Source organism: Dendrobates tinctorius, unplaced genomic scaffold (assembly GCF_039654945.1).
Source record: "Dendrobates tinctorius isolate UK_male_01 unplaced genomic scaffold, ASM3965494v1 ptg000320l, whole genome shotgun sequence".
Taxonomy (NCBI): Eukaryota; Metazoa; Chordata; class Amphibia; order Anura; family Dendrobatidae; genus Dendrobates; species Dendrobates tinctorius.
The window spans coordinates 351,556-468,226 of NW_027361987.1; the positions used below are offsets into that span (position 1 = coordinate 351,556).

Below are 116,671 nucleotides of genomic sequence, written 5' to 3' on the forward strand. Positions count from 1 at the left end.
TAAGGTGTCAGGATGTCGCTGTCTATTTCTCCATGGAGGAGTGGGAGTATTTAGAAGGACACAGAGATCTGTACAAGAACGTCATAATGGAGATTCCCCAGCCCCTCACATCTCCAGGTAATAGACAGGACTAAATACACACGGCCTATAATTATCTGTATGTAGAGAATGAATTCAGTCCCTGTATGTGTTTCCTCCAGATCTATCCAGTAAGAGGACAATACCAGAGAGATGTCCCCGTCCTCTTCTCCCACAGGACTGTAACCAAGAAGATCCCAGTGCTCCTCAGGATCATCAGGTAGATGGAGAGAAGGTGTCAGGAGATCCCCCTATGATGTGTAGACGGCTGTGAAGGTCTTGTGCTCAGACTTGTTTTATCCACCAGTATTATATGTTTTATACTTGTGTAATGAGAGCGGTGGAGATGGCAGGATTAGAGCTGATCATAGATGGGACTTCTCCATCTGTCTGTGACTTTTACAATATGTGTTTCAGGGTGAAGATCTGACCCATATTAATACTACAGAGACATATGTGAGAGATGATGAGTGGTGTAAAGAGGAGATTCCCACATATGACTACCCAGGTGAGTAGTAACCACTGAATGCAGAGAAGTCACAGATTCCTCTCAGTCACTGGCTGTGGATGCTTTATCGGTGGTGTAGTCCGGCCGTAAAACCATGATCACCATTTTGCCTCTAGACCACAACTGTTATGATTGAGTCACCGTAGGAGGCAAAAACAGAAATGCTAGCTAAGTACAGAAAACCAGAGAGGTTGGCAGCTATCGGATTGCAGACCCCTGATCCTATCCACAACAACTAACAGTAGCCGTGGGGGGTTCCTACAATGCCCTAGACCCCTCGATCACAGCCGGAGAATTAAATAGGCCTAAAGAAAGAAAGGGGAAATCTAAACTGCCCCAGAGCAGACCCCAAAGCAATAGGCAGCCCCCAACATATAATGACGGTGAAGCAAGATGAAAACACTAACACAGACAGAAAGATAGACTGAGCAAAGACGGGGCCCAAGCTAACTAGATAGGAAAGGACAGGAAGGCTGCTGTCTGCAATCCGTGAAAAACCCTATGAAAATAAGAGCCAACAGACTGACAGTGAAAAAGGCCCTGAAGACGCTAGGCTTCAAAAAAGCTATGTCAGTACTCAGGAATATTCTGAAGACAGAGCAACCGGCAAAAGGAGATTCAGCTCACCCCAGCAGGGAATGGCAGAATCCAGAAAAGCAAGGCAAACAAAAACAAAACACAAATGCTAACAGGCAAAGCAGAAAACTTAGCTTTAGAGGAGCAGGAATCAGACTGGTGTCCTAGAAGTCCACAGAGAAATCACCCGCAGGGCAGAAGGGCGTCGGCAGCCTTATATCCAGTCCGTGACTCCACTCAGCCAGTCATCCTCATTAGGCTCAGGTGCCTGATAATCAGGCTCATTACCTTCCTTTACCAGAATAGGGAGTTCACCAGACCTCAGTGACGAAGGGAAAAATGAACTCACAACACACAACATTCTCCTCCACCCAATACTGTTCAAATGACTTTGGGCATTGAAAGCCCTTTTCTATATAACTTACAACCTGGAGGATCCACCTACCCCCTGGGATTAGTGTGAGGGTGATCCCTTAAAGCGAGATCTATATGATTGCTTGTACCTGACCCAATATAGGCCGAGTGCACGCTTAAAGAGTCACACCGAGCACAGAGTTAGATGTCTACTCCTTTCTCAGCAAAGGCTTGCACACAACTGATGTTTATTCTCAAGACAAAGTGACAGAAAATGGGTGTCACACAATCTTCTGAGTAGCCAGTGTCAGTCTATGATAGGTCCATTTCAGCTTCACTTCCATATATGGTATCCAGTATCTCAGCTTCTGCATTCCAAGGATTTCTTCCAGGGTGTTGTCTGAAGACACAGACGCCATCTTGGTACACCATATGTGAACTGACTTATATAAGTCTGACCCAGCCTATTTTGACCTTAATGACCGGGCCTTTTTTTAGCAATTCTGACCAGTGTCCCTGTATGAGGTAATAACTCAGGAACGCTTCAACGGATCCTAGCGATTCTGAGATTTTTTTCATCACCTATTGGGCTTCATGTTAGTGGTAAATTTAGGTCAATAATTTTTACGGTTATTTGTGAAAAAATTGGATATTTGGTGAAAATTTTGAAAGTTTCACAATTTTCAAATTTTGAATTTTTATTCTATTAAACCAGAGAGTTATGTGACATAAAATAGTTAATAAATAACATTTTCCAAATGTTTACTTTACATCAGCACAATTTTGGGAAAAAAAAAATTTTGTTAGGAAGTTATAAGGTTTAAAAGTTGACCAGCGATTTCTCATTTTTACATCACCATTTTTTCTTAGTGATGACCACCTCACATTTGAAGTCACTTTGAGGGGTCAATATGACAGAAAACACCCAAAAGTGACACCATTCCAAAAACTGCACCCCTCAAGGTGCTCAAAACCACATTCAAGTAGATTATTAACCCTTCAGGTGCCTCACAGGAACTAAAGCAATGTGGAAGGAAAAAATGGACATTTTAATTTTTCCAACAAAAATGTTCTTTTAGCCTCATTTTTCCATTTTCACATGGGCAACAGGATAAAATGGATCCTAAAATTTGTTGGGCAATTTCTCCTGAGTACACCGATACCTCATATGTGGTCATAAACCACTGTTTGGGCGCACGGCAGGGCTCGGAAGGGAAGGAGCGCCATTTGACTTTTTGAAGGGAAAATTAGTTCCAATCGTTAGCGGACAACGTGTCGAGTATGGAAAGTATGTAGTGTACGTCAGATTAGTGTGTGTAGTGTAGTATATGTCAGATTGGTGTGTGGTGTTTATTACACCACCCACATCAACCTGACATACACTACACCACACACACCAACCTGACGTACACTACGCCTCACACAACCTGACACACTTTGTCCGGTTGGTGTGAATGGTGTTGTGTATGTCAAGTCTGTGTGTGGTGTAGTGTACGTCAGGATGGTGTGTGTGGTGTAGTGTATGTCAGGTCGGTGTGTGGTGTAGTGTACGTCAGGTTGGGGTGTGTGGTGTAGTGCATGTCAGGTTGGTGTGTGTGGTGTTGTGTATGTCAGGTTGGTGTGTGGTGTTGTGTATGTCAGGTCTGTGTGTATGGTGTTGTGTATGTCAGGTCGGTGTGTGGTGTTGTGTATGTCAGGTCTGTGTGTGGTGTAGTGTATGTCAGGTCGGTGTGTGTGGTGTTGTGTATGTCAGGTCTGTGTGTATGGTGTTGTGTATGTCAGGTCTGTATGTGGTGTGTATGTCAGGTCTGTGTGTGGTGTAGTGTATGTCAGGTTGGTGTGTGTGGTGTAGTGTATGTCAGGTCTGTGTGTGTTGTAGTGTATGTCAGGTCTGTGTGTATGGTGTTGTGTATGTCAGGTCTGTATGTGGTGTGTATGTCAGGTCTGTGTGTGGTGTAGTGTATGTCAGGTCGGTGTGTGATGTATTGTACGTCAGGTTGGTGTGTGTGGTGTTGTGTATGTCAGGTCTGTGTGTATGGTGTTGTGTATGTCAGGTCTGTATGTGGTGTGTATGTCAGGTCTGTGTGTGGTGTAGTGTATGTCAGGTCGGTGTGTGATGTATTGTACGTCAGGTTGGTGTGTGTGGTGTTGTGTATGTCAGGTCTGTGTGTATGGTGTTGTGTATGTCAGGTCTGTGTGTAGTGTAGTGTACGTCAGGTTGGGTGTGTGGTGTAGTGTACGTCAGGTCGGTGTGTGGTGTAGTGTATGTCAGGTTGGTGTGTGGTGTAGTGTATGTCAGGTTGGTGTGTGGTGTAGTGTATGTCAGGTTGGGTGTGTGGTGTAGTGTACGTCAGGTCGGTGTGTGGTGTAGTGTATGTCAGGTTGGTGTGTGGTGTAGTGTATGTCAGGTTGGGTGTGTGGTGTAGTGTACGTCAGGTCGGTGTGTGGTGTAGTGTATGTCAGGTCGGTGTGTGGTGTAGTGTATGTCAGGTTGGTGTGTGGTGTAGTGTATGTCAGGTTGGGTGTGTGGTGTAGTGTACGTCAGGTCGGTGTGTGGTGTAGTGTATGTCAGGTTGGTGTGTGGTGTAGTGTATGTCAGGTTGGTGTGTGGTGTAGTGTATGTCAGGTTGGTGTGTGGTGTAGTGTATGTCAGGTTGTGGTGTGTGGTGTAGTGTATGTCAGGTCGGTGTGTGTGGTGTAGTGTATGTCAGCCTGGTGTGGGTGAGTTCTGTAGTGGAATGTCAGGATGTGTTTAGTCCCCGGACGTGTGATGAATTCTGAAGCATTCATTCGTACACAGTCCAGGTTTGTCAGGACACGCTTCACATTGGAAACGAGTTTCCCTTCTTATCCCCCTTTTATAGCACACCCGGCACCTTTATTTTTGTTCTCCCCTTAGTGGGAGCATGTTGTCCTGGTACCACACGGGAAACTTGAGTTCCAGGGGTGCTGGGGCACGCTCCGTCCTCCTCTCCAAAAATCATGGCCTTTATCACCGCCTCCTGGAACTGAAGGAAGGTGTTGTTGGTCTGGCCTGCACATCGTGATAGCACGCATGCGTTATACAGTGCCGTTTGTACGATGTGCACAGCCAGTTTTTTATACCACACTTTTGCGCTCCTCATGGCACGATAGGGCTGGAGGACTTTATCAGAAAGATCAACTCCCCCGCATGTGTTTGGTGTACCCCAGGGCACAGTCCGGTTTGTGGACCTGGTCTGGGGTACCTCGAACGGTGGTGGCCGTGGTGCCGGGACCATGGAATTTCAAGAGAAAGACCTCTCTTTTGTCTTTGAACTTGACCACAAGCATGTTGCCGCTACATTGGGCTCAGCTCTCACCCTTTGGGAGAGGCTGCTCAATTAGTGACAAAGGGAGACCCCTCCGGCTTCTGCGCACGGTACCGCAAGCGACGGTGGCTCTGGCAGAGAGGGAGTGAAAGAGTGCGATGCTTGTATAAAAGTTATCAACGTACAGATGGCCACCTTTATCAAGCAGAGGGTGGCCCAAATCCCACACTATTTTCCCACTCACCCCCAGAGCAGGTGGACATTCTGGGGGCTGGATCCTGGTGTCCTTCCCTTGGTAAACTCTAAAGCTGAGCGTGTACCCTGAGGTACTCTCGCACAGCTTGTAGAGTTTTATCCCGTACCTCGCCCTTTTGCTGGGCAGGTACTGACAGAACTGAAGCCTCCCTTTGAAGTGGATGAGGGATTCAGCCACAGAAATTTCCCTTTGGGGAATGTACACTTCAGCAAACTTGTTGCTGAAGTGTTCGATGACCGGCCAAATTTTGAACAGTCTTTCAAAATTGGGGTCATCGCGGGGAAGGCTGTGAGTATTGTCCCTGAAATGAAGAAATTTAGGAATCGCCTCAGAACGTCTGCGACTCATAACCATGCCAAATACTGGAGTTTGATATAAAATATCAGTACTCCAGTATTAACGAATTTCTGGTTTCTTCACAATCCCCATGTTCAGGACCAGTACCCAATATTTCATCATTTCTACAGAGTCAATGGGACTCCAAGTAGAGAATGAAAAAATTGGGTGTTCCGCCAAAAATTGCTGGGCATACAAGTTTGTTTGCTCCACCATGAGACTGACGATTGACTCCGAGAAATAGACTTTGAAAAAGTCTATTTCCCTGAAGTTGGCAGTCTCAAACTGGATTCCTGATTGGGGAATGAAATCAGGAATCTGTGGAGCAAAATTCTCAGGGACAGGGGTCCAGGAGGGGGCACTAGTGCTAGGTTGGGCCTGACTAGCACTAGGTTGGGGGAAACTCACATTTGGCTGTGGGTCTCCTTCCCCGGCCTCCGTCTCTTCCTCCCTGGGCTCCAGACGATTTTTTGTCCTGTGACATCTTGGTGGTGGTAAGTCTGTGTCGCTGGAGGAGGAAGAGTGGGAGGAATAGAGAAAAGTGGGGTCATGTCCCTCACTATCAGTTTCGGAGGCAATAATGTCATATGACTCCTCAATTGAGTAGACCCTTGATGACTCGGATGAGCGGGACATTATGTGTGTGTGCGTGCGTAAAAAAAAGGTTTATTATAGTGCGTGTGTATGTGCGAGTGTTTGTTGAAACTTTACTGCAGGAGGCGGCTATCAGGAGGGGGCTGTCAGGAGGGGGCTGTCAGGCACGTGGGGGGGCAGGAAGGAGCTGTCAGGAGCGCGGGGGGGGCAGGAGGGAGCTGCAGCAGCAGCAGGGGGATGATCACCGGGTGCAGAAAGGGGCTGATGAGATGGAAGTGGATATGTAGCAGCAGGGGTTGATCATGGGGGCAGGGGTTGATCAGGGGGGCAGGGGTTAATCGGGGGCTGAGGGGTGATCACGGGGGGGGCCAGGAGGGGGCTGTCAGGCACAGGAAGAAGGGGCTGAGGAGCCTGCAGCAGCAGGGGAGATGATCAGGGGTGCAGGGGTTGATCAGGGGGGCAGGGGTTAATCAGGAGTGCAGGGTGTAGTTAGCGGAGGTTGAGGGGATGGAAACAGGCAGTGGGGAAGAAGAGGTGTGTATTGTATGTCAGTGGCGGCGGCGCTGATCACGGGGCAGGGCAGCTGTCAGTCACCTCACTCCTCAGCTTCCACAAACGGGATGAAGCTGAGGCCATCGTTTTACTCTGCCCCTCCATATCTGATTGGACAGCTAGCGTCACATGGACGCTAGCTCCAATCAGATGTGAGGGGGGTGACTAAAAGGTCACCAGGAGTGATCGTATCCCCGAGTCTAGGTCTCCCTGTAACGGCGGGTCGGGTGACCTTTGATTGAACCCGGTCACCCGACCCACAGGAGGGAGATCTATTTATGATGCCACATAGGCGTCACTGGTCGGATTGGCACCGAAGGGGTTAAACAATAACCAGCCCACAGCTGCCCAAAAATGGCACACCTATTAGATGCGCCAATTCCAACGCTCTGCCCGGCTCTTCACACTTGCCCTGTGTTTTGTTTTATTTCTAATAAAAGACTTTATTCTGGCTGTGTCTTTATTTACCATATAACTATAGGATTAGGAATGGATAGGGGTCTTATAGACACCTCTCCATTACTAAGCCCACGTAATGGAGCGCTGTCTTTAAGACACCCATACATTACTAATTCTATAGTTATATGGTAAATAAAGACACAGCCAGAATAAAGTTTTTTTTTTATGTCACCTGACAATACAAGGGTGACATCAACCCCACAAATATGAACCCCACTTGCCGTCACTACAGGGCAAGTGAGAAAAGCCGGGCAAAGCGCCAGAACTGGAGCATCTAATAGATGTGCCTTTTCTGGGCAGCTGCGGGCTGTTATTTTTAGGCTGGGGGTTCAATATCCATGGCCCCTTACTAGCCTGAGAATACCAGCCCCCAGTTGTCAGCTTTAGCAAGGCTGGTTGTCAAAAATGGGGGGTCCCCACGCTGTTTTTTTAAAAAAATTATTTAAATGATTAAAAAACAGAGTGGGGACCCCTCTAGTCTTGATAGCCAGCCTTGCTGAAGCTGACAGCTGAGGGTTGCAGGCCCCAGATGTGAGTTTTGAAAGACTGGTTATAGAAAATAAGCAAAAAAGAGGGAAAAAAAATCCAGCTTCCAAAATTCCAATTTATTGTGAATAAAAGCAAGTCCAAAAGATCCAGTAAAAGAGAATCACATGGTTGTGTGTAACAAGCAACGCGTTTCGAACAGTATCTTGTTCTTTCTCAAAGCATCATTCATTTTTTTCTTTGGTTATAGAAAATACAGGGGAACCCACGCCATTTTTTTTCATTCATTTATTTAGTTATAGCGCAGGTGGCGGGTGAGGAATACTCCCATCATCCGCTCCTGCTGTCACTGTTCTTAGCAGCAGGTGTAGGTTGATGGGAGTAATAGTCCCAAAAGCCGCCACCTGCTGTCATCATTCTGACTTTTGTATAACTCTCATCATTCTCCCCGAGCGTCTTCAGCACCCGCCACCGGGGAACATACTGCACTGATGCTGCACATGGTTGTCACATGTCTGCCACAAGTATTACACACATGGACATCTCCGGTACCGGAAATATCAGGACGTGTGATACCGGCCTTATACACAGTTCTCTATAAATGTGTAATATTTCTTCTTGAATCTCATCTGACAGAAAATATTGGAGCTTACGATAGTTTAGATTGTGAAGTCTCCGAGCCCCATACTCTAATTACCCCAGAGAGGTTTCACCACTAGTTACTCATTTATTACTGATGGAGACTGTGGAGTTTGATCATTTCAGTAGATGTTATTGTCTATAGTCACAGTGTTTGATTACAGTAGTGTCCAAAATCCTCTGATTTAACCTCTTCCTGCAGCCAGTTTTGTGTTCTTAATCAGGCCCCATTATTAATATCTGACGTGTGTCACTTTATGTGGTGATAAATTATTCACAGAGGATAATAGAAAACAAATGGATCTTACAAATTATTTTCCAGCTTCGCACTGTACCCTATATACGGTTGTACACTACTGTCTGGGCACATGGCAGTGTTCAGAAGGGAAGGAGCGCCATTTAGCTATATGAATGCAGATCTAGCTGGAATAGTTTGCAGGCATAATGTATTGGGAGCACTGTTCATGGTCACCTGGCAACTCAAAAGATGTCCTCCATGAACATGCTTGGCGCTATCTTCTCTACTCTCCATATCCCAAGGATTGCCTTGCTCATCGCCCTTTAACACCATTACATGGATCTGGACTTACACAGGGACCCCTAGGCTTGGACCATGGTGTTACCTGCTATTCTGTGGAGTTAGATGGCAAGAAGAATAGTCAGGTAGCTGGGTCAGAACCAGAAGGACAGAATACAGAATCAGAAGACACAAGAGTAGTCAGTAAACGGGCCACGGTCACAGCAGGGGATAAATACACAATCTGCAAGCTGAGCACAGAGGACTGAACCAGAGGAGACAGCGCTGTATCTGGCATATTCCGGCCATGTGCTTTGCGCTTTAGTAGGGTGTGGTACTTTCCAATTGGCTGAAGTAGGGAGCAGATTACTCCAGCTGGACAGCAGGAACAGATCCCAGATGAGATTGGACACACCATATGCAGAAGCCCTAATATGACTAAATAACAGAAAACCAGAATAGTAGAAATCCCCATAAAGTGATTCCATGTTATTAATTAATTCACTGAGGGTTATAATCCTTAGGAGGAGTGAATATTTTAACTCCACAGCCACTTTCCGGAAATTAACACACAGTGGATGTTGGAGTGAAAATTACACATTTGCCATTTTATTACCCAGCACATAGTGCCCAGATTGAGTTCCAGGAGACACCGCAAATTAAGTGGGTTCTTCTCACTATAATATTGCTAAGTACAGGCATGCTAAGGGTGTGTGCACACGTTGCGGATTCTGCAGTAGATTTGGCCCTGCGGGTGCGCAGCAGAATAAGCTGCGTTGTACAGTACCATGAAAGTGAATAAATTGAAAAGCGTTGTGCACATGCTGCAGAAAAATCTGCGTGGAAACGCTGCGGGTTCATGTCAATTCTTTGTGCGGATCTGCAGCGTTTCTGCACCCATTGACTTGCATTAAGTCGGGCATATCCGGAGCAAAACCGCAGATCTAAAAAAGATCTGCGTTTTTGCTGTGGATGAAACGTTGCAGATCGGGAGGGGGGGAAGAGTGGGGGCGGAGTGTGGGCGGTGACTGTGTGCTTGTGTATGTGTGTGGGCGGTGAATGTGTGCGTGTATGGGCCTGTGTGTGTGTGTGGGGGGTCATTGGGCGGTCTGCCGGGCTGTGCGGGGGTCATTAGGCATATGTCGGGGCTGTGCGGGGGTCATTGGGCGGTCTGCGGGGCTGTGTGTACTACAAGTCCCATCGGGCTATGCCTGCTACACTGTCAGTGCTTATACACTTAGATTGGAAGGAAGGATCATCCCCGCGCTGCCGCAAGAAGAATTCCAGAAATTGTAGAGGTGTTAACGTGGTTCTACGTGTTTGGGGGGGTTCAGGTGACCCCTTCATCAGGACATACCACAAATATTGTACCAAATCATTCTCAAACACTATCCGAAGCCAAGAAACATCTAGAAAAGATTAAATTACAAATTAATCCAATTTAAAGATAAAACCACTGCCGTCCCGAAGACACTGAGAGGTAATAATAAATCTGTCTGGATTGCGGGATTTCGCGATACTCAAGATGGCGTCGCCGCAAGAACATGTCGCCGGCGTGGACGACGTCTGGATCCAGGATGGTGCCGGCGGAAGATGATGTCGGGGATCGTGGAGCAGCGGCGATGACGGCGTGAGTATGAGAGACGGAGTGAGAGAAAGGGTCGTATGTGGAGTGAAAAAGTGAGTGGACGTGAGTGGAGATGGTGAAAGGTGAGAGGAGTGTGTGTTGAGGAGGAGTGGTGTGTTGAGGGTTAACATGGCAAGAGGTGTGCTGTGACGTCACCAGTTACAACTGGACGGAAGTTGTTACAACCCGGAAGCTGCTTAGCGCATTTATTATTATAGAAGATTTGGGAGGCAGAATGAATAAACAGTTGAACACCACACACTACTGGTTCATCCAACAAGGTTTTCAATTAGACTGTGAACTGTCATTGTCTTGGTAAATAAATGTTTTTACATTGCTTGCCATTTTTTAAGTAGAAGTGTTGAAAAATATAAAACTCAAGGATATTTTATTTAAAAAAATTGCTTTTTATGTTAGATGACTGTACAAGGAGATCAGAGGGACAGCTGACATCTTCAATTTTTAAATCTGATGATCTTGAGATCCTACAAGATACAACTGAAGTGAATGCCGTTACTCCAGACACATCATCATCCATTCACAGCAAAGATCTGTCATCTGATCCTATGAAACAGGTCCCATCTCCTGATTCATTACTGACTACTAAGGGAAACCAAAGTCACAAAAGAGACATTACAAAACAAACTGCTCCTAAAGCAAAGAAGTCATTTTCATGTTCAGAATGTGGTAAATATTTTACATGGAAATCACATTTTGTTAACCACCAGAGAATTCAAACAGGGGAAAAGCCTTTTTCATGTTCAGAATGTGGGAAATGTTTTAATCGTAAAGGGAGTCTTGATGAACACCATAGAACTCACACAGGGGAGAAGCCTGTTTCATGTTCAGAATGTGGGAAATGTTTTATCAATAAATCAGCTTGTGTTAAGCACCAGAGAATCCACACAGGAGAGAAGAAGCCTTTTTCATGTTTAGAATGTGGGAAATGTTTTGCACATAAATCACATTTTGTTACCCACCAAAGAACTCACACAGGGGAGAAGCCTTTTTCCTGTTCAGAATGTGGGAAATGTTTTGCACATAAATCATATTTTGTAACCCACCAAAGAACTCACACAGGAGAGAAGCCTTTTTCCTGTTCAGAATGTGGGAAATGTTTTATCAATAAATCAGTTTGTGTTAAGCACCAGAGAACTCACACAGGGGAGAAGCCGTTTTCCTGTTCAGAATGTGGGAAATGTTTTAACATTAAATCACATTGTGTTACGCACCAGAGAACTCACACAGGAGAGAAGCCTTTTTCCTGTTCAGAATGTGGGAAATGTTTTAACCAGAAAGGGAGTCTGGATAAACACCATAGAACTCACACAGGGGAGAAGCCTGTTTCATGTTCAGAATGTGGGAAATGTTTTAACAATAAATCAGATTGTGTTACGCACCAGAGAATCCACACAGGAGAGAAGCCTTTTTCATGTTTAGAATGTGGGAAATGTTTTAACCAGAAAGGGAGTCTGGATAAACACCATCGAACTCACACAGGGGAGAAGCCTTTTTCATGTTCAGAATGTGGGAAATGTTTTAGCAGGAAATCAGATTTTGTTAAGCACCAGAGAACTCACACAGGAGAGAAGCCTTTTTCATGTTTAGAATGTGGGAAATGTTTTAACAGTAAATCAGATTGTGTTAAGCACCAGAGAATCCACACAGGGGAGAAGCCTTTTTCATGTTTAGAATGTGGGAAATGTTTTAACAGTAAATCAGATTCTGTTAAGCACCAGAGAATCCACACAGGGGAGAAGCCTTTTTCATGTTTAGAATGTGGGAAATGTTTTAACCAGAAAGGGGATCTTGATGAACACCAAAGAACTCACACAGGAGAGAAGCCTTTTTCATGTTCAGAATGTGGGAAATGTTTTAGCAGGAAATCAAATTATGTTCAGCACCAGAGAACCCACACAGAGGAGAAGCCTCTTTCCTGTTAATGTGGGAAATTTTTTAACCAGAAAGCGCTTCTTGATCGCCATCAGAGCAGTCACATAGAGGAGAAGCCATTTTCATTTTCTTAATGTGGGAAATATTTTACTTGGAAATCAACTGTTAATAAACATCAGAGACGTCACATAGGGGAGAAGCCTTTTTTTATATTCATAATGTTGGAATAGTTTTAACCAAAATTGAATCTTCTTAAATGGGTTGTCTCTTGTCATTCCTCATGTTTGCTGACAAAAGGATAAAACTAAACCTTATTAATTCCAAATATAAAGCTATACCCATAATTCACCCCTTGAAGATTAGTCAGAAGGTGACTAATAGAAAAAACATGTACCCCACATCTCAGTATATAGGGCGAGGTGATGTATACACACTCACTCTCCAAGCCTTTCATTTGTATGGGTTTCATCGTCCTCACCAAAGGCGACTCATCAAGAGACTATTTAATATTGACCTATATTCAAGCGATACTTTGGAAGTTTATAAGCCACTCCAGTGTCAGGAATAGATAGTATGATTTTGAATTTACCAAATGGCTGCAATGAAACAAAGAGTGAAAAATTTAAAGGGGTCTGAATACTTTCCATACCCACTGTATCAGTAAAAATAACTCCTCTTTATTAGGTAAAGTATGAAAGAATTGCGCCATTTTCCGATATCCATCGCTTCTCCATTTTTCATGATCTCGGGTTGGGTGAAGGCTTATTTTTCGTGTCAAGCTGAATTTTTTAATGGATACCATTTTGGTGCAGATACGATCTTTTGGTCGTCCTTTACTGAATTTTAATGTTGTTGTGACCAAGAAAAGTAATTCTGGCGTTTTGACCTTTTATCTCATCACGCCATTTAGCGATCGGGTTAATTCTTTTTTATAGTGATAGATCGGGCGATTCTGAACGCCGCTATAACAAATATGTGTATGCTTGATTTTTTTAATTGTTTTATTTTGAAAGGGGGGTGATTTGAACTTTTATATTTTAATATTTTTAAAAACTTTTTTACTTTTGGCATTGTGAAGACATACAGCATTGTATCTTAATTAACCAGATTACTATTTTTTAGCAAATGAAGAATAATAGAATGTTATCTGTATGTTGGCTTTAAATTTAAGTGTTGATTTCTGGTTGGTCAACAAAACAGACTTTTGCTTGTGTAAGCCGGTAATATTGACTTTTATTGTGCGCTTATCCTTGATCACTAGTGATGTTTGCTGATATGCTAATTATGCATTGTGTTATGGAGCCAGTTTGCTGACTTCTAAAGCAGAGAGGGAAAAACTATGCAAATAGCTTAAATAATCAAGTAATGCAATAATCTCATCTCCATTCTTACCCTTTATGTAAATACTGAATGAGGGACACTTTTTAAGTCTAAAAATAGGTTACATGCCTCTGTATAAAGAGACTGAGAGAGAAACAGCCAGAGAGATTCTGCCAAGACATCTATACATCCAAAGGACAAGAGACAGGACAGCAGCCACAACATCATCACAAGGGACACGGATCTATCATTCTATGGGAAACAACCTAGGGGTTTTCAGCCTCGGTTGGAAGAATACAGATCTGCTCCATTCACCATCACTGAACCATGGATATGTTCGGAGAAGCCAGATTGTGATCTTTAGATCAAGTGGCTTTGCACCCTGTATGGACTCAATGGACTGTCATCTTCCTACACTTGTTGTTACCTCGTCTCTGTGTGCGTGCCACAGCTGGAGTAGTTGACCCTGGAAGATGAAGCCAGGTTGTGATCCTCGGATCAACTGGCCTTGTTTGGACTGTCATCTTCCTACGCTTGTCATTACCTCCTCGCTGTGTGTGCCACAGGTGGAGTAGCGACCCTGGAAGATCTGAAGTCACAGCTGCCATTATCGCAGCGAGTCAGCAGAAGCATGAGACTCTGTAATGTGCCCCATCTTGGGTATTTTCCTGGGACTGTTCTATGTGTTATCTGCTTGTTTTGTTGTACAGTAAAGCATTGCCCACACTGTGTTACCCTCACCCTGCATTGTCTGAGTAGCGTTTTGAACATGTTAAAAGTAGAGCAGGAGTTCAGCAGGACGATCTCTGATCCATGTGGTTTTGGCTAGCGGGCGGCGCACACAGCATTCCGGCAGTGACAAGCATAGAGGTCTGCTGGAGACCTCTGGTTATCATGCCAACCCATCGGTGACCCATGATCATGTGATGGGGTCACCGATGGGTGGCATTTCCGGAAATCTTGCTGGAAGTGCCGCTGTCAGAGGCTGTTAGGGGCAAATGGCAGCTGTTCAAAAGAGCTGACATGTGCCGGAAAAGATGTGAGCTCACCGCCGGAGCCCACATCAAAGGGAGGAAGTACATTTACACCCAATGTCAGAAAGGGGATTGTTTTTACAGAGAAAGAAGTGGTAATCAATCATGTACAGTATACATACAATTACAGAAATACTCAGCTTCTAATGGTAAATAGTATAGCGTTACCACAAGAAAATATAATTTGTGTAAATCATGTGTAGATATAAAAATTCATGCAAATGTCAAATGTAGCTCCACCTAGTGGCTATGTGCAGAAGTGCCATCATACAGTAACATGTATCCTAAGACAGTGTCAGTATCAGACTGTGTGTCCACGTTAGCATTTAAAACCTGACACAAAACTGGACTCCTTCCCAGAAAACGCACGTTTTTGATGCAGTTTTTTCCACACGTCTTCTGGACTCAGGAAATGGCTAAAAACGCGGACTTATGTGGAAAATAATGTGCATGCTGCGTTTTTAGCCGCTAAGCGTTTCCTATGCGGAAAAAAATGCATCAATTGGCACAAAAAGGCCAAAATGCATTAAAATGAACGGGATGCTTATTTTAAGTGTTTGTGAAGTGTCTGATCCGGCAACAACACTTCAAAAACGCAACGTGGGCACAGCCTAAAGGTGCAAATGAGATTAAGTGCACCATATTTATTGAGTACTAGCTGAAAAGCGCGGCGCTGCCCGGGCATAGTAACCAACTGTGGTTAGTTATAACTAGTGTTGAGCATTCCGATACCGCAAGTATCGGGTATCGGCCGATACTTGCTGTATCGGAATTCCGATACCGACTTCCGATATTTTTTCAATATCGGAAGTCGGCATCGGAATCGGAAGTTCAAAGTTGATTGACAGCCTGACGTCATCATGATGCGCGGTGTGTGCGCATCATGATGCGCCGTCATTTCGGGCCTTCCGGGGGTCTCTGCCGGCCTGCCGGGGGGCTGTGTGGACTGCCCGGGGTCTGTACCGGCCTGCCGGGGGGCTGTGCCGGCCTGCCGGTGGTCTGTGCACCCTGTGGGGGTCTGTACCGGCCTGCCTGGGGGCTGTGCCGGCCTGCCGGGGGGCTGTGCTGATGTCCGGGGGTCTGTGCAAGCATCGTCCGATGGGACTATAAGTCCCATCGGACGATGCCTGCTACCATGACAGTGATTGACACATTAGCCAATGATGGGACAGTAGTAGTCCCATCATCCGGCTAATGTGTTAAATGTTAAAAAAAAAAAAAAAATAAAATAAATAAATACTACATACATACTACATGCATGCTACATACATACTACATACATACTACATGCATGCTACATACATACTACATGCTACATACATACTACATATATACTACATGCATGCTACATACTACATACATACTACATACATACCACATATATACTACATACATACTACATACATACCACATACATACTACATGCATGCTACATACATACTACATACATACATACTACATATATACTACATGCATGCTACATACATAACACATATATACTACATGCATGCTACATACATACTACATGCTACATACATACCACATACGTACTACATACATACTACATACATACTACATGCTACATACATACCACATACATACTACATGCATGCTACATACATACTACATGCTACATACATACTACATATATACTACATGCATGCTACATACTACATATATACTACATACTACATGCATGCTACATACATACTACATGCTACATACATACCACATACATACTACATACATACTACATGCATGCTACATACATACTACATACATACTACATACATACCACATATATACTACATACAATACATTCATACAATACATACATAGACATACAGTACATATAACATAGAGTAACATACTTACCAATACTTGTCACATTGTTCCCCGAAGCCATTGTCTTTTACGGAATAAATATTAACATAACAAACCACAAAAATACTCACCCACGATCCGAAGCAGTCCACGAGTGTGTCCCACGACGATCTTGGGTAGAGAACTGCAGCATCAGCTGATGCTGCCGTTCTCTACGGGCTGCAGGAATCCAATGACGGAAGGTAGGTATCCTTCCGCACTGTATTCCTCCGCCACTTAAAAAAAAAGTCCCTAGTCTCACTTTATGCCAGTGCTGCGTGGGAAATTCCCACACAGCAATGGCATAAAGTGAGACTAGGGACTTTTTTTTTTTAAGTGGCGGAGGAATACAGTGCGGAAGGATACCTACCTTCCGTCATTGGATTCCTGCAGCCCGTAGAGAACGGCAGCATCAACTGATGCTGCAGTTCTCTACCCAAGATCATCGTGGGACACACTCGTGGACTGCTTCGGATCGTGGGTGAGTATTTTTGTGGTTTGTTATGTTAATATTTATTCCGTAAAAGACAATGGCTTCGGGGAACAATGTGACAAGTATTGGTAAGTATGTTACTCTATGTTATATGTACTGTATGTCTATGTATGTATTGTATGAATGTATTGTATGTAGTATGTATGTAGTATATATGTGGTATGTATGTAGCATGTAGTATGTATGTAGTATGTATGTAGTATATATGTGGTATGTATGTAGCATGTAGTATGTATGTAGCATGCATGTAGCATGTATGTGGTATGTATGTAGCATGTAGTATGTATGTAGCATGCATGTAGTATGTATGTAGCATGTAGTATGCATGTTGCATGCATGTAGTATATATGTAGTATGTATGTAGCATATATGTAGTATGTATGTAGCATGTAGTATATATGTAGTATGCATATGGCATGCATGTAGTATATATGTAGTATGAATGTAGCATGTATGTAGTATGAATGTAGCATGTATGTAGTATGCATGTTGTATGTATGTAGCATGTAATTTTTTTTTTTTTTATTATTATTTTTTTTTACATTCAACACATTAGCCGGATGATGGGACTACTACTGTCCCATCATTGGCTAATGTGTCAATCACTGTCATGGTAGCAGGCATCGCCCGATGGGACTTGTAGTCCCATCGGACGATGCCTGCACAGACCCCTGAAGCCTGCACAGCCCACCGGCAGGCCGGCACAGCCCCCCGGCAGGCCGGCACAGCCCACCGGAGCCTGCACAGACCACCGGCAGGCCGGCACAGCCCCCCGGCAGGCCGGCACAGCCCACCGGAGCCTGCACAGCCCCCCGGCAGGCCGGCACAGCCCACCGGAGCCTGCACAGCCCCCCGGCAGGCCGGCACAGCCCCCCGGCAGGCCGGCACAGACCACCGGAGCCTGCACAGACCCCCCGGCAGGCCGGCACAGCCCCCCGAAAGGCCCGTATAGACCCCAGAGAGGCTGTACAAGGCAAAAACAGGGTTTTTCTTATTCCGATACCGGAAGTCCCATAGACTTGAATGGGACTTCCGGTATCGGAATCGGCGATACCGATACTTTTTTTAAGATCGGCCGATCCATTCCGATCCGATACTTTGAAGTATCGGACGGTATCGCTCAACTCTAGTTATAACAAATTATAATGATTATATTACACATAAAAACCGTGCATCTAATCCTATCCTGTGTGATACTGACTGCTGAGCCGTGTATCTAATCCTATCCTGTGTGATACTGACTGCTGAGCTGTGTATCTAATCCTATCCTGTGTGATACTGACTGCTGAGCTGTGTATCTAATCCTATCCTGTGTGATACTGACTGCTGAGCCGTGCATCTAATCCTATCCTGTGTGATACTGACTGCTGAGCCGTGCATCTAATCCTATCTTGTGTGATACTGACTGCTGAGCCATGTATCTAATCCTCTCCTGTGTGATACTGACTGCAGAGCCGTGTATCTAATCCTATCCTGTGTGATACTGACTGCTGAGCCGTGTATCTAATCCTATCCTGTGTGATACTGTGTGCTGAGCCGTGCATCTAATCCTATCCTGTGTGATACTGACTGCTGAGCCGTGTATCTAATCCTCTCCTGTGTGATACTGTGTGCTGAGCCGTGCATCTAATCCTATCCTGTGATACTGTGTGCTGAGCCGTGCATCTAATCCTATCCTGTGTGATACTGACTGCTGAGCCGTGTATCTAATCCTATTCTGTGTGATACTGTCTGCTGACCCGTGTGTCTAATCCTATTCTGTGTGATACTGACTGCTGAGCTGTGCATCTAATCCTATCCTGTGTGATACTGTGCTGAGCCGTGTATCTAATCCTATCCTGTGTGATACTGTCTGCTGAGCCGTGTGTCTAATCCTATCCTGTGTGATACTGACTGCTGAGCTGTGTATCTAATCCTCTCCTGTGTGATACTGACTGCTGAGCCGTGTATCTAATCCTATCCTGTGTGATACTGACTGCTGAGCTGTGTATCTAATCCTCTCCTGTGTGATACTGACTGTTGAGCTCTGTATCTAATCCTATCCTGTGTGATACTGACTGCTGAGCTGTGTATCTAATCCCTTCCTGTGTGATACTGACTGCTGAGCCGTGTATCTAATTCTATCCTGTGTGATACTGACTGCTGAGCTGTGTATCTAATCCTATCCTGTGTGATACTGACTGCTGAGCTGCGTATCTAATCCTAACCCCTAATATCCCACATCATCCCGTCAACCAGAGCCACCGGACTACTACCCCTAATATCTCACATCATCCCGTCAGCCAGAGCCACCGGACTACTACCCCTAATATCCCACATCATCCCGTCAACCAGAGCCACCGGACTACTACCCCTAATATCCCACATCATCCCGTCAACCAGAGCCACCGGACTACTACCCCTAATATCCCACATCATCCCGTCAACCAGAGCCATCGGACTACTACCCCTAATATCTCACATCATCCTGTCAGCCAGAGACACCGGACTACTACCCCTAATGTCCCACATCATCCCGTCAGCCAGAGCCACCGGACTACTACCCCTAATATCCCGCATCATCCCGTCAGCCAGAGCCACCGGACTACTACCCCTAATATCCCACATCATCCCGTCAGCCAGAGCCACCGACTACTACCCCTAATATCTCACATCATCCCGTCAGCCAGAGCCACCGGACTACTACCCCTAATATCCCACATCATCCTGTCAACCAGAGACACCGGACTACTACCCCTAATATCCCACATCATCTCATCAGCCAGAGCCACCGGACTACTACCACTAATATCCCACATCATCCCATCAGCCAGAGCCACCGGACTACTACCCCTAATATCCCTCATCATCCCGTCAGCCAGAGCCACCGGACTACTACCCCTATATCCCACATCATCCCATCAGCCAGAGCCACCGGACTACTACCCCTAATATCCCTCATCATCCCGTCAGCCAGAGCCACCGGACTACTACCCCTATATCCCACATCATCCCATCACCCAGAGCCACCAGACTACTACCCCTAATATCCCTCATCATCCCGTCAGCCAGAGCCACCGGACTCCTACCCCTAATATCCCACATCATCCCATCATCCAGAGCCACCGGACTACTACCACTAATATCCCACATCATCCCGTCAGCCAGAGCCACCGGACTACTACCCCTAATATCCCACATCATCCCATCAGCCAGAGCCACCGGACTACTACCCCTAATTTCCCACATCATCCCATCAGCCAGAGCCACCGGACTACTACCCCTAATATCCCTCATCATCCCGTCAGCCAGAGCTACCGGACTACTACCACTAATATCTCACATCATCCCGTCAGCCAGAGCCACCAGACTGCTACCCCTAATATCCCTCATCATCTCGTCAGCCAGAGCCACCGGACTACTACCCCTAATATCCCACATCATCCCGTCAGCCAGAGCCACCGGACTACTACCCCTAATATCCCACATCATCCCGTCAGCCAGAGCCACCGGACTACTCCCACTAATATCCCACATCATCTCGTCAGTCAGAGCCGCCGGACTACTACCCCTAATATCCCACATCATCCCGTCAGCCAGAGCCACCGGACTACTCCCACTAATATCCCACATCATCTCGTCAGTCAGAGCCGCCGGACTACTACCCCTAATATCCCACATCATCCCGTCAGCCAGAGCCACCGGACTACTACCCCTAATATCCCACATCATCTCGTCAGTCAGAGCCGCCAGACTACTACCCCTAATATCCCTCATCATCCCGTCAGCCAGAGCCACCGGACTACTACCACTAATATCCCACATCATCCCATCAGCCAGAGCCACCGTAATACTACCACTAATATCCCACATCATCCCGTCAGCCAGAACCACCGGACTACTACCCCTAATATCCCACATCATCTCGTCAGCCAGAGCCACCGGACTACTACCCCAAATATCCCACATCATCCCATCAGCCAGAGCCACCGGACTACTACCCCTAATATCCCACATCATCCCAACAGCCAGAGCCACCGGACTACTACCCCTAATATCCCACATCATCCCTTCAGCCAGAGCCACCAGACTACTACCCCTAATTTCCCACATCATCCCATATGCCAGAGCCAACGGACTACTACCCCTAATTTCCCACATCATCCCGTCAGCCAGCGCCACCGGACTACTACCCCTAATATCCCACATCATCCCATCAGCCAGATCCACAGGACTACTACCCATAATATCGCACATCATACCGTCAGCCAGAGCCACCGGACTACTCCCCCTAATATCCCACATCATCCCGTCAGCAAGAGCCACCGGACTACTACTCCTAATATCCCACATCATCCCATCAGCCAGAGCCACCAGACTACTACCCCTAATATCCCACATCATCCCATCAGCCAGAGCCACCGGACTACTACCCCTAATTTCCCACATCATCTCGTCAGCCAGAGCCACCGGAATACTACCCCTAATCAGCCAGAGCCACCGGACTACTACCCCTAATATCCCACATCATCCCATCAGCCAGAGCCACCAGACTACTACCCCTAATATCCCACATCATCCCATCAGCCAGAGCCACCGGACTACTACCCCTAATTTCCCACATCATCTCGTCAGCCAGAGCCACCGGAATACTACCCCTAATCAGCCAGAGCCACCGGACTACTACCCCTAATATCGCACATCATACCGTCAGCCAGAGCCACCGGACTACTACCCCTAATATCCCACATCATCCCGTCAGCCAGAGCCACCGGACTACTACCCCTAATATCCCACATCATCCCGTCAGCCAGAGCCACCGGACTACTACCCCTAATATCCCACATCATCCCATCAGCCAGAGCCACCGGACTACTCCCCCTAATATCCCACATCATCCCGTCAGCCAGAGCCACCGGACTACTACCCCTAATATCCCACATCATCCCATCAGTCAGAGCCACCGGACTACTACCACTAATATCCCACATCATCCCGTCAGCCAGAGCCACCGGACTACTACCCCTAATATCCCACATCATCCCTTCAGCCAGAGCCACCAGACTACTACCCCTAATTTCCCACATCATCCCATATGCCAGAGCCACCGGACTACTCCCCCTAATATCCCACATCATCTCGTCAGCCAGAGCCACCGGACTACTACCCCAAATATCCCACATCATCCCATCAGCCAGAGCCACCGGACTACTACCCCTAATATCCCACATCATCCCAACAGCCAGAGCCACCGGACTACTACCCCTAATATCCCTCATCATCCCGTCAGCCAGAGCCACCGGACTACTACCCCTATATCCCACATCATCCCATCAGCCAGAGCCACCGGACTACTCCCCCTAATATCCCACATCATCCCGTCAGCAAGAGCCACCGGACTACTACTCCTAATATCCCACATCATCCCATCAGCCAGAGCCACCAGACTACTACCCCTAATATCCCACATCATCCCATCAGCCAGAGCCACCGGACTACTACCCCTAATTTCCCACATCATCTCGTCAGCCAGAGCCACCGGAATACTACCCCTAATCAGCCAGAGCCACCGGACTACTACCCCTAATATCCCACATCATCCCATCAGCCAGAGCCACCAGACTACTACCCCTAATATCCCACATCATCCCATCAGCCAGAGCCACCGGACTACTACCCCTAATATCCCTCATCATCCCGTCAGCCAGAGCCACCGGACTACTACCCCTATATCCCACATCATCCCATCAGCCAGAGCCACCAGACTACTACCCCTAATATCCCACATCATCCCATCAGCCAGAGCCACCGGACTACTACCCCTAATATCCCTCATCATCCCGTCAGCCAGAGCCACCGGACTACTACCCCTAATATCCCACATCATCCCATCAGCCAGAGCCACCAGACTACTACCCCTAATATCCCTCATCATCCCGTCAGCCAGAGCCACCGGACTCCTACCCCTAATATCCCACATCATCCCATCATCCAGAGCCACCGGACTACTACCACTAATATCCCACATCATCCCGTCAGCCAGAGCCACCGGACTACTACCCCTAATATCCCTCATCATCCCGTCAGCCAGAGCTACCGGACTACTACCACTAATATCTCACATCATCCCGTCAGCCAGAGCCACCAGACTGCTACCCCTAATATCCCTCATCATCTCGTCAGCCAGAGCCACCGGACTACTACCCCTAATATCCCACATCATCCCGTCAGCCAGAGCCACCGGACTACTACCCCTAATATCCCACATCATCCCGTCAGCCAGAGCCACCGGACTACTCCCACTAATATCCCACATCATCTCGTCAGTCAGAGCCGCCGGACTACTACCCCTAATATCCCTCATCATCCCGTCAGCCAGAGCCACCGGACTACTACCACTAATATCCCACATCATCCCATCAGCCAGAGCCACCGTAATACTACCACTAATATCCCACATCATCCCGTCAGCCAGAACCACCGGACTACTACCCCTAATATCCCACATCATCTCGTCAGCCAGAGCCACCGGACTACTACCCCAAATATCCCACATCATCCCATCAGCCAGAGCCACCGGACTACTACCCCTAATATCCCACATCATCCCAACAGCCAGAGCCACCGGACTACTACCCCTAATATCCCACATCATCCCTTCAGCCAGAGCCACCAGACTACTACCCCTAATTTCCCACATCATCCCATCAGCCAGAGCCACCGGACTACTACCCCTAATATCCCACATCATCCCAACAGCCAGAGCCACCGGACTACTACCCCTAATATCCCACATCATCCCTTCAGCCAGAGCCAACGGACTACTACCCCTAATTTCCCACATCATCCCGTCAGCCAGCGCCACCGGACTACTACACCTAATATCCCACATCATCCCGTCAGCCAGCGCCACCGGACTACTACCCCTAATATCCCACATCATCCCATCAGCCAGATCCACAGGACTACTACCCATAATATCGCACATCATACCGTCAGCCAGAGCCACCGGACTACTACCACTAATATCCCACATCATCCCGTCAGCAAGAGCCACCAGACTACTACCCCTAATATCCCACATCATCCCATCAGCCAGAGCCACCGGACTACTACCCCTAATTTCCCACATCATCTCGTCAGCCAGAGCCACCGGAATACTACCCCTAATCAGCCAGAGCCACCGGACTACTACCCCTAATATCCCTCATCATCCCATCAGCCAGAGCCACCGGACTACTACCCGTAATGTCCCACATCATCCCGTCAGCCAGAGCCACCGGACTACTACCCCTAATATCCCACATCATCCCATCAGCCAGAGCCACAGGACTACTACCCCTAATATTGCACATCATACCGTCAGCCAGAGCCACCGGACTACTACCCCTAATATCCCACATCATCCCGTCAGCCAGAGCCACCGGACTACTACCCCTAATATCCAACATCATCCCGTCAGCCAGAGCCACCGGACTACTACCCCTAATATCCCACATCATCCCATCAGCCAGAGCCACCGGACTACTCCCCCTAATATCCCACATCATCCCGTCAGCCAGAGCCACCGGACTACTACCCCTAATATCCCACATCATCCCATCAGCCAGAGCCACCGGACTACTACCCCTAATATCCCACATCATCCCGTCAGCCAGAGCCACCGGACTACTACCTCTAATATCCCACATCATCCCGTCAACCAGAGCCACCGGACTACTACCCCTAATATCCCACATCATCCCGTCAGCCAGAGCCACCGGACTACTACCCCTAATATCCCTCATCATCCCGTCAGCCAGAGCCACCGGACTACTACCCCTATATCCCACATCATCCCATCAGCCAGAGCCACCGGACTACTCCCCCTAATATCCTACATCATCCCGTCAGCCAGAGCCACCGGACTACTACCCCTAATATCCCACATCATCCCGTCAGCCAGAGCCACCGGACTACTACCCCTAATATCCCTCATCATCCCGTCAGCCAGAGCCACCGGACTACTACCCCTAATATCCCACATCATCCCATCAGCCAGAGCCACCGGACTACTACCCCTAATATCCCACATCATCCCGTCAGCCAGAGCCACCGGACTACTACCCCTAATATCCCACATCATCCCATCAGCCAGAGCCACCGGACTACTACCCCTATATCCCACATCATCCCATCAGCCAGAGCCACCGGACTACTACCCCTAATATCCCACATCATCTCGTCAGTCAGAGTGTGACGTCTGCCTGTGGTCTGGACTGCAGCCAGACAGCACCCCGAGAAACACTGATACCCTTTACCCCTATACAGGGATCTGGATTTATAGCAGAGCCCAGGAGGCACTGTCTGAATAGGAGCAATGACCAGAGCAGGACGGTCGCCAGAAAGGTGTTCCAATACAGGACACAGAGGCAATGATATCCGAGACTAAACCAGTCAGGCAGCAACGGTACAAAAACAGTAGACAGTAGCAGAGTCAGATTCCAGGCCGAAGCCAGAGTCATAAACCAGGAGGGCAGCAGAGGTACAGAATCGTTAGGCAGAAGCAGAGTCAGAAGTCCAGGCAAAAGTCAGAGTCAGTCAACAGCAATTCACACAGTAACACGCAGGGGAACCAAGAATATATCCGGCGGCTTGCAAGCCCAGTCCAAAGGTATTTGAGGGATCAGGTCATCCCTCACAGGCTCCCGGGCTGATGATGTCATCAGGACCGCCCCCAGGACCAGACCTGATGATGATGCACCAACCCCTTCATGACTGACAGAGGAGCGGAGTCTGTGTCCACTAGACGCCTGCGCAGAAGCCCTTTCACTGTTGCCACCATTACTCGGGCGCGAGCCACGGCGCCTCACAGTGGCTGAGGGCGGAACAGCAGGCCCTGAATTCGACGATGACATGTCAGTCCGGCGCCTCCTGGTAGCCGAGGCCTGGACAGCAGGCCCCGAGCCCGAGGGCGGCGTGACAGTCCGTCGCCTCCTAGTGGCTGAGGGCGGAACAGCAGACCCCGAGTCTGACGGTGACGTGACAGTACCCCCCTCTCCAGGAGGGGCCTCCGGACCCTCAAAACCCGGTTTGTCAGGGTGAAGAAGATGAAATCTCCTAATTAATGCCTTGGCATGGACGTTCCCCGCAGGAACCCAGGACCTTTCTTCTGGGCCATAGCCCTTCCAGTGTACCAGATACTGTACTGAGCCCCTCACAAGGCGGGAGTCAAGGATACCCTGGACTTCATACTCCAGAGCTCCCCCGACCGAAACAGGAGGAGGAGGGGACTGAACAGGGTGAATGGGAGAACGATAAGGTTTGATGAGAGACCTGTGGAATACGTTAGGCAATTTGAATGACTGTGGAAGTTTTAAGCGGAAGGCTACTGGGTTAACCACCTCGATAATTTCGTATGGGCCGATGAACCTGGGACCTAGTTTGGCGGACGGTACCTTAAGTTTGATATTTTTTGTAGAGAGCCAAACCTTGTCGCCAACTCCCAGGTGCGGCCCCTTAGATCGTCGTCTATTTGCAGCCGAAGCCTGTCTAACCTGAGCCCCTTTCAAATTTGAATTAACCTCAGACCAAATCGTTTTTAGCCGATGTATATTTTGCTCAACCCCAGGGAGCTCCGACATCCTGGCCGAAAACGACCCAAAGCGCGGATGTAGTCCAAGGTTACAAAAGAAAGGGGTAGTTTTAATGGAGTCTTGATATCGATTATTGAGGGCGAACTCAGCCAATGGCAGATGTTCCACCCAATCGGTCTGATGTCCTGACACATAACAGCGGAGGTATTGTTCCAGAGCTTGGTTAGTACGCTCAGTTTGACCATTAGTTTCGGGATGGTATGCCGAAGAAAAGGACAACTCCACACCAATGCGTCTACAGAATGCCCTCCAGAACTTCTAGACAAACTGGGTACCCCTGTCGGACACAATATTTGCCGGAACGCCGTGCAGACGTACAATGTGCAGGATAAATAACTTACTTAAAGTCTCAGAGTTAGGCAACCCAGACAGGGGAATAAAATGGCCCTGCTTGCTGAACCTGTCTACCACCACCCAGATACAAGTTTTCCCATCTGATGGCGGCAGGTCTGTAATGAAATCCATGGAGATGTGGGTCCAAGGACTCTCAGGGGTGGGCAAGGACTGAAGCCAGCCGGCAGGGCGACTATGGAGGGACTTGGCGCGGGCACAGACTTCACACGCTGAAACATAGTCCTTACAGTCCTTGACCACCGTCGGCCACCAAAAGTTCCTAGTTACCAACCTGGTGGTATTATTGAGACCCGGATGGCCTGCCAGGACAGAGTCGTGCGATTCTTTTAGAACCTGCAGACGAAGGTTAGCCGGAACGAACAATTTTTTGGGGGGCGTAGTGTCAGGAACTTGCTCTGAAGACCTACGGATCTCCTCCAGAAGGTCCAAAGACACTGCCGACACGACGATTCCATTAGCCAATATTGGGACTGGTTCACAGTCCTCGGTCTGTGTGGGGCAGAAACTGCGAGAGAGGGCATCTGCCCTCACATTTTTAGTCCCGGGGCGGAAGGTGATTATAAAATCAAACCTGGAGAAAAACAAGGCCCACCTAGCCTGCCTGGGATTTAGTCTTTTAGCTGACTCTAGGTAGGTTAGGTTTTTGTGGTCTGTAATAACAGTGACCTTGTGTTTGGCACCTTCGAGGAAGTGGCGCCATTCCTCGAAGGCCCATTTGATCGCCAGTAATTCCCGATTACCGACGTCATAGTTTCCCTCCGTGGCAGAGAATTTGCGGGAGAAAAATGCACATGGGCGAAGCTGAGTGAGGGATGCAGTGCCTTGCGAGAGCACTGCTCCCACTCCGACTTCGGAGGCATCTACTTCAACAATAAAGGGGTGGTCCAAGTTTGGTTGAATCAACACCGGGTTGGCCACGAAGCACTCCTTTAGTGTAGAAAAAGCTCAGGTTGCCTCAGGATTCCAATTAGTCACGTCCGCCCCTTTTCGGGTAAGGTCCGTGAGTGGCTTGGCAATCTCAGAGAAACCCCTGATAAACTTGCGGTAATAATTCGCAAATCCCAAAAACCGCTGCAGCGCTTTCAGCGATTTGGGTTGCACCCAATCCTTAATGGGTTGAATCTTGGCAGGGTCCATGCGAAACCCCTTGCCTGAGACCATGTATCCTAAGAACTGTACCTCTTCAGCAAAAAAAAACAACACATTTTTCTAATTTCGCATACAAGGAGTTTTTTCGCAGTCTCTGCAATACCGAACGGACGTGTTGAGCATGTGTCACAGGGTCAGCCGAATAAATCAAAATGTCATCCAGATACACGACGACACACACCCCACAAATGTCCCTGAAAATGTCATTGACAAAGTGTTGAAATACGGCAGGTGCGTTACTGAGTCCGAACGGCATTACAAGGTACTCAAAGTGACCAAGAGGTGTATTAAAGGCCGTTTTCCATTCGTCACCGCTTCTTATGCGGACCAGATTATATGCCCCCCGGAGGTCAAGTTTAGTAAACCAGCGGGCTCCCAGTAGCTGATTAAACAGATCAGGAATGAGTGGGAGCGAGTACTGATTTTTTACAGTAATTGCGTTCAGCTCACGATAATCGATGCATGGTCTGAGTCCACCATCTTTTTTTTCTACAAAGAAAAACCCAGCTCCTACAGGTGAGGTGGAAGGTCTAATAAAGCCTTTACGTAGGCTGTCTGCTATGTAGTCATTCATGGCTACACGCTCCGGACCCGAGAGGTTGAATATTCTCCCCTTAGGGAGACGGGCACCAGGGACCAAGTCTATAGGACAGTCGTACTCTCTATGAGGAGGTAGTTTCTCAGACTCCACTATGGAGAAGACATCTTCATAATCTCCGAATGCATATGGAATGGAGGGGTTTTTAATTTTAACTTGGTTCACTGACAGTGACATACAGCGATTCTGACACCGTGGACTCCAGCGCACGATATCACCTATGCGCCAGTCAATAACTGGATTATGCTGGTGCAACCATGGCATGCCTAACACAACTGGATCTGATAAATTGTGTATAACAAAAAATGACATTTGTTCGTTATGTAATGTCCCCACTGACATAGAAATTTCGGCAGTAATGAATTCCACGCCTCCCTGGTCTATAGATGTACCATTAATTGTAATAGTTTGAATAGGCGCTTTAAGCTTTAGCAGAGGTACACCCAGACTCTTAGCAAATAAAAAATCCATAAGGTTGCCGGCAGCACCACAATCCACATAAGCCTTCGCACACAGACGTTTCTTAGCAAAAGAAAGGGAAACTGGTAACAACAGTTTGGCCGCTTTTGCGGGCAATACCTGACCCCCAGCGCTGTCCAGGGGGCGATGCTCCAGGAATGTGGATTTCCAACAGCCAGCATTTTCTTTGAAGCTTCCAGGCTGCAGCATGCTTGGGCCTGAGAGTAACCTTCCAGGCTGTGCAATGTAACAGGTGTTTGGGCCAGGAATCAGCTCAGTCAGGAGGAAGAAAAAAAAAAGGTGAGGAAAACTGCTTTTATATGTGTTAAGTATAGACACAAGAGCAGTTTTATTTTTTTGGGGCCGGATATAATGTGACGTCTGCCTGCGGTCTGGACTGCAGCCAGACAGCACCCCGAGAAACACTGATACCCTTTACCCCTATACAGGGATCTGGATTTATAGCAGAGCCCAGGAGGCGCTGTCTGAATAGGAGCAATGACCAGAGCAGGACGGTCGCCAGAAAGGTGTTCCAATACAGGACACAGAGGCAATGATATCCGAGACTAAACCAGTCAGGCAGAAATGGTACAAAAACAGTAGACAGTAGCAGAGTCAGATTCCAGGTCGAAGCCAGAGTCATAAACCAGGAGGGCAGCAGAGGTACAGAATCGTTAGGCAGAAGCAGAGTCAGAATCCAGGCCGAAGTCAGAGTCATAAACCAGGAGGGCAGCAGAAGTACAGAATCGTTAGGCAAAAGCAGAGTCAGAATCCAGGCCGAAGTCAGAGTCATAAACCAGGAGAGTCGCAGAGGTACAGAATCGTTAGGCAGAAGCAGAGTCAGAAGTCCAGGCAAAAGTCAGAGTCAGTCAACAGCAATTCACACAGTAACACGCAGGGGAACCAAGAATATATCCGGCGGCTTGCAAGCCCAGTCCAAAGGTATTTGAGGGATCAGGTCATCCCTCACAGGCTCCCGGGCTGATGATGTCATCAGGACCGCCCCCAGGACCAGACCTGATGACGATGCACCAACCCCTTCATGACTGACAGAGGAGCGGAGTCTGTGTCCACTAGACGCCTGCGCAGAAGCCCTTTCACTGTTGCCACCATTACTCGGGCGCGAGCCACGGCGCCTCACAGTGGCTGAGGGCGGAACAGCAGGCCCTGAATTCGACGATGACATGTCAGTCCGGCGCCTCCTGGTAGCCGAGGCCTGGACAGCAGGCCCCGAGCCCGAGGGCGGCGTGACAGTCCGTCGCCTCCTAGTGGCTGAGGGCGGAACAGCAGACCCCGAGTCTGACGGTGACGTGACACAGAGCCACCAGACTACTACCCCTAATATCCCTCATCATCCCGTCAGCCAGAGCCACCGGACTACTACCCCTAATATCCCACATCATCCCATCATTCAGAGCCACCGGACTACTACCCCTAATATCTCACATCATCCCGTCAGCCAGAGCCACCGGACTACTACCCCTAATATCCCACATCATCCCGTCAGCCAGAGCCACCGGACTACTACCCCTAATATCCCTCATCCCGTCAGCCAGAGCTACCGGACTACTACCACTAATATCTCTCATCATCCCGTCAGCCAGAGCCACCAGACTACTACCCCTAATATCCCTCATCATCTCGTCAGCCAGAGCCACCGGACTACTACCCCTAATATCCCACATCATCCCGTCAGCCAGAGCCACCGGACTACTCCCACTAATATCCCACATCATCTCGTCAGTCAGAGCCGCCGGACTACTACCCCTAATATCCCACATCATCCCGTCAGCCAGAGCCACCGGACTACTCCCCCTAATATCCCACATCATCCCATCAGCCAGAGCCACCGGACTACTCCCACTAATATCCCACATCATCTCGTCAGTCAGAGCCACCGGACTACTACCCCTAATATCCCACATCATCCCGTCAGCCAGAGCCACCGGACTACTACCCCTAATATCCCACATCATCTCATCAGCCAGAGCCACCGGAATACTACCACTAATATCCCACATCATCCCGTCAGCCAGAGCCACCGGACTACTACCCCTAATATCCCACATCATCCCATCAGCCAGAGCCACCAGACTACTACCCCTAATATCCCTCATCATCCCGTCAGCCAGAGCCACCGGACTACTACCACTAATATCCCACATCATCCCGTCAGCCAGAACCACCGGACTACTACCCCTAATTTTCCACATCATCTCGTCAGCCAGAGCCACCGGACTACTACCACTAATATCCCACATCATCCCGTCAGCCAGAGCCACCGGACTACTACCCCTAATATCCCACATCACCCCAGCAGCCAGAGCCACCGGATTACTACCCCTAATATCACCCATCATCCCGTCAACCAGAGCCACCCGACTACTACCCCTAATATCCCACATCATCCCGTCAGCCACCGGACTACTACCCCTAATATCCCACATCATCCCGTCAGCCAGAGCCACCGGACTACTACCCCTAATATCCCACATCATCCCATCAGCCAGAGCCACCGGACTGCTACCACTAATATCCCACATCATCCCGTCAGCCAGAGCCACCGGACTACTACCCCTAATATCCCACATCATCCCGTCAGCCAGAGCCACCGGACTGCTACCACTAATATCCCACATCATCCCATCAGCCAGAGCCACCGGACTGCTACCACTAATATCCCACATCATCCCATCAGCCAGAGCCACCGGACTACTACCCCTAATATCCCACATCATCTCGTCAGCCAGAGCCACCGGACTACTACCCCTAATATCCCACATCATCCCGTCAGCCAGAGCCACCGGACTACTGCTCCTAATATCCCACATCATCCCATCAGCCAGAGCCACCGGACTACTACCACTAATATCCCACATCATCCCGTCACAGCCACTGGACTACTACCCCTAATATCCCACATCATCTCGTCAGTCAGAGCCACCGAACTACTACCCCTAATATCCCACATCATCCCATCAGCCAGAGCCACCGGACTGCTACCCCTAATTTCCCACATCATCTCGTCAGCCAGAGCCACCGGACTACTACCCCTAATATCCCACATCATCCCATCAGCCAGAGCCACCGGACTGCTACCACTAATATCCCACATCATCCCGTCAGCCAGAGCCACCGGACTACTACCCCTAATATCCCACATCATCCCGTCAGCCAGAGCCACTGGACTGCTACCACTAATATCCCACATCATCCCATCAGCCAGAGCCACCGGACTGCTACCACTAATATCCCACATCATCCCATCAGCCAGAGCCACCGGACTACTACCCCTAATATCCCACATCATCCCGTCAGCCACCGGACTACTACCCCTAATATCCCACATCATCCCGTCAGCCAGAGCCACCGGACTACTACCCCTAATATCCCACATCATCCCATCAGCCAGAGCCACCGGACTGCTACCACTAATATCCCACATCATCCCGTCAGCCAGAGCCACCGGACTACTACCCCTAATATCCCACATCATCCCGTCAGCCAGAGCCACCGGACTGCTACCACTAATGTCCCACATCATCCCATCAGCCAGAGCCACCGGACTGCTACCACTAATATCCCACATCATCCCATCAGCCAGAGCCACCGGACTACTACCCCTAATATCCCACATCATCTCGTCAGCCAGAGCCACCGGACTACTACCCCTAATATCCCACATCATCCCGTCAGCCAGAGCCACCGGACTACTGCTCCTAATATCCCACATCATCCCATCAGCCAGAGCCACCGGACTACTACCCCTAATCAGCCAGAGCCACCGGACTACTACCCCTAATATCCCACATCATCCCGTCACAGCCACTGGACTACTACCCCTAATATCCCACATCATCTCGTCAGTCAGAGCCACCGGACTACTACCCCTAATATCCCACATCATCCCATCAGCCAGAGCCACCGGACTGCTACCCCTAATTTCCCACATCATCTCGTCAGCCAGAGCCACCGGACTACTACCCCTAATATCCCACATCATCCCATCAGCCAGAGCCACCGGACTGCTACCACTAATATCCCACATCATCCCGTCAGCCAGAGCCACCGGACTACTACCCCTAATATCCCACATCATCCCGTCAGCCAGAGCCACCGGACTACCCCTAATATCCCACATCATCTCGTCAGTCAGAGCCACCGGACTACTACCCCTAATATCTCACATCATCTCGTCAGCCTGTGGTCAGAGCCAGAGCTCTGAGTGGTACGATCCTAACTTCCATACTGTGGATCCCTTTAAGAGAGGCCTGGCGTCAGAACCATAGCGCTGAGTGGATTTGCCCTGACTTGCATACTAATGATCCCTTTAATAGAACCCTGGGGTCAGAATCAGAGCGCTGAGGGATTTGCCCTAACTTCCGTACAGGAGATCCCTTTAAGAAAGGCCTGGAGTCAGTACCAAAACGCTGAGTGGATTTGCCCTAACTTCCATACCAATGATCCATGGGAGGGGGGGATTCATTTATGTCATGTGCTCTGTGCTCCTGTGTGGGGGGCAGACAATGGCTGGAGCTTATGTTCCCGGGGATGCTAGATTTCTCCCACCATGTCAGTGTCTGCTGAGGTGTTGTCAAGTGGAAAAACTTGCTGATAGCAACCAATCACAGCTCAGCTTCTTTTTAACAGCTCTGGTGAAATGAAAGATGCTTCGTGATTGGTTGGTGATACACACACACACACACACATAGATATGTTCAGTTTTATATATATAGATAAGATAAATCCATACATAGATATATGTAACCGGATTGTAGATCTATCACTGGATATCCGTGTATAAGGGGAATAGATCCTGTGCACTTATAGATGAATAGTTTATATAATGAGAGGACACAGAGCAAAGGGTATAAATAGTGAGAGAATAAAGAGCTGACAGCGCATTACATCCCTGGAATACAGATAGGAGATATAAAGTGCAGCCAGTGCTATATGGGATATCCCAGGAATACAGCACAGCCCATATAGTGTAAAGGAGGAACCATCCTAACAAGAGATGGGGATTACAGATCCTACAGGCGACATGCCGGGAGTGTACAGAGAAAGATGGCAGAGTCACCACTATTCCCTCTTACGGGCTGTTAAATATTAATAATCCGTTAATTTCATATAAGACTCAGTTCTGTACATTGCTTTAGCTGACACGACATAGGCTATTTTTGTAAGTTTGGCTCATGGTACAGGACAACTCCATATATACCGAGATCACGTGCTTCAAGAGACGTATATAATTCATGGCTAACTGTAGCGGTCGCTCGCTCCTTCCCTCACCAACATGAGACACAGACGCAAGATGTCATCTCTGCACGGACATAACTGAACAGCTGGTATGTTAATCCAACTCACATCCAGAGAAGCTACGCACTACAGGACACATGTCTTTTCAGAGTTCCAGGAAAGAAGGTGACAAGCTTTTGCTATGAACTAATGGACAATCTCTCTTTCACCTATTTTTATGTTTTTCTGTAATAATCTTTTCTTTGATGGAAGAATCCAAATAAACCTACTACATTTTTATCTGGTAACTAGTCCTAAGTATTTTACAAGAATACGCATTATTTTACACAGATACTGATATTTAACAGTAATTTTGTTGAGGGAACGATAGTCAATACAAGGCCTTAATGACACATCTTTCTTAGCCACGAAAAAAAACCCAGCACCTAAGGGTGAAGAGGATGGTCTAATATGACCCTTCTCCAACGACTCCTTAATATAGGATCGCATAGCCTCGTGCTCGGGTACAGATAAATTGAAGAGCCGACCCTTGGGAAATTTACACCCAGGGCTCAGCTCAATTGCACAGTCATAACTTCTATGAGGAGGCAAAGACGCAGACTCATTCTCACTAAATACATCATAAAAGTCCGCCAAATAGTCAGGAACATCATGCGACTGGGGAGAGGTGGAGAAAACAGGAGCATCACTAAGGGCACACCGACAACCCCAACTCACCACAGACACAGATTTCCAATCCAAAACTGGATTATGGATTTGCAACCAGGGAAACCCCAGAACAATGGTATCATGCAAATTATGCAACACCAAAAATCTGCAATTCTCTTGATGGTCTGGGGCGACACGCATTACCACCTGGGTCCAAAACTGAGGTTTATTCTGCGCCAAAGGAGTAGTATCAATACCCCTCAAAGGGATAGGCGCCCGCAGAGGTGTGTTATGAATGAGTCACCGAAGGAGGAAAAAACAAAAATACAAGCTAAGTCCAGAAAACCAGAGAGGTTGGTAGCTATCGGATTGCAGACCCCTGATCCTATCCACAACAACTAACAGTAGCCGTGGGGGGTTCCTACGATGCCCTAGACCCCTCGATCACAGCCGGAGAACTAAATAGGCCTAAAGAAAGGGGAAATCTAAACTGCCCCAGAGCAGACCCCAAAGCAATAGGCAGCCCCCAACATATAATGACGGTGAAGCAAGATGAAAACACTAACACAGATATAAAGATAGATTGAGCAAACGATGGGGCCCAAGCTAACTAAAAAGGACAGGAAAGAAAAGCTGCTGTCTGCAATCCGTAAAAAACCCTACCAAAAAATGTCCCAACCGTCTGATAGGAAAAACAGGCCCTGAAGTCGCTAGGACTTCAAAAAGACTATTTCAGCCCTCAGGTAAATTCTGAAGACAGAGCAAAGAGACAAACTGATCAGAGACAAAAATGGAACTCGGCACATCCCCGACCGGGGATGGCTGAACTCCAAAAAACAAGGAAAACAAAACTAATAAGTTAAATAGCAGAGCAAAAACTTATCTTTGGGAAGCAGGAATCAGACTGGTCTCCAAGAATCCAGCAGAGAAATCACCAGCGACTTAGAAGGGCGTCGGCTGCCTTATATCCAGTCAGAATTTCCTGTTACCCAGTCATCATCTACCAGATCAGGTGTTTGGTAATCAGCCTCACTACCTTCCTTCACCAGAAGAGGGAGTTCATCAGACATCAACAGTGAAGGGGAAAATGAACTCACAACAGTGGGGCATCCAAAATAACCCCCCTGCGATAAAGTTCTAGGGCAAGATTAGCTTGCTGTATATTTTTGTCACATGGTGCCAGTGGCGGGATAACTAAGATAAGCCCCCACTGTGCCTGTGATAGCCGTGTGCTGGCAGTGCGTCGCATCACTCTGCCTGCTGACATATTGGTGTCAGCGGTGGGATTGTCACATGTTGGTGGCAGCGGTGGGATCATGACAATTTCCATTTTCCCGTTAGGGCTAAGGCTGAGATTAGGGTTAGGGGTGTGTTGGGGTTAGGGTTGGAGTTAGAATTGGGGGTTTCAACTGTTTAGGCACATCAGATGCTCTCCAAACAACATGGCGTCTGATCTCAATTCCAGCCAAAAAAGTCAAATGGCGCTGCTTCCCCTCCGAGCTCTTCCTTGCGCCCAAATAGTGGTTTACCCCCACATTTGGGGTATCAGCGTACTCACGACAAATTGCACAATAACTTTTGGGGTCCTGTTACTTTTGGGAAAATAACAATTGGGGGTGAAAAGATCATTTTTGTGGAAAAAATATTTTTTAATTGTACGGCTGTACATTATAAACTTATGTGAAGCCCTTGGGGGTTCAAAGTCCTCACCACATATCTAGATAAGTTCCTTGTGGGTGTCTAGTTTCCAAAATAGGGTCACTTGTGGGGAGTTTCCACTGTTTAGGCACATAAGGGGCTTTCCAAACTTGATATGGCATCCGATATGAATTCCAGCCAATTTTGCAGAGAAAAAGTCAAACGGCGCTGCTTCCCTTCCGAGCTCTGCCATGAGCCAAAAGAGTGGTTCCCCCCCACATATCAGGTATCAGCTTACTCAGAACAAATTGCAAAATAACTTTTCCAGTTCAATTTCTACTGTTACCTTTGGTAAAATAAAAAAATTGAACCTGAAGCAATTTTTTTTGTGAAAAAAGTTAAATGTTCATTTTTTTAAGCATTTAAAAAATTCCTGTGAAGCACCTGAAAGGTTAATAAATTTCTTGAATCTGGTTTTGAGCACCTTGAGGGGTGCAATTTTTAGAATGGTGTCACTTTTAGGTATTTTCTATCATATAGACCCTCAAAGTGACTTAAAATGTGATGTGGTCCATAAAAATAAAATGGTGTGAAAATGAGAAATCGCTGGTCAACTTTTAACCCTTATAACTTCCTAACAAAAAAAAATTTGGTTCCCAAATTGTGTTGATGTAAAGTAAACATGTGGGAAATATTACTTAAGTTTTTTGAGTGCCGTATCTCTGTGATTTAAGAGCATAAAAATTCAAAGTTGGAAAATTGCGAAATTTTCAAAATTTTCGTCAAATTTCTGTTTTTTTCACAAATAAACGCAAGTTATATGAATGAAATTTTACCACTAACATGAAGTACAATATGTCACGAGAAAACAATGTCAGAATCACCGGGATCCATGGAAGCATTCCACAGTTATTACCTCATAAAGGGACAGTGGTCAGAATTGTAAAAATTGGCCCGGGCATTAACATGCAAACCACCCTTGGGAGTAAAGAGGTTAAAGCAAAAAATGTGGTCAATTCTGTACTTAGTATCCCTTATCCTGGTATATATGGTCGTCTCACCCCCCATCCTGATACACAAGGCCCCCTCATCCCTATCCTGGTATGCATGGATCCCTCATCCTTATCCTGGCAGGAATGATCGCTCTCATCCCTATATTAATATGCAGGGCCCCCATCTCGTCCTGGTATGATTGGCCCCCATCTCGTCCTGGTATGCATGGCCCCATCCCATTTGCCCCCACCCCCATCCTAGTATGCATGGCACCATCAGAAAACTTTAAAAAATAAAATTACACTTACCTACCTGGCGCTCCCTCGCTGCATCCTGCTCCGGTGTCAGCAACTGCTTTATGCTTGTAAGCAGCACATGGCAGGGACGTCATGCGTTGCTCACAAGCAGAGCACAGCTGCCGGAGTACTTACCGGGACTGTTCATTGGAGATCGGGGTGACTATTCATTGCTCTTCAGTAGCGCGCAGTGTCAGCCCCCGGCTTCCTGCTGCTGTCAGCGGTCACGTGTGCCGCTACTTAAGAGAAATAAATATTCATTGGATTCATCATTCATTCATCAGGAGACTATTTAATACTGAACTATATTCAAGCGGGACTAGACGAAGAAAACCCTAAAATCATGTATCATGTTATCCGAAACAGTCAGAAAACTAGCCCCATATTGGGTGACCCCCAGACGTCAGACTATTTACTGTGTAAGTTTATAAGCCACTCCAGTGTCAGGAATAGATAGTATGTGATAATACCGTATATACCACTCAGGGAACACTTACCTTTCAGAGATAATTTCCATATTCATACTAATTAATGGCACAGATCTCCCAGACATTATGACTGCACATATCCCTAGTCTTTATACCGATATTGCACTCGTTCCCTGACAGACCGCAGCATGGCCATTAGTTAGAAGCTGCTAATGATCTTTGGAGCAGGTAAGTTTTCCCTGAGTGGTACATATTGGGCCGTCTGAAGACTGAGTTTAGTCTAGGACAATTTGTCTGCACTACTAATTAACAGCAGTTACATTACCAAACTAGGGCAGTCCCTATAGGAGAAAACACAAGAATTATACTGTATTTTCACATACTATCTATTCCTGACACTGGAGGGGCTTATAAACTTACACAGTATATAGTCTGAGGTCTGGGATCTGCCAATATGGGTCTAGTTTTCTGACTGTTTCGGATAACATGACACATGATTTTAGTTTTTTTGTCTAGTCTCACTTGAATATAGGTCAATATTAAAAAATAGTCTCCCAATGAGTCGCCTTTGGTGAGGACGATGAAACCCATAGAAATGAGAGGCTTGGAGAGTGAGTGTGTATACGTCACCTCTACCTATATACTGAGATGTGGGGTACATGTTTTTTCTATTAGTCACCTATTAACTAATCTTCAGGGGGTGAATTTTGGGTACAGTTTTACATTTGGAATTAATAAAGCTTAGTTTTATCCTTTTGTCAGCAAACATGAGGAATGACAAGAGACAACCCATTTAAGAAGATTCAATTTTGGTTAAAACTATTCCAACACTATGAACATAAAAAAGACTTCTCCCCTATGTGACGTCTCTGATGTTTATTCACAGTTGATTTCCAAGTAAAATATTTCCCACATGAAGAAAATGAAAATGGCTTCTCCTCTGTGTGAGGTATCTGATGTCTAACAAGAAGCGCTTTCCGGTTAAAACATTTCTCACATTCTGAACAGGAAAAAGGCTTCTCCCCTGTGTGCGTTCTTTGATGGCGATCAAGATCTATTTTCCATTTAAAACATTTCCCACATTCTGAACATCAAACAGGCTTCTCTCCTGTGTGAGTTCTTTGGTGCTTAACAAAATTCCCTTTATGGTTAAAACATTTCCCACATTCTGAACATGAAAAAGGCTTCTCTCCTGTGTGAGTTCTTTGGTGTTCATCAAGATTCCCTTTTTGGTTAAAACATTTCCCACATTCTGAACATGAAAAAGGCTTCTCTCCTGTGTGAGTTCTTTGGTGATTAACCAATTGTGAATTCCAGTTAAAACATTTCCCACATTCTGAACAGGAAAAAGGCTTCTCCCCTGCGTGAGTTCTCTGGTGACTAATAAGATGACATTTCTGGTTAAAAGTTTTCCCACATTCTGAACATGAAAAAGGTTTCTCCCCTGTATGAGTTCTTTGGTGATTAACCAATTGTGATTTCAGGTTAAAACATTTCCCACATTCTGAACAAGAAAAAGGCTTCTCCCCTGTGTGAGTTCTATGGTGATTAACCAAATCTGATTTCCGATTAAAACATTTCCCACATTCTGAACAGGAAAAAAGCTTCTCCCCCATGTGAATGCTCTGATGTCTAACAAGAATCGCTTTCTGGCTAAAACATTTCCCACATTCAGAACACGAAAAAGGTTTCTCCCCTGTGTGTGTTCTCTGGTGATTAACAAAATGTGATTTATGTGCAAAACATTTCCCACATTCTGAACAGGAAAAAGGCTTCTCCCCTGTGTGAGTTCTATGGTGATAAACCAAATCTGATTTCTGGTTAAAACATTTCCCACATTCTGAACAGGAAAAAGGCTTCTCCCCTGTGTGAGTTCTACGGTGATAAACCAATTGTGATTTCCAGTGAAAACATTTCCCACATTCTGAACAGGAAAAAGGCTTCTCCCCTGTGTGAGTTCTCTGGTGTGTAACAAAATGAGATTTCTTGTTAAAACATTTCCCACATTCTGAACATGAAAATGACTTCTTTGCTTTAGGAGCAGTTTGTTTTTTATTGCCTCTTTTGGGACTTTGATTTTCCTTAGTAGTCAGTAATGAATCAGAAGATGGGACCTGTTTCATAGGATCAGATGACAGATCTTTGCTGTGAATGGATGATGGTATATCTGGAGTACTGGCATTCACTTCAGTTGTATCTGGTAGGATCTCAAGATCATCAGATTTAAAACTTGAAGATGTCAGCTGTCCCTCTGATCTCCTGGTACAGTCATCTGCTAAGATAAAAAACAATTGTTATTTTTTAATAAAATATCCTTGAGTTTTATATTTTTGAACATTTCTACTTAAACTGTCCATAAAAATAGCAAGCTATGTAAAAAACTTTAATTATTTACCAAGACAATGACAGTTCACCATCTAATAGAAAACCTTGTTGGATGAACCAGTAGTGTGTGGTGTTCAACTATTTGTTCATTCTGCCTCCCAAATATCAAATAAAAAGAAACCAATCAATGTTATGTAGGCAAAAATAATACCAATTCTCATCTCAGAAAAAACAAGTCCCCACTCAGGTCCATCATTTGTCAATAGAAAAACAGATAAGGCAGGATAGAGTTAATGCTATAGTTAGGGTTACTGTTAGGCTAAAGTTAGGATTAGGATAAAGAATTAGGCTTTTCTCAATTGTCTCCCCAATAATTGGGTCATGTCACATCAGTCATGTCAGAGTTCTCTTTTTCCGGAAAAAAATAAATAAATAAAAACGAATAAAATGACCCGTCAGTATTATAGTGCAGAGGAGGCTTATACACTTTTATGTTCTGACAGTGAAGAAAGTGCAGTGTCAGATGGCAATGTGGATTACGAGGCCTTTAGTAGCAGCGACAGTGATAGCTCAGAAATGAGCAGTGATTCTGGTCCATCCTCACACACAAGGACCAGTACAACAAGAAGGACAAATAGCGCTTCTGGAGAAATGTCTACAACTCAGGGAACAATGCCCAGTACTAGCGCTGTCCCTAGTGCTCGTGAATTGGCGCACACCGATGTCCAAGGGGCTTTGCCTCTTGATGTAGCATTTCCCAGATGTGAGGCTTCGGATTCGGCTACTCCATTCATCCCTAATTTTAATGCCATTCCTGGTATAAATGTGGAGGTGGAAAATTTTGGACCAATTATTTTTTTAATTTGTTTCTGACTGATAGCTTGCTAGAGCATATTATCCTACAAATTTATTTGTGTCCCAATTCATCAGCCAGAATCCACGATCCTATTATGCTAGGTCAAATTTATGGAACCAACTAATGTCCTAGAAATGCAAACATTTTTAGGACTTACATTCGCTATGGGGCTTGTTAAAAAACGAGCATTCAGTCCTATTGGTCCAACAGCCCTGTTCAAGCCACGCCCTACTTATCTGGAGACATCTGGAAAAATCGTTTGGGAGCTGATCTCCATTTCTACAAAAAGGCTACAATCTGCATGTTGACAACTACTACACCAGCATACCTCTATTTAAAAGTCTGGTTGAACATAACATAGGGGCTTGTGGGACCATTCGCAAAAACAGTCAGGGGTTTCCACAATCATTGCTCAGCAAAGAGTTCTGAAAGGCGCAGTCAGGGTCTTTACACAATGGAGAGCTGCTTGCCCTTAAGTATAAGGATAAAAAAGATATTTTTATCCTGAGCTCGATCCACACAGATGCCACAAGGGCCACTGCAGACCAACAGGGATCCACTACTCCAAAACCTGTGTCTGTCACTGACTACAACAAATATATGGGGTGTGGACCTTGCAGATCAGGTTCTACAGCCATACCAGGTATCAAGAAAATCAAATACCTGGTATAAAAAGTTAGTCATGTATTTGTTTCAGGTGGCCACATATAATTCTTTTGTGTTATACAAAAAAGCAGGAAATGCAGACACTTTCCTTGATTATCAGGAAAAGGTCACTGAAAATCTTGTTTTTGATAATTTTGTCCCCGCCAATCCTTTAGAATGTGAAGATGTCAGAAGACTCACTGAGCGACATTTTATTGCACTCATCCCAGTAGCTGAAACAAGAAAGAACCCCCAGAGAAGATGTCGTGTATGCTCCTAGAGAGGAATGAGGCATGATCCCCGCTATTATTACCCACAATGCCCATCACTGCCAGCCTTATGCCTCCATGACGGCTTTACAATCTTCCACACAGAACCACGTTTTTGAACTGTTTTGACATTCAAGCATTTGGTTTATTTAGTGACAGACACATTTGAGTAGAGCTGATGTAACAATTTCCGGGGGTAGGTGGGGGGAGGTCTCCAGAGACACAAGCTGGGCACAATATGTTATTGTGAGGCTTAGAAAAAAAACGACATCCAGCAAAATGTCACCTTCGATGGCGGCAACTGCGCAGTAGCATCTATAAGTAAGAGATAGAGGCTACTGCGCAGGCGCCGCCATCGCCGTGTCATTTTGCTGTCTGTAATTTTTTTTCTAAGCCTCACAATAGCCACAATATTATAGGCATTATCACCAATAATATCAATGCTATTATATGCATTATGTAATAATGGGGGCAGGTCAGTGAGGGATCAGCGACCTGTCATAAGCCAATACAGATGAATATGTAATCAGCACACTTCATAAAGCCCCTCCCACAGCCCCACCCACAGCCCCGCCCCAGAGCACGAGAATCTCATTAACTTCAAACTACAAATACAGATTAAACAACAGTAAACCAGAGTCGCCCTCATTTATGGTAGCACATTGGAGCTACTATGGATCCTGACCAGAAGATTAGAGATAATAATATTGCTCCCCATTTCAGGAGAGATTGTGCAGTAATCTGAATTCCTTAGGTTGGAAAACAATGTAATTTATGATGTGGAGTGACTCCATGACACCAGGGCTGGAGCCAACACATCTCCTGCAGGCGGGAATAAATGTATATTACAGCCATCAGCCACGCACAGCTTAGAGATCTATCATGGCACAGGTGGAATGTTTGTCCTGGAGATTATCACAATCCTCCTTGAAGTTAGTTGGTTTTAATACAAATTGAAAAGTCAGGATAAAGGGAAACTCTGCTGTTATTGGACAGAAATTCACACTCGGCCTCACTGCACATTTACTGGTGTCGCTCATAAAAGGGAAGTTTGGCCAGAAAGACTGGACCTGGTCTTGTAGGGACCATGAGACATTCAGCAGCACAGAAGGGAGAGAAGATTCATCCGATAAGATCTCAGTGATCTAGGAAGCCAGCAGCATCATTACCCTCCGCTTTCTCTTACAGGCCCAGCATAAGATTTTTCTCCAAGTGATTTTCTATCTTGTCAGCACATTCTACGTACGCTGTCATTTGGCTTTATAGTTACAGATCTGGGCAGGTAACGGTCAGCGTCTCCTTATGTGAAGGAGAGAATGGCTAATGAAATCAATTATTAACCCTTATATAAGTCAGTTCACAGCTCCAGTCGTCACAACCCACCTAACTACAATCTTTAATCTCTCCCTCTCCTCGGGCATTTTCCAATCCTCCTTCAAACACGCCATTGTTACTCCATTATTAAAGAAACCCACTCTCGACCCATCCTGCACAAACAACTACAGACCAGTCTCCAATCTCCCCTTCATCTCTAAACTCTTGGAGCACCTAGTCTACTGCCGCCTTACCCATTACCTCTCCACTCACTCCCTTCTAGACCCTTCACAGTCCAGCTTCCGCCGCTTACATTCGACTGAAACTGTACTCATCAAACTGACCAATGACCTTCTGACAGCAAAATGTAATGGTGACCACTCTCTGCTCATTCTTCTCGACCTGTCTGCAGCTTTCGACACTGTTGACCACCATCTCCTACTCTCTATGCTCCAGTCACTAGGCATTAAGGACACTGCTCTCTCCTAGTTCTCTTCCTATCTCTCTGACCACACCTTCAGTGTTTTGTTCTCTGGTGCCACGTCATCTCCTCTTCCTCTAGAATCCGCCCTTTTCTCACAATGGAAACAACAAAAACCCTCACTGTAGCAGTGATCCACTCCCGCCTGGATTACTGCAACGCTCTATTAATTGGCCTCCCCGTCACTTGACTATCCCCTCTCCAGTCCATACTTAATGCAGCAGCCAGGGTCATCTATCTGACTAATCGGCACTCTGACGCGTTCGCTCTTTGCCAGTCCTTACATTGGCTGCCGATTCATTATAGTATCCAATTCAAAGTACTTGTTCTCACCCACAAAGCTCTCCACAGTGCGGCACCCCCCTACATCTCCTCCCTTATTTCTGTCCATCGGCCTAACCGACCGCTGCGCTCTGCAAACGACTTTCGACTAACCTCTGCACTAATCCTTAACCTCCCACTCCCGACTCCAAGACTTCTCCCGCGCTGCTCCTATCCTCTGGAATGCTCTACCCCAAGAAATTAGGACTATCCACAATTTGCATAGTTTCAGGCGTTTCCTCAAAACACATTTGTTCAGAGCGGCCTATTACGTTCATTAATCAAAGTCATTCTATGTGTAAGTGTGCGTGTGTAGCCCATTCACTATCTCCATCCATCTCTCACTCCCTCAAGAAGGCTGGACCTTCATTGTAAATACACACCTGTACTCTGTATCTCCCCCACCTCATTGTAGATTGTAAGCTCTCACCAGCAGGGTCGTCCTATTTTGCTTTAATTATTGTATTGTTAACGTAACTTATGACTTGTGTTTTGAAAGTGATAAACTGTAAAGCGCTGCGGAATATGTTGGCGCTATATAAATAAAGATTATTATTATTATTATTACATATGGTGTACCAAGATGGCGTCTATGTCGTTAGACAACACCCTGGAAGGAATCCTTGGAATGCAGAAGCTGAGATACTGGATACCATATATGGAAGTGAAGCTGAAATGGACCTATCATACACTGACACTGGCTACTCAGGAGATTGTGTGACACCCATTTCCTGTTTCTTTGTCTTGAGAATAAACTTCAGTTGTGTGCAAGCCTTTACTGAGAAAGGAGTAGACATCTAACTCTGTGTTCGCTGTGACTGTAAATGCACACTCAGCCTATATTGGGTCAGGTACAAGCAATCATATAGATCTCGCCTTAAGGGATCACCCTCACACTAATCCCAGGGGGTAGGTGGATCCTCCAGGTTGTACGTTCTATAGAAAAGGGCTTTCAATGCCCAAAGTCATTTGAACAGTTTTGGGTGGAGGAGAATGTTGTGGTCTAGAGGCAAAATGGTGATCATGGTAATACGGCCGGACTACACCACCGATAAAGCAGCCACAGCCGGTGACTGAGAGGAATCTGTGACTTCTCTGCATTCAGTGGTTACTACTCACCCGGGTAGTCATATGTGGGAATCTCCTCTTTACACCACTCATCACCCCTCACATATGTCTCTGTAGTGTTAATATGGGTCAGATCTTCACCCTGAAACAAATATTGTAAAAGTCACCGACAGATGGAGAAGTCCCATCTATGATCAGCTCTAATCCTGCCATCTCCACCGTTCTCATTACACAAGTATAAAACATATAATACTGGTGGATAAAACAAGACTGAGCACAAGACCTTCACAGCCGTCTACACATCACAGGGGAGATCTCCTGACACCTTCTCTCCATCTACCTGATGATCCTGAGGAGCACTGGGATCTTCTTGTTTACAGTCCTGTGGAAGAAGAGGACGGGGACATCTCTCTGGTGTTGTCCTCTTACTGGATAGATCTGGGGGAAACACATACAGGGACTGAATTCATTCTCTACATACAGATAATTATAGGCCGTGTGTATTTAGTCCTGTCTATTACCTGGAGATGTGAGGGGCTGGGGAACCTCCATTATGACATCATTGTACAGATCTTTGTGTCCTTCTAAATACTCCCACTCCTCCATGGAGAAATAGACAGCGACATCCTGACACCTTATAGGAACCTGACACATACAATGATACCGTCATCCCCCCGATCCCTTCATAGTGTTACTGTATAATGTCCCAGCATTCCCAGCAGTGTCACCTCTCCAGTCAGCAGCTCAATCATCTTGTAGATGATTTCTAGGATCTTCTGGTCATTGATGTCCTCATGGATCAGGGGGTGACGTGGAGGCCCCGTGATTGGGCTCAGGGGTCTTCCCCATCCCTCAGACACAGGGTCCTGACAGCGATCACTAGAGGTCTTCTTCACCACTGTGTAATCCTGGTTATGGAGAGACACATTAATAAATCTCACTCCAGACATTTCCAGAGTCCTCACCTCTCCAGTTCTGTCCATCTGTTATTCCCATAGATAAGAATGATGTAATGTGACGTCATCAGAATCTCTCACCTCTCCAGTGAGACGGAAGAGGATCTCTAGGGTGAGGTGTAACATCCTCTCCGCCATCTTGTCTCTGTCCATATCCATCCTTGATGGGTAAATCAGGAAAATTCTCTTCTGTAGAAGATCTTCACTGTGAGGATCCGATATTGTAGAGACCTGAATGAGAAGAAGATGATCCGATGTAACATCATAAGAATCCGGTGTAATAATACAATTACTGGAGATAATAAGGGAAACATATGAGGAGATTTATTATCTTACAGGGTTTAGTTTTCTTCCCTGACATCTACTAATAAAACCTATATATTTAGGCCCCAGACAACAAGCAGTTTCCTCCTCGGAGTCGGCAGCTGAACATGTTCCTCATAGACTCATCTTCCATAACGCTAATTCTCCTCTCATTACCGACACGGAAATCGGCATTAGCAATACTGCAGGAGATATTCATTACACGCGACATGAGAAATAACTCCTTCATGATGAGGACGACATCTTCATCTTCTACTGCGGCTCTAGAAACAGATTTGGCCAGAGTCGGTCACTGCCTCCATCCCCACCGGCCGTCTATATGAAGGTTCCCCGTCTTCCCCGCACTGGAATCTTCTCTCACGTTAGATCTCAGCTCTGAGTCACACACAGAAGTTTGAGGTTTTTAGAAAAGATTTTTAGTTTCCAAAAACACAACGGACAGAAATGATCTGATCCCAAAGTCTCCATGTACAGTGATTTATGGGGTTTATTTCTGGCCTTAGGCTTTCCTATATTACAAGGAAAACTCCAGAAAAAGCCGATATTAAAATGTTTCTAAAGAAAATTGGCTCCAACAATTCTTATATGCAAAAAGCAGAAGACACATTTTATAATTTTTAACATGTTAAACATTTATTAAAAATAAATTAATCTTTTTGGGCCCCAGAACATAGATGTACACCGCAGGGACGGCACAGATGAGGCTGCAACAAAAACCCTGGCAGTTTAACCACTTGCTGCTGTGAAAAGCAAACATGGCATCTAAGAAGGTGTGACAGAGTTTGGCTGAATGCCCCCCCGCCTCCAAGTACTCGATAGTATGGGGCGGCCTAGTTACTCCGATACTTACATGTCTAATAATGGGGTCTGGGCTGCAATGTATGAAGGTCTATTAGGCCGGGCCAGAGGCAGCGTCCAATAAGTTACCTTATAACGCCCCCATACACATTAGGCTAAAGTTCCATGAAAGCTCTGATTTCGGGGGGTTTGGCCGACCATATAATGTATTTGGGGGCCTCCCGACAGATGATGTCAGGGCAGAGAAGGATCTGACATCCTGAATTTCAGAGGATAATCCGTTTGTTCTTCCTGTAGATAATCCTCCTCTAGAGGAGTCTGGAGGCGACTCTCTCATACAGACCACAGGAAAGCTGGAATATTTGTGTGTATGGGGGAGTCGGGAGAGATCGCCGTCTGCAAAATGACCGATCAGCCAACTCTGATCTCATGTGTATAGGGCCGTTAGTATTACACTGACAGGTAGTGATGATACACGGCACTACAGTAGTACAGGGCATCACCGGAGCCATCAGAGGCTTGTATGTTGTATGATCGCACTGATCAGAGGGGTTTAAAAAAGGTTTAAAGTGAAAAAAAAATATCAGTTTCAGCAACAAGAAATATCCATCACTATATGGAAAGCAGAGTCACTGCACAATGTTAGTTACGTCACGTCCATAACTACTTTATTATACTCTATTATCCTGTACACAGTGGAGTAGATAGAAATCACAGATCCCACAGCAATAGCTGGAATTGGACCCTCCAACGTAAAGAAAAAAAATCTCTCCCTCTATCTATATACACTGTTCAAAAAAATAAAGGGAACACTTAAACAACAGAATATAACTCCAAGTAAATCAAACTTCTGTGAAATCAAACTGTCCACTTAGGAAGCAACACTGACTGACAATCAATTTCACATGCTGTTGTGCAAATGGAATAGACAACAGATGGAAATTATTGGTAATTATCAAGACACCCTCAATAAAGGAGTGGTTCTGCAGGTGGGGACCGCATCTCAGTACCAATGCTTTCTGGCTGATGTTTTGGTCACTTTTGAATGTTGGTTGTGCTTTCATACTCTTAGTAGCATGAGACAGACTCTAAAACCGACACAAGTGGCTCAGGTAGTGCACCTTATCCAGGATGGCACATCAATGCGAGCTGTGGCAAGAAGGTTTGCTGTGTCTGTCAGCGCAGTGTCCAGAGGCTGGAGGCGCTACCAGGAGACAGGCCAGTACACCAGGAGATGTGGAGGGGGCCGTATGAGGGCAACAACCCAGCAGCAGGACCACTACCTCCACCTTTGTGCAAGGAGGAAGAGGAGGAGCACTGCCAGAGCCCTGCAAAATGATCTTCAGCAGGCCACAAATGTTCATGTGTCTGCACAAACGGTTAGAAACTGACTCCATTAGGATGGTCTGAGTGCCCAACATCCACAGATGGGGGTTGTGCTCACAGCCCAACACCGTACAGGGCACTTGGCATTTGCCAGAGAACACCAGGATTGGCAAATTTGCCACTGGTGCCCTGTGCTCTTCACAGATAAAAGCAGGTTCACACTGAGCATATGTGACAGACGTGACAGAGTCTGGAGATGCCATGGAGAGTGATCTGCTGCTTGCAACATCCTTTAGCATGACCGGTTTGGCAGTGGGTCAGTAATGGTGTGGAGTGGCATTTCTTTGGAGGATCACACGATGTTGGGCTTTGAGCACAACCCCCATGCAGACAAAATTGTGCCTGTTATGATTACGTCACCAAGGAGGAAAACAAAACCAAGCTAAGTCACAGAAAACCAGAGAGGTTGGTAACTAAGCGGATTGCAGACCCCTGATCCTAACCACACAACTAGAAGTAGCCACGGAGCGTACCTACGATGATTCTAGATGCCTCGTCACAGGCGGAGGACTAATTAAGCCTAAAGCAAGACAAGGGGAAATCTAAACTGCCCCAGAGCAGACCCCAAAGGAATAGACAGCCCCCACACATGTATTGATGGTGAGACAAGATGAAAGCACAAACACAGGTAGGAAAATAGACTGAGCAAACGATGGGGCCAAAACTAACTAGACAGGACAGGAAAGGAAAGATACTGTCTGCAATCACGCCAAAAAAAACATGCAAAAATGTCCAACACTTCTGATAGCAAAAAACCTTGAAGTCATTAGACTTCTCCCACTATATCAGCATATTCAGAGAACAGAGCAAAAAAAAGGCCAATCTAATAAGGGACAAAAAGCAAACTGGCACATGCAGTGACATAGGAATGGAAATTCAGCACAGCCCCAGCCGGGGCTGGCTAACCACACAAAAACTGAATAGACCAAACCAAATCAAGTGTGAACAATAGCAGAGAACACTTAGCTTGAGAAGGCAGGAACTGAACTGGAAACTAGAACCTCAGGAGGCAGGAAAAATTCACCAGCATGGGAAGAGGGAGTCGGCTGTCTTAAATCCAGTCTGAGACTCCAGATGTCCAATCCTCATCCTCATTATCAGGTGGCAGGTCTCTGTTAATTAGATCAGCTTCATTACCTCCTGCCACTAGCAGAGGGAGCCCGGAAAGAGAACTCACGACTCCTCTGTCAACACAACCAGCTCCTTCACCAGAAACCAGAGGCAGACCAGAAAATAAGTTCACAACATGTGCCTTTACCTGTAGATAAATTCCCAGTGAGGTGCAATTTCCAAAATGCAATAACTTAAGTGGGGAATTCAGCTCTTTTTGCACTTAAGGGATCTGTATATGGAGTCTACAAACTACAGTGGGGGAAATAAGGATTTGTTACGCTGCCAATTTTGGGGCTAAAGTCACTTTTTTGTGAGAAAAAAAGTAAAATTGTCATTTTTTCCTTCCACATTGCTTAAATTCCTGTCACACTATCCGAATTCAGATATTGTCCTGTCAGAAAGGAGAATACAGGGAGAGAAAGGGTTAATAGGACTCACAGGAGGAACCGGCCCAGAAAGCAGAAGATCCAGGAGTGTCTGCCACATATATGACTGCTCTGTGTGCACACAGGACCTGTGATGAGGTCACAGGAGGGGAGGAGTCAGGGGTCACATGATCAGGGGCCTCAGTGTGTCCAGGACTCAGTGTGCTGGAGCGCTCCCGATAATCAGCTGCATGTGTCGCGCTGTGTGATAGTCACAGCACCTGCATGGAGGGCAACACATGCAGCTGATTATCGGGAGCGCTCCAGGGATCCGGGGTCCCGATGCAGCTATTCGGTAAGCGATATTAGCCAATAACAACTTCTCCGACGATATTCGCTCATCTCTAGTAATAACAGCTCAAAGACATTCACCAAACTTTTCATTAAGTTTAATAGTAAGACCCTATTAAATATTGAGCACCAGCGGGATGAAGCATTGACAGCGGCATGTAAAAGTGTGGGCGCCCCTGGTCGAAATGACTGTTATTGTGAGCAGTAGTAAGATGAAGATGAAATGATCTCTAAAAGGCCGAACCTCTAAGATGACACAAAGCCTTTGCATTTTAGGCAAAAATACTAATAAAAAATACATATATAGACATTTTTACACTTTCATAATTGCTAAAAAGGAAAAAGGGGCGATGCAAAACTTTGGGCACCCTTGGAGATTTGTGTACTGAGATAATTTTGACCAAGATTTCACACCTTAATTAGCTTGTTAGGGTTATGGTGAGATCACATGGTGACCAGGAGCTACAGTCTGAGGAAAGGGCTAAAAAGCCTTCACTAGACCCCTGTACAGCTGTATAATGAGGCCCAGGCTTTATAGTGAAGGGACAGGAGTGAAGGCCTGTGCCCAGGAGCTACAGTCTGAGGAAAGGGCTAAAAAGCCTTCACTAGACCCCTGTACAGCAGTATAATGAGGCTCAGGCTTTATAGTGAAGGGACAGGAGTGAGGGGCTGATCTCAGAAGCTACAGTCTGAGGAAAGGGCGAAAAAGCCTTCACTAGACCCCTGTACAGCTGTATAATGAGGCCCAGGCTTTATAGTGAAGGGACAGGAGTGAGGGCCTGTTCCCAGGAGCTACAGTCTGAGGAAAGGGCTAAAAAGCCTTCACTAGACCCCTGTACAGCTGTATAATGAGGCCCAGGCTTTATAGTGAAGGGACAGGAGTGAGGGGCTGATCTCAGAAGCTACAGTCTGAGGAAAGGGCAAAAAAGCCTTCACTAGACCTCTGTACAGCTGTATAATGAGGCCCAGGCTTTATAGTGAAGGGACAGAAATGAGGGCCTGTGCCCAGGATCTACAGACTGAGGAAAGGGCTAAAAGCCTTCACTAGACCCCTGTACAGCTGTATAATGAGGTCCAGGTGAGGCGCCCCTAAGGCTCAGTCGCCACAGAGGTACTGCACCTTCTCCTAAGCTGTAGTGCCCCACTGCCTAGGTAAGCTGGGAACTCCTTTCCACACTACACACCTGCATCCCACACACAGGATAGTTCAGCACTGATCACATTGCGGCTCATGCTTAGAGGGTAGCAGAGCACCTCTGGTGATTCCTTGCTTCTTAACACGTGATGTGCTGGGAGGTGGGTGGAGTGGAGATCCATATAAAAGAGTGGGAAGGTTTAGAATTGCAGGTCAGTCTGACAGGAGGTCAGGCGAGAGGAGTTCAGTTCTGAAGTTAGTTTTGAGTTCAGTTTGAGTTCAGTTTAGAAAGAGTGCTGCAGCTGCCTCAGTGATCTGAGCCAGCTGGCACGGGAAAGAGAAGAGAAGGAGAAAGACGTAGAACTGCAACCTAAGCATCCATAAGAGAGAGAAGGAACAGCGCAGAACGAAGTAGTAGGAGAACAGAGAGGAGTTGTGGGTTGGAAGAGGAACCCTGCCTATAGGTTCTCAGCGCAAGGCCGGGGCCCGGTCCCCGAGGTTGTATGGACACTTATGGTTCTGCAGCAGACACCGGTGGAGTAGTTGGCTGTAAATGCACTACTCCCATTTAAGACTTGGGACACAACAGCAACACGGATAGAGAGCCGGGATCCAGGAGGTCCCTGATCAGGCTACAGTTGTCTGTCATACAAGTAAGGTTCTAGGAACATCTGACAGGAGGAACTTCAGAGTAACCACTGTACTGGAGTTCTTCACACTAAAAGGTGCAATAGAGGAGTCGTTCAGGAAAGGCACATGTTGGCGGAGTGTTGGAGAGGAGAACCCTGACTTGCCCGGGAGGTTGATTGAGTCTCTACCCCAGAGGACACGGCACGGAGGCAGGCACCAGTGGTTACCAAGAACTGTGAGTAAAGCTTTGAAACTTCAAGTCCTGGTGTCCTCCATTCATTCGCCGCTAACACCTTCAGCACTGCTAAATCTGGGTACCAGCATCTATACCATTCTGCGCCTCTCCTCATCCATTGCACCTACACTGCCCTGGGACTACAGCTCCACCTGTGGGGAGCTACACCATCTTTGCTGCACCACACCATCAGTCTCAGTGGATCTGCACGCAGCGTTGGCTCAAAATCTTACTTGCCAAACACCACGGGTGGCGTCACAAACTATCCATACAAACTATAGTATTAACATCACCGCCATTGATATTGGGCCCCCAGGGCCACGGACCGGGTCACTGTTGCTGTGACACATCCCCCTGACACCGGCCCGGTACCGGGTACCCCGCTGCCCTGGGTGTGAGGGCGACCCACAGACTTTATAGTGAAGGGACAGGAGTGAGGCTTGTTCCCAGGAGCTACAGTCTGAGGAAAGGGCTAAAAAGCCTTCTCTAGACCCCTGTACAGCTGTATACTGAGGCCCAGGCTTTATAGTGAAGGGACAGGAGTGAGGGGCTGAACCTAGAAGCTACAGTCTGAGGAAAGGGCTAAAAAGCCTTCACTAGACCCCTGTACAGCTGTATAATGAGGCCCAAGCTTTATAATGAAGGGACAGGAGGGAGGGTGTTGTGAGTTCATTTTCCCCTTCTTCACTGAGGTCTGGGGAACTCCCTATTCTGGTAAAGGAAGGTAATGAGCCTGATTATCAGGCACCTGAGTCTAATGAGGATGACTGGCTGAGTGGAGTCACTGACTGGATATAAGGCTGCCGACGCCCTCCTGCCCTGCGGGTGATTTCTCTGTGGACTCCTAGGACACCAGTCTGATTCCTGCTTCCCTAAAGCTAAGTTTCTGCTTTGCCTGTTTGCATTTATGTTTTGTGTTTGTTTTCCTTGCTTTTTTGGATTCTGCCATTCCCTGCTGGGATGAGCTGAATCTCCTTTTGCCTGTTGCTCTGTCTTCAGAATATTCCTGAGTACTGACATAGCTTTTTGAAGCCTAGCGTCTTCAGGGTCTTTTTCACTGTCAGTCTGTTGGCTCTTATTTTCATAGGGTTTTTTACTGCTTGCAGACAGCAGCCTTCCTGTCCTTTCCTATCTAGGTAGTTTTGGGCCCCGTCTTTGCTCAGTCTATCTTTCTGTCTGTGTTGGTGTTTTCATCTTGCTTCACCGTCATTATATGTTGGGGGCTGCCTACTGCTTTGGGGTCTGCTCTGGGGCAGTTTAGATTTCCCCTTTCTTTCTTTAGGCCTATTTATTTCTCCAGCTGTGATCGAGGGGTCTAGGGCATCGTAGGAACCCCCCACGGCTACTGCTAGTTGTTGTGATAGGATCAGGGGTCTGCAATCCGATAGCTGCCAACCTCTCTGGTTTTCTGGACTTAGCTAGAATTTCTGTTTTTTGCCTCCTACGGTGACTCAATCATAACAGGAGGGCCTGTTCCCAGGAGCTACAGACTGAGGAAAGGGCTAAAAAGCCTTCACTAGACCCCTGTAGAGCTGTATAATGAGGCCCAGGCTTTATAGTGAAGGGACAGGAGTGAGGGCCTGTGCCCAGGAACTACAGTCTGAGGAAAGGGCTAAAAAGCCTTCACTAGACCCCTGTAGAGCTGTATAATGAGGCCCAGGCTTTATAGTGAAGGGACAGGAGTGAGGGTCTGTTCCCAGGAGCTACAGTCTGAGGAAAGGACTAAAAAGCCTTCACTAGACCCCTGTACAGCTGTATAATGAGGCCCAGGGTTTATAGTGAAGGGACAGGAGGGCCTGTTCCCAGAAGCTACAGTCTGAGAAAAGGGCTAAAAAGCCTTCACTAGACCCCTGTACAGCTGTATAATGAGGCCCAGGCTTTATAGTGAAGGGACAGGAGTGAGGGCCTGTGCCCAGGAACTACAGTCTGAGGAAAGGGCTACAAAGCCTTCACTAGACCCCTGTACAGCTGTATAATGAGGCCCAGGCTTTATAGTGAAGGGACAGGAGTGAGGGCCTGAACCGAGGAGCTACAGACTGAGGAAAGGGCTAAAAAGCCTTCACTAGACCCCTGTACAGCTGTATAATGAGGCCGAGGCTTTATAGTGAAGGGACAGGAGTGAGGGCCTGTTCCCAGGAGCTACAGTCTGAGGAAAGGGCTAAAAAGCCTTCACTAGACCCCTGTACAGCTGTATAATGAGGCCCAGGCTTTATAGTGAAGGGACAGGAGTGAGGGCCTGTGCCCAGGAGCTACAGTCTGAGGAAAGGGCTAAAAAGCCTTCACTAGACCCCTGTACAGCTGTATAATGAGGCCAGGCTTTATAGTGAAGGGACAGGAGTGAGGGCCTGTGCTCAGGAGCTACAGTCTGAGGAAAGGGCTAAAAAGCCTTCACTAGACCCCTGTACAGCTGTATAATGAGGCCCAGGCTTTATAGTGAAGGGACAGGAGTGAGGGCCTGTGCCCAGGAGCTACAGTCTGAGGAAAGGGCTAAAAAGCCTTCACTAGACCCCTGTACAGCTGTATAATGAGGCCAGGCTTTATAGTGAAGGGACAGGAGTGAGGGCCTGTGCCCAGGAGCTACAGTCTGAGGAAAGGGCTAAAAAGCCTTCACTAGACCCCTGTACAGCTGTATAATGAGGCCCAGGCTTTATAGTGAAGGGACAGGAGTGAGGGCCTGTTCCCAGGAGCTACAGTCTGAGGAAAGGGCTAAAAAGCCTTCACTAGACCCCTGTACAGCTGTATAATGAGGCCCAGGCTTTATAGTGAAGGGACAGGAGTGAGGGCCTGTGCTCAGGAGCTACAGTCTGAGGAAAGGGCTAAAAAGCCTTCACTAGACCCCTGTACAGCTGTATAATGAGGCCCAGGCTTTATAGTGAAGGGACAGGAGGGAGAAAAGTGGGGAAAGGAGCCAGAAGAGCCGGACTGCCCATCACTAACCTGCAGAGCCGCACTCCACATATATGGCTGCTCTGTACACAGGACCTGTGATGAGGTCACAGGAGGGGAGGAGTCAGGGGTCACATGATATCCGGAGTGAAGACGCTCCATGGAGCCTTCTCCTCAGTGACATTCCCGCCATTATTCGCCCCTCACTACTGGCTCAATTACCCCGCTCCGCCTTCTCTACACAGTGTTATGTGTGGAATGTAACGTGTGATTTCTCTGGAGGGAAATAGACCCCACACAGGAGGGAATTATCACCGGTTACCGGCCGTCTACTATATGGCGGCATATGATTGTGCTATCGACTCCACACCAGGAGCTAAAATGCCCAAATCTCGGTTATTTCCCCCTTCCGAGTCTGGCTGAGGCCGGGGTCACACTTGGGAGAAACTCGCCCGAGTCTCGCTCCTCAGTGCCCTTGTGGATTAGCCTCTGTAGGGGAAACGACACCGGCTGTCAGGGACAGGGGGCCCCAACATAAATCCAATATTCGTTGTAAGAAAACCCAACCTGATGCCGCCATTCGGGGTAACCAATGCTCCGGCAGTCTGTGACAATGTCAGTAATTATACTTTTCCTCACTGATTGGTAGATTTGTGGTAATTTTCCTGGATGATATAGTGAGTTACTTCCGTCCTCTGGAGGAGCATGCTGAGCATGTCAGACAGGTTCTCCAGGTTCTACGTGACAACTATGTATTTGGTATCCTGGAGAAATGACAATTTGTGGTCCAGCAGGTCCAGTTCTCAGGACATTTGGCTTCTGCATTGGGGTCTCAGATGGACCCCGTTACGGTCCCAGCAGTCCCTTCATTGGTTTTATCCAAGTAACCTGAAAGTGTTACAGAGATTTCTTGTAGTCGAGATACTGAGGAACAAACAAGCGAAAAATAGGGTCTTACCTGATAACCAGATATAATGAGAGTAGGGGAGTATTACACTCACCTGATGGAGTGGCGCCTTTACACCATGCTCAATGCATAAATCAGCTGCTGCAGGACCCGGGGCCAAAGACCGAGCAGAAGAGCTCATCCGGGTATAATGTGTCTGTACCTGCGCTGCTGATGGAGACGATCGGAGATGGAGATTTTCATTAAAAACGTTTATTCAAATAGGTTTTCAAAGTCAACGCGTTTCACAGTCACGCAGGACGTCTTCCTCAGGACGAAACCTGATAGTGGATAAACATGTGAAGCTTGGAACGTTTTATATGCAGTCTTTATAATATTAATAACAATAATCTTTTTATTTATATAGCGCCAACATATTCCGCAGCGCTTTACAGTTTGCACACATTATCATTGCTGTCCCCAATGGGGCTCACAATCTAAATTCCCTATCAGTATGTCTCTGGAATGAAAAAACACCAACAAAGCACAAAATGTCAAAGTTCATGAGAAAGTCCGTCACACAAAGATAAATTATAGTTCATGAAAACAGAACACACTTGCATACAATAATTATATTATAAAGTGCCTATGAATGAAGTGCGGTCACCTAAAAGAATGAATAAAGATATACTGTATCTTTCGGACTATAAGACGCACCCCAAAGTTTCAGAAGAAAAATAGGGCAAAAGTTAATGTGTCAAATGGGGTTCTGTCCCACAGTCTGAATTCAGTAAACCCGGGGGGGGATCGGCAGAGCTGGTGGAGCCGGGTCACAGGAGGTGTTCGGTGATCCGGCGATGATCTGACTGATCCCAGGCTGGTGCAGCAGGAGCCTCTGTAACATCTGTGATCTCACTGAGGCCATTTGGAGTAAGGGTGTTTAGTTTATAAATCCAGAAGATTTCTTCCCGATGTAGTTGTCCAATGCGAGTCTGACCCTGTGGGGGAATCTCCTCTGTGGGGAATATTCTCAGTTGTGTGGAATCTTTCTTGTGTTTGATGGTGCAGTGACGTGAAAGCCCATGTTGGAGAAAACCCTATGGAGTATTGGAACGGTGTGAGTTCAGCCTTTTGTGGAGGGGTTGGGTCGTCCTTCCCACATATAATTTCTGGTAAGAGCATATAATCACGTATGTGACATAACTGATGGAACATGACATGGGAGTTTTGATCGGGAAATTTCACCAGTAGAAATAAGGGTGAATTCAGAGAGACCATGGCAGATCGAGTGAGAACAGAGGCAAGTTTTCAGATTGCATGTAATGATTTTATTCGGTACAGGCGATTTTTAGCAAATCTTCCTTCTTCTCTTTTATGTTTGCTGGTGCTAGGACATTGTTCAATGATGGAGGTCTTCAAAATATCAAAAAGGGATTGCTGGGTAATGTTTTTCCCACTCCAGCTGTCTGACAGGCTCATGATGCTCCTGCAGAGGACGTGAGTAACTCAATATATCATCCAGGTAAACTACCGCAAATCTACCCATCGGGGAGAAAAAAAATGACATTTTCAAAGACTGCCGGAGCATTGTTTAATCTGAATGGCATCACCAAATTTTCAATATGCCCCTCCGGTGTATTGAATGCGGCCTTCCATTCATCACCATTGTGTATACGTATAAGAGTAATCATAAGGAATTGAAAGAATTGTCACCCAGATCCTTCTTACAATTTTATTCCATGGTGAAACGTGACATCAAACCATATTAGAGTGCGGCGTGCAGGTAGCAGGGAGCTATACAGATGGGAGAGCCTGACGGACTACGGCCGTTTCGCACTTGTTTAGCGCTTCTACCAGTCCATGCTTGTCAGGGGGTTACACCACTTCCTTTTAACAAGGGTTAGGGAATGGTTAACTGAGAAGTGTAAAACATTTACAGTGAGTACAGTGAGATGATTAATACAAAAAATGTAAAGAAATATAACATAGATCACAGCCACACAGACATATTCAATGTATCACTGAGGCCAAGGGGAACTTGTGCATCGCAATCCACCATCCATGCTGCTTCTCTTGTTAGTAGTAATCTATTCTGGTCACCGCCTTGTACGGGATAATCAGCGGGCTCAATTCCTGCAGATCTCAGCACATTGGGGTCTGCATTATGGACCTCTCTTATATCATTAATGTCACAGATCCTTTCCCTGTGTGACTGAATGGAAATGTTCTCTGAGCCTGATGTGTCTAATAGTCTGGGCAATATAAGAATCGTCCTGGGCAGTATATGACATAAAGCGCTTGCTCTGTGTGGCCCGTGATTAGTTTATCTACCGTCATCGCCCCGATCCTCAGATTTCTCCTGTAAGATGGAGATGACAGAAGGAGCAATCCCCACAATGGAAATGGCCTCTTGGGCGTCTTCCATGTAACCAGGTGACTTTATTGTTCTTCTCCTGGAATCTTTCCTGTAGCGATAAGTCATCTAAGTCACCGCTTCTTCTAGAAGCAATCGAGGGTTGTTCTTTGCTGCTACGGCTAAATCTTTATCTCCTCACAAATGCCAATTCCTTTTTATCGCTGATTTTATTACATTCATATTGGGATTAGGTGTAAAAGTAACAATAAACCTTTTATTATCTCGTCCTTTTTTCTGCTCTTCTTCCTGGATCTTGTAACTAGACCCACATGGGTTCCTCCATCGCTCTAGCACAGTGTAATAATGTTGGCGGATAACCTCTGTGTAATAAGTCGTCTGTCAGGTCATTCGCTTGTTGTAGGAAACCTTCTTCTCTACTATTCATTGTTCTCAGCCTCAGATACCGGCTGTATGGTCGGCCTCTGTTAGTATGTTCCAGGTGCGCATTATTAGAATGAAGGGACATATTGATGGCTGCAGGTTTTTATAGGTGCTGGTTATTATTCTACCATCCACTATTTTATTATTCACATCTGAGAAATCTAAGTTATTCTGTCCAAATTGTGAATAAATCTCATATTAACCTTATTCTCCTCGATCAAAGGGAAGAGTTTCTCTGCTACTTTAAACAATCGTCTCTTTTAATAATAATAATAATAATAATAATAATAAAAAATAATAATAAAAAAAAAAAAATTCTATAGCGCCGACTAGAGTTGAGCGACTTTTGCTTTTTTAGGGTCGCGTTTCGTTTCGTGAAACCCGACTTTTCCAAAAGTCGGGTCGAGCAAGATCGTCCGATTATAGGGAAAAGTCGGGGTCGTCCCGAAACACGAAACCCAATGTAAGTCAATGGGGAATAAAAGTCGGCAGTGAGAGGAGGACAGGAAACACACCTACAGTGCCCATTTGAATGCCAAAAGCATCAATTCTTCTTACTTAAGCTTGTCAACCTTAATTAACTTCATAATACAAGTTACGCACTGAAAAATGGGGGTTATTTGGCTAAATTTGTGGGGGGGAGGGCTGGCTGCAGGTTTTCATGTGCCCTGGGCGAAAGAGCGCCCCTTTAACACATACCACAACTCATCATGCTCCGATACGGCAGAGAAATAGCGGTATAGTACAATGAAAAATACCTCACTTTTTACATCTCATGACGAGGCCCATCTATTTCTCCATACAGAATCATTGGTCCCATATAATGTTTGAAACAGTATATGATGAGCTCCACATAATGCTACAGTATATGTTGGTCCCCATGGATGAAGCTCCACTGTCTTATGGGCCCAAATAATGCTCCAAACATTATGGGCCCCATTTCTAGTGCTCTAGTGTATAATGGGCCCTGTAAATGCTGCTCCAGTGTCTGATGTCCACCTTTGGAATGTTCCAGTGTATGGTGGGCCCCATCTATCATTCCCCAGAGTATAGTGCTCCCCAAAAATTGCTGTCCCAACATAGAAAACAATCAAATAAGTCTCCTCGCTAGGGAATCCCTGTACTTGTCTGGACAGGTGCTGTAGCTTGCTTAACAGCTCGCCAGCCGTTCTCACGCCCAGTATGGATTGCACGTGATTGCACAAAGGTTAGAAAGGGTACCGTATCCCTGGATAACATGTATGGATAGCGTACACATTCAAAATATATGTCTATACAGCATGAGGCAGGCTCAGATGGTGTTAGGCCCAGTATGGATTGCACGTCATTGCACAAAGGTTAGAAAGGGTACCGTATCCCTGGATAACATGTATGGATAGCGTACACATTCAAAATATATGTCTATACAGCATGAGGCAGGCTCAGACGGTGTTAGGCCCAGTATGGATTGCACGTCATTGCACAAAGGTTAGAAGGGGTACCGTATCCCCGGATAACATGTATGGATAGTGTACACATTCAAAATATATGTCTATACAGCATGAGGCAGGCTCAGACGGTGTTAGGCCAAGTATGGATTGCACGTCATTGCACAAAGGTTAGAAGGGGTATCGTATCCCCGGATAACATGTATGGATAGCGTACACATTCAAAATATATGTCTATACAGCATGAGGCAGGCTCAGACGGTGTTAGGCCCAGTATGGATTGCACGTCATTGCACAAAGGTTAGAAGGGGTACCGTATCCCTGGATAACATGTATGGATAGCGTACACATTCAAAATATATGTCTATACAGCATGAGGCAGGCTCAGACGGTGTTAGGCCCAGTATGGATTGCACGTCATTGCACAAAGGTTAGAAGGGGTACCGTATCCCCGGATAACATGTATGGATAGCGTACACATTCAAAATATATGTCTATACAGCATGAGGCAGGCTCAGACGGTGTTAGGCCCAGTATGGATTGCACGTCATTGCACAAAGGTTAGAAGGGGTACCGTATCCCCGGATAACATGTATGGATAGCGTACACATTCAAAATATATGTCTATACAGCATGAGGCAGGCTCAGACGGTGTTAGGCCCAGTATGGATTGCACGTCATTGCACAAAGGTTAGAAAGGGTACCGTATCCCCGGATAACATGTATGGATAGCGTACACATTCAAAATATATGTCTATACAGCATGAGGCAGGCTCAGACGGTGTTAGGCCCTGTATAGATTGCACGTCATTGCACAAAGGTTAGAAGGGGTACCGTATCCCCGGATAACATGTATGGATAGCGTACACATTCAAAATATATGTCTATACAGCATGAGGCAGGCTCAGACGGTGTTAGGCCCAGTATGGATTGCACGTCATTGCACAAAGGTTAGAAGGGGTACCGTATCCCCGGATAACATGTATGGATAGCGTACACATTCAAAATATATGTCTATACAGCATGAGGCAGGCTCAGACGGTGTTAGGCCCAGTATGGATTGCACGTCATTGCACAAAGGTTAGAAAGGGTACCGTATCCCTGGATAACATGTATGGATAGCGTACACATTCAAAATATATGTCTATACAGCATGAGGCAGGCTCAGACGGTGTTAGGCCCAGTATGGATTGCACGTCATTGCACAAAGGTTAGAAAGGGTACCGTATCCCTGGATAACATGTATGGATAGCGCACACATTCAAAATATATGTCTATACAGCATGAGGCAGGCTCAGACGGTGTTAGGCCCAGTATGGATTGCAAGTCATTGCACAAAGGTTAGAAGGGGTACCGTATCCCCGGATAACATGTATGGATAGCGTACACATTCAAAATATATGTCTATACAGCATGAGGCAGGCTCAGACGGTGTTAGGCCCAGTATGGATTGCACGTCATTGCACAAAGGTTAGAAGGGGTACCGTATCCCCGGATAACATGTATGGATAGCGTACACATTCAAAATATATGTCTATACAGCATGAGGCAGGCTCAGACGGTGTTAGGCCCAGTATGGATTGCACGTCATTGCACAAAGGTTAGAAGGGGTACCGTATCCCCGGATAACATGTATGGATAGCGTACACATTCAAAATATATGTCTATACAGCATGAGGCAGGCTCAGACGGTGTTAGGCCCAGTATGGATTGCACGTCATTGCACAAAGGTTAGAAAGGGTACCGTATCCCTGGATAACATGTATGGATAGCGTACACATTCAAAATATATGTCTATACAGCATGAGGCAGGCTCAGACGGTGTTAGGCCCAGTATGGATTGCACGTCATTGCACAAAGGTTAGAAGGGGTACCGTATCCCCGGATAACATGTATGGATAGCGTACACATTCAAAATATATGTCTATACAGCATGAGGCAGGCTCAGACGGTGTTAGGCCCAGTATGGATTGCACGTCATTGCACAAAGGTTAGAAGGGGTACCGTATCCCCGGATAACATGTATGGATAGCGTACACATTCAAAATATATGTCTATACAGCATGAGGCAGGCTCAGACGGTGTTAGGCCCAGTATGGATTGCACGTCAATGCACAAAGGTTAGAAAGGGTACCGTATCCCTGGATAACATGTATGGATAGCGTACACATTCAAAATATATGTCTATACAGCATGAGGCAGGCTCAGACGGTGTTAGGCCCAGTATGGATTGCACGTCATTGCACAAAGGTTAGAAAGGGTACCGTATCCCTGGATAACATGTATGGATAGCGTGCACATTCAAAATATATGTCTATACAGCATGAGGAAGGCTCAGACGGTGTTAGGCCCAGTATGGATTGCACGTCATTGCACAAAGGTTAGAAGGGGTACCGTATCCCCGGATAACATGTATGGATAGCGTACACATTCAAAATATATGTCTATACAGCATGAGGCAGGCTCAGACGGTGTTAGGCCCAGTATGGATTGCACGTCATTGCACAAAGGTTAGAAGGGGTACCGTATCCCCGGATAACATGTATGGATAGCGTACACATTCAAAATATATGTCTATACAGCATGAGGCAGGCTCAGACGGTGTTAGGCCCAGCATGGATTGCACGTCATTGCACAAAGGTTAGAAAGGGTACCGTATCCCTGGATAACATGTATGGATAGCGTACACATTCAAAATATATGTCTATACAGCATGAGGCAGGCTCAGACGGTGTTAGGCCCAGTATGGATTGCACGTCATTGCACAAAGGTTAGAAAGGGTACCGTATCCCTGGATAACATGTATGGATAGCGTACACATTCAAAATATATGTCTATACAGCATGAGGCAGGCTCAGACGGTGTTAGGCCCAGTATGGATTGCACGTCATTGCACAAAGGTTAGAAGGGGTACCGTATCCCCGGATAACATGTATGGATAGCGTACACATTCAAAATATATGTCTATACAGCATGAGGCAGGCTCAGACGGTGTTAGGCCCAGTATGGATTGCACGTCATTGCACAAAGGTTAGAAGGGGTACCGTATCCCCGGATAACATGTATGGATAGCGTACACATTCAAAATATATGTCTATACAGCATGAGGCAGGCTCAGACGGTGTTAGGCCCAGTATGGATTGCACGTCATTGCACAAAGGTTAGAAGGGGTACCGTATCCCCGGATAACATGTATGGATAGCGTACACATTCAAAATATATGTCTATACAGCATGAGGCAGGCTCAGACGGTGTTAGGCCCAGTATGGATTGCACGTCATTGCACAAAGGTTGGAAAGGGTACCGTATCCCTGGATAACATGTATGGATAGCGTACACATTCAAAATATATGTCTATACAGCATGAGGCAGGCTCAGACGGTGTTAGGCCCAGTATGGATTGCACGTCATTGCACAAAGGTTAGAAAGGGTACCGTATCCCTGGATAACATGTATGGATAGCGTACACATTCAAAATATATGTCTATACAGCATGAGGCAGGCTCAGACGGTGTTAGGCCCAGTATGGATTGCACGTCATTGCACAAAGGTTAGAAGGGGTACCGTATCCCCGGATAACATGTATGGATAGCGTACACATTCAAAATATATGTCTATACAGCATGAGGCAGGCTCAGACGGTGTTAGGCCCAGTATGGATTGCACGTCATTGCACAAAGGTTAGAAGGGGTACCGTATCCCCGGATAACATGTATGGATAGCGTACACATTCAAAATATATGTCTATACAGCATGAGGCAGGCTCAGACGGTGTTAGGCCCAGTATGGATTGCACGTCATTGCACAAAGGTTAGAAAGGGTACCGTATCCCTGGATAACATGTATGGATAGCGTACACATTCAAAATATATGTCTATACAGCATGAGGCAGGCTCAGACGGTGTTAGGCCCAGTATGGATTGCACGTCATTGCACAAAGGTTAGAAAGGGTACCGTATCCCTGGATAACATGTATGGATAGCGTACACATTCAAAATATATGTCTATACAGCATGAGGCAGGCTCAGACGGTGTTAGGCCCAGTATGGATTGCACGTCATTGCACAAAGGTTAGAAGGGGTACCGTATCCCCGGATAACATGTATGGATAGCGTACACATTCAAAATATATGTCTATACAGCATGAGGCAGGCTCAGACGGTGTTAGGCCCAGTATGGATTGCACGTCATTGCACAAAGGTTAGAAAGGGTACCGTATCCCTGGATAACATGTATGGATAGCGTACACATTCAAAATATATGTCTATACAGCATGAGGCAGGCTCAGACGGTGTTAGGCCCAGTATGGATTGCACGTCATTGCACAAAGGTTAGAAAGGGTACCGTATCCCTGGATAACATGTATGGATAGCGTACACATTCAAAATATATGTCTATACAGCATGAGGCAGGCTCTGACGGTGTTAGGCCCAGTATGGATTGCACGTCATTGCACAAAGGTTAGAAGGGGTACCGTATCCCCGGATAACATGTATGGATAGCGTACACATTCAAAATATATGTCTATACAGCATGAGGCAGGCTCAGACGGTGTTAGGCCCAGTATGGATTGCACGTCATTGCACAAAGTTTAGAAGGGGTAACGTATCCCCGGATAACATGTATGGATAGCGTACACATTCAAAATATATGTCTATACATCAGGAGGCAGGCTCAGACGGTGTCAGGCACAGTATGGATTTGACGGCCCAGATTACACAGCGGAGGAGCAGGGAGAGGTAAAGATTGCAAATGCTGGGGCCCTGGCCAAGCAAGGGGGGCCCACTCGTGGGCGTCGGTACTGGCACTGGGCCCCTCATAGTACAGCGGTGTGTCTGACGGCGGGTGTGCACCACCACCGTCAGAGACACTTGATTGCACTATGAGGGACCCTGTGCCAGTGCCCGCGCCCAAGAGTCGGCCTACCCACCTGTCCAGGGCAACGGCACTCGCACGGTGTCGTGAGCTAGGTGGTGACCCCGGCCATGGGGGGGGGAGGCAGCACAGTTAGGGAGTTTTAGAAAGTGGCATATGTTGATGTTGGACATTCAACTGATGCAAAAGGCGAAATAGGTGAAGTACCAGGAAGAGGTGGACCAAAGCAAGCCATTTTTCTGTCACCCTATGTGTCATCAGGGGAAGGTGGGACAAAATCCTTGGAAACCCATGCGTGGTTCATTTTAATGAAGGTTAGATCATCCACATTTTGGGTTGACAGACGGGTCCTTTTTTCTGTCAGGATTGATTCAGCAGCACTGAAGACTCTTTCCGATAGCACACTTGCAGCTGGGCAAGCGAGCTCCTGTAAGGCATATTGGGCCAATTCAGGCCAGGTGTCCAGTTTAGCGGCCCAATAGTCAAAGGGGAATGACCTGTGTGGGAGAACATTGATATGGGAGGAAAAGTAGTTTGTAACCATAGTTGACAACTGCTGTCTCCTGTCACTTTCCATCGATGCAGTATTACCAGTTGTGTGAGCGGTATTTGAAAAATCAGTCCACAACATTGTCATGAAACCCCTGTCTCCAACGCCACTTCTGCTGTGTGCACAACGAACACCTCTGCCAAGCTGCCCCCGGCCCGTACGGCTCGTGTGAGAACCATCACCGCTGCTGTGTGCTGGGAATGCCTCAAGCAACCGATTTACCAGAGTTGCTTGTTTATTAGCCAATATTAGGTCAAGGTTCTCCTGTGGCATGATGTTTTGTAATTTGCCTTTATAGCGTGGATCCAGGATGCTGGCCAACCAGTAGTCGTCATCGTTCATCATTTTGGCAATGCGGGGGTCCCTTTTTAGGATCCGCAAGGCATAATCTGACATGTGGGCCAATGTTCCCGGTGTCAATGATGCACTGCGAGTGCTGGGTGGAGGAGCACTTTCTGGCAAATCCACATCCCTCCAGTCACGCACAAACCCTGTACCAGACCTTGCCACGCCAACATTTTCACTTGCCCCACGAGATGCATCCTCCTCCCCTAAGTAATCATCCCCATCATCCTCCTCCTCCTCCTCCTCTTCTTCCTCCACCTCGTCCAGGAGAGGTCCCTGAGCAGACAATGGCTGAATGTCATCAAGGATTCCCTCCTCCTCTTCCTCCTCATCAACATTGGCTGCAGACGCCTGCTCCTTAAGGTGCGTCAAAGTTTGCATGAGCAGACGCATAAGTGGGATGCTCATGCTTAGGATGGCGTCGTCTGCGCTTACCAGCCGTGTGCATTCCTCAAAACACTGAAGGACTTTACAAAGGTCTTTCAGCTTCGACCACTGCACGCCTGTCAACTCCATGTCTGCTCTCAAAGTGCCTGGCCGTGTATCCTCCCAAAAATGCATTATGGCCTGCCTCTGCTCGCACAGCCGCTCCACCATGTGCAGGGTGGAGTTCCACCTTGTTGCAATGTCGATAATGAGGCGGTGGTTGGGAAGGTGGAGCAATCGCTGCAGCTTCTGCATACGAACGGAGTGTACAGGCGACCGGCGGATGTGCGCGCACAGTCTTCGCACCTTCTGGAGCAGGGCTGTTAACTCCGGATAATTTTTGAGGAAGCACTGCACCACCAGGTTCAAGGTGTGAGCCAAGCAAGTTTTGAGTTTTGAAAGGGCTATGGCTGCCACAAAATTACGGCCGTTATCACTAACTACCTTGCCTGCCTCAAGATGTACACTGCCCAGCCATGACTCAGTTTGTCGCTTCAAGTACTCGGCCAGCACCTCGGCGGTGTGTCTGTCGCCCAAACACATCATCTGCAACACAGCCTGCTGACGCTTTCCACTAGCTGCTCGATAGGGGGACACATCGTGTGCAACAGTGGCAGCTGCAGATGGAGTGCTCGTACGACTGCGCTCTGTGGACGAGCTGTCGCTTCTGGAGGAGGAGGAGGGTCGAACGCCTACAGCCAACTGTTTCCTATACCGTGGGCTAGGCAGCACTGTCCCACCACCGCTGTCCCCTGTGGACCCTGCATCCACCACATTAACCCAGTGCGCAGTGATGGACACGTAACGGCCCTGGCCATGCCGACTGGACCATGCATCAGTTGTGAGGTGCACCTTTCCGCTCACTGACTGCTTGAGTGCATGGACAATGCGGTCTTTCACATGATGGTGGAGGGCTGGGATGGCTTTGCGAGAGAAGAAGTGGCGACTGGGTAGGTCATAGCGTGGTACTGCATAGGCCATGAGTTCGCGGAAAGCTGTGCTTTCCACCAACCGAAAGGGCATCATCTCAAACGAGATTAGTTTGGCAATGTGGGCGTTCAAACCCAGTGTACGCGGATGAGAGACTGAGTACTTTCTTGACCTACTCATAGTGTCTGGGAGGGTGAGCTGGACTTGAGAGCTGCATATGGTGGAAGTAGCGGTGGACAGGGCGGACTGAGAGAGGGTTGATGATGGTGATGGAGTTGGTGTTCTTTCTGATGGCCTAGAATCAGTCTTTCGTTGATATAACAGTGGGATTCCCTGACTGCTGTGGCCTTGCAACGACACCTCAACATTTGCTACTGTGCTAACCGGTGGGCTTACAGTGGGGGAAACAATGTAGCGTTGCTGACTACCTTCGTTGTGATCAGTTGCACATGTGGCACTTGAGGTTTGGTGTTGTGTCCACGCTTGCAAGTGCATGCTGGTTAAATGTCTAAGCATGCAACTGGTATTCAAATTTTTCAGATTTTTCCCTCGGCTAAAGGTCTTTGCGCACTTCTTACAGATAACCTTGGCCTGATCATGAGGATTTTGTTCAAAAAACTGCCACACTGCACTCTTCCTACTTTGGCAGACATTTTGCGGCCTAGCACGCTGTGATCTTTTGACGCTCTGGACAAGCTGTCCAGCAACTCTTTTGATGTTTGGAACCTGTCTTTGGAGTGCTCCGGGCCTGCCAGATAACAGCTGTTGCGATGTCGATGTCTGCTGTGGATGCTCCTCATCTGAGCTATTGGAAGCAGCACCCTCTTCCCCCAATGGATGCCAATCTGGGTCAACAACTGGGTCATCCATCACCTCCTCTTCTATGTCATGTGCACCTTTCTCTGTGTCACCGTGTATGGTGGTATAGTGTGCGGGAAGGGGCACCTGAGTCTCATCAGGGTCAAAATCTGGCTCTGTACACTGCGAGGACAATGTAGTGCTCTGAGTGAATGTACCAGCAGAATCATCCATCAGCGGCTGTGCATCAGTGCACTCCATGTCAGATTCATCTTGGCCTGGGTAATTCACCATTTGACTTGATAATCCAGGCATGGTATGTGAAAACAGCTCCATGGAGTAATCAGTAGTATGGCCTGCGTCATCCTTCAATCTTGGTTGGGGTGAAGGACACAAGGAAAGGTGTGATTCATGAACATGAGCCTCCAATGACGACTCAGTGCTTTTACTTTTTACAACTGAAGAAGAGGAGGCGATAGAGCTGGAGGCTGAGTCAGCAATGTAAGACAAAACTTTTTCCTGATGCTCTGCCTTTAAAAGCGGTTTGCCAACTCCTAGAAAACTAAGCGTTCGAGGCCTTATGTAGACAGACGATGACGCAGGGTCAGCACCTCCTGCATTTGGTCCTATTTTGCTCTTGCCACTACCATCAGATCCACCACCAACACCATCATTACCAGCTGCTAACCCCCGCCCAATTCCACGGCCTCTTCCACCAGCCTTCCTCATTTTTGTTAGAAATGTAGACAAAATCCAACAAACTATATAGTAATGTAAAACAAGGTACAAGGTGTCTATAGGACAGGGGAGTTTTAGAATTTCTGCACACACTTGTGGACAGTGGACACTTGTGGATTGTGTGCGGCCCACTGATATCTGAGCGCTATGTCACACGCTCGATGGCACAGCTGCCTGTGACCAAAGTGACGAGAGGATAATGGAGATTTTGAATCTCTGCGTACACTTGTGGACAGTGGACACTTGTGGATTGTGTGCGGCCCACTGATATCTGAGCGCTATGTGACACGCTCGATGGCACAGCTGCCTGTGACCAAAGTGACGAGAGGATAATGGAGATTTTGAATCTCTGCGTACACTTGTGGACAGTGGACACTTGTGGATTGTGTGCGGCCCACTGATATCTGAGCGCTATGTGACACGCTCGATGGCACAGCTGCCTGTGACCAAAGTGACGAGAGGATAATGGAGATTTTGAATCTCTGCGTACACTTTTGGACACTGGACACTTGTGGATTGTGTGCGGCCCACTGATATCTGAGCGCTATGTGACACGCTCGATGGCACAGCTGCCTGTGACCAAAGTGACGAGAGGATAATGGAGATTTTGAATCTCTGCGTACACTTGTGGACAGTGGACACTTGTGGATTGTGTGCGGCCCACTGATATCTGAGCACTATGTGACACGCTCGATGGCACAGCTGCCTGTGACCAAAGTGACGAGAGGATAATGGAGATTTTGAATCTCTGCGTACACTTGTGGACAGTGGACACTTGTGGATTGTGTGCGGCCCACTGATATCTGAGCGCTATGTGACACGCTCGATGGCACAGCTGCCTGTGACCAAAGTGACGAGAGGATAATGGAGATTTTGAATCTCTGCGTACACTTTTGGACACTGGACACTTGTGGATTGTGTGCGGCCCACTGATATCTGAGCGCTATGTGACAAGCTCGATGGCACAGCTGCCTGTGACCAAAGTGACGAGAGGATAATGGAGATTTTGAATCTCTGCGTACACTTTTGGACACTGGACACTTGTGGATTGTGTGAGGCCCACTGATATCTGAGCGCTATGTGACACGCTCGATGGCACAGCTGCCTGTGACCAAAGTGACGAGAGGATAAGGGAGATTGGATTGCTTTTAAAAAAGCAGTTTGCGGAGCAGTGGGTAAACAGCAATGCCAGCGTGTCAGGAAGCCTTAGAAGGCAGCCCAACAACCAACACCACTGATACACCACAATATAGCCTCCCCTTGCACTGCACAGTGACTTGTGTGTTGTGCAGGCCAAATCGCTAGCAGCAGAAGCAGTTTTTTTGTCTTCTTCCCTGCCTAACGCTCTCCCTACAGAATCAGCAGCAACCTCTGCCTATACTAAGATCGGCAGAAGTAAGATGGCGGTCGACGTGCACGCCCTTTTATACCCCCTGTGACGCCCACCAAAGCAAGCCAATCACTTGCATGCCCTTCTGAAAGATGGTGGTGACCCGTGCCTATGTCATCACGTTGCCCACAGTGTCCGTGGATCCTGATTGGCTGAAAAAGAGCGCAAAACAAACTTTTGAAACGCGACTTTGGCGCGTAAGTCACCGACCTCGTGGCCGACCTCATCCTAGGGTCGGGTTTCGTTTCATGAAACCCGACTTTGCCAAAAGTCGGCGACTTTTGAATTTTTTCGACTCGTTTCGCTCAACTCTAGCGCCGGCATATTCCGCAGCACTTTACATTTCGGACGGGACCTGTACAGACAATAGACATTACAGCATAACAATAATCACATAGATCATAACAGATACCAAGAGGAACGAGGGCCCTGCTCGCAAGCTTACAGTCTATGAGGAAAGAGGGAGACACGAGAGGTGGGTGGTAACAGTTGCTCTGATTGTATGGACCAGCCATAATGTTAAGTGTGTAACAGTACAGACACAGAGGGCTGATGGAGGCATAAAGCATGTGGGAATATGATGCGGGGAACCTGGTTATGGTAAAACTTTTGGCTGTGCCACATAGGGATAGATTAGTTTAATGTGTTGAGGCGATAGGCCAGTCTGAATAAATGCGTTTTCAGGGCACGCTTAACCCCTTCCTGACATGAGACGTACTATCCCGTCCACGGTACCCGGGCCCGTATGACCGGGGACGGGATAGTACGTCTACCGCGATCAGCGGCGCCCACGTGGTGAGCGCCGCTGATCGCGGCCGGGTGTCAGCTGATTATCACAGCTGACACCCGGCACAATGTGTCAGGGGCGGTCACGGACCGCCCCCGACACATTAACCCCTTGCACACCGCGATCAAACGCGATCGCGGTGTACCGGGAGTTAAAGGGAAGCATCGGCAGGGAGGGGGCTCCCTCCGTGCTTCCCTGAGCCCCCCACGGCAGCGCAATGTGCAGCGCTGCTGCGGGGGACTCCTATCCTCCAGGCCCCCGAATCCAAGATGGCGACGGGGGCCTTCGGGGGCCTGGGGAAGCTGGCTTCCTCAGTGCCTGCAAAGCGCAGGCATGAGGAAGCCTTGTGCACTGCCTGTGACAGATTGCTGATCTGTCACAGTGATCTGTGATGTGACAGATCAGCGATCTGTCACAGGACAGTGATGTCCCACCTGGGACTATGTAATAAAGTAAAAAAAAATTTTAAAAAAAGTGTAAAAATAAATTTAAAAAAATCGCCAAATAAATTAGTAAAAAAAAAAAAAAATATTCCCCAATAAATTCATTTTTTTAAAATAATAAAAAAAAAAAACAATAAATGTACACATATTAGGTATCGCCGCGTCCGTAACGACCTGCCCTATAAAACTGTCCCATTAGTTAACCCCTTTAGCGAACCCCTTAAAAAATAAAAATAAAAAACGAAGCAAAAAATAATGATTTATTATCATACCGCCAAACAAAAAGTGCAATAACGCGAGATCAAAAAGACGCATATAAATATCCATGGTACCGCTGAAAACGTCATCTTGTCCCGCAAAAAACAAGCCGCCACACAGCATCATCAGCAAAAAAATAAAAAAGTTATAACTCGCAGAATAAAGCGATGCAAAAATAATTATTTTTTATATAAAATAGTTTTCATTGCATAAAACCGACAAAAACATAAAAAAACGACCTAAATGAGGTATCGCTGTAACCGTACTGACCCGAAGAATAAAAGCGCTTTATCAATTTTACCGCACGCGGAACGGTGTAAACGCACCCCCCCCAAAAGAAATTCATGAAACGCTGGTTTTTGTTCATTCTGCGTCCCAAAAATCGGAATAAAAAGCGATCAAAAAATTTCACGTGCCCGAAAATGGTACCAATAAAAACGTCAACTCGTCCCGCAAAAAATAAGACCTCACATGACTCGGTGGGTCAAAATACGGAAAAATTATAGCTCTCAATATGTGGTGATGCAAAAACTATTTTTACAATAAAAAGCGTCTTTTAGCGTGCGACAGCCGCCAAACATAAAAACCGCCATAAATAGTAAATCAAACCCCCCGTTATCACCCCTTTAGTTAGGGAAAAATAATAAAATAAAAAAAATGTATTTATTTCCATTTTTCCATTAGGGTTAGGGCTAGGGTTAGGGCTAGGGGTGTGTTGGGGTAGGGTTAGGTTAGGGTTAGGGCTAGGGTTAGGGTTAGGGCTAGGGTTAGGGCTAGGGTTAGGGCTAGGGCTAGGGCTAGGGTTAGGGCTAGGGTTAGGGCTAGGGTTAGGGCTAGGGTTAGGGGCGTGTTGGGGTTCGGGTTGGAGTTAGAATTGGGGGTTTCCACTGTTTGGGCACATCAGGGGCTCTCCAAATGCAACATGGCGTCTGATCTCAATTCCAGCCAATTCTGAGTTGAAAAAGTCAAATGGTGCTCCTTCCCTTCCAAGCTCTGCTATGCGCCCAAACAGTGTTTTACCCCCTCATGTAGGGTATCAGCCTACTCAGGACAAATTGCAAAACAATTTTTGGGGTCCAATTTCTCCTGTTACCCTTAGGAAAATAAAAAATTGGGGGCAAAAATATCATTTTTGTGGAAAAAAAATGATTTTTTTTATTTTCACGTCCGAGTGTTATAAACTTCTGTGAAGCACTTGGGGGTTCAAAGTGCTCACCACACATCTAGATAAGTTCCGTGGGGGGTCTAGTGTCCAAAATGGGGTCACTTGTGGGGAGTTTCAATAGTTTAGGTACATCAGGGGCTCTCCAAACGCACATGACAACCGCAGACCATTCCATCAAAGTCTGCGTTCCAAAACGTCACTGCTTCCCTTCCGAGCCCCGACGTGTGTCCATACAGTAGTTTTCTCCCACATATGGGGTGTCAGCGTACTCAGGACAAATTGGACAACAACTTTTGGGGTCCAATTTCTCCTGGTACCCTTGGGAAAATAAAAAAAATGGTGACTAAAAGATCATGTTTGTGGAAAAAATACGAATTTTTTATTTTCACGCCCGGGCGTTGTAAACTTCTGTGAAGCACTGGGGGGGTCAAAGTGCTCACCACACATCTAGATAAGTTCCTTGGGGGGTCTAGTTTACAAAATGGTGTCATTTGTGGGGGGTTTCCACTGTTTAGGTACATTAGGGGCTCTCCAAAGGCAACATGACACCCGCAGACCATTCCATCAAAGTCTGCATTCCAAAACGTCACTACTTCCCTTCCGAGCCCTGACGTGTGCCCATACAGTAGTTTTCTCCCACATATGGGGTAGCAGCGTACTCAGGACAAATTGGAAAACAACTTTTGGGGTCCAATTTCTCCTGGTACCCTTGGGAAAATAAAAAAAATGGTGACTAAAAGATCATGTTTGTGGAAAAAATACGAATTTTTTATTTTCACGCCCGGGCGTTGTAAACTTCTGTGAAGCACTGGGGGGGTCAAAGTGCTCACCACACATCTAGATAAGTTCCTTGGGGGGTCTAGTTTACAAAATGGTGTCATTTGTGGGGGGTTTCCACTGTTTAGGTACATTAGGGGCTCTCCAAAGGCAACATGACACCCGCAGACCATTCCATCAAAGTCTGCATTCCAAAACGTCACTACTTCCCTTCCGAGCCCTGACGTGTGCCCATACAGTAGTTTTCTCCCACATATGGGGTAGCAGCGTACTCAGGACAAATTGGAAAACAACTTTTGGGGTCCAATTTCTCCTGGTACCCTTGGGAAAATAAAAAAATGGTGACTAAAAGATCATGTTTGTGGAAAAAATACGAATTTTTTATTTTCACGCCCGGGCGTTGTAAACTTCTGTGAAGCACTGGGGGGGTCAAAGTGCTCACCACACATCTAGATAAGTTCCTTGGGGGGGTCTAGTTTACAAAATGGTGTCATTTGTGGGGGGTTTCCACTGTTTAGGTACATTAGGGGCTCTCCAAAGGCAATATCACACCCGCAGACCATTCCATCAAAGTCTGCATTCCAAAACGTCACTACTTCCCTTCCGAGCCCCGAAGTGTGCCCATACAGTAGTTTTCTCCCACATATGGGGTATCAGCATACTCAGGACAAATTGGACAACAACTTTTGGGGTCCAATTTCTCCTGGTACCCTTGGGAAAATAAAAAAATGGTGACTAAAAGATCATGTTTGTGGAAAAAATACGAATTTTTTATTTTCACGCCCGGGCGTTGTAAACTTCTGTGAAGCACTGGGGGGGTCAAAGTGCTCACCACACATCTAGATAAGTTCCTTAGGGGGTCTAGTTTCCAAAATGGTGTCATTTGTGGGGGGTTCCACTGTTTTGGTACATCAGGAGTTTTCCAAACGCGACATGGTGTCCGATCTCAATTCCAGCCAAAAACGTCAAATGGCGCTGCTTCCCTTCCGAGCTCTGCCATGCCCCCAAATAGTGGTTTACCCCCACATGTGGGGTATCAGCGTACTCAGGACAAATTGCACAATAACTTTTAGGGTCCTGTTACCCTTGGAAAAATAAGAATTGAGGGTGAAAAGATCATTTTTGTGGAAAAAATATGATTTTTTAATTGTATGGCTTTATGTTATAAACTTCTGTGAAGCCCATGGGGGTTCAAAGTTCTCACCACACATCTAGATAAGTTCCTTAGGGTGTCTAGTTTCCAAAATGGTGTCATTTGTGGGGGGTTTCCACTGTTTTGGTACATCAGGGGTTTTCCAAACGCGACATGGTGTCCGATCTCAATTCCAGCCAAAAACGTCAAATGGCGCTGCTTCCCTTCCGAGCTCTGCCATGCGCCCAAATAGTGGTTTACCCCCACATGTGGGGTATCAGCGTACTCAGGACAAATTGCACAATAACTTTTAGGGTCCTGTTACCCTTGGAAAAATAAGAATTGAGGGTGAAAAGATCATTTTTGTTTAAAAAATATGATTTTTTAATTGTATGGCTTTATGTTATAAACTTCTGTGAAGCCCATGGGGGTTCAAAGTTCTCACCACACATCTAGATAAGTTCCTTAGGGGGTCTAGTTTCCAAAATGGTGTCATTTGTGGGGGGTTTCCACTGTTTTGGTACATCAGGGGTTTTCCAAACGCGACATGGTGTCCGATCTCAATTCCAGCCAAAAACGTCAAATGGCGCTGCTTCCCTTCCGAGCTCTGCCATGCGCCCAAATAGTGGTTTACCCCCACATGTGGGGTATCAGCGTACTCAGGACAAATTGCACAATAACTTTTAGGGTCCTGTTACCCTTGGGAAAATAAAAATTGGGGTGAAAAGATCATTTTTGTGGAAAAAATATGATTTTTTAATTGTACCGCTGTACGTTATAAACTTCTGTAAAGCCCTTGTGGGTTCAAAGTTCTCACCACATATCTAGATAAGTTCCTTGGGGGGTCTAGTTTCCAAAATGGGGTCACTTGTAGGGGGTTTCCACTGTTTAGGTACATCAGGGACTCTCCAAACGTGACATGGCGTCCAATCTGAATTCCAGCCAATTTTGCATTGAAAAAGTCAAACGGCGCTCCTTCCATTCTGAGCTCTGCCATGCGCCGAAACAGTCGTTCCCCCCCACATATCAGGTATCTGCGTACTCAGGACAAATTGCACAATAACTTTTGCAGTTCAATTTCTCCTGTTACCCTTGGTAAAATAAAAAAAATTGAACCTGAAGTATTTTTTTTATGAAAAAAAGTTAGATGTTCATTTTTTTTTAAATATTCAAAAAAATTCCTGTGACGCACCTAAAGGGTTAATAAACTTCTTGAATGTGGTTTTGAGCACCTTAAGGGGTGCAGTTTTTAGAATGGTGTCACTTTTGTGTATTTTCTATCATATAGACCCCTCAAAGTGGCTTCAAATGTGATGTGGTCCTAAAAATAAAATGGTGTTGTAAAAATGAGAAATCGCTGGTCAACTTTTAACCCTTATAACTTCCTAACAAAAAAAAATTTTGGTTCCAAAATTGTGCTGATGTAAAGTAAACATGTGGGAAATGTTAGTTATCAAGTTTTTTGTGTGCCTTATCTCTGTGATTTAAGGGCATAAAAATTCAAAGTTGGAAAATTGCGAAATTTTCAAAATTTTCGCCAAATTTCCGTTTTTCTCACAAATAAACGCAAGTTATTTGAATGAAATTTTACCACTAACATGAAGTACAATATGTCACGAGAAAACAATGTCAGAATCACCGGGATCCATGGAAGCGTTCGAGAGTTATGACCTCATAAAGGTACAGTGGTCAGAATTGTAAAAATTGGCCCGGTCATGAACGTGCAAACCACCCTTGGGGGTGAAGGGGTTAAAATTGTGGGGATTGGGGACTAATCATATTGACCTGGGATGTGGGAGGTTCTGATTATTGAGGATGCTAACCTCAGGTCATCAGCAGAACAGAGGGTGCGGGTAGGGTGGTATACTGAAATAAGGGAGGAGATGTAGGGTGGTGCTGAGCCATGGAGGGCTTTGTGGGTGAGGGTAATAAGTTTGTACTGGATTCTGGAGTGGATGGGTAGCCAGTGTAATGACTGGAACAATGTAGAGGCATCGGTGTAACGAATGGGGAGGAATATGATCCTGGCTGCAGCATTCAAGACAGATTGGAGGAGGGAGTGTTTGGTAAGAGGGAGACAGATTAGAAGAGAGTTACAATAGTCGAGACGAGAATGAATAAGAGAAACAGTAAGAGTTTTTGCAGACTCAAAGGTAAGAAAAGGTCGAATTCTAGAAATGTTTTTGTGGTGCAGATGACAAAAGCGAGCCAGTGATCGAATGTGGGGGGTGAATCAAAGCTCGGAGTCAAGTATGACCCCAAGACAGCGGGCATGTTGCTGGGGAGTAATAGTGGAACCACACACAGAAATGGCAATGTCGGGTATAGGTACATTAGTAGCGGGAGGAAACACAAGGAGTTCAGTCTTTGACAGGTTCAGTTTCAGATATAGTGAGGACATGATATTGGACGCAGCGTTTAGACAATCGCTGGTGTTTTCTAGAAAGGCTGGCGTGATGTCAGAAGAAGAAGCGTATAATTGGGTGTCATCAGCATAGAGATGGTACTGGAAACCAAATCTACTGATTGTTTGACCAATAGGGGCAGTGTACAAGGAGAAGAGGAGGGGGGCCTAGAACCGATCCTTGGGGGACCCCAACAGTAAGGGGTTGGTGAGAGGAGGAACCAGCAAAAGATACAGTAAAGGAGCAGTCAGAGAGAGCGGTCTTTTCTATGTGAAATCTTTAAAAAGTTCTTAGTTGTTCTGGAACACCCTCTCAGGGCTGTGCGGTTACTCGGTGCCGGGCCAGTGTCTACCCGGTCAATGGCCCTGAGTGTCCATGTAAGGCCCTGTGCACACAGTGCAGATTCGGTGCAGTTCTGCAGCAGATTTGGCCCTGCAGAACTGCACGTGATGTACAGTACCATTTAAGGCTATGTAAAACAAAAAACGCTCTGCACATGCTGCAGGTTTTTCCGCGCAGATTTGGTGCGGAATAAGGCTAAGTGCACACGTACTTTTTTGCCCTGCGGATTTTTCCGCCCAGAATTGAAGAAATCCGCAGGTCAAATGATTTGGAGAATGGAGCAGCAGGAAAACCGCACAAAAGAAGTCACATGCTGCATATTTTGAACCACAAGAAAACCGCGCGGAAAAATCCGCAGCGTCTGCACAGCGTTTTTTTTTCAATTGATTTACATTGTACTGTACATCACACTGCGGATCCGCTGGATATCTGCATCGTCTGCACATGGCCTAAAAGAAGCAGCATGTCGCTTCTTCTGTGCGGTTTTATTGCAGTTTTCCACCTGCTCCATTATAGAAATCTGCACTAAAGCTGCACTAAAACTGCAGGTAAAACGCAGGCCATTTTACCGGCAGATTTAGCAAAATCTGCGCGGAAAATTCCACAGCAGAATCCGCACCGTGTGCACATAGCCTAAAAATAAGAAGTGATAACCAGCACAGCAGAGTCCTGCACACACTGAGGCCCCTGGTCATGTGACCCCTGACTCCTCCCCTCCTGTGACCTCATCACAGGTCCTGTGCGCACAGAGCAGCTGTAGAAATCTCCGGCCTCGGGGGTCTCACCAGACTTCGCTCTTTTCTTGCAGGGGCCGCAGTGGATTTCATCCTGGATCCATAGAGCTGAATAGAGGAGCGATGTTCCTTCACTCTGATGGGAATTGATGGTGACGTTTGTCCAACGTCCACGTTACCGAGTAAATCCCCCCAGGACTGCAGCCGGTAAAGACCCCGATATCCACAGGTGTCCCCTCTAATTGGGGGAAAGGGATAGAAAAGCCTCTTATCCCGAGGGGAAACCCTGTACATGGAGACATCGGCCTCAGATCTCTCCTGTCCTGTTCTTCCAGAAAAGCCTCAAACTTCTGTGTGTGACTCAGAGCTGAGATCTAACGTGAGAGAAGATTCCAGTGCGGGGAAGACGGGAAACCTTCATATAGACGGCCGGTGGGGATGGAGGCAGTGACCGACTCTGGCCAAATCTGTCTCTAGAGCCGCAGTAGGAGATGAAGATGTCGTCCTCATCATGAAGGAGTTATTTCTCATGTCGCGTGTAATGAATCTCTCCTGCAGTATTGCTAATGCCGATTCCAGTGTCGGTAATGAGACGAGAATTAGCGTTATGGAAGATGAGTCTATGAGGAACGTGTTCAGCTGCCGACTCCGAGGAGGAAACTGCTTGTTGTCTGTGGCCTAAATATATAGGTTTTATTAGTAGATGTCAGGGAAGAAAACTAAACCCTGTAAGATAATAAATCTCCTCATATGTTTCCCTTATTATCTCCAGTAATTGTATTATTACACAGGATTCTTATGATGTTACATCGGCTCATCTTCTTCTCATTCAGGTCTCTACAATATCGGATCCTCTCAGTGAAGATCTTCTACAGAAGAGAATTCTCCTGATTTACCCATCAAGGATGGATATGGACAGAGACAAGATGGCGGAGAGGATATTACACCTCACCCTAGAGATCCTCTTCCATCTCACTGGAGAGGTGAGAGATTCTGATGACGTCACATTACATCATTCTTATCTATGGGAATAACATATGGACAGAACTGGAGAGGTGAGGACTCTGGAAATGTCTGTAGTGAGATTTATTAATGTGTCTCTCCATAACCAGGATTACACAGTGGTGAAGAAGACCTCTAGTGATCGCTGTCAGGACCCTGTGTCTGAGGGATGTGGAAGACCCCTGAGCCCAATCACGGGGCCTCCACCTCACCCCCTGATCCATGAGGACATCAATGACCAGAAGATCCTAGAACTCATCTACAAGATGATTGAGCTGCTGACTGGAGAGGTGACACTGCTGGGAATGCTGGGACATTATACAGTAACACTATGAAGGGATCGGGGGATGACGGTATCATTGTATGTGTCAGGTTCCTTTAAGGTGTCAGGATGTCGCTGTCTATTTCTCCATGGAGGAGTGGGAGTATTTAGAAGGACACAGAGAACTGTACAAGAACGTCATAATGGAGGTTCCCCAGCCCCTCACATCTCCAGGTAATAGACAGGACTAAATACACACGGCCTATAATTATCTGTATGTAGAGAATGAATTCAGTCCCTGTATGTGTTTCCTCCAGATCTATCCAGTAAGAGGACAACACCAGAGAGATGTCCCCGTCCTCTTCTTCCACAGAACTGTAACCAAGAAGATCCCAGTGCTCCTCAGGATCATCAGGTACATGGAGAGAAGGTGTCAGGAGATCTCCCCTATGATGTGTAGATGGCTGTGAAGGTCTTGTGCTCAGTCTTGTTTTATCCACCGGTATTATCTGTTTTATACTTGTGTAATGAGAACGGTGGAGATGGCAGGATTAGAGCTGATCATAGATGGGACTTCTCCATCTGTCTGTGACTCACAATATTTGTTTCAGGGTGAAGATCTGACCCATATTAATACTACAGAGACATATGTGAGGGGTGATGAGCGGTGTAAAGAGGAGATTCCCACATATGACTACCCAGGTGAGTAGTAACCACTGAATGCAGAGAAGTCACAGATTCCTCTCAGTCACCGGCTGTGGCTGCTTTATCGGTGGTGTAGTCCGGCCGTATTACCATGATCACTATTTTGCCTCTAGGCCAGGGTTCCCCAACTCCAGTCCTCAAGGCCCACCAACAGATCATGTTTTCAGGATTTCCCTTGTATTGTACAGGTGATGCAATTATCACCTGGGCAATACTAAGGAAATCCTGAACACATGACCTGTTGGTGGGCCTTGAGGACTGGAGTTGGGGAACTCTGCTCTAGGCCACAACATTCTCCTCCACCCAAAACTGTTCAAATGACTTTGGGCATTGAAAGCCCTTTTCTATAGAACTTGTCACCTAGAAGATCCACCTACCCCCTGGGATTAGGAGACGCTGACCGTTACCTGCCCAGATCTGTAACTATAAAGCCAAATGACAGCGTACGTAGAATGTGCTGACAAGTTAGAAAATCACTTGAAGAAAAGTATTATGATGGGCCTGTAAGAGAAAGCGGAGGGTAATGATGCTGTTGGCTTCCTAGATCCCTGAGATCTTATCGGCTGAATCTTCTCTCCCTTCTGTGCTGCTGAATGTCTCATGGTCCTGTAGTAATGGCCCGGATTGGGGGGTGGTCCACTGCTTACCGCGACCAGACGACACAGACACCAGACGGAGGCAGATTTTGGTTGCAATAGGTCCGAGTTTATTGGCCGTCCTCCGGACGACCATAGCTATACACCGCAGCTGCTTTACAGCTCTCCATATTCAGGCCCGGGTACCTTCACCTTCCTTCTGTCGTAGTGACGTTCCTCGCGGATCTTTCACTGGGGCTGCCCTAGGCCTATCTACCGCCAGCGCTTCACCAGTCCGAGGTCGTCGTCCTCATCTGTCCTGCGGTTCTTTGTGTCAGGGCCACCCCCCTGACTGTCTCTTCCTGTCAGTCCCCTGGTCGAGCTCTCCACCGTCGTCAGTCCTCCGTACTGAGTCTTCTCCTCCTGAGCTCCTCCCGGGACTAGCCTAGCCTGGAACCCTGTCCTGTCCTATTTATCCCCTTGCTCGGGAATTTCCCTCCTGGGTTCCTATCTCCCCGCCCCCATGACTAAATGGTTTCTAAAGCCCTAAGCTGCTGTCAAGTCCTGAACTACGCTCCCCCCTGCCATCTTGTGGTCAAATCTAGGTATTGCACTCCTATCTTCCCCAGCTGTTTCCCTTCTGTCATTGCCATTATCCGTCTATAGTGCACAAACCGTCCCTTCTTCCTTCAGTCATGTCTGTCCGTCAAGTCACCTTCCCCACACTCCCCCTTCCTTTGTGTATTGTCATCCCCGACAATCGTACTCCCTACCTACGTTGTCCTGAAGCTTGTACACCGTCTGTTGTCGGACCGGTTGTTGGGTCAAACCCGCCACACGCGGGGGGGCTGAACCAAACCAGGAGCACCATGCTCCGAGCAGCCTACTGCTACCCGCCGGCGCGCACGCCACGTGACAACTTCTTTCAGGTTGGCGAGGTCCACCTGGACTACTCTACGGCGTGTACCTCCCACTGCTCTCCCCTTCTGTTACCCTCTACTGTCCGGAACACCATGACTGAGGCCTTTTGCCTACCAGGCCATCGCTAGTGCCCGCCCATCCTTTTGGGGTGTCCGTGGTGTCGGGGACCTGACTGACGGACGACTGTCTGGCTCAATATCTTCCATCTCTTTGTCCATCAAATTAAAAAGAGTCATGGTCGGCGGTTTTATCCTACCCTGTACCCGGGACCTGTTACACATTTTTATACATACTACACATTAAGTGTAGTATGTAGAAGAAGCAAGCGGGCGAAACGCGCGTTGGAGCGCGGGGTCAGCACTGCGGGCTGCAATCACCTCTTTTCCCTTTAGTAAGTACACCTCTCTTAAATCATTGGCACTTATGCGATTTGCAATATATTTATTGCGGTATAACTTTATTACATATGGTCAATTATAGGAAAAAGGGCACTTTAGTAATTTAATGCCGTTGGCAAGTAATAATAAGACTTTTTGGGCCCTCTCTCCATATGTAAATTGACCTGTTTATTATTCTACTTTATATATGGTATGCTCAAGGGAATTTTATGAACATCTTTTGAGGTTTTTGTGTTCCTGCATTGTGCCATTCCCCTGGGGTATGTTTGTTTGCAATAAATACAGGTAGCATTTTATGTATTTTAATAGGCTAAATAAAATTATTTGTTATCCATTTATGGTTCTCTTCATTAGGAGTCAGTCTAAACACTGTCTTCTTGGTTTATGTACATTGTTAAGGAAGTGCCATTGCAGCATTGGTGGACTTTTTGGGTTAATACTACACATTAAATCAACTTGTTAGCATACCGTTACCTCTACTTTAACCCCTTCACTACCAAGGGTGGTTTGCACGTTAACTCCCGGGCCAATTTTTACAATTCTGACCACTGTCCCTTTATGAGGTAATAACTCTGGAACGCTTCAATAATTCTAGGCGATTCTGACATTGTTTTCTCATGACATATTTTACTTCATGTTAGTGGTAAAATTTCTTTGCTATAACTTGCGTTTATTTATGAAAAAAACGGAAATATGGCGAAAATTTTGCGATTTTCATACTTTAAATTTTTATGCCCTTAAACCAGAGAGTTACGTGACACAAAATAGTTAATAAATAACATTTCCCACGTGTCTAGTTTACATCAGCACAATTTTGGAACTAAAATTTTTTTTTGTCAGGAACTTATAAGGGTTAACAGTTGACCAGCTATTTCTCATTTTTACAACAAAATTTACAAAACCATTTTTTTTAGAGACCACCTCACATTTGAAGTCACTTTGAGGGGTCTATATGGCAGAAAATACCCAAAAGTGACACCATTCTAAAAACTGCACCCCTCAAGCTACTCAAAACTACATTCAAGAAGATTATTAACCCTTCAGGCGCTTCACAGGAGCAAAAGCAACATGGAAGGAAAAAATTAACATTTAACTTTTTAGTCACAAAAATTATTAGTTAGCAACAAGTTTTTTAATTTTCCCAAGGGTAACAGGAGAAATTGGACCACAAAAGTTGTTGTCCAATTTGTCCTGATTATGCTGGTACCCTATATGTGGGGGGACCACTGTTTGGGCCCACGGCAGGGCTCGGAAGGGAAGCAGTGCCATTTGACTTTTTCAACCTAAAATTGGCTGGAATTCAGATTGGACGCCATGTTGCATTTGACGACCCCCCAATGTGCCCAAACAGTGGAAACCCCCCACAAGTGACCCCATTTTGGAAACTAGACCCCCTAAGGAACTTATCTAGATGTGTGGTGAGCACCTTGAACTCCCTAGGACTTCACAGGAGTTTATAATGCCCGGGTTTGAAAATAAAACATCATATTTTTCCACAAACATGATCGTTTAGTCCCCAATTTTTTATTCTCCCAAAGGTAGCAGGAGAAATTGGACCCCATAAGTTGTTGTCCAATTTGTCCTGTGTACGCTGATACCCTATATGTGGGGGAGGACCACTGTTTGGGCGCACGGCAGGGCTCGGAAGGAAAGCAGTGCCATTTGACTTTTTCAACCTAAAACTGGCTGGAATTGAGATTGGACGCCATGTTGCGTTTGACGAGCCCCCAATGTGCCCAAACAGTGGAAACTCCCCACAAGTGACCCCATTTTGGAAACTAGACCCCCTAAGAAACTTATCTAGATGTGTGGTGAGCACCTTGAACCCCCTAGGGCTTCACAGGAGTTTATAACGCCCGGGCGTGAAAATAAAAAATCATATTTTTTCCACAAACATGATCGTTTAGTCCCCAATTTTTTATTCTCCCAAAGGTAGCAGGGGAAATTGGACCCCATAAGTTGTTGTCCAATTTGCCCAAACAGTGGAAACCCCCCACAAGTGACCCCATTTTGGAAACTAGACCCCCTAAGGAACTTATCTAGATATGTGGTGAGAACTTTGAACCCCCAAGTGTTTCACTAAAGTTTATACTGCCCAGGCGTGAAAATAAAAAATCCTATTTTGTACCCACAAAAATGATTGTTTAGTCACCAATTTTTAATTTTCCAGAGCGTAACAGGAGAAATTAGACCCCAAAAGTTGTCCAATTTGTCCTGAGTATGCTGGTACCCCATATGTGGTAGAAAACTACTGTTTGGGCACACGTTGGGGCTCAGATGGGAAGTAGTGATGCTTTGGAATGCAGACTTTGATGGAATGGTCTGCGGGCGTCATGTTCCATTTGAAGAGCCCCTAATATGGTTAAACAGTAGAAACCCCCCTCAAGTGACCCTATTTTGGAAACCAGACCCCCTAAGGAACTTATCTAGATATGTGGTGAGAACTTGAACCCCCAAGTGTTTCACTAAAGTTTATACTGCCCAGGCGTGAAAATAAAAAATCCTATTTTCAGGTCACCACCTGACAGCACGATGGAGGAGGTCCTTCTTATCCACATTGGGACAGGAAACCACGAGAGCTCAAAAGGACCCTCCCCTCGCCATCATTCAGTATTTTTCCTGTCCCACTGCGGATAGGAACGACGGGAGAAATCCGACCATTCCGAGCAGATGGTGATTTCGGGGGGCCCAGCCTTTCCCTTCCCGGCTCAAGAATTCTGCAGGCTGACACCCACCTGAGGGTCCCTCAGCAGACCCAGCGTAGCGCTGCTCCTGGGAGCCGGAGTCGCTTCCCCTGAGGTGGCTCTCGACTCCAGGCGTCGCCTCTGATGTCCCTCTGCCGGGCCGCCTCTACAGAGCCGCATCTAGTAAGCGGTCCCGACACCATATCACCGCCGCAGGGCATCTTTGCAGACCACCGAGGCATCGGAGCCACTGGTGAGGGGGCTGGCTTGGGGGGGACCGCGCCGCTCCGGGCGGCGGCGTCACAGGCCCTGGCGCCACTTCCGGGTCGCGGGGTCCACGTCACTTCCGGTCTCTCCGGCTGGCCTGATTGCTTCCTGGGGCCGCGTCACTTCCGGGGGACGGGCCCGGGTGTCTGCAGTACTTCCGGGTGGCGGTTCAGTCACGGCGATTCAAACTGAACCGCGCACTCCCGGAGCTGGAAGCCGACAGGCGACGCCCCTCCAGGAGGAATCGGAGCAGGTCGGACATCGCGCGCACCAATTCAGGTGCACTGACTAGCGGCAGGTGGGCCCACACAGCTGTTCCTGCACAGAGATGGAGGATCAGGCGAGAACCGAGACGGGGTCTGATGGCCAGGGTCACGTGAGTACCTCAGCAAAGGTTACTGCAGGACCCTAAGTAGGCAGATCCCACAGGACACATATTCTGTGTATTTTAGGGGACCCCAGCAGAGAAGAAGGAGTCTATGAAAAAGGAGAAAAAGTGCCCAATCTGTGCCAAAAAACTAAAGGACACATGGCATAAGCCCTTATGTGACGCATGCACCAAACGCATAGTGGGGGATGAGCAAGCCACTATCATGGCTAACATGAGATCCATTATAAGGTAAGAGGTACAGGCTTCAGTATCAGGCCTGAGATGCCCCCAAACTCCGCAGCCGATCCCCCAGGTATCCGGTAAAAGGCCAAGGGAGTCGGACTCCTCGTCGGAGGAGGACCCGTCCGAATCAGGACTAGAAGTGGAGGAGATGAGAGAACCCACAGAGAAGGGGAAGAGATATCTCTTTTCATCCGGGGATACGGACGAACTGCTGGGTGCGGTAAGACACACTATGCAGATTGAGGAACCCCCAGAGACTCTATCGGTACAGGACGAGATGTTTGGGCGGCTGCGATCGCAAACCTCAATGGTATTCCCAGTAAATACGCATATACGAGCGATGATCCTGGAGGAATGGGAAGAGGCGGAGAAGAGACTCACGGTCCCTAGAGACTTTAAACTGCGCCTACCATTCGACCCAGAGGAGGTCAAGGTCTGGGAGGAAATCCCAAAAATAGATATCCCAGTTGCAAAGGTGTCTAAAAAGACAGTCATTCCCTTTGAGGACTCTTCCAATCTGAATGAGCCCATGGACCGGAAGGCAGACGGCCTCTTAAAGAGAGCCTGGGAAAGTTTGGCCGCGGTCATACGGGCTAATATAGCAGCAGCGTCTGTAGTGCGTTCAATGCACCTGTGGATAGATGACTTAGAGGAGCACCTTACAGATAGAACCCCAAGGGAGGCTATTCTAAAATCCCTTCCCCTGTTAAAATTAGCCACCGGGTTTCTAGCTGATGCCTCAGCGGAGACCGTCAGATTTACGGCCAGGAATCAGTCCCTGACTAACGCGGCCAGGAGAGCCATCTGGCTAAAAAGCTGGTCGGGGGATATACAATCCAAAAATAAGCTCTGCTCAATCACATTTTCGGGAGGCAAGGTGTTCGGGCCTGTGCTCGATGATATTTTCGAGAAAACCTCTGAAGAGAAAAAAGGTTTCCCAGAAGAGAAACGTAAAAAATATCAGCCCTTTCGTAGGCCCCGTTTTAACCAAAGAACGGACTACAGAGGGAAGGGGAAAACTGGAAGATGGAGCTACCCCAAAGGGGGAGAGAGCAGGGGCAGGAATAGGGACTCCATCTTCTCCGGGTCAAACTCCCGAAGGAAATTACGCCACCAGAGTAGGGGGGCGATTGCTCGGGTTCCTAGGAGAGTGGCAGTAAATTTCCAGCAGCCCCTGGGTGCTACAGGTGATCTCGCAGGGGTACAGGATAGAGTTCGACTCCCTCTCTCCAGGCCGATTTCTGATAACCAGCTCCCACCTCCATTCTGCCTCCCCCATGTGGCGGGACATTCAGGACCTCCTGACAACGGCTGCAGTCATCCCAGTACCCGCGCGAGAGGAAGGCAGAGGGCACTACTCGAGCCTTTTCTCAATAAAGAAGCCGTCAGGAGAATCCAGAACTATAATAAATCTCAAACCCCTAAACAGGTGGCTAAGATACAAAAGATTCAAGATGGAATCAATAAAATCTACAATTCCCCTCCTAGGGAAGGGGGTGGTAATGTGTACTCTAGATTTAAAGAGTGCATATTACCATGTCCCCATCCATCCAGACCATCAAAAGTATCTCAGGTTTGCAGTGAGGAAAGGGGGCAGGATCTACCATTATCAGTTCCGCTGCCTCCCCTTCGGTCTAGCATCAGCCCCAAGGGTCTTTACGAAGCTGATGGCAGAGGTAGTGGCCTACCTAAGAATCAGAAATATCACGGTGGTCCCTTACCTAGATGATTTCCTCATCATAGCAGATTCAGTGGCCCGGCTCAGGCTCGACTGTCAGTCTTTGATTTCCATGCTGCAGAGCTTGGGCTGGATTATAAACTGGCAAAAATCAGATCTAATGCCCAAGCCAAGAATAAAATTCCTGGGAGTAATATTAGACTCAGAAGAAAGAATGTCTTACCTTCCAGAGGGAAAACAGACCAGCATGAAGGAAAGGATTCGCCAGTTCGCAGGACAGCGGGTCTCTATCAGGGAGGCCATGAAAATTCTAGGCCTGATGACATCCTGTATTCCCTGCATCAGGTGGAGCCAGTTCCACTCTCGAGATCTACAACGGGCAGTTCTATCTTCCTGGGACAGAAGACAAAGCTCGTTGGACAGAAAGATCCGATTGTCTCACCGGGTCAGAAATTCCCTTTTCTGGTGGACTGTTCCAAAGAATCTACGCACCGGTGTCTCATGGATCCAATTCCCGGAGGTCATAATTACCACAGACGCAAGCCAGCAGGGTTGGGGCGGACATGTCCAAGGAAGATACTACCAGTGACGATGGGGTCGAGAGGACAGCAAGGAGTCCTCCATCTTCAGGGAGCTTCATGCGGTATGGAAAGTATTATCGTCGGCCCAGTCACTGGTGAGAAACAGGCATGTCAAAGTACTATCAGACAATACCACGACAGTAGCTTTCCTCCGTCACCGAGGCGGTCCAAGACACCCAGGACTACAGCACCTAGCCGAACAGATCTTCAGATGGGCAGAAAAGAACACCATTTCGATCTCAGCAGTGCACCTAGAGGACGACAAAAACCAGGTGGCAGACTTTCTCAGCAGGAGAAGAGTAGTCACAACGGAATGGGAGCTGAACAGCGAGAACTTATACTCTCTGAACCCTCTAGGGAACTCGGCAGGAATCGACGCTCTGTCCCAATCATGGAGCAGGGGCCTGTTATACGCCTTCCCGCCTCTCGCTCTCATACCGCGGACTCTCAGGAAGATCAACGAAGACAAAGCCAGAGTCATACTAATAGTGCCATTCTGGCCAAAGAGGAGTTGGTTCCCCTTGCTCAGGAAAATGGCAGAAGAAGAACCCATTCTTCTTCCAGAAAGAAGGGACCTCCTCCGCCAGGGCCCGGTTTGGCACCAGAAGCCAGAGGCACTTCAATTGTCGGCCTGGATCCTGAGCGGCAGGTCTTAAGATCAAGAGGCCTATCAGACGACGTCATCTCTACCCTGCAGGCGAATAGAAAACCGGTAACCGCCGCAATATACAACAAGATCTGGAAAAGATTCTGCAGCTTCTGTGGAGAGACGACAGTTGAGACTGACTGCCCCAATATCCCAAAGATTCTGGACTTCTTGCAGGCAGGGTTCAAAAAGGGTCTTAGACCCAGAACGCTAAGAGTACAGATCGCGGCCCTTAGTGTGTTCTATGACTGCTCCCTATCAGCACACCCCTGGGTAGCCCGTTTCTCCAGGGCGGTTCAGAGGCTGAAGCCCTTAATAAGGAAGTCGGTTCCCCCCTGGGACCTTAACCTAGTCCTCAATGCGCTATGTAAGCACCCATTCCAGCTAGTGGCAGACATAGGGATTGGTAATCTCTCGATCAGAACAGCATTTCTGGTAGCGATCACGTCAGCAAAGAGGCTAGGAGAACTTCAGGCCCTGTCTATCCAGGACCCGTATCTTCAGGTGTTTGACGATAGATTAATCTTAAGACTTGACCCGGCTTTCCTTCCAAAGGTGGTCTCAGATTCAAGCATGAATCAAGAGGTAGTACTCCCTTCATTCTGTCAGTTCCCTAAGAATAAAAAAGAGAGCGCCTACCATAGCCTAGACGTCAGGGAGTCGGTTCTCAGGTACCTAGACGCAACCAGGCCTTGGAGAAAGGATAATAATCTCTTCATTCAGTACAGTGGTCCGAATAAAGGGAGGAAAGCAGCTAAATCCACAATGGCAAGATGGATTAAGTCCACAATTAGTCTAGCCTATAGCACACAGGGGCAGAATCCCCCAGGGAACCTTAAAGCCCACTCAACCAGGGCCATGGCCACGTCATGGGCAGAGAGGGGGGGAGCCTCGGCGGAACAAATCTGTAGGGCCGCATACTGGTCCAGTCTGAGTACCATCTCTAGACACTATAAATTAGATGTGGTATCCGCACAATTGGCATTTGGCAGAAAGGTACTCCACGCAGTAGTCCCACCCTAGGATCAGTCTCCTTTGGTACTACTCCATCGTGCTGTCAGGTGGTGACCTGGAAAACGGTAATTAGACCTACCGGTAATTGTGTTTCCAGGAATCCATCCTGACAGCACTGTTAGTTCCCTCCCTAAGATATTCATCCGTACTATTGTGATGTAACATGTGTATGTGGAAATTTGTTGAATAAAAACCTTCTTGCATCTATCCAGATGTGTTACTTTGAGAAATCACTGAAGGATGGCGAGGGGAGGGTCCTTTTGAGCTCTCGTGGTTTCCTGTCCCAATGTGGATAAGAAGGACGTCCTCCATCGTGCTGTCAGGATGGATTCCTGGAAACACAATTACCGGTAGGTCTAATTACCGTTTTTGTGCCCACAAAAATGATCGTTTAGTCCCCAATTTTTAATTTTCCCAAGCGTAACAGGAGAAATTGGACCCCAAAAGTTGTTGTCCAATTTGTCCTGAGTACGCTGGTACCCCATATGTGGGAAAAAACTGTTTAGGCACACGTCGGGGATCGGAAGGGAGTGACGTTTTGGAATGCAGACTTAGATGGAATGGTCTGCGGGCGTCATTTTCCATTTGCAGAGCCCCTGATGTGACTAAACAGTAAAAAAAACCCACAAGTGACACTTTTTTGGAAACTAGACCCCCAAGGAACTTATCTAGATGTGCACCAACTAATCTAATGTTTCCGGTAAAGTAATTTAGTAGTTCATTGAGGTGTGGTACTTTTTGAAGCAATCCTTCATACACAGGCCAGGTTTTTCGGGGCAGGTGACGCATTGATAAATGGTGTCCTTGCGTATTCCGTTTTTGTAACACACTCGGCACCTTTTTTGCGATTTACCTCTTTTTCCAGTTTGCGGGACCTCCCCCGGGAAATGCTGACCTGGTACAATACGAGCACCTTCAGTTCCAGAAGTACTGGGGCCCGCTCCTTCCAGAGTGCCAAACATCAGGGCCTTAACCACTACCTCCTGGAACTCAAGGTACGACGTATCACTGGGGCATGCACATTGTGACAATAGGAATGCGTTGAGCATTGCCAATTGGACGATGTGCACGGCCAGCTTTTTGTACCACGCCTTGGCCTTTCTCAAAGCATTGTACGGTTGGAGGAGTTGATCGGAGCGATCAACGCCCCCCATGTTTTTATTGTACCCCAGCACACATTCAGGTTTGCGGACCTGTGTAGAGGTACCCCGTACAGTGCTGAGGGCGCTGCCATCACTGTGTATGGTGGTCAAGAGATGGACATCCCTCTTGTCCTTGTACTTGACCACCAGCAGGTGGTCGCTACATTGGGCCCTGCTCTCACCTTTTCGGAGCATCTGCCCAAGTAGTGTCTTCGGGAGGCCTCTCTGATTTTTGCGGACAGTACTGCAAACTGCGGTACCTCACGCAAAGAGGGCTTTGTAGAGTGGGACACTGGTATAAAAGTTATCAATGTAGAGGTGATAACCTTTATCCAGCAGTGGGTGCACCAAATCCCACACAATTTTCCCACTCATTCCCAGGTCAGGAGGACACTCAGGGGGTTCAATCCTGGTGTCCTTTCCTTTGTACACTCTAAACCTTTGGGTGTACCCTGAGGTACTCTCACACAGCTTATAGAGTTTGATTCCGTACCTGGCCCTCTTACTGGGCAGGTATTGACGGAATCTGAGCCTGCCCTTAAAATGGACCAAGGACTCATCCACGCAGATGTTCCTTTGGGGCACGTACACTTCAGCAAACTTTTTGTTGAAGTGTTCGATGACAGGCCGAACTTTGAACAGACGGTCAAAGTTGGGGTCATCTCGTGCGGGACACTGTGCATTATCGTTATAATGCAGAAACTTGTGGATGGCCTGAAAACGCGTCCGGACCATGACCATTCGGAACACTGGATTGTTGTATAAAATATCAACAGTCCAATATTTCTGAATTTCAGGCTTCTTCAGGATACCCATGTGGAGGACCCGGCCCCAAAACTGCGTCATTTTAACTGCATCCAGGAGGGGGTATGGGGGATGAAGATAGATTGGGGGGGTGAAGATAGATTGGGCAGGGGATAAGGGATCAATTAACACTTACAGTTGTAGTTTTCTTTCTTCTTTCTTCTGCAGGGATTGTGATGCTACAAGCTGTGGCACCACAATACCCAGCACAGGAGCTCTTGCTGCATCCAACCTCTCTGCAGGAATCCTCAGCTAGAGTGAGGACCCCTGCAGACAGGTTGGACAGGTCAGAGGCAGGTCAGGGGCAGGTCACAGAGCGGTCACGTCGCTGCTGTGACCTGTCATTGGTGGGATCGAATGATTACATCGATCCCACCAATCCCTGCTCTGCCTGGTGACCATGGTAACTGCCTAGGATTGGAGCTCACAGCTCCGTTCCTAGGCAGGTCATGGCCAGGTCATCAGCAGGGCACAGAGCGGTCACAGCGTGACCGCAGCTGTGCCCTGTGGCTAATCGATCGCGCCAACCACTTCCTGCAGGCCCTGCTGGGCCTGTCCTAGTCTCTGGCCTAGGATCGGTGCTATTACAGCACCGATCCGGGCTGGTACCGGCAGGGCACAGCGGCGCTATTGCATCGCTGTGCGCTGCGATTGGCGCGATCGATTAGATCGGCGATCGCGCCACTCTGGGTGCTTTTCTCCGGTGCCTGGTGTTTCCAGGCACCGGTCCTAGGATTGAGTACATCGGTACTCGATCCTGGCCTAGGTTCCTGTTTCAGCCAATCTGATTGGCTGAAACAAAGAGAATCGCTGTGATTGGCTGTTCTGAATTGAACAGCCAATCACAGCTCACAGAGGGGCAGGCCAGGGTGGAGACTGCCCGGGATGCTGAGGCCATCTATCCTGAGGTTAGATGGCGTCTGCATTTTAATGCGATCACCGCGACTTAAGTCGCGATGTCGCATTAAAGGGCATGACGTAATATTCCGTCCATGGTACTTAGGGCCCAGGCTACATGGACGGAATATTACATCCAATGAAGGAAAGGGGTTAATAACAGTATGAGGCTACTTTCACACTTGCGTTTTTTTGCTGCGCGTTTTTTTGCCCACACAAATGCATGGAAAAACGCATCATGCGTTGTGTGCGTTTTTTCGCGGGTTTCGGTGCGTTTTTTTGCTCATACCTGCGCATTACAATGCGCACGTATGCGCACCCATAGTCTACAATGGGTGTTTTGCTGTAAAAAAACACATTGCGTGCGCATGCGTTTTTTGGGGGCAAGTCAGACGCACAAAAAATGCAACAGGATGCATTTTGTGCGCCTGAGCGCACACTACAAAAAAATGCATGCGCATACAAACGCGTACAAACGCATGTGTATGCGCACTTAAGCGCACCCCATGTAAAATATAGGGAAAAAAAAAAGCACAAGTGTGAAACCAGCCTGAGTTACTCAACGGGAGTAACCCCTTTTCTTTTTTTCCTTTTTTTCTTTCAACACAACATTTTAAAACAGAACAGGAATACTCTCCCTTCCTTTAACGTTAGCACTTTCTCCCCGGCATCCCTGCTAGTTCAGGAGAAAACAATAAACAACAAAACATGAAAACATTTTCCTTCTCTGGAACACGAAACTGTCCTCTAGGACTGCACAACGGTGCATCGAATTCCCGGTAGTCGGGACCATCTCCTGATAGCCGGTGTTATGCCGATAGTAGGGGGCTCCACAGTCGTGGAGCTCCCGGGATGCTGGGAGTGTCTTTGGGGGTCCCTTTTTTTACGGGGGCTCGTGGCCTTCGGGTTCGACGATCACGGCTACCGCATAATAGCCGCGGGGACAGTACTCTTTATAGTATGACACCAAGTCCCCCTCCCGCAAAGCCCGGCCGTGACGGATGGAAGTCACGTTAAGATATACCTTTTGGCCGGTTGCGATGTCTCGAATGAACCCGTATCCCTTCTCCAGGTTGGTATACACGAGCCGCCCGGTGGATCGGGAAGCCGCCATGCCCGCCTCCTTTTTTGTGGAGCAGGCTCCAGATCTCCCACTCTCAAGCCTTCTTCTCTATGACCTCTGCAACCCATATGGCGGGTCCGTGGTAGGCCGTGGAGTCCGGTGGGTGGGACGCGGCTGGGTACGAGAGCGGGGCAGAGACGGCCACAGATTACGGCGGCCCAGCAGCTGCTGGGGCCGGGCGGCAGGCAGGGTCAGCCGTGGGTCACGGTGGATAGGCCACAGAGCCCAACAAGTGGGCCGCAGCCAGCTCCGGGAGTGAAGTGGACGCGGCCGCGGGGCAGGCCGCAACCGGAGTCGCAGACGGAGCCGGAGTGGCGGCAGGCTTCGGTGGATAGGCCACCAACTCTCGGTGGAACGTGGCAGGGATGGCCACAGGTGGGTTCCGGGGACACGGGCAGAGGCGTCGCTCGGCCCAGCAGAGGCCGCAGAGCCCTCTCTCACCTTCCCTGTTGCCGTGGCCTCCAGCAGGCCACCCCGCAGCTCCTCCCGCAGCCTCCGATCTTCACCCCGCCATCCGGCAGGGCTAGCCTCCAGGCTCGTCGGTCCCGCGGGGAGGCTCCCAGGCGATGTCTTCGGCGGCTGCTCCAGCAGGGCCCGCAGTCGCTCCTCTTCTCCAACCGATGTGCTGTCAGTGGCTCCCAGGGGCAGGTCTCCCGACGAGATTTGACCTCTTGACGCCACCGCCACTCCAGGCGTCCCAGACCGCGGCAGCTGCAACGTCGCATCCCATCCGGTGTACAGCAGTCGAATGGCGCCAAACAGCCGCAGCCGGTCTTCCAACCTGGGCCACTCCCGCTCTTGGGTGGGGCGGTGGTCGGCTTCTCTACCCATCTTCCTGGGTCCAGCATGAGGGGGCAGATTTGATGTTACCCCAGATTGTTCAGTACAGCTGCAAACACCTGCGCCTCTTCCTGATACTGGAATATCACAGCCATTTTGTCCGGTTTTTGTACCGCCCCGGTTCTGACGACAGGCAATGATCCGGAACGAAATCTCAAATTTGTAATCCACAGGTGAGCAATTCAAGTCCTTTTAGGTATTTCTGCCACAGGTCTGCCGCTGAAGGTAGAGTATTGGCAGCGGCGATCCTGCCGACTACGCCAAATGTTGTAATGGCCTGGATTGGGGGGTGGTCCACTGCTTACCGTGACCAGATGACACAGACACCAGACGGAGGCAGATTTTGGTTGCAACAGGTCCGAGTTTATTGGCCGTCCTGACGAATGTAGCCATACACCGCAGCTCCTTTACAGCTCTCTGTATTCAGGCCCAGGCACCTTCACCTTCTGTCGTAGTGACGTTCCTCGCAGATCTTTCGCTGGGGCTGCCCTAGGCCTATCTACCGCCAGCGCTTCACCAGTCCGAAGTCGTCGTCCAATCTGTACCCCTTGGGCCTTGTCTGTCCTGCGGTTCTTTGTGTCAGGGCCACCCTCCTGACTGTCTCTTCCTGTCAGTCCCCTGGTCGAGCTCTCCACCATCGTCAGTCCTCCATACTGAGTCTTCTCCTCCTGAGCTCCCCCGGGACTAGCCTAGCCTGGAACCCTGTCCTGTCCTATTTATCCCCTTCCTCGGGAATTTCCCTCCTGGGTTCTTATCTCCCCGCCCTCATGACTAAGTGGTTTCTAAAGCCCTAAGCTGCTGTCAAGTCCTGAACTACGCTCCCCCTGCCATCTTGTGGTCAAATCTAGGTATTGCACTCCTTTTCTATCTTCCCCAGCTGTTTCCCTTCTGTAATTGCCAATATCCGTCTATAGTGTACAAACCGTCCCTTCTTCCTTCAGTCAAGTCTGTCTGTCAAGTCACCTTCTCCACACTCCCTACAAGACCAGGTCCAGTCTTTCTGGCCAAACTTCCCTTTTATGATCAACAGTAAATGTGCAGTGAGGCCAAGTGTGAATTTCTGTACAATAACAGCAGAGTTTCCCTTTATCCTGACTTTTCAATTTGTATTAAAACCAACTAACTTCAAGGAGGATTGTGATAATCTACAGGACAAACATTCCACCTGTGCCATGATAGATCTCTAAGCTGTGCGTGGCTGATGGCTGCAATATACATTTATTCCCTCCTGCAGGAGATGTGTTGGCTCCAGCCCTGGTGTCATGGATTCACTGCACATCATAAATTCCATTATGTTTTCCATCCTACAGAATTCAGATTACTGCACAATCTTTCCTCAAATGAGGAGAACTAATAGTTTCTCTACTCTTTTGGTCAGGACTCACAGTAGCTCAAATAGTTCACAGAAATGAATGCAACTCTGGTTTAGTGTTCTCCCCTCATATTTACTGTACATTGTTGTTGGGGATGTAAAATAAGTTTTTACTCTGTCTTTTTCTGCCTCTTCATTCTGTATGATAGTTTGTGGTGGCATCGGCTTGTCTCACTTATGTAAGTCTGTAACTCCCTGATAGTCTTAACAAAAATCTCTCCATCGCCTCTTCCAAATGCCTAAGGGCTAAAGTTAAAGGGAACCTGTCAGCAGGATTGTGCTCAGTAACCTACAGACACTGTCAGGTCAGCGCCGTTATACTGATTACATTGATACCTGGTGATGAAATCCATCTTGTGGTTGTTTAATCTTTATTTGTAGTTTTCAGTTAATGAGATTCTTGTGTTCTGGGGCAGGGCTGTGGGTGGGGCTGTGGGCGGGGCTTTTTGTGGTGCTCTGATTATATATTCATTTCTATTGGCTTATGACAGGTCGCTGATCCCTCACTGACCTGCCCCCATTATTACATAATGCATATAATAGCATTGATATTATTGTTGATAATGCCTATAATATTGTGACTATTGTGAGGCTTAGAAAAAAAATTACATCCAGCAAAATGTCACCAGCGATGACGGCGCCTGCGCAGTAGCATCTATCTCATATCAGGTGCTTCTGTGGTGTCAGATGGCAAGAAGAATAGTCAGGTAGCTGGGTCAGGAAGTACAGAATACAGAATCAGAAGACACAAGAGTAGTCAGTAAACGGGCCACGGTCACAACAGGTAATAAATACACAGGCCGCAAGCTGAGCACAGAGGACTGAACCAGAGGAGAACAGCGCTGTATCTGGCAGATTCCGGCCATGTGCTTTGCGCTTTAGTAGGGTGTGGTACTTTCCAATTGGCTGAAGTAGGGAGCAGATTACTCCAGCTGGACAGCAGGAACAGATCCCAGATGAGATTGGACTCACCATATGCAGAAGCCCTAATACAGTTGTGGCCAAAAGTATTGACACCCCTGCAATTCTGTCAGATAATACTCAGTTTCTTCCTGAAAATTATTGCAAACACAAATTCTTTGGTATTATTATCTTCATTTAATTTGTCTTAAATGAAAAAACACAAAAGAGAATGAAGCAAAAAGCAAAACATTGATCATTTCACACAAAGCTCCAAAAATGGGCCAGACAAAAGTATTGGCACCCTCAGCCTTATACTTGGTTGCACAACCTTTAGCCAAAATAACTGCGACCAACCGCTTCTGGTAACCATCAATGAGATTCTTACAATGCTCTGCTGGAATTTTAGACCATTCTTCTTTGGCAAACTGCTCCAGGTCCCTGATATTTGAAGGGTGCCTTCTCCAAACTGCCATTTTTATATCTCTCCATAGGTGTTCTATTGGATTCAGGTCTGGACTCATTGCTGGCCACCTTAGAAGTCTCCAGTGCTTTCTCTCAAACCATTTTCTAGCGCTTTTTGAAGTGTGTTTTGGGTCATTGTCCTGCTGAAAGACCCATGACCTCTGAGGGAGACCCAGCTTTCTCACACTGGGCCCTACATTATGCTGCAAAATTTGTTGGTAGTCTTCAGACTACATAATGCCATGCACACTGTCAAGCAGTCCAGTGCCAGAGGCAGCAAAGCAACCCCAAAACATCAGGGAACTTCCGCCATGTTTGACTGTAGGGACCGTGTTCTTTTCTTTGAATGCCTCTTTTTTTCTCCTGTAAATTCTATGTTGATGCCTTTGCTCAAAAAGCTCTACTTTTGTCTCATCTGACCAGAGAACATTCTTCCAAAACGTTTTAGGCTTTTTCAGGTAAGTTTTGGCAAACTCCAGCCTGGCTTTTTCATGTCTCGGGGTAAGAAGTGGGGTCTTCCTGGGTCTCGTCTCCTACCATACAGTCCCTTTTCATTCAGACGCCGATGGATAGAATGGGTTGACACTGTTGTACCCTCGGACTGCAGGGCACCTTGAACTTGTTTGGATGTTAGTCGAGGTTCTTTATCCAACAATCGCACAATCTTGCGTTGAAATCTCTTGTCAATTTTTCTTTTCCGTCCACATCTAGGGAGGTTAGCCACAGTGCCATGGGTTTTAAACGTCTTGATGACACTGCACACGGTAGACACAGGAACATTCAGGTCTTTGGAGATGGTCTTGTAGCCTTGAGATTGCTCATGCTTCTTCACAATTTGGTTTCTCAAGTCCTCAGACAGTTCTTTGGTCTTCTTTCTTTTCTCCATGCTCAATGTGGTACACACAAGGTCACAGGACAGAGGTTGAGTCAACTTTAATCCATGTCAACTGGCTGCAAGTGTGATTTAGTTATTGCCAACGCCTGTTAGGTGCCACAGGTAAGTCACAGGTGCTGTTAATTACACAAATTAGAGAAGCATCACATGATTTTCCGAACAGTGCCAATACTTTTGTCCACGCTCTTTTTTATGTTTGGTGTGGAATTATATCCAATTTGGCTTTAGGACAATTATTTTTGTGTTTTTTCATTTAAGACAAATTAAATGAAGATAATAATACCAAAGAATTTGTGTTTGCAATCATTTTCAGGAAGAAACTGAGTATTATCTGACAGAATTGCAGGGGTGTCAATACTTTTGGCCACAACTGTATAACTAAATGACAGAAAACCAGAATAGTCGAAATCCCCATAAAGTGATTACATTTTATAAATTAATTCACTGAGGGTTATAATCCTTAGGAGGACTGAATATTGTGACTCCACAGCCTCTTTCCAGAAATTAACACGCAGTGGATGTTGGAGAGTGAAAATTACACATTTGCCATTTTCTTACCCAGCACATAGTGCCCAGATTGTGCTCCAGGAGACACCGCAAATTAAGTGGATTCTTCTCACTATAATATTGCTAAATACAGGGATTCTAAGGCTGGGTTCACACGTGGCGGAACTCTCGCGGAAATTACCGCGAGAGTTCCGGAATTCCAATCTGCGGGAAAATCGAATTTTAAATTCCCGCGGAAAAACTAGCATTTTGCATGCGTAATTAGCTTGCAAAATGCGAGCGTTTTCCAAGCGATCTGTAGCATTGCTTGGAGAACTGATTGACAGGTTGGTCACACTTGTCAAACATAGTGTTTGACAAGTGTGACCAACTTTTTACTACTGAGGCCGCCTATGCGGCTTCAGTAGTAAAAGATAAAATGTAAAAAATATTTTAAAAAATTAAAAATGGTGTTATTCTTACCTTCCGACGTCCCGCGCAGCCTTGCCGCCTCTCTCCACGCTCCCATTCCCAGTAATCCTTTGCGAAAATGCCCGTGATGACGTACATTCTCGCGGGATCGCGACGTCTCGCAGTCATTCGCGATGATGTCGCGCGAATGACCGCGAGACTTCGCGATCCCACGAGAACGGACGCCATCATGGGCATTTTCGCAAAGGCTTACTGGGAACGGGAGCGTGGAGAGAGACGGGAAGGCAGCGTGGGATGTCGGAAGGTGAGAATAACAATATTTTTTATTTTAAGTTCTATTTTTTACAGGGATATGGTACCCAAAGCCCGGAGGACTGTCTCCTCTCCTCCGGACCATGGGTACCATCCGCAATTGTTCTGCTTACTTTTCGCATGGTGTGCACAGCCACATGCGGAAAGTAAGCAGAACAATGCATTCCTATGGGTGCGTGATCGCCGCGATTCCGCAAAATTAATGAGCATGCTGCGTTTTTTACCGCAAAGTGATTCTGCCGCGGTAAAAACCGCAGCATTAGCACAGCATTGAGGAATCCCATAGGAATGCATGTGATGCTTATTTTTCTTGTTTTCGCAGCAAAATCACGTGGTTAAAACCGCCACGGAAACGCGAAAAAAACGCCACGTGTGAACTCAGCCTAAATGTTGTTTGCGCACACTGCAAGACTCAGAAGTGAGAGCGGATTTTGCTGGACTGGTTTATGGAAACCTTGTTGCTTTCCAAAAGCCTTTGAGCCACTAATAGTGTGGGAACCTCTGTTTTTCCATTGACAGATGATGGACCTGAGTGGCGACTTGTTTTTTGTGAGATGAGAATTGTTATTATTTTTGCCTTCATAACGTTGATTGGTTTCTTTTTATTGGATATTTGGGAGGCAGAATGAACAAACAGTTGAACACCAGACACTATTGGTTCATCCAACAAGGTTTTTTATTAGACTGTGAACTGTCATTGTCTTGGTAAACAAGTAAAGTTTTTTACATAGCTTGCCATTTTTATGGACAGTTTAAATAGAAATGTTCAAAAATATAAAACTCAAGGATATTTTATTAAAAAATAATTATTTTTTATCTTAGCAGATAAGAGGGACAGGAGATCAGAGGGACAGCTGACATCTTCAAATTTTAAATCTGATGATCTTGAGATCCTACAAGATACAACTGAAGTGATTGCTATTACTCCAGATATACCATCATCCATTCACAGCAAAGATCTGTCATCTGATCCTATGAAACAGGTCCCATCTTCTGATTCATTACCGACTACTAAGGAAAATCAAAGTCACAAAAGAGGCATTAAAAAACAAACTGCTCCTAAAGCAAAGAAGTCATTTTCATGTTCAGAATGTGGGAAATATTTTATCCAGAAATGTAATCTTGTTATACACCAAAGAACTCACTCGGGGGAGAAGCCTTTTTCCTGTTCAGAATGTGGGAAATGTTTTAAATGGAAATCGTTTCTTGTTAGGCACCAGAGAACTCACACAGGGGAAAAGCCTTTTTCCTGTTCAGAATGTGGGAAATGTTTTAACCGGAAATCAGTTCTTGATAGCCACCAGAGAACTCATACAGAGGAGAAATCTTTTTCATGTCCAGAATGTGAGAAATGTTTTGCACAAAAATCACATTTTGTTAACCACCAGAGAACTCACACAGGGGAGAAGCCTTTTTCATGTTCAGAATGCGGGAAAGGTTTTATCCAGAAAGGAAATCTTGTTAAACACCAAAGAACTCACACAGGTGAAATCTTGAAGCCTTTTTCATGTTTAAAATGTGGGAAATATTTTAAACAGAAATCAGACCTTGTTATTCACCAGAGAATTCACACAGGAACAAAACCTTTTTCATGTTCAGAATGTGATAAATGTTTTGCACAGAAATCAAATTTTGTTACCCACCAGAGAACTCACACAGGGGAGAAGCCTTTTTCCTGTTCAGAATGTGGGAAATGTTTTAACCGGAAATTGATTCTGGTTAAGCACCAAAGAACCCACACAGCGAAGAAGCCTTTTTCCTGTTCAGAATGTGGGAAATGTTTCAAATGTAAATCGTTTCTTGTTAAGCACCAGAGAACTCACACAGGGGAGAAGCCTTTTTCCTGTTCAGAATGTGGGAAATGTTTTAACCGGAAATCGGTTCTTGACAGCCACCAGAGAACTCACACAGAGAAATCTTTTTCATGTCCAGAATGTCAGAAATGTTTTGCACATAAATCACATTTTGTTAACCATCAGAGAGTTCACACAGGGGAGAAGCCTTTTTCCTGTTCAGAATGTGGGAAATGTTTTACCCGGAAATCAGTTCGTGATAGACACCAGAGAACCCACACTGGGGAGAAACCTTTTTCCTGTTCAGAATGTGGGAAATGTTTTACCCGGAAATCGGTTCTTGATAGCCACCAAAGAACCCACACAGGGGAGAAGCCTTTTTCATGTTCAAAATGTGGGAAATGTTTTAAATGGAAAAAAAATCTTGATAGGCACCAGAGATCCCACACAGGTGAGAAGCTTTTTTCTTGTTCAAAATGTGGGAAATATTTTAACCGGAAGGCGCTTCTTGATCACCATCAGAGCAGTCACACAGAGGAGAAGCCTTTTTCATTTTTTTAATGTGGGAAATATTTTACCTTGAAATCAACTGTTAATAAACATCAGAGACATCACATAGGGGAGAAGTCTTTTTTATGTTCATAATGTTGGAATCGTTTTAACCAAAATTGGATTTTCTTGAAAAGGTTGTCTCTTGTGATTCCTCATGTTTGCTGACAAAAGGATAAAACTAAACTTTATTAACTCAAAATATAAAACTATACCCATAATTCACCCCCTGAAGGTCAGTCAGAAGATGACTAATAGAAAAAACATGTACCCCACGTTTCAATATATAGGGTGATTATATAGCAATTTGGCTATGGACATTCTTAATGATGTTGATACTTATAGGAAAGTAGCAAATTACCCTACTAGTGTTTGTAAAAATGTATTGGAATCTTTAGTAATGGAGGAAGAAAATTTAGGGGTAATTAATAAAAAAACTAAAACTTTTTTGAATATTTTCCTGTCACCCTGGTGTTTTACAGTCTCCCGAAAATGCACAAACAAATTTTTCCCCCTCCATTATGTCCAATTATATCGAGTATAGGATCACTTAACAAAAAGTTTAAGTGTTTGGATTGACAGACATCTACAAACCCTAGTTTCCCGCACACCTGGCTATTTAAAGAATAGTACTTCAGTGTTAAATCAACTAAAAACTTTTGAATGGTCAGAGTGTAATTGTTTTGTGTCTTGTGACATAATGAATTTATCCTCATGTATTCCTCATGAACAGGCTATAACAGCAATTACATACCATCTAAATAAGTATAGCTCCTACAGTGATTCACTGAAGGAATTTATTATTAGAGGCACAGCATATCTTGTAAAGTATAATTTCTTTATGTTTAATTCTGAATTCTATTTTCAAGTAACTGGAGCCCCGATGGGATCGCGATTCTCACCATCCCTAGCAATTTTGTTTGTTGCTTGTTGGGAGGAGTTTTTTATTTTTTCAGAATCAAATGTTTTTGCAGGCTGCATTGAGTGGTACGGCCGCTATGTGGACGATCTCCTACTCACATGGAGGGGTGATGTGGCGACCGTGCCACTCTTTGTGCAATATCTTAAGAAAAACTCCATCAATTTGTGGTTTACTTTTTCGTTTTCAAACAATAAAATGGATTTTTTGGATCTGACCCTTTTAGGTGATTGTGATAGGAAGTGCATACATAGCACTATTTTCCGTAAACCAGTCAGTGGTAACACTTTATTAAGAGCTGATAGTCGTCACCTGTAAAATATCAGTATTTCAATAATAAAAAATATGGATGCAGAGTCTAGCTAGCCAGCTCTGTTTAGTGGGTGAGTGCGTTATTCTGAGGACTTTGGCTCATACATCTGCTCCCTGCTTGTCAGAACTATAGGGCATTTGTCAGAACTGTCAATATGTGGCTATTTGGAGGTTGTAAATGGCTCCAAAGGTCAAAGGCCATAAGCTTAAGTTTTTCAAGCGTAATGCATGAATACCTAATATGCATATTCCATAAGATACTAGCGTTCTAATATGGTAGAAGCTACGAACATAGCGGCAGATAACCATATGTGGTTATGAGACAGGAAAAATAGACACTAATGCAAGTCTATGGGTCAAAATAGTATAAAAGCCGACCTAACTCCTGTACAGGGAGATCTCCCATATCTGGAGAATCTCCAACACGGACCACATCATGCCTCAAGACCATATGTAAGAACCAATGAATGCTTGTTTTCTCTTCTTTTAATCTAATACTTATTTCTGTGTGCTATGAACTCACTTTTCTTCATTTTTGTAATCACTTTTTGAATGAACATTAAACAAGATTTAATTTTATCCACACAATTCAACATTGTTTTCCTTTTTATCCTCACCCTGCTCTTACTTAAGGAAAAAAATAAGAAAGAGATATTTTTTCTTCATTTTGGCGAGCCAAGGCCAGGCTGATCTTTGTGCTATATTTATACTCCTTCGTTTGTACAAGGGGAGAACTCTGCTAAAAACATCTGCTGTACAAAGCCTCAGGAATTCCACTATTTCACGTCACAAGGATCAGACAGAATCTACAGACTACGAGAGAGGATCCGTGTCTTCGACCATGGAAAGCTGCATGGGTCCCATCCAGACGGAGGGCTGAGGATTTCAGTAAAGACACAGAAGATCATCCATTGGATCAACCCAGGAGAGGAAAAGACGCTTGAAGTGGCTGGTTTTGCCACGAAACGCGTAGGCTTATTAAAGAAGTTTTTTATTATATGGACTGCCGAAGGTGCGCTTTTTTCTGGTCAGCACGGTTTATTCAGCACGGCTCTTTTTTCCACTTTGGATTTGTTTCATTTACTACCAGCGGGATACCAGCGACGACCGGACCTTTATGAGTGATTCCCAGTTTGTTGTGACTCACACAACTTCAGCAGGTGAGTCTAACTGATTGGGCTTGCTTGCTATTGTGGTTCTTCAAGACAATACACCCTATGTGCGCTTTCCATTTTTGTTTTTTCTTGATATTGTCAGAACATATTGAACAATTGGAGGATCAGATTAATACTCGGACAGAGTTATTGTCCAAATTACGACAAGACATAAAAAGGGTTTCTGCTAACACAAGATCAGCAGGTAAACAGGAGGACAGTGCTGCTGCCTCATCATTTGTACCAGACACACAAGATCCAGATGTTTCAGTAGAGGAATTAGAGGCAGTAGAATTACAACGGAAAAAATTACATGACAGAGCAGCACGCATTAATCTGAAAATACACGATCAGTTAATGAAAATTGTAAAAGACATTCCAAATTACAGCGATCAGATGGACGCCTTTTATAATGCGGACATTTTTGAATCAAACACAGACAAATTCAATCTTAATGATGAACAAAAAAATAAGATATTCAAAGTATGGCTACCTTCACATATGGGAAAAAGATTACAGACCACTCCCAGATTAACCCCTTTACCCCCAAGGGTGGTTTGCACTTTCATGATTGGGCCAATTTTTACCATCCTGACCACTGTCCCTTTATGAGGTAATAACTCTGAAATGCTTCCATGGATCCCGGTGATTCTGACATTGTTTTCTCGTGACATATTGTACTTCATGTTAGTGGTAAAATTTCATTCATATAACTTGCGTTTATTTGTGAAAAAAATGGAAATTTGGTGAAAATTTTGAAAATGTCGCTATTTTCCAACTTTGAATTTTTATGCCCTTAAATCACAGAGATACAGCACACAAAAGCTTAATATGTAACATTTCCCATATGTTTACTTTACATCAGCACAATTTTGGAACCAAAATTTTTTTTTGTTAGGAAGTTATAAGGGTTAAAAGTTGACCAGCGATTTCTCATTTTTGCAACACCATTTTATTTTTACGGACCACATCACATTTGAAGTCACTTTGAGGGATCTATATGATAGAAAATACCCAAAAGTGACACCATTCTAAAAACTGCCCCCCTCAAGGTGCTCAAAACCATATTCAAGAAGTTTATTAACCCTTCAGGTGCTTCACAGCAATTTTTTGAATGTTTAAAAAAAAATGAACATTTAACTTTTTTTCACAAAAAAAATTACTTCAGGTCCAATTTTTTTTATTTTACCAAGGGTAACAGGAGAAATTAGATGTAAAAGTTATTGTGCAATTTGTCCTGAGTACGCTGATACCTGATATGTGGGGAGGAACCACTGTTTCGGCGCATGGCAGAGCTCAGAAGGGAAGGAGCGCTGTTTGACTTTTTCATTGCAAAATTGGCTGGAATTGATTGGACGCCATGTCACGTTTGGAGAGCCCCTGATGTACCTAAACAGTGGAAACCCCCCACAAGTGACCCCCATTTTGGAAACTAGACCCCCAAGGAACTTATCTAGATGTGTGGTGAGAACTTTGAACTCACAAGGGCTTCACAGAAATTTATAATGTACAGCCGTACAATTAAAAAATCACATTTTTTCCACAAAAATGATCTTTTCACCCTTAATTTTTATTTTTCCAAGGGTAACAGGACCCCAGAAGTTATTGTGCAATTTGTCCTGAGTACGCTGATATCCCATATGTGGGAGTAAACCACTATTTGGGCGCATGGCAGAGCTCGGAAAGGAATCAGCGCCATTTGACTTTTTGGCTGGGATTGGGATTGGACGCCATGCCGCGTTTGGAAAGCCCCTGATGTGCCTAAACAGTGGAAACCCCTGACAAATGACCCCATTTTGGAAACCAGACCCCATAAGGAACTTATCTAGATGTGTGGTGAGCACTTTGAACCCCCCAGTGCTTCACAGAAGTTTATAACACCCGGGCGTGAAAATAAAAAAATCATATTTTTTCCACAAACATGATCTTTCAGTCCCCAATTTTTTTATTTTCCCAAGGGTACCAGGAGAAATTGGACCCCAAAAGTTGTTGTCCAATTTGTTCTGAGTATGCTGATACCCCATATGTGGGAGAAAACTACTGTATGGGCACACGTCGGGGCTCGGAAGGGAAGTAGTGACATTTTGGAATGCAGACTTTGATGGAATGGTCTGCGGGTGTCATGTGCGTATGTACCTCCAGCTGTGGAGCAGACGTAAGCGGCCTCTCGTGCTCCCGGCGTCTGTGAGCTGCTCCAGGTGTACAGGACCTTTGTGATGTGAGTCAACACATGACCACGTCGGTTTCACTTGCTGGTGGTTGCGGCGGGGACCAATGGACTTTCCAACATGTTTCAAAGACTAACTGTCTTCTTCCTCCCTGAGACGCCGGGAGCACGAGAGGCCGCTCACGTCTGCTCCACAGCTGGAGGTACACTGACAGGAGGCTGCCACCGGCCGGGGCAGGCCCTGTAACTCGTCTATACCCCAGTGTACAAACCCCCCCCTCTTTTTCCAAGAGCTGGAGCAAAAAGCGCTATTTTAACCTGCACCGCTTACTGGAGTGAGGACTTCGCATCGCATTATCTTTACAGGTACCGCTCTCTGACTTGTGCATTTACTATTGAGGCTACTCTGCACAGCCGTTCACAGGCTGCAATTTGACTTTGATTTTTTTTTTTTTTTTTTAAGCTGCTATTAAGGAGAATTACCCTGCAGTATATAACCTGTTCAATGATTTCAGGTTTTTACCCTCACTCATGCCTTTTTAGTTTTTAATGATTGTTCAGGTTGGAACTAAGATTGCCACCAGCATCTATAAATATTCTTTTTCCCTTAAGCACTTCTTCTGAGGTCTTACAATTGACTATTACTAATTGCTATTTTCTCGCTATTATCCAGCTACATAAAGAGCACTTATAAGAGGTTTGTTTTTTTTTACAACCACCCAATTTAGATTTCCCTCTTCTTTGAGTGTTCCAAGCGCACACTAATATTAGTAGTTAAATACTTTTTTTATTTTATTATTTTTCCCTAACTAAGGGGGTGATAATGGGGGGTTTGATTTACTATTTATGGCGGTTTTTATGTTTGGCAGCTGTCGCACGCTAAAAGATGCTTTTTATTGTAAAAATAGTTTTTGCATCACCACATTTTGAGACCTATAACTTTTCCATAATTTGACCCATTGAGTCATGTGAGGTCTTAATTTTTGCGGGACGAGTTGACGTTTTTATTGGTACCATTTTCAGGCACGTGACATTTTTGATCGCTTTTTATTCCGATTTTTGGGATGCAGAATGAACAAAAACAAAAACCAGCATTTCAAGAATTTTTTTTGGGGGGTGCTTTTACACCGTTCCACGTGCAGTAAAATTGATAAAGCGGTTTTATTCTTCGGGTCAGTACGATTACAGCGATACCTCATTTATGTCTTTTTTATGTTTTTGGCGCTTTTATGCAATGAAAACAATTTTATATAAAAAATAATTATTTTTGCATCGCTTTATTCTGCGAGCTATAACTTTTTTATTTTTTCACTGATGACTAGTGTTGAGCATTCCGATACTGCAAATATCGGGCATCGGCCGATATTCACGGTAACGAAATTCCGATACTGAGTTCCGATACTTTTTGCATATCGAATACCGGAATCGGAAGTTCCCATAATGCTATGAGGCAGTTTGATTTGATTCAGCCAATGAGGAATCCTAAGAAGTGTGGGCACATCCTGTTAGGTATGTAGGCATGTTAACTAATGGCATGGCTGTGATTGGCTGCTGAAATGATGTCATGATGCACTATAAAAGCTGCCGCCATTTTGGGTTCACTCTGCTGTGAATTCAGTTAGGGACAGGACGCTGCTGTTCTGAGGGACAGTTAGAGATAGCGATTTGCTATACTGTGCTTTACCCAGGCTACTTTAGCAACAGCTGTGTGAAGCTTTCTTTTGCCTTGCAGTGCTGTTCACAGCTGTCTGCAAGGTCTGTGTGTGTGAGTGCAGCTCACGCTGCAGTGTGTTCTGCAGCCACCTCTGGTTGTAGTCCGCTCAGCGTGCGTCACTGCCTCATACATAGTCCTTTTTTTGTTTTATTGCTGCTCATTTTTCCTGATTTCTCCTATTAGTGTGCTTCCATCCATATCCATCTACATTGGTTGCAAACACTATATAGGAGTAGACAGCGGAGCCTTTCAGTGCTAGTGCCCAGTTCTCTGCACTGTTCACGGCTGTCTGTGAGGTCTCTGTGTGAGTGCAGCTCACGCTGTAGTGTGTTCTGCAGTCACCTCTGGTTGTAGTCCGCTTAGTGTGCGTCACTGCCTCATACATAGTCCTTTTTTGCTGTAGTGCTGCTTATTTTTCCTGAATTTCTCCTATTAGTGTGCTTCCATCCGTATCCAGCTAGATTGGTTGCAAACACTATATAGGAGTAGATAGAGGAGCCTTTTTGCTGGCTTGTGCCCTGCGGCCCCAGCCAGATTAGTATTAGCCTATTTTTTGGAGCCTCATCTATTGCATTGTAGGTTACCTTCCTGCATTGTAATAGCTCCAAAAAGTTTGTGATACTATCGCTTTCACATCTTTGGTCACATCCTTTTTGAAAAAAAAAACACGTAAATAAAGTTCACTAAACACTCCACTTGACAGTTGTTTAGGCCACATTAGCTCATATTAAAGTGTAGTCCGCACACTTTATAATATTAGTGTTTCTTATACCTGTTAGCAGCTGTTCAGGAATAAGCACACTAAGCCCCTCCCTTGTATTTTTCTGCCTTTCTTTATCAGTCTACCAAGATGAAGAAGGCAGGGAGTAAGGCACGTGGGCGTGGAGTTTCAGCAGGGAGAGGACGTGGGGATTCTGTGCCTGCTGCGGGCACCAGTGACTCAGCATCCCCCAGTTTTACCAGGGAACATTCCTTTATGCGCAGCTTTGTAGGACCTCGCCGTACCCCACTGCTGCGGGATGAACAAATTGAAGCCGTTGTCGGATGGATGGCAGCTAACGCATCGACTTCAATTACTTCCACATCCTCTCAGGGCCAGGCACTGAAGAGCAACCATCTGTCTCTTCACCACCTGCCAAATTGCCCAGGCAGTCAGAGAGCCCTGGATAGGAGACATCTCTACTTCTCTTCTCTGAATCTCTTGGCTTGGAAACAGGGGGCCAGCCAAGCAGCATTCTAGAATGTGAAGAAGAGGGAGTATTGTTATGAGCTCATTTTCTCGTTCACCTTTGGTGTCCGATGAACTCCCTCTGCTGATGAAAGGAGGTGGTGAAACTGATTTGGATGGGAGAGACCTGTCACCTGAACAGGTGGCTTGCGATTGGACATCTGGAATCTCTGAGTGGATATAAGGCAGCCGACGCCCTGTAGGGTTGCTGGTGATTTCTCCTGCTCTGAGGTCTGGCCTCCAGTCCAGTTCCTGCCTTCTAAAGCTAAGTTTTGCTCTGCTATTGTTCCATGAGATTTTGTCTGATTTACTTAGTTTTTTGTTCAGCCAGCCCCGGCTGAGGCTATGCTGAATTTCCATTTTTGTCCCTGATCGGTTTAATTTCTTTTGCTCTGTCCTCAGAATATATCGGAGTGCTGATATAGGGATTTTGAAGTCTAGCAACTTCAGGGCCGTTTTTCCTATCAGACGTGTTGGGACATTTTTGGTAGGGCTTTTGCGGATTGCAGCCAGCATCTTTTCTGTCCTGTCCTATCTAGTTAGTTGGGCCCCATCGTTTGCTCTGCCTATCTTTCTGTCTGTGTTTGTGTTTTCATCTTTTTTCACCAACAATACATGTTGGGGGCTGTCTATTGCTTTGGGGTCTGCTCTGGGGCAGTTTAGATTTCCCCTTTCTTTCTTTAGGCTTATTTAGCTCTCCGGCTGTGACGAGGTGTCTAGGACCACCGTAGGCACGCTCCACGGCTACTGTTAGTTGATGTGAACAGGATCCGGGGTCTGCAATCCGCTAGCTACCAACCTCTCCGGTTTTCTGGACTTAGCTTGCCTTTTTGTTTTTTCCTCCTCCGGTGACTCATTCATAACAGTCTCCCCTGTTATGAATGGGTCACTGAGGAGGAAAACAAGACTAAGCTAAGTCACAGAAAACCAGAGCGTTTGGTAACTAAGCAGATTGCAGACCCCTGATCCTATCTACACAACTAGCAGTAGCCCTGGAGCGTACCTACGATGATTCTTGATGCCTCGTCACAGCCGGAGGACTAAATAAGCCTAAAGCAAGAAAGGGGAAATCTAAACTGCCCCAGAGCAGACCCCAAAGGAATAGACAGCCCCCACACATGTATTGATGGTGAGACAAGATGAAAGCACAAACACAGGTAGGAAAATAGACTGAGCAAACGATGGGGCCCACACTAACTAGAAAGGACAGGAAAGGAAAGATACTGTCTGCAATCAAGCCAAAAAAACACTGCAAAAATGTCCATCACTTCTGACAGCAAAAAAAACCCTGAAGTCACTAGACTTCTCACACTATTTCAGCACTCTGGCATATTCTGAGAACAGAGCAAAAAGAGGCCAATCTAATAAGGGACAAAAAGCAAACTGGCACATACAGTGACATAAGAATGGAAATTCAGCACAGCCCCAGCCGGGGCTGGCTGACCACACAAAAAACTGAATAGACCAAACCAAAACAAATGTGAACATTAGCAGAGAACACTTAGCTTGAGAAGGCAGGAACTGAACTGGAAACCAAGACCTCAGGAGGCAGGAAAAAATCACCAGCATGGGAATAGGGAGTCGGCTGTCTTAAATCCAGTCCGAGACTCCAGATGTCCTATCCTCATTATCAGGTGGCATGTCTCTGTTAATTAGATCACCTTCATTACCTCCTGCCACCACCAGAGGGAGCCCGGAAAGAGAACTCACAACTCCTCTGTCAGCACAACCAGCTCCCTCACCAGAGGCAGACCACAAAATGAGTTCACAACACTCCCCCTTCCACTGACCCACTGGGATAATAGCTGCTGTGACTTCAGATCTTCCAGGGTCACTACACCAGCTGTGGCACCCACACACACAGGGGGTGATGACAAGCGTAGGAAAATGACTGTCCATACAAGGCCAGTTGATCAGAGGATCACAACCTGGCTTCATCTTCCAGGGTCGCTACCACACCTGTGGCCCGCACACAAAGAGGAGGTAACAATAAGTGCTGGAAGATGACAGTCCATTGAGTCCATACAAGGTACAAGGCCAGTTGATCCGAGGATCACAACCTGGCTTCTCCAAATGTAGCCATGGTTCAGTGATGGTCAATGGAGCAGATCTGTATTCTTCCAACCAAGGCTGAAAACCCCTAGGATGTTTCCTATAGAATGATAGATCCGTGTCCCTTGTGATGATGTTGTGGCTGCTGTCCTGTCTCTTGTCCTTTGGATGTATAGATGTCTTGGCAGACTCTCTCTGGCTGTTTCTCTCAGTCTCTTTATACAGAGGCCTGTAACCTATTTTTAGACTTAACAAGTGTCCCTCACTCAGTATTTACATGAAGGGTAAGAATGCAGATGAGATTATTATAGCATTATTTGATTATTTAAACTATTTACATAGTTTTTCCCTCTCTGCTTTAGAAGTCAACAAACTGGCTCCATAACCCAATGCATAATTAGCATATCAGCAAACATCAGTAGTGATTTAAGAATAAGCACACAATAAAAGTCAATATTCCAGGCTTACACGAACAAAAGTCTGTTTTCTTGACCAACTAGATATCAACACTTAACTTTGAAAGCCACCATACAGAAAACATTCTATTATTCTTCGTTGCTAAAAAAAATAGTTGTCTGGTTAATTAACATACAATGCTGTATGTCTTCACAATGCCAAAAGTAAAAAAAAGTTTTTAAAAATATAAAAAAATGTAAAAGTTCAAGTCACCCCTCTTTCGCTCCTTTCAAAATAAAACAAAAAAAAATCAAACATACACATATTTGTTATAGCCGCGTTCAGAATCTCCCGATCTATCAATATAAAAAAAGAATTAACCTGATCGCTAAATGGCGTAACGAGAAAAAATGTCAAAACGGCAGAATTACTTTTTTTGGTCGCTGCAACATTACATTAAAATGCAATAAAGGGCGATCAAAAGATCCTATCTGCACCAAAATGGTTTCCATTAAAAACCTCAGCTCGGCACACAAAAAATAATCCCAAACCCAACCCAAGATCATGAAAAATGGAGACGTGACGGGTATCGGAAAATGGTGCAATTCTTTTACACTTTACCTAATAGAGAGGAGTTATTTTTACTGATACAGTGGGTATGGAAAGTATTCAGACCCCTTTAAATTTTTCACTGTTTGTTTCATTGCAGCCATTTGGTAAATTCAAATTCATACTATCTGTTCTTGACACTGGAGTGGCTTATAAACAACCGAAGTATATAGTTTGAGGTCTGGGATCTGCCAATATGTGGCTAGTTTTCTGACTGTTTCGGATAACACGATACATGATTTTAGTTTTTTTGTCTAGTCTCGCTTGAATATACAGTAGGTCAATATTAAATAGTCTCCTGAATAGTCTCGCCTTTGGTGAGGATGATGAAACCCGTAGAAATGAGACGCTTGGAGAGTGTGTAAACATCACCTCACCCTATATACTGAGATGTGGGGTACATGTTTTTTCTATTAATCACTTTCCAACTAACCTTCAGGGGGTGAATTATGGGTATTGTTTTACATTTGGAATTCATAAAGTTTAGTTTTATCCTTTTGTCAGCAAACATGAGGAATGACAAGAGACAACCCATTTAAGAAGATTTAATTTTGGTTAAAATTATTCCAACATTATGAACATAAAAAGGCTTCTCCCCTATGTGACGTCTCTGATGTTTATTAACTGTTAATTTCCAAGTAAATTATTTCCCACATTAAGAAAATGAAAAAGGCAGCTTCTCTGTGTAACAGCTCTGATGGAGATCAAGAAGCGCTTTCTGGTTAAAATATTTCCCACATTAACAGGAAAAAGGCTTCTCCCCTGGGTGAGTTTTCTGGTGCTTAACACAATATGATTTCTTGCTAAAACATTTCCCACATTCTAAACATGAAAAAGGCTTCTCCCCTGTGTGAGTTCTCTTGTGCTTAACACAGCCTGATTTATTGCTAAAACATTTCCCACATTCTAAACATGAAAAAGGCTTCTCTCCTGTGTGAGTTCTCTGGTGCTTAACACAATTTGATTTATTGGTGAAACATTTCCCACATTCTGAACAGGAAAAAGGCTTCTCTCCTGTGTGAGTTCTTTGGTGGGTAACAAAAGTATTAAGTTACGTACCGGTAACGGTATTTTTCGGAAGCCCATGACAGCACCACGAGAGAGGGGATCCGCCCTTTAGGAACAGGAAACCTACAGATACAAAAGGGCGGCACCTCTCCCACGCATCAGTTGGATTACAGAGCTTGAGAGGCTACCATGGTTAGTACACAACATATAATATATACAACCTATCTACCCTATTTATCAGAAATATTTTTATACCATCTCCCATATACAGTAAATTGTGGACAATCTTCTAAAGGAGTGCACCCCTATATGTGAACAAGGGAGGGAACTAAGGGTGCTGTCATGGGCTTCCGAAAAATACCGTTACCGGTACGTAACTTAATACTTTATTCGGACTCCCATGACAGCACCACGAGAGAATTACAGAGATGTAAACTAACTTAGGGAGGGACTACAGCCTGCAGCACCCTTAGCCCAAAGGTGAGATCTGAGGAGGCACCCATGTCTAACCGATAGTGGTTAAAAAAGGTGGAAGGAGATGACCAGGTGGCCGCCTTACATATCTGATCAATTGACACTCCAGATCTTTCTGCCCAAGATGATGCCATGGCACGAGTGGAATGCGCCCTCAGGTTCTGCGGAGCCGGACCTCCACCTGCTGTGTAGGCAAGAGAGATAGCCTCCCTAATCCACCTTGCTAATGTGCGTTTCGATACCCTACAACCTTTCCTGGGACCTTGGAAGGATAGGAATAATGCATTCTCCTTCTTCCAAGGATCCGTGGCTGCTAAATATTTAAGTAAGCATCTCCTAATATCTAATGCCTGAAGTTTTTGCTCCTTAGGGTTGGTCGGATTAGGGAGGAAGGAAGGCAGAACTATCTCTTGTGTCCTGTGAAATTGTGATGCTACCTTGGGAAGGTATGCTGGATCTGGCCTTAGGATTACTCTATCCTGTAAGAACTCTGTGTAAGGGGGCAATCTGGAAAGTGCCTGTATGTCGCTCACTCTACGTGCGGATGTTATCGCTACCAGAAATGCTGCCTTAAGAGATATAATCTTTAGTGAGGCAGAATCCAAAGGTTCAAACGGACTTTCTGTCATGGCTGTAAGGACTAAGTTTAAGTCCCAAGGCACACATCTGTCCTTGTGTATGGGTCTCGATCTAGCCGCCGCTTTAATGAACCTTGCTACCCAATAGTTATTGGCAATGTCACATGCAAACAAGGCTCCTAAGGCTGAAACATGTACTTTTAATGTACTTGTGGAGAGACCCAATTCGAGACCCTTCTGGAGAAATTCCAGAATATGTTTCGTGGGAATTCCGTCTCTGACATCAAACTGAAAGGTGGACAGGAATCGCTTCCAGGTCCTAGCATAGATGTTAGTGGTAGTTTGTTTCATGCTTTTTAGGAGGGTATCAATTAAATTCTTGGAGAACCCTCTATCCTTTAATAGTGTCCTCTCAAACACCACGCCGTCAAATGGAGTCCCGCTACATGCGGGTGGCTGACTGCCCCTGGTAGAGGAGATCTGGAAGGTTCGGCAGTACCCAGGGATCGCATACCGACATGGTCCTCAACCATGCGAACCAGGTCCTCCTGGGCCAAAAGGGGGCAATTAATATGACTCTTGCCCGATCTTCCCTGATCTTCCTTACTACCAGAGGTAGAAGATTTAATGACGGGAAGGCGTATGCCAGAGAAAAGTTCCATCTTATCAGGAGGGCATCCACTGCCAGTGGATTTTCCCTGGGATTCAGAGAGCAGAACGATTTTTCTTTCCTGTTTTCTCTGGTGGCAAAGAGGTCTACCTCTGGCTGACCCCATCTGCGGACAATCTGGTGGTAAATATCCCTGTTCAAAGCCCATTCTCCTTGCTTTAGAGCCTTGCGGCTTAGAAAGTCTGCCTTCACGTTGTCCTTTCCTCTGATGTGGAGCGCCGTTAAAGATACAAAACTTTCCTCTGCTATGTGAAGGAGATGTTCTGTTATCCGCATCAGGGCGTCGGAGCGGGTTCCACCTTGGTGGTTGACATATGCTACTGCTACCTGGTTGTCCGAGAGTATCCTCACGTGATGGCCCTGTAGGTACATAATGAGTTTTTTGACTGCCCGCTCTATCGCCAATAGCTCTCTCTGGTTGGATGAGATCTCAGCATCAGAATCCCAGTGTCCCTGTACCACTATGTCCCCCATATGGGCCCCCCAACCAAAGGGACTAGTGTCTGTGGTTATAATACGGGTTATCTGCGTTATCCAGGGCACCCCTGAGGCTAGGTTCTCGTCATCGAGCCACCATCTAAGCGATCTAACAGCTGAGGGGCTTAGCAACACTCGACCCTGTAAGGAGCCTTTCAAGGCCCTGCTATTGACCAGGACGTCTTTCTGAAGGGCTCTAGTATGGAATTGTGCCCACCTGACTGCTGAGATGCATGAGGTTAAAGAGCCTAACAGGGACATGGCCTGTCTGAGGGTCATAGAAGGATTATCAATCGCCCGAAGAACCTGCTGCTGTATCTTTTGCAATTTATCCAATGGCAACAGACACTGCTGAGTTTCTGAATGTAATAGTAAGCCTAGAAACTTCTGTATCTTTAAATGCTGGAGTCGGTATTTCTCGTAGTTTAATATCCATCCGAGGTTTTCTAACCTGGACTTAGCTCTTTCTATCTGGGATATACAATGGCCCACCGATTTTCCCACAATCAAAAAATCATCTAAATATGGAACGATCAAGATGTCAACTTCCCGTAAATGAGCCATAACTTCGGCCACTACCTTT

The 116,671-nt window shown here is 46.3% G+C and overlaps 1 protein-coding gene and 1 pseudogene across 1 annotated transcript; one reads left to right on the forward strand and one right to left on the reverse strand.

The window, feature by feature from the left end:
* The first annotated feature begins 9,767 nt into the window (after window positions 1-9,767).
* LOC141073930 (uncharacterized) lies at window positions 9,768-12,573 on the forward strand. Its single transcript, XM_073561462.1, has one exon. The coding sequence runs from the start codon at window positions 10,683-10,685 to the stop codon at window positions 12,213-12,215; it is 1,533 nt and encodes a 510-aa protein (XP_073417563.1). The 5' UTR covers window positions 9,768-10,682; the 3' UTR covers window positions 12,216-12,573.
* A 26,568-nt stretch (window positions 12,574-39,141) lies between these two features.
* LOC141073905 (uncharacterized) lies at window positions 39,142-113,932 on the reverse strand (annotated as a pseudogene).
* Between the last annotated feature and the right edge of the window lie 2,739 nt (window positions 113,933-116,671).

Excerpts from the sequence above, each read along its gene's own strand:
- LOC141073930 (XM_073561462.1), top strand. The coding sequence starts at position 10,683 with ATGTTAGATGACTGTACAAGGAGATCAGAGGGACAGCTGACATCTTCA.